Source organism: Varanus komodoensis, unplaced genomic scaffold (assembly GCF_004798865.1).
Source record: "Varanus komodoensis strain SLA01 unplaced genomic scaffold, ASM479886v1 scaffold26, whole genome shotgun sequence".
Classification (NCBI taxonomy): domain Eukaryota; kingdom Metazoa; phylum Chordata; class Lepidosauria; order Squamata; family Varanidae; genus Varanus; species Varanus komodoensis.
The window spans coordinates 4,969,428-5,094,083 of record NW_025335684.1 but is presented as its reverse complement, the minus strand read 5'-3'; the positions used below and the strand labels follow the sequence as shown (position 1 = coordinate 5,094,083).

Below are 124,656 nucleotides of genomic sequence, written 5' to 3'. Positions count from 1 at the left end.
GGGGCGCGGAGCGCAGCGCTCGGGCGCGGAGTTCGGCGGAGAGCGGCGGCGGCGGCGGGCGCCCGGCGCAGCCCGCGGGATGCCCAAGAAGAGGACTAGATAGGCGTCCGGGCGGGAGGGGGGCGCTTCCTTGCGACAAGGTAAGAGGAGCCCCGCGCCGGGCGCGCTCTCGGGGGGGGGGAGCCCCGCGGGCGAGCCGGGACCCCCTCGCGCTCGCCCGCGGTCGGGGATGGCGATCCGGACGGCCAGAGCCCTCCCCGGGCGCGGGGTGCGGGGGGCTTGCCCCTTGGAGCGGCGTCGCCAGCCACTCCCCCCCCCCGCGCCAAAAGCCTCGCTGGCCGCGGGGCTGCCTCCGCTCCCGCGCGAGACCCTCCCGTCTCTGCTGGTCGCCCCCCGCTCGGTGACTGCGGGGAGGGGGGGCGAGGACCCGCGCCAAAGGAGCGGTCCCTCGCACCCCGCCGGCGAAGGCCGTCCTCGGCCGGAGACGTTTTCGTCCAGGCTGATTTTAATTAAAAGCAGGAATCCAGCCGGAGTTTGGGGTAGCTGGAGAGAGGAAAAGTTGAAAGGAGAGAGCGAAGGGAGAGAGGAGGTGGCGTTGTGCGCGCTCCCGGACGCGCCTTCAGCCCAGTTCCCCACCAAATCGTAATCTGGGTTTTGGGGAGGGGTGTGTGTGAGATTTCCGTCCTGTGTGTGCATTCTTTTTCTCGTGATGGAAGGATTTTGCGGAAAAGAAAACCGCCACACACCCCAGTCCTGGTTTATGTTACGATCGTATGGGGGAGACACACGCAGTTGTGTAAATTAGGGGGGTAAGGAAAGCAGCACCCCTTTCCTTGTGGTTAAAATGGCAAACCACTTAACCTATTTATCGTACGCTGTATAAGAAGAGCAAATGAAATGGCTTAAAAGGCGGAAAAAATCTTTTTCTCCACTGCAGTGTAGGATTTGAGTGGGGGTGGATTGGGAAGGAGAGGGCTTTCTCATAAATCTGGCGATAGTTTTAACTAAACGCAGATTAAAGAAAGAAACTCTTAATTAAACCCGGTAGAGGACCTAAAAGGGATTTAGGGGCCGTGGATTTCATCAGCCGATACACGGAAAGCGTGTCAACAAAACACCAGTGTATTTGGTGTTATTTTTTTCCTGGGAAGACATAAATATTGACTAATTGGGAATTCATCGCCTGGTGAATATGGCGAACGCTTTTAAGGCGAGAAGGAACTCTCCTGCGCCTAAAACGGGGCGAATCTCTCTCCTCGCCCTTCGCCAGTCCCAGCGGGTCCTTCCCAACCCTTCTTTATCGTGCTTAAATTCTAAACTATTTGGAATTTTTGTCGAGAGACGCAGAAATGCCTGCCAGAACTTCTCTCTGGAGCGCTTCAGCTGTTTCCCAAGAATTCTTGGACTGTGTATGCTTTTTTTTTTTAAGGCTCTGACTTCGAAACAGCCTAGCTTAATAAATACTTTTATTTGGAAGTAATTCCTACAGGAAAGAAAGCTTCCCAACACAACCAGACAAGCACACATAGGATTGGACCATGTATTTTTTTAAAAAGAGAAAAAGGCTCTCCGGGCATTAAAACCGCCGCCTTGCGGGCCCTCCTTCTGCGGCTCCGTTTCTACACCGGTTTCTGGTCAATTCCAGCCCCTGGAGTCCTTTGGACGTGCAGCTGAAGAAAGCCCCGCGGAGCTCCAGAGGGAGGGGGCCCCTCTGGGAAGACACGTCCAGGATTGTCCTGTTTGGCGGCTGGGTGGGTTTTGAGGGGGGAGAAGAGAGGAGCGGTCCGGCTTCCCGGCAGATCCACTTTTCCTCCAGAGCGGCTGGAACACACAGGGTCCCACCAGCCCCAAGGTCTTTCTGTAACTCATTGTATTCTGGGCGGAAAAGGTTAAACATTAAAAGCATTTCAGGGCTGCGAGGATGATGGCATGTGCCAAGGTTCAGTTGTGCTTCTGGGCTGGCAGGACCTTCCCCCCTCGGCGCATTTTGGTCGAGCTTCATCTACAAAAATGGAAGAGGGGGAAACTGGCCCTGGAAACTGGCGGAGCGCGCGTGTGAGGGGGTAGGCGGCGGCGGGGGGGGGGGTGCCCAGACAAAATGTGGGTAAGAGGGAGGAATAAAACATCCGAATCAGGATTTTGCTCTGTTAGGGGCTTTTTTTAAATCGAAAGCCAAGAGGGTAGGACCAACCAGGACTGGTTAAATTCTGCTCGCCCCCAGGTCAAACGATGGGGCAGAAAACTCCTACAGTTAACCTACACATAGCTACTCAGGAGTAAGCGCCACTGGGCTCAATGATAGCTGTTTCCAACTAAGTATAAATAGGATCACAGCCTTGATAAAGGCTACGATCCGAGACTGCCTTTCCCTTAGGAGTAAAACCAAAGTAATGGGTCTTTCTCGTGATTTAACATGCCTAGGATCGGGCTGCGACTCCAAATACGCTTCCTTAAGCCCCATTCACTCCTTTCTCTCCCTGCTTTCTCGGAAGTAAGTCCCGTTGAAATAAATTTGCTCTCCGGAGCCTTCCTACGTTTACGCGGAAGTAAGCCGCCTTCCAGCTGGGCTGGAATGCAGGCAGCGATGGCTTTGCAAAGCAAAAGAGGCTGACTTGCGAGTAAGCAGAGGAACAGGAGCAGCGTGTGGAAAGTCCGCGGCCTTTTAAAAAAGTGCTTTTTCATCTTTCCTGCGCACAGACCCTTAAAACACACATTCACGCCTTTGAAAAACATTTATCAGATGAAAAGCGTCCAGGGTGAGTTTGTGTCGCCGGTGCCACTGCGGTTGCACTCCCGTGTGCGTGCTTACTTGGGAGTAAGCCGCATTAAATTCTGTAGGAATTACTCCTGAGGAAACCCGCTTCAGATCTAGACTACGTGGCTCGATTTCTCTTCCCAGCGCCTGCATTCGCCCTCACCCACCCTCCCACCCAGCGGAGGCCGATTTTATCTCTGTGTTTTATTTTTGGAAACAAAAGAGCCAAGTTCATCGGGCGGGATTTTGCGCCGCTGCGCCGAGAGGCGGCCCGGGGATGGAGCGCGCGGCCCGGCCGGGGCAGGCGCCTCCTTTGCACGCCCCCCAAAGCGAGGCCGGCCCCCCGGGACCCCGCTCTCTCCGGGGGGCGCCGCGCCGCGGACCCCCTGCCTCGCCTCCCCCGCTGACTCGCTCTCTCGGTGTCCGTTTTCTTCCCCTTGCCCAGGCATCCCACGAAGAGCCCCCGGCCGGCGCCCTTGGCTGGAGGGGAGCCGCGCGCCCCCGCAGGAGGATGGTGCGGCCGCGGCCGGGGGGGCGCCGGGTGCGAGCGCCTCTGAGCCCGGGCCGAGAGGCGGCGGCGGAGGGGGCCGGCGGAGACCCGCGCGCGGAGGATGGATGGAAGAGACCTCGGCCCCCCCCGGTCTGTCCAGGTGCCCCCGCCGCTGCTCTCCGGGCTGGCCATGGACGGGCACCACCGCGTCGCCGCCGCCGGAGCCGCCGCGGCCCGCCTCGCACCGCTGGCGGCCGGGCTTCCGCCGGCGCCGCTCCCCCCGGGGAAATACCTCGCCTCCGGCATCAGCCTCCATTCCCACCCGGGTAAGTCTTGCGCTGCTTGCTCTGCGTTGCCTCTCCCCCCCCCCCCCCGGGGGGGGGCGGTGGCGGTTCTGCTCCAAATTCCAGGTCCGGCAAAGGGGGTGCCCCCTTCTGCTGCCTCCCCTTCTCCCCCCGCCGTACCTACCCATTTCCTTTCAAAATGGCCTGCCTTGGAGAGCTTTCCTTTGAAGATTGCCTCCCGCTCCTTCTCCTTGGAAGAGAGGCTGGGCTCCCACATACGCCCCCTCCCCGCAGCAAAAGAGAAAAGGAATCGCTGGTCCCTTTTCTGTCGATGGACCTGCCGTCCCTGAAATGCCCCCTTAAATTGCAGTCTGTACTTCTCCCCCACCAAAAAAAAAGCTGGGGCTGTTTGCGCCCCCCCCCCCCGGAAATTCAGTATGCAGACCACACTCCCTGCCTCTTCCAGAGCTGTCCCCATTTTGCGTCCGGCTGCTGGTTTTTAAAGGCTGAGATCCCCTCCATGTGTCCCAGGATTGCGCTGTCAGACAGAAAGGCAAGGGACGAAGGGGTGTGTGAGAGTAACCCTACAGGGGTGCACAGTCGTCCTTCGGTGCCAGGCACCCCTTCCCATAAGTCCCCAGGCCCACTTGAGTCCATGCATTTCCACAGGTTTCGTACCTCTTTCACCTGTGTAAAGAGAGGACTGCCATTCCCTTTGCATTTTAAGCTGCTCCCGGGAGGATTTCCTCTCCCTTCTCCAAAAAAAGGGACACACACCTTTTTCTAGAATACCGGAGAACCACGAAGCCTAACCTGATGCCTAGAACATAGAGAAACAGACCTGGAATCCCATGAAATGGTGAGCTCCAACGGATCCCTCACTTAAAAACCCATTTAATCTGGCTGGCTGAAAAGAGATCAGCCCCAGATCTCGGTGCTTCAAACCAAAATGCCCGCATAGGTGAAAGAAAACCGGTCTCGTTAAGGCCGGGCCATCTGGAAAGGATCCTTCTCTCTCCGTTTCTCGATTTCTATCTCCGCGTTTTTACTGTCCTTCTGTAGCACAAACTGGTTACCTTGCAAACCTGGTGTCTCTGATAGCCAACCCGAGCAGCAGCTGATGTTGGCTCAAATCCTTCTTCGAGTTGTCCTTTCCTTTTGCTGTTTTTTTCTGCTCAAAAACTGTGGCGAGAGTCTTTGTCTGGCTTGGATTTTTGCATTGGGTATTTTAGTCCTGAAGTTTTTATTTTCTGCCCACTTTTACGAGGTCGGCATGGGCACGACCCTGGTGGGATGGGGGCAAAATACTTGTTTTGGTGGGACAGGGATGAAAAGGATTTAAGATTGAGCCGGTTTAGTGAAACAATTTGGCAGCTCTTCCGAAGTTTTTATGGACACTTCAGATTTGCAGTCGTGGCTGACAGATGGCTGAGGACATTGAAAAAAGAAATGGGGAAAGTCTCTTTTTTCCTTCATCCTGCCCTTTCTCTTTCTTTTTCTTTTCCCCCTCCAGCAACGATTGAATGGGGGCCATTGTATAGCAAGTTCTGAATCTTCATATTTTACAAGAGGGTCTTGTAGGAGAAATTATTTTGTGTGGTGACTAATTAAATGCGCAGAGAAAAACTTGCTGTCGAAATACCTAGAAATGTGGAATACTGAGGAAGCTGGTGGAGGGCTACCTTTCAAAAACTGAATGGCTTTTAATATAAGTAAATTATGCTAGTCTGTGACCATAATAATGAATTTGATTTAAGTAAACGTTCCTTTTTGTCCTTTCTGAAATCTGCTATTGTGTATGAAGTCTTTAATTTTGCATGTTGCACTGATACAGCTATTTTGAATTAGCTGCTTCTGTTGGCAGTAAAAACTCAATTCAAACGCTGGGTTTTTAAAAATAAGAAAATGCCAAAAAAATACTGGCTGTTGGATTGTTGTTGTTTTTTAAGTTTATAATGTAGCTAAAGAGAACTCGGGGTTCTGCTAAAGAAACCAACAAGGAGTCAAAATCTGTGCTTGGGTTGTTTTCAAGGAAAAAAATCTTGACATGCCCAGGGAGAACCAATTGAAGAATAATCTTATACAGTGAGATCCAGCTTTCGGCTGGTTTGCTCCCTTCCCCCTTTTCGTCTGTTCCTGCTGTAATTCCTGCTGAGAAGTGCTAGTGTAGCAATAAAATTAAAAGAAGTTGTGTTTGTGTGTGCAGTTTGAAATGGATGAAAAGTCCGGAACTTTTCTCAGGAATTCCTGGTTGCCTGGCCTTTCTAGCCCACTGGAGGAAGGGCTGGTGGGGGAAAAGGGATCATGCGAGAGAGCCTTCTAGGTGTGCCCAAGTCTGAAGTCTCGGTAAACTGGTCGGAGTCTCCCCCACCCCCCGTTTTTTTTGCTTTGGCTGGATTTTTGCATTTGCAAGACTGTGCAAAAGCTGAGCAGGCATTGGAAGTGTGGTCTTAAAAAAAAGAGAAATACCATGTTAAGCCCTTAGATGGAAAACTGCTGTGCCTATAAGAATCTAACCATCTAGTTCCCAATCTTGATGGGGGGCATTTTTTCAGACTCTCTGGGCTTGCCCCCTCCCCCATGAAGGCCTAAAATAGTCCTTTTGAAGCTGCCAGCCGCCCTGCCTGCCTTTTTCTTTTTCTTTCCAAATGAGATTTTTGTTTCAAAATTCCCAGCTCAGACAGAGGTTTAAGAACAGCTGCCAACCTTTTGCCGAGCTGCCCTATTCCACTCTGAAACGACGAAAGTGTGTTCTTAATTATTTGGAACCTCGGATTCTGCAGCTCTCAGGATCCCTTTTAAAATCTGTGCTTGGGTTTACTGAAAGGCATAGAATGCAGATATTTTTTTCCTGTAGTACAATACGGATGTGCGGGTGTGTATCTTCTCCCCAAGCCCATCTCCCTCTGGGGAAAAAATAAATAAAAACCTAGGTGTGGATAGGTGACTTTGAGTTTACTTTAAGGGTGACAAGTTTTGCAATAACGAAACCTGCTTCTCCTCTTCACCCACATGGAATGACTGACTTTGAAATTTCGCAAACCTGATTGCCAGCATCTGCAAAGAAGGAAGCAGGCCGAGCTGAGAGGGAAGATTTATTGGTTTTTCGAATACATGGCACCACCAATTTTCCAGGTGCTAAAGCAAGAGGCGTAGAATGAAAAGCAATAAAACTAAGCACATGAGCAAACACCCTTTTATTTCGCACCCCCTCCAAACAACTTTGCTACCACCTCCTCCTAGGGTGATCTGTAATCTCTGAAAAAGCAAACTCATTGTCCGAGCAGGTTTGAGCTGCTGCAGTGGGTATTTTAACACTGAATTCCTTACGGAGGCCTCCCGGCTTATATATTTAGCCTACTTTTAGGCTGTTTCCTGATGTGATGGTGCTTATGTTTACCGTCCTCCACAATCTTTGCTGGTTTGTTCTCACAGATCTACCTCAGGGTTGTAAAAGGCAGTTTGCCTGCTCACCATGGGTGAGCAGACATGGTGTTCCAGGTGAGCCATAGAAGTGATACAAAAGTTGTGGGTTTTTTAAATACTTAAATATTTCTAAGAGGCATCTATCTGTCAGTTGGTCTTTCTCTCTTTGCCCCCACCCTTCCTAGTAGTTATATAAATAATGTCCCAGGACATGGTCTTGAAAGCCCTTATTGCAGAATTCTTGCTGAACAAGCACATACACATACTTGGATGAGGAGCCATATTACAGAATGCTGTCATAAAACACTGTGGACTAGTAACTTCTGTTCACTTACTAGCCAGGTTGCAGTGTGTACAGAACTGCCTATTCCTGCATGAATCTGCCTGGTTTTGAAGATGGTAATTGGAGGCTCTGCTTCTGGTGCCCCCCACCCTATTAAGAGCCTCCATCAGTACCAATTTCTGTAGTTGTTCCCCTTTAGGGCATTTCTTCCGAACATACCTGGCCCGTACATTGCTGTACTTCAGGTGCCCCGTGCTTTGTTTAATGGTTTGGACTTGTTTTAAGAATTCGTTCTACTAATACACATGGCACTTTATAAGGAAAACTTTGTAGGCAGGGAATTTTGGTTTTGGCAAAGTTAATCCTTTGTTTGCTTTGCTTTGATGCTGATTGCATTGTTGAAAGCTGTTGTCTCGAACATTTTAAATTTGCAGAAGGGGGCGGGGTGTGCGAGGGAATAAATAACAGGCCATAAAACCAGGTGGCTCTGGGGCAGAGCACCAAGGGGGCAGAACTGAAGCATTTCCCTCTGGCCATTGATCAGATATGAGTCATGCCTTCCACTTCTCTTCCCTGCCCCTCTATCTACCCCGGCTGAAAAAAGCTCCTTTGTTTTACGTTATGAATAAGAAAAACTGCAAGGAGGAGCAAGCAAGATGAGCAAGATAGAGGCTAGGAAGGCTTTGATTTGCAGGCTTCCATGGGTCTCCATGGGCTGTGCTCTGCGGACAGGACAGACTCATTGCCTCCGTACCCCCTGTGGACTCTGGGCAGGCTTTGCCACGTGGTGTCAGTGAGTGGAGAGGTCTGGTTTCCCCTCCTTCCCCACTGCAACAGGGTAGCCCTTCATTTTTCCTGATGGGAAATGATTCCTTTACTTGGGGTACCTGATAAAGGAGATCTGTGCCTCGTTGGAATGCACCCTGCCTGTGTCCCATTCCTTGTAGCCATGCTGGCTACTGTTGGTGGCTTATGCTGGTGCAGCCCTGGGCCACAGGAGCAAGCAAATGCTCCGATAGACCTCTGGTAGGTCAGACGGGGATTCTTGTCCCTAGTAGGATAACGGCAACGGGGCATTCCACCCCGTCCCTGCCATGCTGAGGATGTAACCGGAAAATGTGTGTGAGGAGGCGAAGTGCCCCTCAGTTCGGGTAGCAAGCGCCAATTCCTGGGCCGCACCCTCTTTCGGTCAAAGTTTTTTGTGCCTGGTTCCGCTCGGTGGATCTAGGAGCAAGACAGATCTGAGATGCTGTGAGGCTAAAATCTGCGAGAGGAGATGCTGTGCGGTGGATGGAAAGGCGCTTTGGCTGCCCCACAGGAGGCGAGAGAGAGGCTTCTGCCCGGAGAAGCTTACAGTCAAAGACAGGATGTGCCAAGCCCCTTTTGCCATTCAGACACGCATCTGTTTATCCTCCCCCCTGTGCCCTCCCATGTCATGAGTGTTCTGGACAATCTTCCAAATAATACACCTTTTTGCCTCTGAAAATTCTGCATGCTCAGGGAAGCGGGAGTCGGAAAGGGAGGGAGGTGTATGAGTGGACAGCGTCATTATCTGGAACCCCCTTTCTCCCCCTGCGTGCAAGGGGGTTGTATGAAGAAATGTGCATTCTCTGTGAAATGGCTTGGATGAAAATGCCGGTCCAGTCTCCCTGGCTGAACAGGTGCAGCAGACAGATTGGGTCCTGTTTTCGGCCCGGAGTGCCAGACGCTGATGCACGCAGGCAAGAGGGGGGATTTTTACCCCCTTCAGAACACCAAAGGAGTCTGCCTGCCTTAGACCAAAGTCCGGGCATTCTGTCCACACAGAGGTCCACCAGCTGTGCCGCACCACCCTCCAGCCCATGTTCCCCAGCACCCGTACCTAGCCGTGCAGCCCCTGACACTGGAGGTCATGACTAGGGCTCATAGCGTGGGTGGCCTCCTTCTCCATCCTGCAGCCACGGTTTTGAGCAAGTTCCGTGCTCTTCCCTCCTGCCCCAGAAGTTCCTGCTTCCTCTGCTCTTTTGGTTGCCTCGACTATGATTCTTAGACTTTTGGATTATTCATCTCGAACTTGGTCGTCTCTTCCCCCCACAGTCCTAACTGTTGTTGTAACATCTACTTGGTTGTTTACTTCCAGCCAAAGGTTATTCATGTGGCTCTTCCAAGCCAAAATGGAGGGAGGGGGGTGGAACCGAGCTATTCTTTGCAGAGAATCTAAACACCTTCTTCTTAAAGAAAGAAAAGAAAAGTGCACTTAACAATTCAAACTTACCAGGTTAGTAGGTATGGATTTTTTCCCCCTCTCTGGCACTCTGATTTTTAATGACCAAAGCTTTCTGCTATTTTGAGACGTACTCTCCGAATCTCCCACCGTGCCCACCTTTTTGTGGTTTTGCATTTGAAATTGTTCAAAGCTGCAGGAAGAAGCCAAGTTTGCTTTGCTGGTTAGTTTTGAGGAGATAGGTTTGTATATCACCATCCTATCGTAATGCTCATCTGAAAACCTTCCTTTCCCTGCAAAATACCCTTTTCAAAACAGCACAACACTGAAACCTTTCTGAAGCTGGTGAGGTTCAGAGTATGGCTTAGCAAGATGTTTGTCCAGGAAGCCTCATTTTTCGAGGTTTGCACTGCAGCTACCTTCCTTGGAGAACCGGGCATTGGGAGGGACAGATCAGCTGTTCCTACTTTTCCTGCAATTTTTTAAAATATTAACTTTTCAGGAAGACCAGCCCATACAAGGCAAGGGTCGAGAACAGTCAGCCTTTGTATGCATGGCTGAAACAGCCCCCTTGTGGGGGGGGGTGGCTGCAAGCGCCACCAGTGCTGTCATGTTGGGAGGCAAAGTCGATGCAAAAGTAAGCGGGATTCTGCGTTACCTTCCCTCCTTTGGGGTCTGATGGAAAGCAGAGGCTGTCCGCCTTGCCAGGAAGCTTAGCCTACTTTCTGGGGATGGTGGGTGTTGTAGTCCACCATGGCCCAAGCCTGGGAAGGACTGATGCACAGAGAAAGACAACTCGTGCTGTGGGGGAGGGAGGAAATGGACCATTGCGAAACAAGAGTGAGGTAATGGCAGTGTGAAGGAACTCTGAGGTCAGTTTCTCTGCACAGCTCAGGGAGGGCTGCACATGCTCTGGAGCTGTGGATGCTGGCCATGTGGACGGGCGGAATGGAGCGCCCCGAGAGAGACGATGGTGTGGACTGCAGCTCCCACAGCCCTGCACCCTTGACCCTGCTGGCAAGGGCTGATGGGGGCTATGGTCTGAAAGATCTGGAGGGTGGTGTGTTGAGAGTGGCTGCTAAGCAAGATTCCGGGCGGCGGGGTGGGGTTGGATGGCCGTCTTGTGTCTCCGGAGCATCCGGTTCTTTCCCATGGGCACAGTTGGGCTGTTTGGGGACAGGAAGATGTCACTCAAAGCCCAGTAATTTTTCACTTTCTGCAAGAGTCTGTTTCAGTTAGCGAACAGGGGAACTTCAGCCAACAAGGTTTCCACTCATCTGCAGATCCCAGTTTGCAAGAAAGGTGTGGAAATAATCGGTCACCTTCTGCATACGCAGCAAAGGCACCGAATGGGGTTGCTTTGGAAGAGTCCTAAAGCTTTCCTTAGGATATCTCTTCCCCCCCCAGGGAAGTGTATCTGTGCACCAGCATCCGGCTTGCCATGGGCCTGTCTCCAGGGGCAATTTTCTTTCTCCAAACAAATGAATTCAAAACCACTTTGCAGTCTTGTCTTGGCAAGGCTGGCAGACTAGCTGAAATGCTCCCCCCTACATTTTTCACCCTGCAAAAAGTTTAGGAGAGCTGTGGGTCCGGACAAGTCAAGGAGGGCGTTTTTGCCCTGACATGCTAGCTTTCTTGGTGCAGGGATGAAAGGGGGGAACAGCACTGCTGGTACTGGATGCAGCCTGAAAGACAATCTTTCTCATGTGTTTTTCTCTGCGTTGCTAAACTCAGTCATCTGGACTATTGCACATCTTAGGGGTGTGTGTATGAATTCCTCTGTAGGGTATTACTGGAAGGCGCTTATGTAATTGATGATGTATAGACTGCAGGAGGGGACCTAGAGCCGGGGGCAGGGGGGTGTGCTGGGCAGCATATCCTAAGCATGTGCTCAACCCCACATTTGGGGAGGAACTGTCAGGAACTGTGCCCCCCCCCCCCGGGGTGGGAGCATCCCTTCCATGTGGCCCATCCCTGCCTTAATTTTTACAAAAAAACAAGTGCCGCCTGCAGTTGGATTTCCTGCACCAAGCATTCCAGGTTAGGGTTCTGTCCAGCTATGCTCCTTTCCAGAATACTCCATTACATCCCTCCGCTACACCAGTGCAGTGTCTGGTTTGTCTTCAAGGGCAGCCCCACGTAGAGTGAGTTACAGTAGTCCAGGCGGGAGCCATTGAACACGGAAGAACAAAGAGCCACTGGGCCTCCTTTTGGCTCTGATTGTTGTTATTATTATTATTAATTATATTTCTATACCACCCATAGCCGAAGCTCTCTGGGTGGTTCACAACATTGAAGTCCCCCATCCAGATTCCAACCAGGCCTGACCCTGCTTGGCTTCCAAGATGAAGCGTGGTCAGGCCCTTCAGGCTGCATGGAAGCCCAGCCTGTGTAAACAGCCAGCCGTGGCTTATTTAAGCCATGGTAGTCATTGACTGGCCCGCTGAGCCTGTGGTCCATGTCGCCTGGTCTCATGAGGAGCTGGGTGTACCCAAGACATTTTCTAGCCCCGCGGCTGGAGGCACTTGCGAACCAGAGGTGCTGAGTCTGCATGCAGAGCAGCATAAGATCTTCCTCTCTGGCTGGGAGACATGATCTGAAAAGGGCAAAGAGGAGAGGTCCTCATTGCTGGCGGGTCATCTCCAGAAGCTCTGCACTTCAGCTCCCAGCCGTCCTGACCATTGGCCATGTTGGCAGTGGCTTCTGGGAGTTGATGTCCTGCGCATCTGGAGATCTGCCTTCCAGTCACCCCTGCCTTCAGGAGCCGATGGTGCAACTTCTGAAGGGGTTTGCTTGGAAGTAAGTGCCATTGAGTTTGGTGGATCTTTCTTCTGAGTCAGTGGGAATAAGAGTGCGGCTGAAGTGCGGCCTCCATTCCTTTCTTCCTGTGTGCGCTTGGCACGTTGAAGGTCCTTGTAGGACCGCTGCATAGGAAGGCACCTCAAAGATCATCTAGACCAGCCCTCTCACCAAAACTGGGATTGCTCTAGTGGTTGCTGTCATCGTCATTATGTTCTGCCTTTCTCAAACCAACCAAAGTGGTAATCAAGGAAATGAACAAACCCAATATGCAAATGCCAACACATTTATTTATTTTATGTATTCATTAAATCCGTTTTATACTGCCCAATAGCCCAAAGATCTGCCCTGTAACTACGCAACAGTTTGAAAAGCCAAATTAAAAAAGTGTGTCTTGACCCTCCTTCCTGAGTGCAGAGTGAGAGGCAACTACAACCTCCATCTTCCCCTGCTATCCAGGGTAAGGCTGGTCTATACTCCCCAAGTACATTCGCCATTTCTGAGGCTATGAGCCATGCTTGGGCTGGTAGCTACAGGGCTGGGGAGCTCCCTCACCCTTAAATTTCTCTGCCCCTCCTTTTTTTTTGGAAACAAATAATTCAGGCATACATTTTTGTCCTTTAGAAGGCTTGCAAACTGGATGGATTCCCCCCCCCCGGTGTGTGTGTGTGTGTGTGTGTGTGTGTGCGCGCGCCCCAAAATTTAGGCCAGCTCCAGGGCTCACCGTGGAGGCTGGGCTGGGCGGCTGGTCCAGTGCATTTGCGAAACGGCGGACTGCGTGCAGCGAGTGCCCGTATTGAAATCCTGCTCCTCCTGTGCATCCACTCGAAAACCTCCGACAGTGGCAGTGCTTCGCCACAACCATTGGCTCACACAGCGCGTCGGCCGGCCGTGTGTGGGAGCGTGCAAGCAAAGCAGATTGCGGCCCAAGGGAGCTGCCGGCCGGTCCCCGCGCCTGGGTTTGCCAGGTGCTCCAGACAAACGGGGGAGTTCCATTTACATCATGTCTTGCTGAACTTTCCGGGAACGTCTGTGAAGGTGATGGTTATGTGTTTGTGTGTTTGTTCTGGCAGCGCCTTTAATTAGGGCAATTACTTGATGGTGAAGAATTTGGCAGGGGTGTGCGTGTGTGTACGATTACTTTGTCTCATGTGCACGCATGCGCCTGCGTGTGCGCACACGCAACTGTGTCAGGCGTTCTGAAGCATCCCTGGGGATCTGGCCTTTGTAGCAGCCCAAGAGGGGGGCTGTTCTGATGAGCAGAAGGGGGTGGGCAGCCCAGGGGGCTACCAGGACCACTGCCAAGAGGAGGGGAAAGCTGGAAGTACAGCGAAACGGGGTGCGTTTAAGCTGTCCTGCCTGAACGGTGGACCACAAAGGCCCTGATTGGAATGCCGCCTTGGCCACCCCGGTGCCTTCTGATGCTTTGGACTACAACTCCCATGATCCCCATCAGTGGGCCGTGCTGGTGGGAATGATGGGCCAGGAGATCTGGAGGACCACAGGTTGCCCCTCCTGATCTGAATGGGCGTGGCCATCCTTGCTCTGTCCTTTTGATGTTTTCTTCTGTCATGCTGGTGCCTGGAATTTATATAGGATGAAAAGAAAGGTCTCTGCCCCAGGGGCCATACAATTTGCAATTCAGCACAGAGAGGACAGCAGAAGAACAGGAGGGAAATGGAGTGGGGGAGGCTGGAGGCTGGAGTAAAAAGGGGGGAATCAGCTGTGCACCAGGGCAAGACTGTGGGCATAGATTGTGCTCAAATGGGCCCCCCATCTAAAGATGAACCGCCCCCCCCCCGTATAAAAGAATCTAAAGGCACATGACCACACCGCTAGCCAGTCACAGAAATACATTCAGCAATTGTGATGCTTTTTCTAGCCTTGCCTAGAGAATACAGAGTCCAAAGAACCCGGGCGTCCTTCTAGCCTGTTTTAAGCACCAACTTTCAAAGATGGACCTCTGCCTCCTTCAGACCGATGGACGATTTTTCACCTGGTTGCCTGCGGCGAGTCCAAATAGCTTTCAGGTGATCAGCAGGGAAGGGGCTGCAAACTGGAACCGGGCAGTTCATTCCTTTCCCTTCCACTTCTGTGTTAGCCTGCCAGAGTGCCACATCTGATTAGAATTTGTACATGTGGCCAGGATGATAAAAACTGCTTTATGAGCTGGTAAATTTTGCAGTCTTGTTTGCAAAACGTAATTCCTAGATGGAAGGACTTCATTCCTTGAAAAACAAAGCAACGAAGCCAACGCAAGTGGCCAAATTAGGCAACCTGTTTTCTGGAGAACTGACCCTCTCCCCGCTCCTTATTATTCTTAGTGACTCGCATAAATTGGCCAGGCGAAACCCACCTGGTCGGGGGAAGGACTTCGAGAGAGCCGAGCGCTGTGGTTGGTGTGTATAGATCATGCCCAGTTCTGGTTTTCATACATGTGCAGTCAATGAGCTTGGTGTATCCATGGCATGTGTATGTGCTGGCCTGGAAACCCGCTGTTTTCTCCAAACTGGGGGTCTTAATGATGAAACGGAGCGTGAGGGCCAGTAGCTGAAGGTGTCACGCTGTTGAGGACAGAAGAACAGGGCTTGGATATTTATAGCAAGAGTGACCAACCTGAAGCATTGAAAGTCCTGCCAGCCCCAGAAAGCTGATGTTACGGACTTGCTCCAGTTCCCTTCCAGAGATGCTCGAGCACTCGCAGTCCCATTTTAGACCAGGATAACTCTTGAACACCAGCAAAGAAATCCAGTCCCGTTGCTGCATAGCTTACATGGTGCTTAGACCAGTGCCAGGCCGACGTGAGAGCTCAGCTTTATTTTCTTCTAGAACCCAGAAGTTTTGTTGGATACAGAAGATCTGTGCTTATTTAAAGCAACTCGTGCCCAAGACTTTGTTTTAAGGATCAGAGCAGAACAGAGCTTGTGGTCCTCCCACAAAAAGTCTGCTCCTGGTTACTCCAAGCTTTCGTCCTTGTCGCAGGATAATTCGGCGATGGGGGAGCAGTCATTTTGTGGTTGAGCAATTAGGAGTCCCAGAGCCCTTCTTTTGTTTTATTTATCTGCAGCATTTTTACTCAGCTGGTCATCCTTCCAAAAACATTCCCAGAGAAGCTTACAAAAACTAATCTTAAAACAGTCCCTGCCCTCAAGCTTCCAGTCTAAAAGGCACAGCATGAAAGGAAGGGGGCTGGGGAGGGAAGAGGGCAACACAGCAACGCTCAGCGCACCCTCTCCTAGTTTCAAAGTTCCCGTGGGTGTTCCTAATGGCAAGAAAGGGCAGAGCAAGCCCCCTTCTCATTTCTTCATAGGCTGATGTACGGGAAGGTCTCCCTGAAGGAAGCGGGGCACAGCTTCCAGCAGCTCTTGGTTCCAGGCTGAATGGGTTGGAGAGAGCCTGCCGGCACCGGACCTTCGCTCCGTGCCCCAGTCGCAGAGTTTTACAGGCACTCTTGACATGGCAGCCTCCCCGGTTTTCTCCTAATTCCTCCCATCTTCTTTTTTCCTACTGTGGAAAAACTCGCTAAGTAAGGGAAGACGGAATGGCTGCACAATGTCATCTTATCAGAAGCCCCGGGATTCTCTCCGTCTGGAATCCTCTCCAGAGGTTTCTGTCCTGATGGATTCCCTGCCCACTGCCGTCCGTCCGCCGGGCCAATTTGCGCCTTCCCAAGTCACCAGGCGGCCGCCTCCGCCTCCGCAGCATGGTCCACGCCGGGGTTCCCCACACGCACGTTTCTGCCACGCAGGCAACCCCCTCCGCTTCGCGTGCGCCCCTCCCAGCCCCCACCTTTCCCTGGGTCTGCCAACTGCTCAGAGACGTTTTTTTAGCCGATTAAGTCTTCTGGCTTTAAAATGATTAAGCAATTAAGCAATTACGTTTATTGTGTTGGCGTCCTGCCCTTCCTCCGTGGAGAGGTGCAGGGCAGCAGTGGGCATGTGTGCCGCATTTTTTTCCCTGCAACAACCCTGCGAGGCAGGTCAGGCTGAGAGGGAGAGAAGCTCTGAAGCCACTTCTTTGCTTTGTGGGCTGAGATGATTGTAAGCTCTCTGCAGCAGAGACCTGTCTCCTAGAGCTTACATGAAAGGGCCCATATGCATTGAACAAATTAGGAGTCACAAACTGTTCCTTAATTTCTTTTCTCAAGAACTGTTTCTTAAGTTCTTCTGTCTTTATTGACATGCAGTTTGTCACGCACAGGATTTTTCTTTAATTTCTGGCCCATCACTTCTGCTGATTCAACCTTCCTCTGCTCGGGTCCCTTGTCTTGGTTTTAAACGCAGTGGAATACTTGTGCCTTCCTATGGCCAAAACAAACAGCTCAGAGAAGAATCTGGTTTGGTGCCGTTCCAGGGCATACACATCAATGCGCTAGTCCCTAGCGTGCCCAGTGCGCCTGAATCGCAGGAAATGGGCACAATTGGTGGGCTGACCTTGATGCAGTGCAGAGACCCGCCTGTCCACCCCCTCCCTCCGGGCCACAAGGCTTTGCTGTTTACATTTGCATGGTATTTACATAAGTTAATCCCCCAAGCAGCCCTCATATTTGCTTGCACTTTTATCTCCCTCTTTGATCGGCTTTTGGATTTCGACTTAAGGGTGCTTTTGCTCTTCTTTAATCAGGTTTAGCTTTAAGTATCGGTCTGGGGCTGCTCTGTGACTGTATACTTTGGATATCACTCGGGGCAGGTGTGTTTTGGCTGCCTGGCTGCTCCCAAGCTGGGCTCAGTGGGGCTCCTTCCCCATTGCTGCAGTCTCTGTTCTTGTTCTCCGGAGGCCTTGGGCCAGGTTTCAGTCCCGCCTTCAAACTTCAGAGCTGAGCGGGGGAGCTGCATCCAGCTTTGGCTAACCGAGGCTCTTGCCAAATGACCAGCCTTCCACCTCTACAATGCCTGGGGATTGTTCTGGCGTTGGCTGAAGAGCTTGGAGCCAGAGGAGAAGCTAAGGCCAGCGCTTTTGGGCAGTGGGCGGCCAAGCTGACCTGCCCGACCAACAGTGCCAAGGCAAGCATCCAAATGCCTCTTGCAATTGTCCTAGGAAAGGGGCTCCATTTTTTCACGTGTACGACATGGCGGACAGGTTGGACTCTGGGGTGCCAGGGGACTGAAGGGCCATGGCTTCGTGGTCGACATTAGGGGGCATTTCAGGATGTGCTTTGCCCTGAAATGTCCCCAGCTCTGTCCTGGCATCTCCCAGCAGGGTGGGCTTGGTCATCTCTGCCCCCCCATCTAAAACCCCAGAAAGCTACAGCTGGTCCATGTCTCTAGTCCAGTGTATCAGGCTCCACTCCACCCAAGGCTTTTCCCCATGTTCCTTGCATTTCTCTTCACGAGGCCAATGTGGCTCCCCTCCTGGAAGTTCAGACATGCTCTCACAACAGCCTTGAAGGGTGGGCTGGCTTCTCATCTCCCTCTGGCAAGGAACAGCTGCTGGCGAGAGCAGGAAATTCTGGGGAAGTGGCTTGGCTCCGTCTGAGCTCCCTTTACCTGTGGCTTACAGACCTGCAGCTTGTTTATTTATTTATTAAAACATTTCTATGCCGCCCCTTGCCAAGGCCTTGGGGCGGCTTACAACATCGAATACAAAATACATTAAAACAATGACAATTAAAATATATACAGTAAAATAAAATAAGCCGCTCTGGCCGAATAAAATTCAATAATATTAACATTTAAAATGCTGCATAAATAAAAAGGTCTTCGCCTGGCGCTGAAAAACAAATAACGACGGCGCCAGGCGGACCTCTCTGGGGAGCGCATTCCATAACTTAGGCGCCACGGCTGAGAAAGCCCTCCTCCGAGTAGCCACCCTCCTAATTTCCTTCACTGAGGGCTCCCGGAGGAGGGCCTCTCCTGCTGATCTCAAGGGGCGGCTGGGCATATATGGACGAATCGAAGTTTAGGGTCAGGCCACCAAGCAGGTCTGCAGTAGAAGCAGCATTTGAACCCGGCACTTCCCCAGGTGCACATGTTTTCTCTTTCTGCCCCTCGGCTGCTGGACTTGGGGCATCCCCTTTTCTCCGTCGCTGATCAGGCAGTGCAGGAGGGCTTGGCTGGTTGATGGTGAAGGCCCGGCACCCGCTTCCCCCTGCCAGGTTTCTGGCAGCAAGCAGTTCCACCTGCTGGAGGAGGAAGCCGCTTCCGCCTTTTCCGAGGCTCATTAGCCGTGCCCTGGAGAGTTGTGGGTGGCTGGGGACCCGGGAGCGATGCAGATCTATTTTTGGTCACGGTGACTTAAGGCTGGATCGCTGGCAGGTTAAGCAGCCCTTGCGTGGGACGCATTTCTCATTGAGAAATTAAAACTGAAGAGCTGAGGGGCAGCCATCAGTCTTGGGAGCGGCGGCTGGTAGTCCGAAGGGCTTAACACGGCACGGGCGAAATTTGCCATGGTTCCAAAAGAGCTTGGATTTCTAGGAATCTGGCCTGCAGCTTCTGCACCGGACCAGGACGACATGCCTCTGTGGACCATTTTTAAACAAACGTTCTGGAACTGGAGGCAAATCTAATGGTGCAAAAGTCACGTGCTCTTTCGAACGCAAATGCCATTTGGAGATTTGAGAGGATCTGGCTCCCTCGGTGAGAGAACCACGGAAAGAAAGATGGCTGAGGAGCACCAGACAGATGGAACGGATTTCGCAGAAGCTGTACCTCTCGGCTGTCCAGCCTTTGGAGATGGGATGCTGTTCTAAGGGGGTGCCTAGAAGCGGGTTTGGGGGGTCCCTGGGCAAGGGAGTCTCCTCTCTCGCTGCCATGGTCTCCAGGCCCCCTTTGCACCTCCCCCCCCTTGCTTGCTTGAAACGCAGAGAATGCGAGACAGCCGGGCATCTCCCGCTCCTTCTGCCCACCCCTGTCGTATAGACCCAAGCAAGGAGCAGGGACAAGGAGGGCGAGGAGCAGGGGCGAGTCCAGGGCACTGTGGCCCACGGGCCCCTGCTGAGGTGCGGGCCTTCGGTGAGTGCCCTCCTTGGCCCCTGGCCCTGCCGGGGGGCTGGCTGGCTGGCTGGCTGGCTGCGGCGCTCCTGCATTCCAGACAGGTTTTCTGCGTGGCTCGGAAATGCTGCGAATCGAAGCTGGGGTGTCCGGCATGCCGGGGAAGCTCTCTGCCGCCGAGCTGAGCCCCTCTGCACCGAGATTAGGAGACCATCTGGAGCAGGCGTGCCCGGTCAGGTCCATTGTCTGCAGCCGTCCTCGCGCGGGGCATGTGGGTCTGCGTGCGTCCGCTCCAGGAAGCGGGCCCGGCTCCACAGGCAGTCGCCCGGTCCGGGCTGCCGTTTGATCTCCTGCCACCGTGGGAGGCCGGCCGCGCCAAAGGCACACGGCTCCCGCCAAAGCCGCTCGTCCAACTGGCCGCGGTCCTGCCACCTCGGGTGGATAATCCGAATGGCACTTGGCACACGTCCTGGCCCAGCCTCATTCTCTGCCCCCATGAGAAGGCGTCACTTGGGGGGGGGGCTGGGGCCGCTTGGCACGGGGGCGCTGCCAGCCAATCCAAGCAGCCGAGCCCGGGGGCGGCCCGGTCGGTGGAGAGCACCCTGCGCTGAGCGATGGAGTGTGGCTGAATAGGCAGGCCCCCCGCCCCCCGGCCCCAGCCAAGCGGCTCTGGAAAGAGGCCGGCGGTGTGTCGGGGGGCACAGAGGGTTGCGCTGGTTTTTGGCATCCTCGCAAGGAATGTCCAGAGGAGGTGCCCAGGCTGGAACCGGGACAGGCGTTTGCAAAGGTCTGTGCTGCTGCGAATGCTCTGGTTGTGCTTCTCCAAAGGAGGCTTAAGCAAACAGAGCGCAATGGGAAGTTTGTACTCGGGATGTGAACTCCCTTGAACGAGCGCCCAGGCCCCTGGTGTGGGAGCCTTTGAGGCTGCGTGGCACCAAAGGCCTGGGCTTGCTTTTGCGGCAAGTGGACGAACGCCAAAGGGCGAGAGGCTTCTGCGTGCGGCACGAGCGGGCCTGCTGGATCCACTGGGGTCCCAGTCGGACTGTCCGGGATTTCCCCAGATGACCACCTGGACTTGCTGCGGGCTTATCTGCACTCTGCAAATACCTCTCCTGTAGCTTAGTATCTGGGCATAAGAGTTTTACAGTAAAATACACTGGCATTTTTTGTATTTGATGCCCTGTCTGTGGGCATCGGGAAGACATGCGCTTGGCAACGCCCTGGAAACACGATGCTTGCCAGGCAAGTCTGTTCTGCTTCAGCAGGGCTCCTCAGTGCTTAGGAAAACAGTGGCACCAGAAGGACAGGACTTAGGGGCAGAGGTCCAGGGCCCCACTGAGCTGAAAGTTCAGGAGGGCCCTCAAATGCACCAGAATTGGCTTCCCACTTCTTGAAGACCATCCGCCCTCCTCCATAAGCTCTTTAAGTGTAGAATCTGAAAAAGGTTGTCCCCGGTTGTATGAGACCACATGCAATTGTTGCATGCAGACTAGAATCAAAGCAGTGGGGTGGGGTTAGTCAGTGCAGATTTTCATGGGGATTAATAATAATAATAATGCATAATGAGTAATCATCATCTGCAGCAATACCCAAGTTAAACATCCCCATTCAGGAAGGAATGAAGAGTACAGAGGCGCTGGACTGTGCGAGTGTGTGTACCGGTGGCACCGTTCATTTCTGCTGAGGGGAGTCCCTTGTGGGTCTGCACAGCTCTTGGAAGATTAGGCAATCGGTCAAACAGATATTGCCGTGTCCGCGGAGGAAAGGGGGGATCCAGATGACGTCTGTGAGGTCCTCGAGGGGATAGTGAAAGATGGCCACATAAATTAAACTTTCCCAAGCGACAATTGGCTTAGGACCTGGGCCAAGATGAAAATTAAGACTGTGGCAATGCGGGGCCCATGACATTAATGTGTGCGTGTTCTTAGTGGCACAGAGAGCGATGAATGTGTAGTGCTCTTCAACCAGGTGTGACTCAAAAGTCTACCACAACCCACCAAGGGGGTGGGGAACAAAGGAAAGACACTGACAGAGAGCAAAAGTGAAAACGGGCACAAAATGACCCGAACGTTACTCTTTTGGTTTTGTTTTTAAAGTATAATTATGCAATTTGCACAATTGCTCTTGGTTTTTGCCAATTTCTGCTGCTTTTAAAAGTTGTGGGAAAGGCTGCCACCGAATCCGTCCGTCTTAATCCACAACTCCCTGTGCCTCAGAGGTCCATTAAGGCATCGCACAGATGCTTTGGAGCATATCTCAGCGACCCTAGGGGCTAGGAGTTTGCTCTTCCTTTTAATAGAATCCTGCCACATCCTGCAGCTTTCCCAGCACTCCCAAGCCATTGCTGTGCAACTGGGTCTTCCTACGGAATTGTATTGTGTTCCATCAATGTTTCTGTTAGATGTTTCAAGCACCATTAGACGGAAAGGTCGGGCACGACTGTATCAAATACATCAGAATGACCCCTGATCCCGTTCTCGCTGAGCTAGCCAGACCTGTTATCTTGGCTTAGCTGCTTTGCAGCTATTGAGGAGATATTTTTCTGGAGACACATAGCTGGCCTCTGCGTGCCCGGGCCGGCCCGCCTTTTAGGCAGATTCCAGCTGGCCTGTGTAACCACATTCCTGTCCCAAGAGCAAACTGTCTCCGGGAGAAGCAGCTCTGCTCAGCAGCGCACCTGCCTGAGGGTCAAGCACGGCTTCTGTGGATGGGGATGGAGGGGAGGAGGAGGAATGGAGAAAGCTCCCAAGGGGGCAGTTGAAATTAAGCCTCTTTTCCGGGGCTGGAGCAGGACAGGTGGATGTTCCTGGAAGGGCGACTTCAAAGTAAATTGATTTACTTTTGGTAAAATTATTTTTCGGCTACCTTTAGACATAGGACCCTCTCAAAGCAGCAATCAAGTGTGTTTAAGGTATTCACATGGGTAAATGTGTCCTTAACCTCGTACACATCAGCCTAATCGGCTGGTGCACCCAAAGAACTTGAGCCCAATGTATTTAAGGCTTCGAGGGTTAAAAATGGCTCCTTAAATCGGGCTTGTAAGGCAGGATTTGGGTCCTAAGGACAGATAGCCCAGTCATATCCCCCTGGGGTGTCTGCGTTTGGCGCCAAGCGACGCTCCCGAACCCTCTTAAGGGGCAGCCCACGCACTGGACATTGCAGAGGTCAAGCCAAGATGTCTCCAGAGCATGCCCTGCGCTGTGAGAAAAATCTCTTTGGACGCTTCCTGTCCCATGGAAAGGAATTGGAAGGGACGCATCTCCCGGGCCAGCTCTTGTCGCTTGAACCATTTGCACGGAAAAGTGTTTTGTCTTTGTTTAGTATCTCTCAGCCTCCCCACCCTCCTTGGCAGAGCACTGATAGCGCTTGTAGTCCATTAGTTGGTTTTGCATCTTCTCTTCTGCTTTCCAAAGAACTCCTGTTGCTAATTTAGCATTCTTTATTAGTTTGTTGTTGGTTTGGTTGCACTTGGTTCTTATGATGCGTGTCACCCTGGGAGTTTACGCCATGGGCTGACTCATAAATTGAATGCAGAATAGTAATAAAATGCTGCGAAAGGACCGTCCCTCCAGATGCGCCGGCCTGCAGCTCTCCTCACTTGCAGCCAGCGTGGCTGGTATCAAAAGGACTCCCAGTCAGGGGAGGGTAGCCTGCAGGCCACCGGCCCGACCTTCGCCACTTAGTCCTGACTTTGGTGCCAGGCTGGCTCTGCCGGATGTAGACGCTGGCGAGTCCAGTGAAAAAGCTCTGGGAAAGATTTCTTATTCCTCCCTTTCCCTCCAAGGGGTGGCTTACACAGTCTTCTTGATCTTTACAACAACCCTGTGAGGTAGGTAAGCCGATCGAACAGGACTGAGCTTTGTGCCCGAGTGGGGACTGGAACCTGGGTCTCTGCTGTCCCAGCCAGACACGATGCCCACCAGTGCTGAAGCCAGTGTGAGAGCCCGCGTGGTGCGGTGGGTAAGAGTGTGGTCTGGGACTCCAAAGACCTGGGTTTGAGCCCCTGCTCAGTCATGGAGCTCATGGGGTGCCTGGGCTATCACAGATGCTCGGCCCGGCCTGCCTCACTGGGTGGTGGTTGTGGCTTCTGCGTGGGGCTTGGCCATTCAGAAATGGTGATGACGGGCGTGGAGGGGGGGTGTAACAGTGGGTGCTAGAGGCTAAGAGGGAGGAGTAGATAGGACGGTCAAGGGGTGGCCCCATGTGGAGCGCACTGCAGCAGTCTAGCCTACTGGGCTGGGCCACCAGTCAAGCCCTTAGAAGGCCCGTTGTGCCACTGAGGCCGCTGGAGCCCCAAGCGACAAAGGCAGCTCCAGCAGTGCCCCGAAGCTACCCCCTGCCCCTGGAGGGGGGCACGCCTGGCCACCGCCGGTGGGACATCCTCCACAGTCCGCAGACGTTCCCCGCAAGGCCTCGCCGACTTGCCGGGGTTGCACTTCCGCTCCTTAGCCCTCCCTGGGGCCTTTGGCGATCCAGGCACACCACCTTGCTCCTCCACGGCCTCACCTGCCAGAGGTGCGAGGCGAAAGGGTGCCGAGACTCCGGATGAATCCGCCCAGCGGCTGCTTGTAGATGTTAATTCACTGGGGGGGGGGGGCAAGACCAACCCCCAAGCTGGGGAACCAAGGGGCCGAGCGATGGCCCCCAAGCACCACCTTCTGGGGCTGACCCTCCAAGCAGGGGGCAGAACCTCATCGTTGCAGCCCCCGCTCCCTGTGCAGGCAGCCGCTCCAGGAGGGTTCCATGCGCGATCCATGTGGATCCATGTGGCTCCCATCTGGGATTTGCCCCAGTCGTTACGTGACGCACACGGGCAGTGCACCGGAGGCAGGTTTTCAGCGGGACCCACCTCCTTTCCTGAGCTGACTCGTGAGTAATCTTACTGGCCCCACTCCTCCATGGCCTAGTTGACCCAATGGGGTGGATGAACCTGCCCTGCTTCAGTGGGAACCGGGAGGAGACCAGGTTGAGTCGGTGTGTCCCAGAGCGGTTTATGACGGAACTTGGCAAGCCGCTGCATCTCCTCCTCTTCCAAAAAAAGTCTTCGTCTTTGCCCCACTTTTCAAACAACGCAGGGCGTTCTTGAAAAAACAAAACAACGCCGAATTAAAACAAATGGGTGACTCACCAATAAGAGAGGAAGCATCCGGTCATGAGATTAGACACCAACCGACCGCAGTAACCACCGTGGAGACAAAATAATAAAGAAAGCCTTCAGGGACAGGTGCTGTCTCAGTAGCTGGAGAGGCAACCGAAGGGCCCCCCGGAGCTGGTGAGGAAGAGTGTGCCAGCCCCCCCCTTCTTGAACCGACAGCCGACGTTCGTACTTGGCAGGATGGTCAACAAGATGGTTGTGCAACTTTGCCGAGGTTTTGCAATCCTCCTTTTTGTGTGCATGCCAAACATAGAACCTCGTGGTGTGGAAGGGTGGGGGAAAGGTTGTGATTATTTTCTTTCTGCTAGTCTGGGACCTTTGGGTCATTTTCAAGATCTGGCATGTAGATTTTTTTTTTTAAACCAGCATGCTTGCCAAATAGGAAAGGGTTCAGGCCAGTCCTGTTCAAGGTTGAGGGCGATATTCGTCTGCTGTGACTGCCCCAATCTTAGACAGCTCAGTGACAAATCCATTTATCCAACAAAGGCTTGATACGTTGCTACACTGTATTTGTAAATTCTCTGTTAAAAATAAATACGGAAAAGAGGTATGAAGTCAAACACACAACTTTCATAAAGAAACTATATGCAGAAACAGGCCTTGGCAAGATCAGTTTCTAAACTAGCTGCAACTGTTCTGGGCATCTTTTTCTGTGCGCTCGCATATGCGCATGTGTGTGTATTTAACTTTCTCAAGGTTTTTGAAAAGGTTTCCCACCTGAAAAGCTCACAGTCTCTTTGTAACTTTGCCTTTGGACCAGAGTCCTGCCCTCCCCAATCTGGTGGCAGCAGCGAAAAAGTGGTCCTGGCCAGTGGGCATCTGTTAAACATTTAGGAACACGCTGCCTCTGAGCATGTGCCAAGGACAGGAGCTCGTGATCAGTATGGAACAACCAAGCAAGCTCCCAAGTCCTTTCAGACACATCCATTTTTGGTTGCTTGCAAGCGTTCTTTTGCAGTGGCGTCATTTTGGGAGGTGGGGTGGGGAAGAAAAGATTTTTCTTTGGGGAATTTTTAGAGAGCCCGCAGTTGGAAATGCTTGCAGATCTATTGCAAATCTCCTCTGGTCTAAGCCCCACCCTTGTTTGAGGGACCCTCATGGACCGAGTTCCCTGAAGCTTTGCCAGTCCTGGGATCAGTTAAGGCCTCGGAGGGGCTGCCGTGGTAGGTTTGCGTGACAGATGGACTTCTTTTCAGTCCCAAATTTTCTTGTCCACTGAGTCAGGGGGAAAGGGAAGACCATGTGACCCGTGGGCAGTTTCTCTCTCTCCGGGCACATTTCGGCCCCAGCCAGCAGTGCTGATGGGAGCTGAAGTCTGACAAGATCTGGGAGGCCAAGAGTTGGCCACCGCTCTTGAGATGACCTGAACCTGGCCTACCCAGGTGAACTGGCCGTGCTAGGCCGTGTGTCCTGCTTTGCAGAGGACTGTTTCGAGGCTACCCTGCCCGGTTTTATTTTTGTATTATATTCCTATCCTGCAAGGAGCTGACGGCAGGGTGCACAGTCCTCTTCCTCCTCTCCGCTTTGTCCTCGCAGTGACCTTGTGAGCTGGGAGTGAGGGACTGGCCAAGAGTCATCTCATGTGCTTCAAGAACTTGGATCGGTGCCTCTCGTGTCCCAGTCCAGCACTCTGGCCCCAAGATCACACTGGATCCAGTTCCATTTTAAAAAGGAGGTGCTGGAAGCATGTATTTAACCCATGACTTGTATGTTTGCATCTGGCCGAACATATTTCCATATGGATTTCTATGGAAATAAGAGTCTTATTTTATTTTATTTTTACTTCATTTTATTTTTAGCAATGCATTTCTTTGGCAATTCAGATGTAGGCACCCTAACCCTAACAGAGCCTGCAAACTGATGCCTTAAAATGAATTTGTTCACTTTGGAGAGGTGGGGGACGAATAGCAACATTGCTACATAAACAGGGTGCGTAGTTTTGGCGTCCTTGCGGGTCAGGCCAGGCGTTTGGGGTGGGGGCATTGCTTCGAGTCCAGGCCTGGATCCCAGCACAAAAGCTGCTTCTTCGCCTTGCACTTCTTGCCATCTCTTAGCAGGAAACCCAACCGGCCTTGGAGGAGAGGTGTGAGGATAAAACGGGGGGGGGGGGGGCGTGCACACATGCTGCTCCTTGGAGGAAAGGCGAGATATGTGTGTGACGTATATGTAACTGTGCAGTTAAAAGCAATTTGAAACAAAAACTGGGAAGCAGATGAAGCTCTCTTTGCCCCTTGCTTTTCTGGCAACCAGACTCCCCCATCTGCTTGCCACAGTCCTTTAAACTGGCAACGGTGCATCGCTTTTGATGCCAGAATCCCAGGTTGAAGACGCTGGTACATTGCTCTCTACGCTCTGGTGTGGGGTGGAGGGTTGTTTTCCCGTTTGCGCGAGGAATTAGGGAAAAATTACGGGTCTTGCAGAAGCCTGGCCTCTCCAAAGTAGCGACAGCTCTGCTTTCAAGGAATCCAAACGTGCTGCAGAGCAGCTGTTCCCCAGGGAAAATGAGAGCTCTGTTTTGGTTGCGTAGCAGGTTGCCCTGATTCGGTTTCCTCGTAAAACACAAGTGGAAGCCACGGAACATTCCAGAAGGTGGTCATCTACCAGGCCGGGGTTATATTGGAGAATCTCCCCCGCAATTAATCATAATTTTTGAGATTAACCTACAGATGTGTAAGCTCCACCCCCTGTCACTCTCCTGAATTCTAGCCTAAAGTTCTAGAGGCTGTGTGGTGTAATGGTTAAGAGCGTGGGACTGGGACCCAGGAGATCGGGGTCTGAGTCCCCGCTCAGCCACGGAGCCAACTGGGTGGCACTGGGCCAGGCACAGACTCTCAGCCCAGCCTACCTCTCAGGGATGTTGTTGTGGGGAGGAGAATGATCTCAGCTGCTTTGCGGTTGGTGTAAGAAAAAAGCAGGGTATAAATCTAATAAATAAGACTGGCATTGTGCATGCAGACGCCTCCATTTCTTCTTTTGGAATAAATGAAGGAAGTGCAATAAATTTATATTAGACAAGCCAATAAAGGAGGAAGGTCTCTGCTCTGGCATGCTGGACGTTGTAAGCCTTTTTTCTGCCTAATTTGCACCTTTCGAGGACTTCCTATTTTTACAAGTATTTTCTTCCTGGTGTTTTTGCCTTAGGTTATTACTGTTGAAATTTTAACTGTTGGGCTGAGCCATCCAGCGTGGCTGACTATAACCCTCTGAACTCAGAAAATTCTGAGCATTGGCTTTGGGGGTGGAAGGCATGCTGGGAAAGCTTGCTTCCGAGCTTCTCCCATGATGGAAAACCTGTAGAGTTCCCCACCCGTGTGCTTTCCAGATGCATCTGGACTGCGACACCCAGAATTCCCAGGTGTGGCCCTGCTGGATGGGAATTCTGGGAGCTGTGGTCCAAAGGCCACCAGGCTGGAAAGGCGTCAGGACAGGCGATTCTGGCTGGCTGAGTCTTTTGCTATCCTCATTGCTGTCCTCATGGACTGAGGACACACCAGAACCTGGTGAGGCCTCACCGCTACGCACCCTGCCCTCGGAACGCCACCCCAACGCCGGTGCTGAGGTCAGTTTTCCAGCTCCGTAGCTACAGCAGCACTGGGAAAGTTGGCTAGGTTGTCTGGCAGAAGGTGGCTTCTGCGAGGTCGGAGACCCACCTCCAACCTCGGAGTGTGTTCCCAAGGATGGAGCTGACATTCCAGCCTACAGAGACAGCAGCTGATGGCTGCGGAACGGCATCCTTACCAGAAGGGTATTCTTTTTAGGGTTGTTTCCCTGGAGGTTGCTTTGCTAAAAGGGCAAGCTCTGGAGGAATGATTGGTGTAGGAATCTTAAATATTATGTAAACACCCATACGTACACAGCACAACTGGGGCAGTCTGAGCTATGGATTCATTTCTTCACAAAACAAAACCTGGTATTGTCTGAGGGTGGTGAAGAGAGCCAAGAAAAGGGGAAGTCTTAAGGGCCCCACATTTCTGGAATATGTTTTCACTGGGGATCCTTAAGACTGTATTTCTGCAAGCTTTTATGAATCCGTATCATCTCCAAGGGGTCTTTCAGTGGATTATTCCAGGAGTTTCACAGCAGTTCTGTTTTCAGTTCTATTACTATCTTGGCTAAATGCTTTATAGTTGGTGTTGGTTAATTTTGCTAATTATGGGTGTCTTACCACAGTTTTGGGGTTTTAATTGGGCAGAACTGTATTGTACTACCTTGCACAGTCTTTTTCCGTAAAGGCAGCCTAGCAATGTTTTAAAGAAAAAAAATGCAGACAAAAATGGTTGCCTGTATTTAGATAAATATAATGGTCTCAGTCATTCTGTTTATTTCCTGTTAGTCAGAGGGAAAGGCAAAAAGGAGGGAGGTTTCCTCGTGGAAACCTTGCTCAGTGCTACACACCCACCCTGCTCCACTGCCTACAAACTCAAGCATTTGAGATTTTAAGAGACTTTGCAAACGTGCTTTTAAGGCTGTCCTCGCAGGATCCCTTGCTGCTTTTGTTTTACAAGAGAACTGAATTTCTTTGGGGATCCCGTCCTGCATTTATCTAGCATGACCGAAGAAATGCATGTAACTGTTGCTCTTTTCCCTGGCTGCTAGAAAATCTGTCAGGACCCTCCGTATTTCACCAGCTTTGTAAACCCCCCTTTTCTCACTTTTAATCTCAGAGCACTATGCCAACTTTTTGCAATGAAATTTCCCATTCTCAGATTATATAACGGTTGTCTGATTCAGCTCAGCAAGCTTTGCACTCTGATGAAAGATCTGTGGCCTTGTAGATTCTGAAAACTTGTTATCATGACCAAAACCAGGCCAACTGATCTTCCGGTTTAACTACCATTTTGCTCGCAACCCTATGGAAAAAAGCACAATTTTCTTTTAGAGCATGTCAGGGTTTGAGAAACTCGAACCAAGGCCCTGTGTGTGTGACACAGCACGTGGGACCTGCTTCCTTTATTGCAGAACCCGAAGCAGCTGTGTCATGCAAGTGTAAGATCTGGAGGAAGCAACCCCTGGCAGGTGCAGAGAGATTCTGGCCGTGCGCGGCAGTCCCTGCTTCCTTTGGGCAGGTGTGCAGGATGCTCACTGTGGCCGATGTGGTTGCCGAAGGAGTGAAGCGAGAGGTGCTGCCTGCCGGGCGCTTCTGGGAAGCATTTTTCGGGGAACCGTTGCTCATTGCTGCCGGTGGCCCCCGGTTTCGACAAAATGGATGTGGCTGGGAGGAAAACGCAAAAGCGATGCAGCTGAATCGTGTCCTCCTGCTCTAGGGGTGTGTGAAGGGTGAGAGTTGTTAAACGTGCAGCAGTATTTGTACCTGGATTTAAAGGAACGAAGCACCCTTTTCAGTCCAAAGAGCTGCATGTAAGCCATCCAGAGACGGAAGTGATGGATGGCCTAGAAATACCCCAAATAGATAGACAGACAGACAGACAGACAGACAGACAGACAGATGTGACCTTGGTTTGGGGGCTGCACACCTGTGTGCAAGAAAACATACTGATGGATGCTGGCTTATACCTGTGGGCACACACCTGTGCACACCAACCTGTGCAGCCCAGTGATCCTGCCGCACCTCATTCTTCCTCCACGGTCAGCTGTGGGGGAGAAAGAGCGACTTGTGCAAGAAGCTTTGGGGGGAGTCGGGGAGAGTGTTGGAACTGGAGGCGTGCGCTGCCTTTGGCACAGAAGATATCACGGGGGGGGGGGGGAGCAGGCCGTGCCCACCTTTTCTAACGATTCTGCTGTTCCAGACGCGTTTGCCCACAGCTTGGCTTCCATGCCTCCATCTTGAGTGTCTTGTTCAAACTGAGATTCCTTCGTACTTCCACACTGGCCAGGAATCATGAGCTGAAACAGACCGTGGCTGCATTTCTGGCTTGTCGAAGGAGCAGCAAGCCCTGGGGTCCCATTTTCAGCGATTTGCTAAGCAAACACCCTTTCTGGTGCTGCGATCGGGAAGATCAAAAGGAGAGTGAAATGGGGGGGGTGCAACACAACCACATAGAACAGGGATTCCGGGGGGTGGGGCAGGGTTGGTCCTGGGGGAGGCACTGAGAGGAAAGAGCATCTTTAAAAAAGGAAAGAGATTTCTTAGAATCATAGAATAGCAGAGTTGGAAGGGGCCAACTCTGGGTCCACCCCCCTGCTGTTGCACGACAACAAGTCACACCATCCCACTCAGATGGCTGTCCGGTTTCTCTTTGACTGTTTCTAGTGTGGGAAACTAGCTGGTTCCACTGCCATATTGCTCTGACAGTGAGGAAGCTCTTCCTGATGTCCAGCCTGGATCTGGGTTGTCACAACTTGAATTTAGTATTCCATGTCCTGCACTCTGGCAGCAACAAGAAGAGATCTTGACCTTCCTCTTTGCGACAGCCGTTGAGGGTCTTCTAGAGGGATCTCATGTCCCCCGCAGTCTCCTCTTCTCAAGGCTGAACATGCCCCTTCTTGCAGCGTAAGGGTCCGAGGCTTCCCTGGACTCGAGTCTGCTGTCCCTCCAGAGGTGGCCTGGAGCGTGTTTGTGGATTTGCACTGCTTATATTTGACAGAATGAGATGTGCTTTGGCCTAACATCCTTCTCCCCTCTCCTTCCCTCCAGGTTTCTCCCACCTGCCGAATGGCCTGTATCCGTCGTACATTCCCTTGAGCCACCTGGAGCCCCATAACAGTGGGAGCCCCCTGCTCGCGCAGCTGGGCCAGCATAGCCTCTTCGACTCGCCAAAAGGTGCGTCTTTGCCGTCCTCTCTCTTCCTCCCGCCCTAGACGCTGGCTGTGCTCCACCTGAGACGGTCCCATTAAGGGGAAGCATTTTTGAAGGGGGTCTCAAAGCTGGGAAACGACCCCACTGTTGGTGGTGAGGGGGGCAAGAAGCAGAGCTCCCATCCTGTGGGGCTGAGGTTTGGCATCCCGGAGTCAAGTTACTATGCCTGGGAAAGATTCCTACCCTGGGACCTTGGAAGCTCTGCTCCCAAAGCGGGCAAACTCCTAGTGCAGCTTTCCTCAGCCTGGAGCCCTGTGGGAGTTTGGGCTTTACTTTTCATGTCTTTGACCATTGGGCATGCTGGCCGGGGCCAATGCATCTGGAGGGCACCAGGCTGGAGAAGGCAGAATGGGTGGCCCTCTGGGGGTTTCAAGGGTTTGGGTGAAGGCAGAGGAGAGCGGGCAGATTTCAGGCTTGGGGGAATCTGCTTTGCCCTTTCACTAGCTTCCCAGGATTTATCAGCAGGGGCTTCTGTAACTTTAGGGCAGCCTTCTCCAACCTGGTGGCCCCCAGAGGCATTTGGATCCAACCCCGAGCACTCCCACCCGGCAGGGCCATCCACTGGGAATTCTGGGAGCTGTGGTCCAGACGTGTCTGGGAGGTAGAAGGCCGGGGAGGGCTGCTGTAAGGATACACCCAGAATTAAACGGCACATGGAGGATTAGAATTAGAAGACACTTAGAATTAAAGCTGAGGAGCATACCAGAACCAAACAATGCTCATACACAAAAATTGGCTCGTTTCTTGCCTATGTCGTGAAACGAGGGAGAGCCAGGTATCCTTGCTGATATGCGGCAAAGCACTCAGATTCTGGCCCGCACCATCTCCATCTGTTTTCTGGCCTCATGTGGTGCAAGCGTCTCCTAGTTTTAGGATAACTATGAGCAATCTGCCGCAAACCCTCACCGCCACTTCCCAGTGGTTGCATTTCAACCTGCCTCGCCATCACCCCTGGTTTTTGATGCCGGCACCAGTCCTTGGGCATCCCGTGGCTGCTGCTCAGTCTTCCTTGGGCTGTTTTTGGGGTCCCCACCAGGGTGGTTCTAAAAAGACACAATGCTTCTGCAAAAGCTGGGGTTCCCTCAAATATTCTGTGTGCCTAGTGCTGGTGGGTATTTTTTTGAGGTGGGAGGATACCAAGCACTCCCATCCTGAACATCAGAAATAGAGGGAATGTCGGACAGGGGCTCCAGTCTTGAGAGAGAGGAGATGCATGCTCATTGCCGGACGGAAGGCTGCTCCCCCTCGTTGAAATGCTCATTCGGAGCCTTGGATTGGTCTCTGGATGCATCCTCTTACGTGGTTGGGGATGCTAGGCTGGAAGGGTAATACGTGATTGATGCACGGCCTCGATCAGGAGGACGCCCTCCTTTCTGTGCTTCTCTTGCAGATGGATTTTACCTTGCCGGCCACGCAGGGCAGGCGGCCTTGCACCCACAGGGCCCCCCTTCGAGGATGGCCGCCAACCACCCCTCCGGTGCCCTGCTCCGGGAGAAGGAGCTGGGCCCCCTGCACAGGAGCTCAAAGGACGGTGCGAAAGACCCCTCCAGCAAGGAGCGGGTGTGCCAGGGTGACCTCCCCTCGCCCGCGGCCAGGAAGGAGGGCAAGCTGCGAGAGGAGGCCCGGCCTCAGAGCGTGGTGGACCTCACCCAGGACACTAAACCCGACAGCGACAGGAAAGTGAGTGGCCCCGAGAAGGCCGTCAAGGTCGGGGAGCGTTTGTCCCCGTTCCTCGCTGAACACATGCCAAATCGGGGCATCTCTAGCGGCGAACCAAAGTCCAAGAACCCACTGCAGACCTCTCTGCTCAGCAACTGCAGCGGCGGCGGGGAGCTCCCCGGCAAGGCCCTGGGCTGCGAGCAGGACCGCTGCGCCAAGGACCCCACCCGGCACGACGAGAACATGAGGCCTTCCGCTCACACGCACCCCGACCGGCTGAAGAGGGGCGACGCCGTGATGGGCTCCGTGGCCGCGCTGCACGTGGCTTGCAGCTGCCCCTCCCCGGCCCAGCCCGGGAAGCTGCCGGCGTCCTCGGCCTTCCCTCCCCAGCCCGTCCATTCCAGCATGTACACCATCTTCCCGCTGACCAAGGAGCCCGGGAGAGAGCACAAGGTCATCGCGCCCACCTTCGTGCCTTCCGTCGAGGCTTATGACGAAAGGGCTGGTCCTATCCAGATCGCTTCTCAGGCCCGGGACAACAGCCGCGCGAAGGAGAAGGACGGCCCCATCGCGGCCCGAGTGGGCGTCCTGCAAGCTCTGCCCGAGAGGGCCCTGGGCGAGGCCTCCCGCAGCCTCTTGCCCCAAGACTTCCCTGTCCACGGGGACGCCAAGCGGATGGAGGTCCTGCGGGAGAAGGGCTCCGTGATCCGGGCCAACTCCATGGCCCTGAAGAAGCAGGCAGCTCCCGAGACCTTCCTGAGCCGTCCCAGGCTCAGCTCCCCGGAAAGCAGGGAGTTCCTCGCCTCGAAAGACTTGCTCAAGCCGGGCCTGGAGGCAGAGCACCGGGCCTGCGAGCGGGACCGGTTTCAAAGATCTGGCTGCAAAGAGGCAGTGAAGATCTACGGCACTTTGGACTCTTCCTCCTCCTCCTCCTCCTCTTCCTCCTCCGCTCCCTCCTCTTCTCGGCAGCATCACGATCACAGCCAACAACAACTGAAGCTTCCCGAGCAGAAGTGGAAGCCCTTTGAGATGGGCAACTTCGCCACCACCCAGATGGCCGTTTTGGCCGCTCAGCACAATCACGCCAGCCGGGCGGAGGAGGAAGCCAAGAAGGCGTACCTCGACCCCAGCACCCTGCCGCGGTCCTCGGTGGTGGGGCCCCGGAGCGCCGGCGAGAGCCTCCACCCTGCCCCTCACGGCGAGGGGTCCGCCATGCAGAGCCTCATCAAGTACAGCGGCAGCTTCGCCAAGGAGGCGCGCCAGGGCAGCGGCAAGAAGAGCCCCTTCGGCGGCCTGGGGAACATGAAGCTCGACCCCGGCCAGCAGGGCTCGCCCAAGATCCAGCAGCTGCTGCCGCACCAGGCCGGCAAGCAGCTGAAGAAGGAGCCCGAGCGCCCGGAGAGCGCCAAGTCCTTTGGCCGCGAGAGCATCGGGCTGCAGGGAGAAGGGGAGGTCCGGCATCTTCCCGTGGGCATCGCGGTGGCAGTGGCGCGGCAGAAGGACAACAGCGGCGGCGGCAAGATGGGCCCTGGCCTGGCGGACCGCGACCGCACCCTCTCTCTGAGCAGTGTCAAAGGTAGGCTGTGGCCCCAGGGAACGCCTGGCCGGTGTGGGGAGCGGCTGCTGTTTTTCGGGGGTGTTCCCGCATTTGAAACAGACCTCTGCCTGATTGCCGGCCAGCATGCTTGGCCACTGGACCAGTCTGGAGATGCCCTGATAGCCGTCCCCGGGGTTTCCAGGCTCCAGTCCATCCAGCTTGGAATGGGGTCTTTAGCATCTTAGCATCCACTCCCTGGAATGCCCCCCATCCCGGAGCAGCCTGGTGCTGAGCGTGTTCGTTTTCAGCACCTTCTGAACGCTTGCAGTCAAATATGTCTAACCTCCGCTCTTGATCTGAAAGTGTGTGCCAATGGATGCAGATGAAGTTGACTTGGTCCAGCCTTTGCAAAGCCCTTTCCCTCAGAATACAATGCCCATCATCCCCAGTTGCAAGCATTCTGTTCTTCCAAAGCAAAGCTGGGGGACTGGGGGCTCGTCTGGAGGAAATGCTGTTTCCTCCCACATGCCACAGGGCGCTGGATGCAAGTCAGCCCAGACTGTGGCAGAGACCTGGTTAGCAAATGTGCATTTCTGAAAAAGAGTTACAGGCATACATTTACAGATCTCAGCTTTTTGTTGTGGTTTGTAGTGTTCTGATTTCCTGGAGACGGAGACGGTCACGGCAAGGTGTGCATTCCTCTGACTTTCTCATAACTGAGAAGGGCAAGAGAGAAGTCTGGGTTTATTTTGTGTCTTCTGCATATGGTTTTTCTCTCTTAAACAGAATATTTGCTTCCAAACCTCACACAAGCACAGTCACACCTCCCTGCTTTGGCTTCAGAGCCTCTGGGCCCTGCTAATCCAAATGTCACACCTCTTTGTTTGCATGTTGCCATATTTCATTTTTATGGGATGTGCTGTAATTGCAGGTGACTCCTTCCCAACTGAATGCAAACTTCAAATATTTATTCCCGGCAGAATTAGAAACAGAAGTTTATGGTGGAAAAACCTTCCCTTAAGGATCTGTCTTGCAGTGACTTGGACTGGGCAGTGGGTGTCGCTGTTGTATTACGAAAATGAACGCTGGGCTTGTAAGAAAAGGTATCCGGATCCAGGATCTCTTTCTGTCCCACTGTTTTTCCTAAAGCGATTCCTGCGCGTTGGTTCAAGTCCTGCTAAGCCATTCTTTAGCAGCCTTATACAGAAACCAAATGTTTTTGAGCTCAAGGGGCTCTCCCATTCGAGGAGCTAAAGCAAGTTGCCACTTCTGGTTTGTAGAGATGGAGGTGCTTCTGGACAAGGCTTTTCTTACGCGAGTGGGCTGCCTCGTTTGCAGAATTTCACAGGCGATGGTGGTCACGGGGGCATTTTGCTGAGAGGGGCTGGCCTTATTCCAGGGTTTGAGGTTGGATTCTGTCCTAGCCCTCCGGAAGCCAAACACTGCATCTTAAGACTGAGCAGGTCTCTTAAGAATGAGTTGTGCCATTTGCCTAATTTGGAGCATCATCGCTGCCTTGTATGGAGCCAGCTATGAGCCTGTCCGGTCTCATCTTGTCCACACGACAGTGGCTCTCTGGAACTGCAGCAGGACTTTTTGTAGCCCTACCAGTAGATGGCAGGCAATGCTGGGCATTGTAGTTTTGGGCACCAGGCTGAAGGCTGCTTTCCACATTTACTCATAAGTAAAACCCACTGCATTCCATGGAATGTATTCCTTGGATGTGGATGTCCAGGATTATATCAGCCTCCAGAGTGAAACCTGCCTCATCCACCTTTTAAAACTAGCAGACGAAACTCCTCTGGCTGGTGATTGCATTCCTGCATGATTGACTTGATTGATTGATTGGTTGATTGATGGCATTACTTATCTTCTTTCCATTATAAAATAATCCCCAAATGGCATGCATAATTCCAAGGGATCAAGAGGCATGTTTGTGTACAGCAAGGATATTCTATTTAAAGTCTCTAGTTTGGCTGTTGCCTGGTTTAAAAGGAAAGAACGGGCCATTTATTGATCAAATATGGGTCAGGGGACTGGTGGAGACAAGCGATGCCCAGCAATCTTTTATTTGCGCCCGGGGCCCTTTGAGTCTGAGAGTAGTGGTCAGGTTTCTTTTTCCGCCTGGTGTCTTTCCCAGCTAGGTGACCTCGAGGTTTTGGGCTACATGCCCCATCATCCTGCCCCTTGCCTCTACACTCCGTCTCCCAAGTAGTGCGGGCGGTCCCAGAATCCGAATCAGTCGTGTTGGCACCACCTTTGTGGCCAGCAGTACCTGGAGCGTTTCTCCTCCCCTGCGGTTCTGTGGTTCTGGCTGGGACTGCTGCGAGTCGTCGTAAAGGACGTCACGTCCTGCAGGAGCTGCTGAGATGTGTGGCTAAGGCCCTGTAGGGTTTTAAATCGCAGTGGTCTCCATGGTATAAGGAATGCTACGCAATGTTCCCAATGTGGACGGCTTTAAAAGCGGATTGGGCAGGTTCTTGGAGGAGGAGTTGATCCTCGGCTTCTAGTATTGATGGCTCTGTGCTCGAGGCCTTACAAGCAACTGCTGGGGAACATGGGTGGTGCTGGTGCTCCCGGGCTTCCCAGAAGGATCCGGCCAGCCTCTCTGGAAAGAGAATGCTGGAATAGCTGGGCTTGATGCATCATGACTTTGCTATTCTCACAGCCCAGCCGGCCTGGCCAATGGACTGGGATTTTGCGCACTGGAGACCAGTGGCAACTGGAAAATCATGGGATGTCTCTTCCTTGCTTTAGGCAGCATGTCTTGGTATACGAATCACATGCAGGGATAGCAAACTGCCATAACTCAGTAATAGAGAGCAGAAGCGTTCCATGCTGATGGTCCCAGGATCATCCTCCAAAAATAATTTAAAAATATTTATTATATTAAAGCTTTTATATGCCACCCTTCACAATGTCCCTATTTTTTAAATATGGGAAGGATCCTCCTGAAACCACCCTGGAAACTGTCTGCTAGTCCAGATAGAGACACCACTGTTCGAAGGACCAAGGACCTTGCTCTGTTCTCGGCAAAAAAAGTATTTTCCCCAGGAAGGGGGTACTGTTTACACCTGGTAGAAGGACAATTCTCTTTTGAAAAACGGTTTTTCTTGAACTTTGCCCCACTTCACAGACACAGGCAATTCTGTTGAGGTGGTTGCTAGATTCCTGAATTAACCCAGTGCGAGTGAGTGAGCGAGTCTGCAAAGAAAAGAATTGTTCACATGCAAACATCAAAAGACCCAGAAGAGAAACGTGGGAAGCCCTGCGTCCAGACCCATCTACTGCTCCCGCTCCCTCTCAGCATTGTAACCTGATCCCCTGCAAAATGAACATATTTTGGGGGGTAGATGACCTTCTTTTCTAGCACATTGTACTTTTATTCATTGATTTTGCCCAATTTTTATCCTGCTTCAAAGGGTGACCCAGGAATGGTGAAAAATAGAAGCTAAAACAGATTGAAGAATTAAATGGTCGGTTAAATGAGATTTTAACCATGGCTCGTTAGTGCAGAAAGGGTTCCTAAAATAGAGGTGTTTCAGGAGGTGCTTGAAACAAAGAATGGGGGAATGGCTTTGCTGGAGGCCCTTCTCCACGTGGGCTCCAGTTGGCCGTTGGTCCGTGTGCGACCCCAAGGATTGTACCTTCCACGTACCCCTGGGATTATACGAGCGGTTATTGGCTCGACTTGATTTGAAACATCAAAGCTCACAGGTACATGGTGCCACATTAAGGGAAAAGGAAAGAGCAAGAAGCAGAAACATGAAAAATCAATCCCATGTTCAGAATTAACGGGCAATTCCTATTACTGAGGGACCTCAGGGGTTCCCATCTATTTCTTAGATGGAATAAAAAACCTGTATGGGATACTGTAATTTCATACGTAATATCAGCACGTTGAAGCTCAGATTCTGTTCCGTGTGAGCTACATCGGATGAATCCCTCCTCGTGTGAATTATGTTTAAAAGCATAATGTGCCCCTTCTGGTCACGTCCACATCTGAGAATGGTCATGGTTCTTGTCACATGCCATCAAACCGTCTCCGATTTAGGCTCAGCAAATTTTAGTCGTTCTACCTGACCAACCTTCCACCTGAGAACAGGTGGCTGTTTTTTACTAAGGACGCATGGAAATCGAAACTTGACCACATGTGGGTTTCTCATGCACAAGGGAGGATTCCACACTGTTCTTGAAATGCAGGTGGATTCAGCTTGTTAGACGGAAGGAATCATCATTTCTTCCCTGACTTGGCGCACCTGAGGCTCGGTGCTGGTTGCCCAGAGCGCATGCATGCAAGTGCAAGAGCGAAAGGAAGAAGGAAGGCGTTTGATTATGGGGCGCCGTGCGGGGGGCCTTCCAGCCGGCCGGGGAGGGCAGCTGCTCCGCCACCTCCCAGCCCATGTGCCTTTCCAAGCTACCGGCCCTCCAGCCAGGCTGCGGCTCCCGTTGCTCCATCCTCTCCGGTGATGCCTCCATGGACGTGTGGCGTTGGGGGGAACGCGGGCAGCCCCCCCTCTGCTGGGTGTGCCCCGAGTGAGGCGATGCGCTCGCACTGGTGCCAGAGAGGCGCCCGCTGCCTGCCTCCCCCGTCCCCTTCCTTTAGCCAGGGAGAGACGTGGAGCGCCATCAATCCGTCTGCCACAGGCACCCGTGTCCCCCGCTTTTGTGCCGGGCCTCATTTTTCTCGCGGCTGGCAGGCGTGCTCTCCTCCTCCCCGCGCCCGGTTCCCACAGCCCCGGCCCTCTTGTCCCGGCCTCGAGACGAGAGACGAGTCTGGTAGCCAGCGGAGGAGCGCTGTTTGTTCCAGCCTGTGTGAAGGGCTCCTCCCGCCCGCTCTCCTGCATGGCCCCTGCCCGCCCTCCGGCTGCGTTAAATGTAATTTACTGAGCAGAACTAAAAGCCTGCGAACAAGGTGGCATTCTGTCAGGCTGCCCGGGCGGTTGCTAGGCAATGGCATTGGCTTTCATAAGGGAAACAAGGCCTTCCTTTTTCTCTCCCCCTCGCCTGCCCTCCACCCCTTTCCCGTCCTTCTGTGCCAAGAGACATTTTACTAATAACATTAGTTTGCTTGCGCCAAGTGGAGGGAGCTTGAATGTTCAAAACCTTTTAAGAAAGAGAAAAGCAAGGGCTTTACTTGGCTAATCTTGTCGTATTTGGCAAGTAAATCTACACGTATTTGATGCAGGGCATTCGTCGCCAGGGAGACGGGCCCAGGACTCTTCCCCGCCTCCCCTTGTTACTCGGCGCATAACTGATTGAGTTTTGTATGCGCTTCATGCGTCATGTCAGTGTATTTATAAAGACAAGACCGGGCATTGAGTTGCGGGAGACAATTGCCGGTTTGTAAATGGGGGCGGCGGGAGAAGAGGGCCCTCCCAGCTCTGCTGTGTTGTTACACGAGAGGCAGGGACGAGGATGCTGGTCCTTGTTGTCGTCTCGGGTAGTGGTGTGCCTTGGTGGGGTCCCTCTGCACAACCAGCAGCTTGCAAAATGCACATTGCAAACGCCCCCGGGGCTGGTTGAGCTCCTTTCAGGGCTTCCAAGGCCCGTTTGATGCTCGCAAGGGCTGGTGTCCGTGGTGTCTCAAGGGCCGGTGTCCGTGGTGTCGGCGTGGCGTGATCTGTTCACTTTCCAAACACCTGAGGCTTTTTCGGAGATGAATGGAGAACCTTCAATGGGGAGGGTTGGGATGGGGACACATCCCATGGTGGACAGAGCCTGCCTGTTGGCGGGGTTGAGCCCACTCCAAATAACCCAAATCGGTCAGCCTTTACATGCACGGCTGTGTCTTTTCGCGGTGGAACCGGCGGGCACTGCAAAAAAGAGGTCGAGTGTCGAGGCCTTAACAAGAGACAGCAACCGCCTGTGCCAATTCTTCCTATCCAACAAATCTTGCGTCGCTCTTTCATTTTCAGGCGTCTCCTCTTCCAGCGTAGCTTTCCTTATTATGGCCTTCCTTTCCATGGGATTTTGGCTGCTCGCTTCTGAGCTGTTACAGATCTTTGAAACCTTGAGCTTACATTGGACCTAGGAAGCCTAGGTTTAATCCTTCTGATTTGGTGTTCTTACTTCCGTATCCTCTCTGTTCGAGGGCCTGGCCCTGGAAAAGGTGACTTATCCATCTGTACAATAAGTCAGGATCCATCTCATGTACGCTCGGGAAAGTGGGGCCCCGTGTGCCTTTCTTGCAATCCTGGACACACGCCAGTTGTTTTAGTATTCTGTAATTATTATTATTACATCACATACATAACCCACTTTCTTCCTCTTGTCCGAGCTGCGTGCCAGAAAGCGCCACCCAGTAAATCCCTACTCCAGTTTTGACTCCAAGTTTTGCTTTGTGTGTGTGTGTGTGCGCTGCATTGTTAACGTGTTGTTGGTGTAAGACATAAGCACGGCTGTTCCTCAGAGTTCAACTCCCTTTCCAGGATCTCTCAGAGTTGAATCTCCAAATAGGAACTGGACACATTTTGCTCGCTCGCTGCAGCTGCCGAACTTTTGGTAACACGATAAGGCTAACTTTATATTTTTCTAGTATATCTTTAGGCACAACAGTCAGTATATTCTTATAAACAAGCCCACGGAACATTCCTGGTATGATGAGTCCATGCCAACAACAACATGGTTATGGATGTTGCTTTTCCTTTTGTTTGTTTAAAGGCTTGTATATAAAACTTGGGGCGGTATTTATTTTGGGAATGCTGTGCTCCCTCTCTTTCTCCTGATTTGCACAGTACGGATTCTGTGTAGGAAAGCAGATCTGGCCAAATGAAAATATCTGGCTGTTTTGCATCAGCCTGCAGTTAATTCTGAGCTTCTGAAGAATGTGGGACTGAACTGTGCATGCTGAATTTCATTTGTTTTTAATAGAAGTATGTATGGATGGCATAGAAATGTGAAACATGCATTCTGGAAAATTATATTTTGATGTCAAGACCGGCGCTCTGCCATGGCGGGTGCCAATTCCCCCCCCCATCCAGTTTTGTTCACGTTTCTAGTCAAATGCACGAAATCTTGGGAAAGTTGAACAAGTGAGTGTCAGCTCTTTGTTTGATCTTATTTGGTGGCCCCAGCGGTTCCTGGACTTCGCTTCACTAGCAGATTTGCAAAGTACTCTGGGGAAAAACAGGAAAGTTGGGCTGATGGATCAGACACCTAGTATTAACCATTGCTTTTCCTGGGCTCCAAGATTACTGCAGACGGGGACTGCAGCCAAGAAATTAAAAGACGCTTGCTCCTTGGGAGGAAAGCTATGGCAAATCTAGACAACATACTAAAAAGCAGAGACATCACCCTGCCGACAAAAGTGCGTATAGTCAAGGCTATGGTTTTCCCAGTTGCAATGTAGGGCTGTGAAAGTTGGACCATAAGGAAGGCTGAGCGCTGAAGGATTGAGGCCTTTGAATTGTGGTGCTGGAGGAGACTCCTGTGAGTCCCTTGGACCGCAAGGCGATCAAACCGGTCAGTCCTAGAGGAGATCAACCCTGACTGCTCTTTAGAAGGCCAGATCCTGAAGATGAAACTGCAATACTTTGGCCACCTAATGAGAAGGAAGGACTCCCTGGAGAAGACCCTGATGCTGGGAACACTAGATGGCAAAAGAAGGAGGGGACGGCAGAGGATGAGGTGGCTGGATGGAGCCACTGAAGCAGTTGGTGTGAGCTTAAGTGGACTCCGGGGGATGGTGGAGGACAGGAAGGCCTGGAAGAGTGTTGTCCATGGGGTCACGATGGGTCAGACACAACTTCACAACTAATAACAACAACATTAACAATTGCTATTAATAATTAATCCCCAATAGTATTGGGGATTGCTAGCATAATAATAGGATGTCAGAGATAGGTTAAAATCAGCAGCATTAATTAGCTACTCTTTTCCTATTTGCTGCTTTTCTTTCCATGTGCCAGGGAGAGCCCTGGTCACGGTTTTCAAAATCACAACATGCTTATGCCAAATGAAAATCTTTATAGTGGCTTGAAAAATGGGGGTGGGGGGAGAATAAAGCTAGAAAAGACCCTAAAGAACCGTTTGTCTTATCCAGTGACTTGAGGGTGAATGCTGCTGGTGTGTTTGGGGACTTGTAAACTCCCAGGTTCTCTTTTGGCTGTATCTACTTAGCAGGGGTCTAGTAAAGAGACCTTCCCCAGGTATGTAGGACAGGCAATTGCATAAAAGAGAATGTGGAATGTGCTTCATCATAAGCGGAGCCCCGCAGAGCATGCGATCAGGACAGGTGGGTCGAACTATCCATCTTGGTTTTCTGGCTGGTCTTTACGACAACACTAGACCGGCCGCCAGTTAAGAGTAGTCTGAGTCTGACGTCTTGAGTTGCGGAGCAGTGCTGCATGGGTGAGAATCGTGGCCATAGCAGCTCTTACTTAGGCTGTTGTAGCCCTCTCCCCCATGGGAAAGGTGCTGGTATCTTGCAGCTGTGATGTGCCATCAAGTTGTCTCCCGCTTAGGGCGCCCGTGTGAAGGCCTGCCTCCAGAATGCCCAGTCCTTGGTAGCCCTGCTCAATGCTTGTAAGCTCCTGGAGATGGCCTCTTTTATGGCTCTGACCCATCTCATACTGAATCTTCCCTTCTTCTGCCTTCAACTTCCCCCAGCATGATGGTCTTCTCCAGCAAGTCTTGCCCTTTCCCAAGGTGCCGCCATTTTAATTGCCCCGAATGCCTCTGGTGTTGTACAGCTTTGGGTCATCATGGAATTCAGGGGTGGGAAGATGGCATATCAGGGGCATTGTGGGAAATTAAATGGCAGCTCCCAGCTGCCCAGAGCTCCAGAGCTGCCCCCTACCGAGTAATCCCCCCAAGGTCCAGCAATGGTGGGAAATGGTCCACCAAAGAGCAGGCTGCCAAGAGTCCCCTCAACCTTGATGCCTCCCCTAGTTCCCAAGATACAGGTTTGTGCTACAAAGCCAAACCAGCTCTTTTTGGCATGGCTTTCTCCTGGAGACTCTTGGGAAAGGTAGTTCTGTGGGATGGAAGTAGAACTCTGTCAGATGATGCTCAGCATCTACCCCTGTTGACAAGCCACTGGTCCAGCTCTCAGGTCAACCATGAATTGCTTGTATCTCAGGACACGGACGCTCGGACGAGGACTGCAGCGATGACCGGCCACGTCCTCGAGATGGCCACCTCCTGGCGAGTCGTCTGGAACGAGACCAGGAGAAGCTCCTGAGGTGATACTTACTCTCTGGGCTTTACTTGACCTCGCACCTTGCGGTTTTATTTATGAAGCCTTTTGTGCCTTTCTGCAAAAACCTCCGAAAGTGGAAAGAGGGTAGCCCCTGTTGCAGGCTTTTGAGATGGAAGATGCAGCATAAAAGAAACAAGGGGGGGGAGGGAAGGGGGGGACAGTATATGCAAGCTCAGGCCAACCTTCCCAAAGCTGCAGAACAGTCCTTACAACAGGCAGTGGGAATAGAAAGAGTTGGGGAGAGGAAGACCTGAAGGAGCCGGTCTTTCAGCAGAGCCGGTGGAAGGTCTGGCTTCCCATCGCCTTTCCCTGTGGCCTTGACGCTCCCACCAGCACCCAGAGACACCCGTGCGCAGGTAACACAGCTAGCTTACACGCCAGAAGGTGGGGCAGTCCTGATTCCCCCGCAGCAGAGACAGGATGCCTCGTTTATCAACAACTCCTGGGGGAACAGGTTTTTACGGCCCCCACTGCTGAAGGAATGCTGGCAAGATGGGCCCTGCGTTTGGTCCAGCCCCTCCTGTTAGGTCCTTCGCACCTTCTGTCGGTGCAAGACATGGGCACAGATGTTCCATCTATGCTGGTGTCTTTGGGCACTCCAGATTTTATTTATTCATTTTGCGATTTATATCCTGCCTTTTTCCTACAAAGGGCTGAAGGCAGCTTACATCATTCTCCTCCTCCATCTTATCCCCACAACAACAACCCTGTGAGGTAGGCTGGGCTGAGAGTCTGTGACTGGCCCAAAGTCCCCCAGTTGGCTCCATGGCTGAGCGGGGACTAGAACCCGGATCCTCTGAGTCCCCGTCCCATGCTCTTAACCACTACACCACACTGGCTCTCCTGCTCTCATCCCCAGAAGTTGCTTTTCCTGATGAAATATGAAGCGTATGCCTTCTGCCTCCCATCATCCACAGAAGGAACAAGCACCACCCATGGCTGTCCAAGCAGGAACAGCTGCAGGAGAAGATCGCGCTTAACTGAATGCTCCACACCACCTTGTTCTGGCCTTGGAGAGCTCACACCCCTCCTCCCCGCTGCACTTCCCTTGTGCATCGGTGCCTTTTGAGTTTCCCGCTGGGAAGGTGCAGGCTGCCTCTCTTTTCCTCGTATTGACATGAGCCATGTTGGGAGATTATAACTGTCTGAAAAGCAGGATAAATATGAAGCAAAGGGGTAATAAAATAAATATGTGTGTTGAAGCTCCATCGTTCTCCAACAACAACAGCAACAGACACATGCCATAGAAAAGCAGATTAAAAAAATAAAAAGTAAAGCTACAATTACCACCAACCACAAATAGAAAAGCAATGGCAGATTAAAAGCGCTGGAGCAAATTAAAAAGAGCCACCCAGGGAAATCCAACGGCACAAATGCGAGGCGTCTCAGAGGTCCAAAGGCTCGTCTAGACAAGGAGGCCTGCCTGCCTGCCTGCCTGCATTTATTTGTTTATTTATTGACTTCCATTTGCCGATTTGTGGTTCACAGGCTGGGGCCTAAGCGGGGCCTCCGTGTCGGGGAGCCCCAGACCCTCTCAGGGCACAGCTCTAACCACATTCCCACGCCCCTCTTCTGCCTTAATCTGGTTCGGTCCACATCACGCGCACGCAGACCTGATACGCCTCCTCGGCGCTTTCTTTATGCTTTCGTGTGAGTGGGGAAATGAGCAGGGAGCTGCAGTTAATCATCGCTTCCTGTTACGTCCACACCAGGGAGCCAGGGTTAATGGCTGCTCAAGAAGCCGGGATCTGCAGCCGTGGTTCCCTTAAAAGTTTCCTCTTGCTGCGGGGAGCTCTCTCAGACCAAGTCAGTCGCCTGTCCCTCCGGCCCCAGGCTGCACTGACCCCCGGGGGCTCGCCCTCCAGGGCTTTTAGCCCTCCTTGGAGGTGCTGGTTGTGGCACCCACGTCCTTTTGCACGCAGCACAGAAGCCACGGCCCCCGGCTCTCGCGGTTGGACCTTGGAGGCCAAGCGACAAACGAGGTCCTCCCAGCCCTGCTGTTCAGCCTCAGCAGAGAAGGCAGATAGATGCCCCACGGGGCAGACTTTCCGAGTTTGGGGAGTACGATAGCCAGAACAGCACCTGGTTGGAGTCTTCCATGCAGTTGAAGATGAAAAGAATTTTTTTTAAGCAACAACCACACCCAGGATACTGTACGCTCCTTTGGTCCTGCCTCGTGCTTAGACACAACCCTGCAGAATGTTTCAAAAGGAAACATTTCCACCATTTCCACACTCTTGCTTCCCGTGTAGCACCGGTAGGTGCATCCTGGTCCAGCTCAGTGGAGCGTTGTGGGCCCAGCCTACAGATCCAGGAACATTTTCAGCCTCCTCACATGTCCCCTTTTCTCCCCCCTCAAGAGAAAGCAAAGAACTGGCCGATTTTGCTCGGATACATCCCTCCGGCTGTGCCACCAATGGCTTGAACTCCAACCTCATGGTGACCGGGGGGCCCCCTCTGACTGGCTCAGGGCGATGGTCCACGGACCCGGCATCCCACCTGGTAACCCACCCGTGGTTGCCCAGGACCGGCAGCTCTTCCATGTGGCTAGCAGGGCACCCCTACGGTGAGTCTGGAGAGACGGATGCGCGGCTAGGCCCTCGTTGTGTGCGGAGTTGCTGTGGCGTCAGAGCGCTTTCTGGGCAGGCAAGCCTTTGGCATGTGAGCTGGTCTCTTGCTGAAGGGGCTTTGCTTGGTTGGTGCTGTTCCTTTTTTGTTTTCCTTTTATTTGCTGTTCTGTTCTGTTTTAATTAGCCAGTTTTAAAAATCTGGATTTTATTGCTGCCTGCCTGCCTGCCTTCCAGAAAGGCAGGACAGAAATAAATTCAATACAGTGGCAGCCATAACAGTTGTCAGTTTTATTTACCTATCGGTTCTCTTGATTTCTCAAAAGATGAGGTGCCCAAGTCTAGGAATTTGCTTGGGGGCCCCAGTTGCTTCCTTTGCCCCCCCCCCATCCTGAGCGCTGAAATTGGCAGCAATCATAGAAATGTGACAGTCTTGCTTCCAATTTCCCCTTTTTTAAAAAACGAAAGAAGCCAGAATGCTAGTTCTCATGGTTACAGGACAGAAAAACCTCCCCCGGTGCACACACTATACATTGGTCGAAACAATAGCTTGTCTTTGACCAGCATGTTAGCAAAATTGATACCTTAGTTGTAGGTTTGGAAGGAGTAAAACCATCCTGGCCTGCTGTGTGCTTTGTGTTACCCGTGACAATTGCAAGATGACAATTGCATGCATGCACATCGTGTTAAGCCTTAGAAGGGAGTGGGGCAAGACTGGGATGGAGGAGCTGGGAGCCCTTTATTCACCGTGGCTCCTCTCCTTTCCCGTGTCCCCCAGACCCTCTTTCCCCGCCTCCTGTATGCATTCATACTAGTCTACATTCCTTTCCGCTCTTCTCACACTCGTTCCTCCATCACTGTCACGTTCACTACTTTCCATCTGTAAAACAGATTGTCGGACAAGAAAAGCTGCAAAGGCATTTGATGTGATCTGTCCCTGCTCGTTCCTTAGAGTTTCCATGCTTCCAAAAGTACAAAATTCGAGCTTGCATGTAGGCCACTCACCCCCCGTCCCCCGCTGCCTGTGGCAAGGGAAGACTGGAGGAAAACCACAAAAGCTGTTGGCTTCCCCCACCCTCTTTTTAGACCCTAAATAGCTGAGAGCAAGACCCTCGGCAAAGCGGGGCTTATGCCCCAGGGAGCACACAGTTCCTGACTTCACACGCTCAGGCCTGTTCACAATTTGGCAGGCGCACAAGTTGTGAAGGGAGGACTGCGCGGCTGCAGTCGGACTCCCTCCTCCTTGCTGTGTGGAACGTGCTTGCACTGGGTGGGCCTGGTGGCCCTGGCGCGGCCCTCTTCTGAGGTCTGCTCTCTTCCTAGGACTTGGCCACCCTTCCCTGCATCAAGGCTTGACTCCTGGCTTCCCCCCTAGCATGGGGGGCGCACTCCCTTCCACGTACCAGTTTGCCAGAGATCCTCAGTCAGGGCAGCTTGTCATGATCCCCAGCGAGCACCTGCCGCACTTTGGTGAGTACCGAAAGATGCAGGTAAATGAGAAAGGGTCCAGCGCAGGGCGGCAGAGATGATCCGGGGTTTGGAAACGCTGCCCTGTGCAGAAAGACTGGGAGAACTGGGCATGTCGTTTTTTTCAGAATTAAATAAAACAATTATTTTAAGTGTGGAGCATTCAGGGCAACATTTTCCTGTGAAAAGTGACTGTATACCCTTCGACAGGGGTTCCGAATAAATTTCTTGAGCTGCGTATGTTTCGTGAAAGCAGCGCCCTTGCAAGGAGTGGTGATGTGAAACTTCACACGCTTCTCTTCCAAACCAAAGGGGAAACCAAGTTTCTAGTCCTTATGCCGACAGGCTTTACTGCCTATTTGAGTCAGAAGCTTCAAAACCAGAGGTGTGGGTGTGTGAGAGCCATCTCCAGCAGCCCGCCTTCTCTGCTTGCGGGCATAATACGTTTTGCCAAATCGATGCACAATACACGCAGCTGTTGCATTGCAAAGTTGACGGAGATCTCGGAACTTAGTGTTTTGTGGAGCAGAATTTCTGCAGCCTTGGGGTAAGGAAGTGCGCTCTGTCTCTCTCTCTCTCTCTCTCTCTCTCTCTCTCTCTCTCTCTCTCTCTCTCAGCAGAGCTGATGGATCGTGCGCCGCCTCTCTGGCCCGCCATGTACCCCCCCACAAGGAGCTCCCTCCAGCATGCCCACCAGCTGCAGCTCCTCTCTCACCAGCAGCTGATCCGTCAGCACGAGTTGTACATCCTCCAGCAGCAAGCTGCCCACACCATGGAATTGCACCGCAGTGCCCAGTTGGTGGTAGGTCCCTCGGGGCCGCGACGAGCACCTCCCCAAGCGCCTCTGCCCTTCCCAGTTTCGGCAGGAATGCTCAGAAGGACTGCATTGCCTGTGTGTCCTTTGCAAAATTGTGTGAACCGTTGGAAGGCCTCCGTAGTCTTTGCTGTTGGGTGGCGGTGTTGTTACATCGCATTTCTCTCCTGCCTGTGTGAGGAAGTCGCTTCCCTAGCTCCACCTTGGGGTCAGGTTAGGCTAGTCCTCAGCTCAGTGCCTCCCCTGTGAGGTAAGTTGGGCTGAAGGCAGCGACCGGCACCCAGGGAGCTTCACGGCTGGGTGGCGACTAGGACCCAGGTCTCCCCGCTTGCCAGTCCAGCACGTTCAAGAACTTTCCAAAATCCAACTAAGCAAGTTTTAGCTGCACAGAATTAATACTGAGCTCTTCCAAACCTTCCCTTTTAATATGCCCTTGAATTTTGCCAGCGACACGATTTGCAAGGATCTTTGGGGAACTATTTATTGAAGCAAATCGAAGGCAGGGATCAGTCAGCAAGAAGGCCGTGCAGCTGACTCCACTCTGGTGCTGGCACCGGAAGGGACAGCAGTGGCAGAGACTGAGATGCGGGTAATTTGTCTGACCTGGCCTGGGAAGCGCTCTCAAGAGGTGCCGTATCACGTGGCAGATCCACAGAGATCGGGGACTGGAGCTGCTGAGGTCAGAATGGACAACGTTAGTCCAGATGGACCAGTGGCCACATTGGCATCTTCAGAAACCTTGTTTATCTTTCATTTTTTAACCGAGTTTATTCTGTATTACTTAATGCAGAAATGACCTAAATAAGGTTAAAAAAATAAACCAAAGTACAAACCACGTCGTTTGAAGAGCAGCACTTGACTGCCCTAGATAATTTTGACATTTCGGCATTTTCCATAGCATAGCTTTCCTTCAGATGTGGGACTTGAGTTCCCAGCAGCCCCAGCGAGTATGGCCAATGGTCAGGAATGCTGAGACTTGCGGTCCAAAGTGTCTGGAGAGCACCAGTGGGCAAAGCTAAGCAAACCATTCCGAATGTATTTGTGCCACTGCCTTACATTTGTCTGCGCATGGAGCAGGCCTTGCTCAGCTCAGTGGGGCTTCCTCCCAGGTAAATGTGCATGGCAGGATGTGCTCGTGGGCACCAGAGTGTCCCCAGGTGTCTTTCTTCGGTGCTCTCCAAGTGCTCTACCTTAAAATAAAGATAAATAAAATAAAACATCTCCAACCTAAAATGAAATAAAATATCTCCAACTTAAGATAAAGAGAACACATTTTCTCAGCTGCAGAACAGGCCTCTGTTGACACTGAAAAGTGTGGGATTCGAAGGGAGCTCGGGGCTCAGGCCTCCTTTTGGCTTTGCAGTCGGTCTTTTGTCCTCGTGGGCCTCCCCTGCGGCCGTGTGTCCGTGGTACCCAGGGCCCTTTCTGAAGCTGCTCCGGCTCGAACCGTCCGCTTGTCCCTGGTACAGGGGCCGCCACTTCCTTTCCACTGCCTCTTTTCTCGTTCCTTGACAGGAGAGGCTCAAGGCCAGCGAGCAGCGGGTGGAGATGGAGGAGAAGATGGCAAAACGCTGCCTGGACAGTGCCAAGCCAGGCGTCGCCGCCCCCAGCCCTGCCGTCCTGCACCGGAAGCCCCCCGTCTTGTCCCCCAGCACCCCCGCGCCCGAGAGCAAGGCCATGAGCCCCCCTCCCCTGTCCCCCAGGGCCTCCCCCGTCTCCGTGCTCAAGGCGGAGGTCATCCAAAAGATGGAGGAGCCACCGACGCAGCCGGGCTACGCCTACCCCGCTACGCCCGCCTCCCACCCGTCCAGCCCTCCCCCCGCTTCTCCGCCCCCCGCCCCCTCCCTCCCCCCAAAAGAGGAGGAAGAGGCTGAGAACGTGGAGAAGAAGGAGCTGGAGCTGGAGAAGGAAGCCTCCAGCCCGTACCGGGCCTTGTTCCCAGGTAAGCCAGGTGGGGGCCCCCGGCCTGTTTGTGCCGTTTCCTTTTGCTTTCTCCCCCCTCCAAAAGCAAAGGACGCCCCCAGCTTGCTCCACGGAAAACTTAATTAATGACCGATCAAGACGTAGCACCTGACCTGTTCCATAGGACCGGCAGGGGAGGGGGCAGTAGGCTGAGCCAAACAAAGGTATAGGTAAAGATGTGCTGGGAGAAATAATTACCTGTGTAGGTAACAGATAGGTAAAGATACACGTGGGGAAATAATTGTTGCCGTTTCAATGGGTGTATTGTAAAACCCCTCGGCGGCATGTGGAAGATGGTGTTCAGGTACGTGCTGCGGGCGGGTAGCAGCCCCTGGGCTTCTTTTGCCATTCAGGTGGAGTTGGACAGGTCATCCCTTCAAACAGAGGACTGCCCTCTGTAAAAAAGGACAAGTGGGGAAAGCTCTCTAAAGGGAGTCCCTCTCCGGGGAAGGTCCTCGCTAACGTCGATTCATCAGATGGGCTGCTCTTCCTTTTGCAGAAATTCCGTCGGGATATCCATTCCAGTCCCTCCCAGCGTCCTTCCGAAGACACTACCCGTATCTCCTTCAGCCCACCGCTGCGTCAGACGCGGACGGCTTGGCCCCCGATGTCCCGTTACCCTCTGGAGACCCAGAGTGCCTGGCCCTCTCGCCAGAGGTCAAGCCCCTCCACCTGTCCCCATCCAAAATCGTCAAGCCCATCCAGGCGGTGGAGGAGTCGGAGGAGTCGGAGGAGGAGCCGGAGTCTTTGGAAGAGCGGGTGAAGACGGAGGTGGAGATGGACGAGAACCGAGAGAGCGGCATCTCCGAACAGGAGATGCAGGCCCTCAACTTGGCCCCCGCCGTCCCCGTCCCCGTCCAGGAGGTGAATGGCTGCAACCTCCTCTTGCACCACAGCAAAACCCGGAGTGCTTCGGAGCACGAGGAAGAAGCTTTGCAGGGCTGCCCGCCGGCGTATCAGGTCATCACCTGCTCCGTGGAGATGGAGGCCCAGGTGGAGGCGGCTGGCGGTGCGGACGCTTGTCCTGTCCACACCGACTTCGACGGGGCCTTGCTGCACAGGGACACGGAGCAGGCTGGGGTGACCCTCCTGCCGCCGCCTGAGGAGCCTTCCCTGGCCGCCGAACTGCCTCACATCAGCTCTCCCCGGGCGAGGGAATTTCCCAGCATGCTCCCGGAAGAGGGGGAAGAGGAAGAGGGGGAAGAGCCCGGGCTGGGGACCCCCTGCTATGGAAACGAGGCCGTCTCCTGCCAAGTCCCGGCCCTGGACATCAAACCGGACGACCCCCTGGCCGGCATGAATGCCTTGGCTGCTGCGGCTGAGCTGCCCCAGGCCTGCCCCTTGCTGACGAGCGGCGGGGTGGCCCAGGAGGCCTTGGTGAACCTGGAGCTGTCCTCCAGCCTGTCTCCCGGGCACACATTCCTGCAGGGGATCACGCTGCTGAGCGAAATTGCGGAGCTGGAGCTGCAGCGGAGGAGGCAGGAAGTGCAAGGTGGGTTGGCCAGCGGAGGGCTGTTCTCCCAGGCCGTGGGGCAGCCCCACTGGGTGCAGAGGGGCCCCTCTCCACAAATGCCCCGGATTGCAAAGGTCCGGCGGAGGGGCCTGGCATGCCCACCGGTATCACATCACCTTAACCAGAATCGGGAGCAGCCACACCAGTAGCTCACAGCTGTATTACAGGAGCGATCCGGCAGGTTGATTCCTCAATATACTCAAAGCAAGTGAATTTCACAAAATGTAGAATATTGGTGAGCTGGGGTTTGCTGGTGCTCTTTCCCTGTTTCGGTCAAAGCATTGGTCAGTTGAAGGCCCAGGACAGTCCGTTTCCCACCATCCAGCGCCTTCTTTCATCTTTCTTCTGGGCACTTCCAGTTATGCTTTTTTTTCGGTTCCTTCCTTCCAACCCAAATTTTTTTTGTTTGCTTGTTTTAAATCTCCACGAATACCATGTTGTGCCAGGAATTTTGAACCTGCTGAAGCTGAGGGAAGAGGCTTGCTTCTTCCATAAGTGAGATGTGGAATTGTCCGCTCGTCGGAGTTGTCTTGCTGGATCAGCTCAAAGTCCCATCTAACTCAGAATCTTTTCCTATGGGAAATAAGGGTGGAGAAGGCAGCAGGAAGGGAACAGGTGGCTTTGAGCACGGGGGCAGGTGTGGAGCCAGCCACTGAACTGTGGTTTGCTGGTTTGCACCCTCCTTCTTCAGGTGTGTTCTCAGATATTTTAAACTACCACTTTGCAGGAAACCATAGATCGCCGTTAGAGCTGAGCTGGGCAACGAATGATAGGCAAGTCACAGTTTGTAGGCAAATCAGCATTTGTGCAAGTTGTAGTTTGCCAGGTTTGGTTGTATGGGAAATATATGGCTTGTCACTACAAACTGCGGACTAAGGGAGGGGATCTGAGTGTGCGAAGAGCAGAGGAAGGGCGCACTTCCGTGATAACCAAAGCCGAAACTGTCTCCAAACCAGGTCCGGAGAACTTCCCTGTTCGCCCAACCCTGGAGAGCCTGCTAGCAGCAGGCACGCAGATGCTGATGGAAGCCCTCTCGTCCCCCTTCATGGACAGCCTGAAAAACATCCGTCTACCTCGAGAGCTGAACCCCAACAAGAAATACAGCTGGATGCAGAAGAAAGATGAACCGGTGAGCAGTTCCGGGGCCCGGCTTTGTGGCTAGACATGGGTGAGACGGGCCGTGAGGTTTTGGGGATCGGCCCAAAAGGGAACGTGGGAAGGCAAGAGGAAGTGGAGGGAGCGGAATGTTCTGAGTTACCTTTGAGAAGCAAGGACATAAGAGCCAAGGCAGCCTGCAAGTTTTCCCCGCTCTCCGGTTGTTACTGTCACATTGCATTTCTGTCCCACCTTTTTCCTTTGGTGGGGTGCCCAAGGTAGCTTACACTGCTCCATCCCCATAACGACAATCCTGCAGAGTAGCTTAGGCTGAGGGTGAGTGCCTGGCCCCAGGTCGCCCTGTGAGGAGGACTTGACCCCAGGTCTCCAGCCTCTGCAGGACTTCCCTGCAAGCGTCGCAATTCGCTACAAAGCGTCCTATGATATCGTTCCTTGCAAAAGATGAGGGCAATCCGCCCGTGATTCGCTTTCTCCGAACGGCGATGAGGCAGCATTCCTGTGTTTGGGTCGCTCTTCCGCCCCAGGTGACGTCCTTGTGGTCCTGTCTTGCAAAGCTGCTGTGGGGCTGCCGTCTCGGAAGGGCTCCCTCGAGGACGGGGCTGGTCGCGCCAAGGCTTCCCTGTGGGCCTGGCTGGTCCAAAGTGGGCTCGAGAGGTGCCTGGGGTGGTAAAGGGAGAGAGAACAAGGCTTGGGGGATACGGGGCGAAGAGCAAGAAAGGGAGAGAAAGAGGGCTGGCCTGAACCTTTTCTAGGGTTTTGCGTAGAGCCGTTTTGAAGGTGGCAGGATGGGCTGTTGGTGGTCCCACAGGAGGTCCCATGCCCCATTACTGGGATGGCTTCCTCTTCCCTTCTTAGCATCCTAGGGCTGAGCTGCCTCCTGCAATGCTCTGCAGACTAGACTGGAGCCCTCACCGTCTTCCCTTCCCCTCTCTCCCCAAATCCTCATTGGCTTCCCGCTCCAGATGTACTCCATCAAGTCGGCCATCGAGAACATGGGTGCGATGGAGCTGGATTACAGGCTGAGGTTGGCCGAGCTGCAGCGGAGATACAAGGAGAAGCAGCGAGAGCTGGTGAAGCTGCAGCGACGGAGGGATTCCGCGTAAGTCCTTCTGATTTCCCCCTGTGGCTGGCTGGTCAGGCGCCGTCCAGATCTTCAGGCTTGTGCCTTCGCTCCCTTCTTTGATCCTCTCTTGGTGCAACGGATGCTTAAGCCAGGGCTCGCAAAGGTGTTGGGACTGGACCGGCAACCTCATGGCTCTTAAACGTGACGTGCGCTAGCCACGGGTTTGACTTGGAGGCTCTCTGCTGGTGGCGGTATTCCTGGTGGATGTAGGGCCGAGTCGAGATTCCGAGTTGAGACTTTTGGTGGATGGTCCAAGAGTAGCTTTCAGTTTCTTCTTCTCCTTCTCTCTTAGTTCTTTTCTACCTCTTCCTTCTTCTCCTTTTTTTTCCTTAAAAAAAACATTTTTTCCTAGTTGCTTTTGGTTAACAGTCAAGCGTGTGGTTTTTTTTAAGGGAAAAGCATGACGAGAAAAGTAGAAGCTTGGCGAGACGAGGGCCAGGAAGGCCCAGGAAGAGGAAGCATGGATCGAGTGCTCTGTCGCCCCCTAAGGAAAGAGGGAAGAGTGACGGCAGGAGTGGAAAGTAAGGTTGGCCTGTGGGGAAGCCGGGTGAAGCAGGGTCTCTGCCCGGGAGCGACTCACTCTCTCTCCAGCCTAGGGCTCAGTTGGCAGTGGCAAGCATCTTGGACCAGGAGAGGCACAGCGTGGGCCTGGCGATTCTCCCAAGGTGGCTTGGGCCCAAAGTGTGGGGCAGCCGCCGAGGTGTGGAGGGAATCCGGAACCAACCCGTGGGATGGAAGGCTGGCTGCCGCAGCCGCCGGGCGATAGGGCAGGTCACCGGACCGTTGGCTCACGTGGTGGATCCCCCGCTGCTTCTGAGCGATGGCAATGTAATATTATGTGTTTCTAAAAAGGGAACCCCAGCGCCCACCATGGATCTGTGTAGGGGCTCTTTTGGTCTCGCTGTGTCTTGTCTGTGGTGCTTGTTCCTTCTGCTTCCGTTTGTCTTTGCTGCCTGGTTGATGAACGTAGAACTTCTCCTTTTAGGTGCTTGGACCAGGTTAGCTTCCCCCCTCTTTTCTCTCCAGCTCTGTGCAGTTCAGGGGCTTCAGGAATCTCGCTTGACTGGATGTTGTGCACCTGGTCATCCTTGCTGTCTTGAGATGTCTTCCTCACATGGAGCTGGCATTGGCAGGGTTGTCAAGGGCTTCTAGGGCAATTTTTGCCTAGAGCCATTTGTCTGTCTGTCTGTCTGTCTGTCTGCCTGCCTGCCTGTCTGTCTGCCTGTCTGCTGCTTTCTCTGTAGCTGTGTATCCAGTGTGTCGTCATCCCTCCTTTGTACCTCCTGTGTTTTATTTATTCGCTTTGCTAGTTTGAAAAGCTTGGGAAACTCACTGACCTGGTTCTCACGTAATGGTCAATTTCTGGGTTGATTAACCCATGGATTGGTGAGGGTGTGCAAGAGCAAATGAGCACACTGCCTGCCACTTTGATTTCCAAGTAACAACCCAGGAGATTCTGAAGCCACAGACTCTGCATTGTTTAGGGGACTGAACAACCCAGAGATAACTCAGCAATTGCCTATGGCTAGTTGTTGGGTTAATTCTGGGTTGTTTAGCCCATCAACAACCCAGAGCTTCTGGAGTGGCCAGACATTGCAGAACAACCCAAGCAATGCCAAGCATGCAGCTTGCATGCCCTACTCACCCCTGCAATTTCTAGGCTAAACAACCCACAACTCGCCAGTGTGACATCCAAATCACAGGCATCCATGAATATGTATAATGTATCAGTCTAATGGAACTCCTAAAGGGTCGTGCCTTAACGCCCAGAGTTCGTATATTCCGGGCAACTTCCATTCTTCCTCTTCCATCTCTGCCAATCTTTGCCTCTTGGACTGGGCACTCTGAATTTATGAGCGTGTGTCCAGGGGCAACTTATTCTACAGAATAAGCTAAAAGATGAAAGAGCAGCCGAAAAGACGGGCGAGATAATCCAGTGGGTCATCAAGGAGTTCTCAAAGAAAGGCACTCTTTTAAAACTGAACAAAAAGCTAGATTTCCAGTTCAACACCTGGGGAAAGGTTTTAAGAGCTAATAACACCTCAGCTAAGCAACCAACCACAGGGAGGCCGGAGAATCTCCTTTCTGGGAGGGTACGAAGAGAAGGACTTGACAGGTTAGTCTTTCCTTAGAGGATGTTTGGGGCTACTTTTTGGTCCTTCCCTATCCTGTGATCTGTTCGGTTCCCTCTCAGTTTCAAGGGCTTCCCCAGCAGAAGGTCCCCCTGGCCTTCTGGTGCAGTGTGTAGAGGTTCTGCACACACCACAGAGGCAAGCAAGAGGGAAGCCACGGAATGGCTAAGCCACTATGCAGTGAGGGCCACGTCTTTGGGATGGCTTTAAAAGGGAACGCGAGAAGCTCACAGAGGGAGAAACCTAGCAGTGGCGACCTGTTTGGATGGCTCCGAGTACTGGAGGCACCACACCTGTGCACACCTGTGGCAGGGGACCTGGCAGGAAGGCGCTGCCTTGGTTGTTGGCTTCCTAAGGGCCAGGTGACCACTGTGTGAACAGAATGCTGGACAAGACAGGCCCTGGCCTGATCCAGCAAGGCCCTTCACGTGCTCCCACGAGTAAGGCGTTCTTGAGGCTTTGCCTCCTCAGGAGCCAGGGATGTTGGACAGGGTCCCCTCGCTGGAGGCAAGCCACATGCAAAACGAAGAGGAGATGGCTGCCGCTTCCTCCTGGCCAGTCCTGGGCTGGTTATAAGGCAAGCGGGAAGCTGTAGGCCAGCAGAGGAAGGTCAAGGTCTCTTCTCGCTGATGCCAGACCATGGGACACGGAATAATCCGTTCCAGTTGCGACCACCCAGATCCAGGCTGGGCATCAGGAAGAGCTTCCTCACTGTCAGAGCAATACGACAGGGGATCCAGCTGCCTGGAGAGGTGGGGGGCTCTCCCACACTGGAGGCATTCAAGGAGAAGCTGGGCAGCCCTCTGAGTGGGAGGGTGTGACGTGGTGTCCTGCAACAGCAGGGGGCTGGACTAGATGGCCTTCTTGGTCCCTTCCAGCTCTACTATTCTGTGATCTTATAGAAAGATTCTATGTGTACGGGGTCAAAACAGAGGCCTGGTTTCTTTTCCCAGCAATAGCAACAGTGGGATAAATGATTGCTTGCTGGTCAGAAGGGAGCTTCCTTGCCTTAACTCCCTGTGGGACAGGCATTCCCAGTTTTTTTTAATAATATTGCAATATAATATTAATCGTCCAAAATGTGGAGGCAGCGTGGATGCATCCCACTTCTGTAAATCACTGCCAGGTTTTCTACGTGGCACCTCAAGCTAGGAACAGTGGGTGCAGGGGCTTCAGACCCCACGTCCAATTGTGGCCAGTATCTCTCGAAGTGTCGGATCAGAAGCGAGGGAGGCGTTGCAGAGCCGCGACTTCTCCTGCCTGCGTGTGAGATCCTTCAGGGCAGTGACGATGGGCCCATTCACCATCTCGCCCCCACTTTTTACATCTGATTTTCAGGCTGAGCAAGTCCTTACTGCTCTCGGAAGACTCGGAGACGGGTGAAGGGACGCGGAAGAGACACCGGGGCATCCTCCTGGACGAGGAAGACGATGTGGAGAGCAGGAGCGGCAAGGGGAAAAGCAGGAATCGCAACTGGGATGAGCAGGATGTGTTGACGAATTTCTCCAGTGAGGTAGGTCGCTGTGGTTCAAAAGAAAACCATCATCTTCATCATCTTCATCATCTCCACAGTGCCCATTAGTCAAAGCTCTCTGGGTGGTTCCCACAAGAATTTGTAAACATAGGTGCAATATAAAAACAGATCACAATAAGAATACAAATTCAAGAAATGCAAGAGAACCTTCCAATGCATGACACTTAAAATATTTCAAGTGACAACAATACCAATTAAAAATGAGACCTGTTAAAACAACTCACTGGGCCCTCATTTGCTATGAAAGGTCTGGGGGTACAGGGCAGTCTTGAGAAGGGACCAGAAAGATGACGATATAGGTACCAGGTGGGTCTCAGTGGAGCAAACCATTCCGCTCCAGCGTTGTGTTTGAGTTTATACGGTCCCCTGTGCCAGGGACATACCACCAGGGTGACTCTTCTTGGGGAATCCATCCCTGCATACCCACAGCAGGGTTACGTTTTATAAACCATTCTTCAGATTATGGTTAAACGTAAAGGAATCATCCCTGTATGATTTTGGCTGCGGTTGCCACATCTTAACTCTGCACCATTTTGGATGATCTTACCGTGAAGGTTGGGAGAGGCACATGTCCAAGTTCTTTAAGACACGCATTTGTGCCTTTCATGGAATGAAGACATGTATAAGGGCCCCTGCAGCGTCATGGCAGAATGACAGGGAAACATCTTCATAAGATGCGCGGTTCCTTTCGTGAATCCTCACATGAGTTCAGGGCAAAGCCTGGTTTGCTCCTAGAGCCACACCATTGATTCCCCATTCTCATTTCTGCTAATAAAGCACGTGTGTGTTTTTCCTTGTGGCATATTTTTGTTTTCCTTGGATTGTGTGATTCTGTTTTTTGTGTAGCATTGAATTATGCTTTCCATCCCTTTGGAAAGAGGACGTCAGTATTCACATAGTAACCTTCATATCATCCTTCAGCATCCTCTCATTTATGCCTTAAATTTGATGGGAATGGCTGGAAAGGAGCAGTTTTGTTCCTTAGCTGTTCTGGGGTTCTGGCAGCCAGTTCCTTTTCCTCTGGTTTAATTCCGTTCAGAAATTCCTATTCCAAGACGTAGATAAGGAGGGCTTTGTGCATGATGTCCAGGTCCAGATAGAGCTCTTGCTCTCCTTCATCTGTTTATACAGTTGCCCCTGTCTAAGTTTGCTGGAATCGATGGCGGTGCTGGAAACTGGCTGGGACCTTTTAGAGCAACCTTACAGAGTGCAGGTTCTATAAAAAGCAGCCCTCTAGAGAAAACGGGGGGCTTGTGGGGTGGCAGAGATCGTGGCTGCCAAGTTCGGAGGCTTACGAGCAGCTACCGTGGGGGCAGTAGAGTTGCCCCCAGAGGAGATTAGAAGGGGCAGGTCCCCCTGGGCAACTGCCGTCCTCACCCTAGCCGGTGCTCTCTCACAGAATGCCGGTTTGCTCAGGTTGTGAGCTCAGTGGGCAAGGCCCAGCAGGACTGGCACGGGCTGTTCCCAAACGGAGCATGGCTGGCCCCCCTCAGGCTGGTGCTCTTCACGTGCTGGGCACCGTGCCCCCCACCTGTTGCCCAGCGTTTCTGGAAAGCACCAGGCGAGGGAAGACGGCTCGAGGCGGAGCGCTGGGATCCTTGGCCACGCTCTCGAGTTCCTTAGGGCAGGGGTGCAGAAGGACAGGCGGGGTGGGGGTCCCCAGTGTGTCCGCCCAGGGATTCATCCGGGTCCGTCGTACATGCCACAAGGACCACGCTCGCTCTCCCCGGACTGCTCGTGGCTTCCCGGCTTTTGTGCCATTTCCCTGCAATTCTGAACGCTTGAAATGCGTTTCGTGAGGCCTGGTCACTGGCCTTAAGAGCTTCAGTGTCAGCGTGTCTGCATTTGAGCCTCCCCCCATTGCCTTTGTCCTTCACGTCCCTCGAGCGAGGCACCCAGGAACTTTTCTGAAATTGGGTTTGATCCTCAGAAAGTGCAACACACTTGATGGAGAGCTCCCTGGAGGAGTAAGGATTTTCTGCAGGCCAAAAGTTTGAGTAAAGGAAAATGCAGTCAGCCACAAAAGGTTGAGCTGGAGGTATTTGCCACGCGTTTGCTCATGCTTATTGCCTTTCTCCCTTTCTGTAGTTAAAAATTAAGAAGAAGAAGCTGGCTTCCGAACAGGAGCAGCTGGTGAGCAAGCTGGACAAGGCCCTGTCCCTCACCAGGCACAAACTGAAGTCTCCTTTTAAGTACGCAGACAGCTCTGTTGGGAGGCAAAAAAATGGCGGATGTTATGGCAGTCGGTACCTGTCACATCACGAGGCCTTGCTCAGCAAGGACGAAAAGAAGAACTTGGCCAAAACCTTGAGCTTCTCGCTGAAATCTTCCAAAGAAGGTAAAAACAAAATGGCCAGCAAGATGAAGAAGATGGAAGAGGGTCTAAGAGTCAAGGCTCACTCAAAGGTTTCCGGCTCACCAGCGATATCTGAAGTCAGCAGCTATTCATATAGTAAGTAGCTTCGTGAGTGGGGGCGGGGACGGTATCTTGCCTTCATGTTTCTGACTGGCATTGGTAGGACTCAAGGTTTGGTCTCGGACGCCTCGTAGTTACGGTAATTGAGTTTCGGTTTGCAATGGGGCTTGGAGTGTATGAGCAGGAAAGGTCAGACCAGGCCGATCGCAGACATGAGTTCACTCCAAACTGAGCAAGGGTTTCCTTTCATCAAGGAGCTGCCTTGGAGGAGAGGTCTGTTGAAGGTGGTCAGTCGTGGTGACTGGATGGGACCTCCGGGCTCGGTAGGCATGTGCCACCGAAGACCAGCTGGTGGGGAGCGTCCGTGGAGACAGCTGATGTCCAGAAGCTCTGCTCATGGGCTTCTCAGAGGCCTCCTACTTGGCCACAGTGAGAACCAGAATGTGGGACTAGATGGGTCTTGGGTTTCACCCAGCAGGATCTCTCTCATGGCATTTTCCCTCTGTTGCTACCTGTTGGCTTGGGTAGAGAAGGAACGGCAGCTTTCAACACCCTGCCCAGGCTTGGTCCATATGTCACTGGAGAGAATGACACAAGCCACATTTGTACATAAATGTTAACCCATGGCTTATTTTAACCTGTGGTTGGTTACACTACCCAGGGTTTTTCTGACAGATGATCAAATATGCCATGGTATGTTTTCTACATTCCTGGGGCCATCTTCTGGCATCGTGACAGCCCAGAATGGGTTAGCATTATGGGCAAACTAGGCCGTGATCTTTGTAGTGTATGTGTAGAGTCTTAAACATAGGTTGTGTCTGTTATTCATTGTGTTGATTGTGGCTTGAGATTTTTTCCTGTTAGGAACCGATTTCTGTATTAGTGTGCATATGTCTTTTGGATGGTGGTGGTGATGTGTGGTCCCGAGAAGATGCAGATTTTTCTATCCTGCCTCCTCCGCAAGTGTTTTCCCTGCCATTGCAGATGCTGGTGTTTCTCGGCGAGTTGGGTAGAAGTGTGAGATGTAGGCCAGCAGATTCTTCTGTTCTCCGTGTTTTAAATAATAATAACTACATTGACCGCAGATACAGAATCTGAGGAAGATGACGAATCCCTGAAGGACGAGTGGTCTTCTCATTCCCCAGCCAGCTCCAGAGTGAGACCCCCTGGCCTCTACAGTGTAGGCGGCAGGAGCACACGAGGCCTCAAGGCCGCCAAGAAGGCCATCTCCGCCAGTAGGACTCTCAAATCTAAACTGGCTGCCAGCAGGAAGCAGCCGTTCTGCTTGCTGCCCAGGGAGGCCGAAGCCGGATCTTCGTTCAGTGACTCTTCGGAGGACTCGTTCGATCAAGGTTACTAGATTATAACAAAACCCAAAACCAAACGGTTCCCTGTCTGAATGAATGAGAGGGCGGGTAGGTGTTGTGGGGCCGAGGCCTGCCATCTTGGATGGGGCGGCCATCGGCCATCTTAGATGACGTGCATTATCCATATCCTTTTCCTGCAGAAGAGAAGTCTGTTTGTGACACCATCACTATTAACTATTATGCTTCTGAGAGCTTTAACTTTTTAATCAGCCGGAGGTCTGCTCTTTGCCGCACCTCCCTTTAGTCTCCCTCGACCCTCGCCCTTTCCAAACTCTTCTCGAGCAAAACCAGCCCCTGCGCCATCTGTTGTCGCCTGTACCGTTGCTATATGTGGCTTCTTTTTTACTTTCCAAATTCCCTTTTGGCATGCCTAGAGGCTTGGGGGCGGGGGGAAGTTTGTAAATTAGAATACGTGTTGTGTGGGAGTGCCCCTGTGATGTTTGTACTGCAATTTGGTACCAAGCTTTTTATTAAACGTATCCAGTTTGTTTTTAACTAAACCAGTGTACTTTGTCTCTCTCTTGCTGTGTCTCTCACTAGGTGATACACTCCTGCTTCACTTCATCCCACTGTCCCTCATCACTCCCAAAGAATTAGCCCCTCCCTCAAAAAAGGGATTAACAAAATTGTGGTGTTTTCTCTATTATTCAAATATCCCTGGCTTGCAGTTCTCTAAGGTGCTTTCTTTTCCAAGAGGAAAAGCGAATGCATAGGTAGATTTCTCCTTTCTCTTAAATTGTGATCTGTGAATAGATTATTCCGCAGTGCATTGGGCCTCCCCTTCTCCACCCCGCGAATAGATGGGCTTTAAAAGAAGAAGAAGAAAGATGCACATTGAAAGAGAAATGAAAAAAAAAAAAAGCTTGTTCTCCCTGCAGTCCTAAGGCTGGGATGCCAGTGTCCTTTGAGACGAAAACTGGCTTGCTTCCCACTCCTTGTTTCAATTGCTACCCCTTTTTATTCACTGCTGCTTTCAATTTCACTTTTGGAGCCTCAAAAATGTGCAGTTGGCGTCATTATTGTTGTTTCGCTCCCATGAATGTTTAGTTCATTCATGTTCGTGGTTTTTCAAATTAGCTTTTTTATTTGCATGTACGTCTTTCGCACGTACGCTGTTTCAGCCGTCCGGTGTGTGCGATCTCGCCTGGTCAATTTTCTTGCATGCTTCAGCTGTCGAGGGATGAAAGAAACAGAGCAGGAGAAGTACAAGGAAATTGACTGGGCAGGGCTGCATGTGAGTCCATTCATGCACAGCTGGCTGGAACCGCTGGCTGAGTTGTCAGTTGCAAAGCGGCAAAGAAGGGTGGGGAAAGGAGGCGACTTCACCTGCTTAGCAATTTAGGTCTTGCAGGTGTGGGTGTTGTACTGATGCTTTTCAGTGTCCTCACCTTTTTGACCCTCCCCTGAGTCGCCAGGTACTTCAGAAAGGAGGGGATCTTGGCCCCCGCCCCTCCTTTTATGGCTCCGTTTTGGCACACCTGTTGCTGCAGTGGAGGTGTGTGTGCATAATTTTCTGGAGGCGGAAGGGTGCTGAGCCAGTGATGGGTGCTCCGAAGTGCTCCTTGGGCACTGGCTGAGGAGTTGTCACTGGTGGTGACCAGGACAAGCCTGCAGGAATCGGAGAGCGCTTGCTGCTCTTGCCACCCCTGGCGAAATTGCCCTCCCAAATATAGGCCGCCCTGCCCCTCTGTGGACTGAACAGCCCCCAGAACTGAGAAGATGAGCCACCCTGCAGGAAGTGGTCTGGGTTAGAATGACATGGCCGTCCATCGTGGCTAGTGACTTAGCCACGATGGCTTGTCCTGTCATGTGAACCCAGCCTTTAGCTCAGTTTGGGCAACCTGGTAGCCACACTCAAGGGTTGAGTGTGGGTTGTTGCTGAACCAGGCGTTGCCAGTGAACCGTGGGTTATTGTGTTGTCTGAGCCCAGCTGTGCTAACAAGCCACAGTTCACAACCCAGCAGCAAACCATGGGTTCTCTTCAACTAACCATGGTTTGCTAGTGCATTTGGGCTCAAGCCAATGTGGAAACCCACATTTCAAGAGCAAGCGATTGGTCGGTGACACCTCACATTAAACTCCTACTCAGCCTTTGAGTGTGGGCTATTGTATCGTTTGAACCCAGTCTTTGTATGACATTAGAGAAAAGGCAGAGCATGGTAAATGTAATGCACATTTACCTGGGAGTAAGCCCTTTTGAATAAAATGGGATTAACTTCTGAGTCAACATGTAGCAGCTACTCCTGATAAAACATGTCTCCTTAGCCCAAATTGTGCATTTAACCTCTTAAAAATTAAATGTTGATGTTATCTGTGTTTTTTAAAATAAAAACCACCCAATTTGACAGTCAGATAATGTAAGAATTTCTGGATCCCCCTCCCAAACTTGCTTTTGCTTGACTCCTCCCCTCCCCCTCAAGTCAGGGGTTTAGGGAATGAAAGAAGCAGAGAAATCCTTTTTTAAAATCTGTATTGCCCAGCGATGAAAACAGAGCTCCGGAAAGGTATCTTTTGCTGCGGGAGGGGAGGAACTGGCGGGAGGAAGGGGGCATATACACTATTTCCGCAAATGCATATCTCTTTCTCTTTCTCAGATTAGTTTCATTTTAAAGGGATATTTGTGTAATAGTATTTTTGATGGCTTTCCCTAATTTTACTAAAACCATTAATAACCTCGGCTTTTCTAGCGTGCTCGCTTTCTCCTTGCAGCTGCTTGGCCAACCCCTTCATCCCTGACCCCTTCCCATGATGCTTTGAGTGTCTGTGTCGGTAACTTGCATTCGCTAAAGGAGCAAAGCATTTGGCTTGGCGTAGGGGCAGACGCTGCTCAGCGAAAGGTCCCTAGGCATGAACCCGAACCTTGTTATGTAGGTAGGCAAAATTCCCCCTTTTTCTTGATATCCTCTTTAAATCTCAGCAGTTCCGCGGTCTTAAGTTTACTTCCTCTGATTCAGTTATTGACAGTGAAAGTATGTTTTTCCCCCACCATATTCTGACCGTTCTTTTCTTAAAAAAAAAAGAAAAAGAAAAATCAAGGATGCTTAATTGATGGCCATTGTGATCTGTTTTGCAAGGAATTTTGTTTGACAAAATTGGAAGCGTGGAAGGGGCACGGGGCGGAGGGGCAGTCCTGTTCCTTCTAACCTGAGCTCCCTGGGAAAGTCTGAAGAATGAATGTACCTGTGTACGGCTAAGGTTGAGAACTCGGGAGTTCATTGCACAGTGGAATACAGGTGCATTCGGTCTCAGCCTCTCTCCAGCTCTTTTGGTTCAACTTTGGAAAGCCGCCTTTGGTGGAGGACTGGACCCAATCCATGCACCTCCACCTCCACCTCCACCTCCCTGGCACTTACATCTACAATTTGTAACAGCTGAACAGGGCTTAATAAATTGTATTTTGCTGAGGACTCCAGAAAGGACAATTGTCAGGGGAAAGATATTATCTCGGGCAAACGGTTGCACTCCTGGAAAAATGACAATGGAGAGATTTTCAGAAGCTGAAGATGCCCCAGGCCTCCTTCGGTGGGCTTATCCCTTAGAACTTTTGTGGAATCTTATTCACTAGGGACGTTTAGATAAGGTGCCCTTTTCCTTAGCATGAGGACATTGTCTTAAAAAGGAGCACCTCAAATTGCAATAGTTAAACCTTACCTGTTAATTAGTTTAGAGGCTCCGACACAGATGTTGACATTCTTAAAGAGGAGCTTCGTTCTCTTTAGAGCTTCTGCAATGAGGCTGCTTCAGTGATAAGGGAAATGTCTGCCCACAGCTTGACTGGCAGCTTCTGGCAAAGTTTGCAAGATTTCAGAAACAAACACACGTTTTCTGTTTTTAAGTGATGCACCAGAACTTGCAGAAGGCAATGTCTTAGAAGAGGCATTCCCGCATGCACATGGAGAACGCAGAATACCTCTTCCAAAGACTGTGCTTAAAACCAGTGATGGCTTTTCATTTGAAAAAAAATCTGTTGCCCACTTCAAAGGCCCTGTTTTCATTGATCAATAGCTTTAAAACAGACTAAACATTTCTGCCCCAGTTCCAAGTCTTTTCCCAATAGACTGCTTAGCATTTTTATGGAATGAATTCCAGGCCTGCTGCCTTTATAAGAGCTTCCCCTGCTGACACCGTTTTGACCGGAGTATATCTTTTGATGCCCTTTTGGGCAAAAGTGGACAAGATTAGAAATTGCGATTGAGAACATTTAATGCAAGGCCATCTGAAGTGGCCCTCTCCCTTTCCCCAAAGCATCATGCCCCAAACATTGATCGGTGGTTTCCTCTACCGAAATACTTTTCCTAAGGCTTGGTTGCCAGCTGTCAGATTTTTGAGCTAAAATAAGCCGGCGCTGCTGGTTCTCTCACTGCGCCCCTTTGGCTTTCGTTTCCATGCACCCCTGGAAGGCACCTGCTGAGATCGCCTCTTGTTTCTGGAGTCAGCAGCAAATGAAATGATTGTGGAGTTTTCTGCATTACACGTGCAAGCATCTGTAAAATTGTGAAGGAGAGAACCAAACATGACCGGACAGGCCAGTGCAAGCCAGGTGCAGAGGAGCCAAGAGCTGCCTGAACGTCTGTCTGCTCTTAGCCAGCTTTGTGTGCTCCAGCTCTGCTTGGCAACGTGATGGAACAGTGCTGTGTTTGCTATAATATATATAAACATTATATATATTTATTCATTTAACAGTACAAAATTAATCTTAAATGTGCATTGCTTCACCTTTTCTCCCCTCATCCCCCTTGCCCATGCTTTTCGCAGTCATCTTGTTGCATTTATGTGGTGACTTAACAAATGTCTGTCTGTTGTTTAACCAAGCTATTGTTCCCTTATTTTTGCTGTTATAGGGGCGGGAAACAAGGAAAGTTTTGGTACTGAATTGACAATACCATCTGAAAATTGGTCCTCAAATATCAACAGGGGTTACCTGTACCACACACAATTATATGCGGCCTATAAGACTTGGTTGCCTACCCTGATTTTTTTTGCTAGAATCTTGATATACTTCCATTAATTTTGTTTCTAATGGGTTACTACTCATGATTTCAGGATAAGAGAAAACTTGATTCATTTGACACAGAAAAGGCTTTCAGTTACTTTGTTTAAAAACTATGTTTTAGAAAGGGTTTATAATGGTTGTAACAAGCAATTGCTTATTTGCTTTTTGTGTTTTTGTGATTGCTGATTTTGCAGAGATGGTTGGCTGCTTTGAGGGTTCTGCTTTAGGATGGAAAGGTTGGGATGAGATATAACTGAAACATGCAGACTTCTTCTGTGAGAACTGCCCTATTTATCCATTATTATAAACTACTTGAAAAACATGAATTTTTCTTTAAGCCCCAGAACACTGTTTCATACATTCCTGTAAATTTTCCTATTTCAGTAACCTTACTAAAATAATTCCAAATTCTAAAACTTCAGTACTCATTTGCAAAATCCAGGGACAAGCACCAAAACAGGACTGATTTGCTGATGAAGTAGGGTACCCTCGTCTTGTCAGCTTCAGTTTTAGTCTCACTGTTTCTGCATATCTGACCCATGTTCCTGACGGACGAGAGAAAAACAGTTTCTGGGGAAAAACATGTTTTTATTTTAAATGCATGCATTTGTAGCAGCAGGGCAGTCTTAGTTAATGGGCTTTCTTAATTTAGACCAGGGCTTGCGTTCAAGCATGCTAAGTAATTTTTAAAGAGAAAGACATGCTGACTTTGTCCATGTACAGAGGACTTTTGTCTAACCCATAGGTATGTGTAGCCAGATCTCAAAGGATGGGTGACATGGATTTGATGTACTCCCTAATGAAACCCACCCTATTCTGGCCTGACCAAAATAATCTTTTTGGAACATTAGTCTTATAGGACCCCTAAAAGTTTCAGGCCATATGGCTGGAGACATCCTGCATCAGTTCTAACCTGGCCTCTTCCCCAACCCTCTTCTAATTAGGCTCCTTACAAGACCAGTTTGGCACTTCCAAAACCACCTTTTGCAACTGGTTTCACACCCTGGCTTCTTCTGAAGCTGGTAACCAGGGTTTCCCAGTCCAGATGTAATGGGAACCAGTGGCTAGTGAAAGACCTTTAGTTTTATTGTAAGCCGTCCCGAGATGTTCTGTAGGGAACAGGATAGAAAAAACTTTTAATCAAATAAATAAGAATAAATAGTTTTGCTTTTGGCATGTGTGAAAGGAGCAGCGTATTTGCTATACACGTGCCCAAAGATGCATTCATTCCCCACTTTATTAAGGCAAGGAATTGGTATGGCACAGGCCTGATGAAATGGTGCCCCCAATTCTTTTCTTGCACTATATTCTGTGTTTTCGCAAACACTTTGTATTTTCAAGCCATATTCTTTTATCAGAACATCCAAGAGCCTTTGTTTTAAAATATTTCGCCCAGGAGCCTGGCCCTGAAGGTGCTGTAGCCACAACTCTTCCCCATGTTGTAGTTTAGTGTGTGTCTGCTTAAAAGCAGGCCTTGAGATGGAGGGGTCTCTCGGAGAAGCAAGGAGAAGGAAACAGTAGCAGCTGGAGCAACTCTGACGCTCTTTCCTCATCTTCTGAAGACAAGAAATCATTTGGGCAGATTATAAACTTGCCCAAGAAAGCAAGAAGAAGAGTCCCCCAGTCTTTTTAGAACCATAACACGGATGACAGCAGTTGCAAGACTGAAGGGACAGTTTCTTGCTAGGTTTGTAATTTAGGCTCCTAAACTATAATCAGAGCAGGGTGTAAAAATGGATTGAACCTAGAGTAACCCCCCAGGAATAGGTGAATACTGAATCTGTTATAAATTGTACCATTTTGCATCTATTTTCTTTGTTTTCATTAAAAAGAAAAATCCCTTGTTTTGCTAGTCAGCAGTGGTGGAGGTTGGGCAAGAGGCTTGCCTTCCTAGACTCTGCTGAATCCTGGTTCTTGAGCCTCAGCCAAAGGATATTCAGCCCGCCTTCTTAGCCCCCCAGGCATGGAACTTGGGTGGCCGTTTTGTAAAAGAAAAGCTGAGATTCCAAAAGTGTCAAATTTTAGGGCAGTACCAAAATTGTACAGCCTTTCTGGGTTAGCATTGGTTGTGGAAATTGCGAATTCCTGTGCAACTCTTCCTGTTTGGGGATATATTGGACCCAACTTAGTTTGGGGACTGAGGCAGTGGGTGGGTAAGGATCTGAGAAATTCGTGGATCTTTTTTTTTGGGTGGGCAGAAAAAGTAGGCATGTGGTTTGGTTTGGTTTTTAATTTTCGGGAGTGACTGCCTTACCTGTGTATAGAATTTGTGTGTGTAATGTACAGTGGTATGTAACTTTAATTTTTTGCCTGCCATGAATTCATGGTAAGAGTTATTCTGGAGTTACTGCCTTGTGTCTTTCCATACTTCCCTATGAATCTTCCTTCTTTGTTGAAAGCCAGTTCTGGCTTGAGCTCTGAACTTTCCACGAAGGCCAACCCCCACCCACCAACAACCCTGGACATTGTGCTGGTGAAGAGGCTGTGATCGTCTTGGGTTGAAAGATACCCCAATGGAAACACAATTCTATAAAACATTGACTGTTGGGAAGTATAGAAATAGAATCAGTGAAATGACATTCTCCTGACTTGTAACACGCTTCCTGTCTTTTCCACAACAGATTCTAGTTCAGAGGAAGAGGAGGAGGAAGAGGCTGTGGAAGGCTATGGAACAGGCGGCCATGAGAGGTTGTCTCCTCCTGCGTTGGACGAGAGTGGCTTGGGTCTCCTTGCGAGGTTTGCGGCCAGCGCAATGCCGAGTCCCATCATCCCACCTTCCCTTTCCATCGTTCAGCTGGAGGCCAAACAGAAAGCCAAGAAGAAGGAGGAGAGGCAGAGCTTGATGGGTGAGTGGCTGCTTGATCGTCGTCACGGGATTTGCCTCCTGGCCTCCTTGCCTAAAAGCGGTTTGCGATCAGCAGACTGTGGATTACGTTGCCTGAGCCCAGCTATACTCACAAGCCCCGAACAACCCTTGAAGAGAGACCGTGGTTTATTGCTGGATTATGAACTCTGGGCTGTTTACCATCGATGCTTGTTAACTTGGCTGAGTTCAGACAACCCTGTAACCCATGTTTCAAAGACAATGGACAGCTTAGCAACAATCCCAGTCAGGGCAGATTCCTGGCGTGAGAGGGCTTCTTCCGGGCATATGGAATGAGCCAAGGGTTGTGGAGTTAGCATATTCAGTGCTTCCAACCCTGATGCCCTTCCTCTTCAAAAGCATGGTGCTTGGAAAGGCCTCAGATGAGAAGAGGGGCACGTGCCCTTGAGGAAACTGGCAGGCAGAGGCCCAGTGGCTGCAGCCTTTCTTTCCCAAGCTCAGTTCCTTCCAGCCACCACCTTCCTCTCACCAAATCGGAAATGAGCTGCTGATTTGCCAAAATCCCTGTGTTGGGCCATTAGTAAGGGGCTTGCGAAGATCTTTAGCCTGGCTTGGAGGCTGCAGTGAAGGAAGGGCTTTGGTAGGAAAGGTGCATGAAGCAGGCACCTTGTTAAAATTAAGCAGGTCTGGGTCACACGGCCACCTTGAGTTGCAGGAAGGAGGGGAAGTGGGCTGTACATGCAGGCAGAAAACGAAAATAAACACATTTTGGCAAAGATAAGGGGAGGAATGTGGTCGAGAAGCAGCTTGCCTGAGGAGAGCTTATCTCGTCAGACTAAAGAAGTGGGAGGAGAGAGTATTTCCATCATCCCCTGCCCCCAGTCCCATGCGCTGCTTGGGGAATCTTCGCCCCTCTGTTGCCAATGTGGAAACTGAAACTGAAGGGTTCCAGCCGCCTTGGAAGCAGCCCTGAACCAGAGGCAGGGAAGGATTCCGGGGCTGGAGAGCCATTCCTTACCTCGTCCTTCCTCTCCATCTGTCTCGAGTTTCCACCCCCACTCCCATGCATAATTGAAATTTCACTTTTTAATTCCCTGGCGTGCCGATGGCTGCAAAGGTACCCCCAGGGCAACATCCTTCCAAGTCAGGCATCTCTGTTAAAGGCTCCATTTATAAACCCCTTTATTAATATGTATTAAATGATAATGGAATTTATAGTGGGCTTCAGAATGGAAAATGAAGTCTTCCAAGGGAGGCTGGCCTATTTTTAGCCTCTTGTCTCTCGGCTCCACCAGGGCCTTTGCATGTCTGTCGTGATCCTCTCCCTCCCTCCCTCCCTCGCGAACAGATACAGTCTGGCTTGGGAGCATCAGGTTTTCTGGGCCATCTTCAGTGGAGGCTGTTTTCTCAGGTGTCAACAGGGTGTTTCTTCCCAGCTCTATCGGAGCCTGTTCTGGGGGTGCTCAGCACCACAGGGGCACCAGCAAAGCCGAAAAGAAAAGCTGCCAGGGGCGAAGAGGCCCTCCAGTTTTGATCCCGAGGCTTGCCGTGCTGACGCTCTTTCCCAAGGGTGCTTTGACTTCCCTGGAAGAGATGCGCTGGCAGGTTCATGGCTTTGAACCCCGGCCAGGTGCAAAAGGGAGATATTGACAGATAAGATCCTCTCCTGGCGTCCTTCAGTACAGTCTCTCTTGGTGTCTGTCAGGCTGCTGCTAGTACTACTACCGTGTTTCCCCGAAAAGCAGACCAGGTCTTACATTAATTTTTGCCCCAAAAGACGCACCTGGGCTTATTTTCAGGTGATGTCGCCTTTTTTCATGTACAAGAACCTACATTTACTCATGTACAAAAATCTACATTTATTCAAATACAGTCACGCCATCTTCTTCTGGAACATCGCCATTACTCTCCAAACCCTGAATTGTGTTGCAACGGACGTACTAAATGCATCCCTCTGGCTGGCTATCTTAACTGGGGCTTATTTGAGGGGTAGGGCTTATATTACGAGCATCCTGAAAAATCACGCTGGGGCTTATTTTCTGGTTAGGTCTTATTTTCGGGGAAACAGGGTACTGCTATCACTATTAGTATTGCTAGCACGATTATTATTGCTATTCCTATTGTTATTACTCATTTATTTTAACTGGGAGCCCGGCATGCTGAGGAGCAAAGCACTGCCTTTCCGTGCCACCTCTGTTTGGGTGCAGGAGAGTCGTTTTTTGCTCTGGCACTCAAGCCCCTCCTGTGCCTTGTGCTTTGCTTTCTGTGTGGGGGGCTTTGCTTTGAGTCTTGCCCCATTTGCCTGCTGGGCGTTCGGTGTTTATTGGGGAGCCCTACCCCCCCCCCCCCCGGCAGCCATTTTCTGAGTGGTCAGGCCCTCCTGTGGCAGAAAATTTCTGGCAGCCCCCTTTTCTCAGAGCCAGCCGTCTATTTTTGAAGGGGCAGCTGTGGGAAAATGTTGTGCCCAGTTTGGCTTTTAAGGGCATGAGGAAGTTGGATGTATTCATCCTCCTTTTGTTCTAAGTGCCTTTTTACTGTAAGTTCAGAGCTGCAGCCCACAGAAAGATTTATTTTTGGGGGGGCGGGAAGCCTCCTCTAAGTGGGGGCAATTTAGTTGCAGCTCTGCATCAGGCGCAGTTTATCAAGTGTGGCATAAAAGGGCAAGCGTCGCCTAGTGGTTAGAGTACTGGGCTGAAGCTCAGGGGACCCAGGTTCTACACCCCACCTGGCCATGACGCTTGCTGGGTGAAATTGGCCAGTCACTGACATTCAGCCCCACCTACCTTACAGGGTTGCTGTGAGGATAAAATGGGGAGGAAGAGCATGCAGGTTCCTTACAGGAAAAAAAGGGAGGCTCTGAGGATCATTAATAAATGGTAATAATAAATGACCATTGTAGTACGTGCTCTTTCTCGTTCCTGTCCGTAACTAGCATAAATTCTGGAAAAATATGTAAATTTGGATCCGTTATGTGGCTACAGAATTCAACGGATTTGGGATCACTCCCTTCCAAAAAACTCCAAAGTATCGATAACAAAATCCACTTCCTCTTTGATTGTTAGACCAGCAATTCTTCCAGGCATTTCCTTGAAAAAAAATGCAGAACTGGAATTAAGGATGCTTAAGGCAGGGACAAGAAGAACTCTAGTTGTGATGAGCCATTGACATGCTGGCTGAGGATAATGGGAGTTGTGGTCCAACACAAGTAGAAGGCGCTCAGCAGAGAGGGTCTCTCTCTAAGTTCTAGGAAACGTTTTGGAGGGGTTTTTTTGGGGGGGGGGGCTTTTCTTCCATGGCTATGAACGGGTGCTGCTAAGTTTGAGGCAGCCAGGAATTGCCGTCACCGGGCGAATGTTTCATCACCCCAGGCAGGTGCTTTGGCAGATCTGGGAAGGCCCTACCGTCAGAGCCTGGGGACAGGGGTTTTGCTGCTAAGTTTGAGGCAGCCAGGAATTGCCGTCACCGGGCGAATGTTTCATCACACCAGGCAGGTGCTTTGGCAGATCTGGGAAGGCCCTACCGTCAGAGCCTGGGGACAGGGGTTTTCCAAGACAAATGCCTGCAGAGGGAACCAGCATCTCCGGTATCCCCTTTCGAGATGGAAGGATCCTGCGGCCCCTTTACGGGCACAAGAGCGCTGCCCGGGGATTTCCTGAGGCTCGTTTCCGACATCCCCGTCGGTGTGGGAGCTGAGGCATTGGGAGGTGGGTCGAACTGCAGAAGGGGCTGAGATGCACAGAGGGCTGCAGCGGGAGGTGGTTAGAACTGGTCCAGTGCTCTTCTGGGCCCCCGGCTAAAGGTTTGGGGCTGCACATTGGTTCCCCATCGAGCCAGGAGAGAGACCTGTCGTGTTTCTGACCGCCGGATCAGCTCCGGGACGGGTGAGTTGCTCTCTCGTGCTCAGATGCACGCGATCTGGCTGATGCAGCTTTCTCTCTTTCACCGCAGGCCACAAGAGGGGGGAGATCTGGTGTTAGAGGCTAAGGGCGAAACGGCTGGGCTCTGGAAGGTCAGCTCCCTCCACCCACTGAAGTGCCCCTTGGACGTTTCCTCGGTTGGACTTTTGCTCTAAACCCATTTGCTGCTCTTCCTGACAGCGGTCCCTCGAAACAATTTTACAGTTAGACAAAACAAGCACTCTGCATTGGCCAGAAGGGGTCCGCTAAGCATTCCCTCTCAGCGTCTCCCCCATCCCTCTTCTCTGGGTTTGGGAAAACATCACCAGGGTGGTGTCTGTCTGACAGAAACACAACACTCGAGAAAGCAAAAATAATCCTTCACAGAATGCTTTGTCACCAAAACCCAGAGTTAAGGAGAAAATATGCGTTACTCTGTTCAGAGGCCTTTAATATAAAATATAAACATAGCAGATACATTAATACAAATTCATATAGCATTGCATCAAGGATTTCGAAACTGTCGCAAATTTGGCCAAATGCAGCTTGAGATGGAGTCTTTATCCATGACAGAAAAGAATATCTGAACAATAAAACAAGAGGTTAATGAGGAGAAAATCAGAAACAAGAACATAGCTTAGAACGACCACAGATATGCATTACTTGGCCTTGACTCCTGTATTTTAAATAAATAGCAGGAGGATTGTGCCCTTCAGACAACTTCCATGTGTGGATAATTCTAAGTGTGCTGACAATTCACAGAGACCAGCAGTTTGAGTCAGATACCCCGTGACTCAGTTCCCAGACCGCCAAACAATCCCCAGACTTGCCAGTACTTGAGCTATCAGTTTGGTCATCAAAAATGTGTTCTGTGGCTGATGTTCTAGAGGAAATATTTGAAATACTCTCTCCGCTGCTTCCCCTCAAGTCACAGATGGAGAAACCGCTGCCCTGTGGCAGCCCAAACTGGATGCTTTTGTCTTTGGGGAGATCGGCTTTGCGAGCGGCGCAACTCCCCACAGGTTGTTGCGCATCGATGGCTAAGTGGCGGTATAGAAATTTAGTATACTGTTACTTGCTACTAGTAATAATAATGATGATGATGCCATGTGAGCCCTGTGTGGCTTCCTGCTCATGACCAGGTTACCCTGTGATCCCCGGACTTGTTTTTGGGTTACCCAAGCCCATGGTGGCTTGTTCCGTTGTCCGAACCAGGGAGGGCAATTTTATTGTCGATTGTGAGGACCAGCCCAAGTGGCCCTGCCGCATCTCGCAGTCTCGGTTGTACCACCGCCTTCCTCCCTGGTTCCTTCTCAGCTGGCAGCTACCCTCTCCTTTCCCCAAGTTTCTCCTCCATATCCCGGCTTTGCAATGACTTCTGTGTGTTGCAGCTTCCCGCGACTGCTCGGTCATGTCAAGACACGGACAGCGAGCAAGGAAGGGAACCACCGTGGGGACGGGGCAGGGTGGGGGGGAGTCAGAAGCAGCTGGAGAGGAGCTTTGCCAGCAGGCACATGGGAGGGGGTGTGCTTTCTTTAGGGTCATGTAAAGCAGCTTTTCTTACAAGTGTTTTCTGGCAGTGTAAGCACCGAAGTGCAAGGGGGAGTGCGGGAATACTTGCCTAACTATCGGAAAGACGGACTTGCGCGGCAGTGAAAGTCTCCGGAAGAGAGAGGAAATCGGGCAAATTCATCCGTGCCCTTCAGAAGGGCTCATAAAATTAATTCGGTTCAGTGAGCCGAAGTGGGCGGAATGGAGAGAGGCTCCCTTGCAGTGAGGGGGCTGATGTAGGGACTGAGTCACTGAGAAGTTCTGCTGCAAAGGCCCCTGGGATACATGCCAGGGAGCGGAGGGGAATGGGTGGAGAACAAGCCGTGGCGAGCCGGATCATCTGTCGGGAGGGTTGTGGGTTGTCCAAGAAATGACCCCACATCTGTTGGCCATGTGCTGCTTCCCTTCCATGTTCCTCCTCATCGTTTACGGGTTGCCGTGCCTCCTGAACCCCACAAGGTAGGCTGAGGGGGTGGTTTCCAAAGCACCCTCCAACCGATGGCTTGTCCTGGAGATCTGAAGCTTGGCTGACAGGTTCACACAGCACAGGTAATTACGGGAACAGTGCAGGACACAACCCAGCATATGCAGGGCAGAGAAAACGACCACTGGGGGTCCTTTCTCTTTCCCAAGAGGGCACCTCCAGACAGTGTCTCTCCCTCTCCCTCTCCCTCTCCCTCTCCCTCTCCCTCTCTCTCTCTCTCTCTCTCTCTCTCTCTCTCTCTTTTGTTGAGGTGTTGAAAGGACAGATTTAAAGGGTAGAAGAAAGCGGCCACTAACATGGTCAAATCTGTCAAAGTCAATTTTAGAGCTATAGATTTAAAATATTTGTATGCTGGCTCTCCTAGGCTCGTGGCTGTTTACATAAGAGAGCAATCGATATAGAAATATCACGACAATACGGCAAAGAATAGTAATTCAGAGCAGCTGTACCCCCACCCTAGCAGAACCTCACTGCCTCCTTCCCCCGGTACCCATGCTCTCCATGGGGATGATGGAAATCGCAGTCCGGCCTGTCTGGAGGGCGTGGCACCAGCCTGGGAAAATGCTTGGCCACACTGGGTCTAGACGGTCGCTTTGGTTGATTTGACTGCCTCCTCCTCCCATGTCCAGGGACAGAATTTGAGTACACGGACTCGGAGAGCGAAGTGAAGATCCGAAAGAAGTCTCCGTCCGGACTGCTGCGTGGGAAGAAGGGTCTGCTTGAACAGAGCAGTACAGCAGCGGTGCACCCAGCGAACGCCATGGACGTGCCCTCCGTGGGGAACGCGGACAAGGCCAAGATGGCTCCCGAGAAGAGCCGCAGGCTGAAGAAGCTCAAGTCGCCGAAGGACCTGAGCTTCGAGTTCGGGCTGGAGGTGAGCGACGACGACCCCTGGAATCGGCGGAGGAGTGAGCGGATCTTTCTTCACGACGCCACCATGTCTTCGGCCGTGCTGTCCTCCTCCGCGCCAGCCAGCTCCAGCACCACTTCCAAGTCCGGGCGCAGCGTGAAGGGGACATCCCTGAGTCCCAAGAAAGATGGGACCAAGGGGAAGGAGAGGAAGGAACTCAGCAAGGTACGGACTCTGCGTTGATGGATGGAGCAGCCGTGGGGAGGCCAAAGATGCCGCTGCTCAGAGGGAAGGCCAAGAAACGTGGTTAATGTTTAAAGCGCACGTGTGAACCCAGCTCTGTAGCATTCTGGGAACCCCTTTTTGCACAGAGTTCTGAGCACTGGTTTGCATGTTGCCTGCTCGATGGATGACCCTCAGCTTGAAAATGAAAGATGCCTTTTGAGGTGATGTATATGGAAGTTCTCTCTTGGGCACTTGATTTGCAAAGAGCTCGTTGAGCAGCAGCGGCATAGCCGTGGGTTGAACGTTAGTTTAGTCTGACTTTCCATGAAAAAGCTCAGGGTGGCGCTTCACAGCATAAGGAAGGACTTGGTTGTAAAACCAGAAATGCGATCAGTGAATGGATGGACACTTGAAGGAGTTGATCTGTGAGGGAGATTTAAAATGGATGACTTCTGCCAGAAAAGAAGTGTTCCACATAATAAAGGAAAGTCATGGGAGAGCAGGGAGAGAATGGAGGGAACTCCAAAGCCCAGGTGTGACCACCCCCAAAAAGGCCTTCTCCTGCATCCCAGTCCAACACAACTCAGAACTTGGTGAGAGATCAGTTTTTCTCCTATGCTCATAATCCTAGAACCCAAGTGGGATGTCCTCTGAAGCTGACTGCTGGAGCTTCAGGTCACAAACGAAAGGGCGTTTTCACACAGTGCTAAGTTAGATCGTGGAATTCTCTACCATGAGAGGTCGTGGCGGCCACCAGTTGGGATAGCTTTAAAGGGGAACTGGGTGAGAGCAAGAGATGCTATCCCTAGCTACGGTCCTGATGGCTCTATGCTACCTCCAGAATCGGAGGCAATATGCCTGTGTAGACCAATTGCTGGGGAATATGGGCAAGAAGGACCACGCGGCAGCACTCACGCCCTCCCTGTGGGTTTCCTGTGGACAGGTGTGTGAACGTCATGCTTGGCTTTATGGACCTTTGGTCTCACCTCCCAGACTGCTTCTTGCATTCTGTAGATCCAAGTGACCAAGCAGGCTTAAGTGGAAATGAGAGGACTTTAGATATCCCAGCAGAAGCTTTAAAGGTCATGACCTGCACTTTGAGTTGGGCCTGGAAACTGTCTAGAAGGCCAAGATACTGTTGCCACGCGGGGGTCCTGGGTGCCTGATAAGCAGAGGCTTTTCTGATCCCTGCGCACCCTTCTGTCAACACCTGATCACATGGTCGATGGGGAGAAGGTGGAAAGGGGGCGGCCACAGGGGCAAGCACGTAGACGGAGGCCTGGATGAAGGAATTCCTGGAAAGGAAATCCGAGTGTGTGTAAACCTCGCTGCGTACCCATCAACACAGCTTTGCAAAAATTGCGTTCAGCCTTTATAATACAGTCTTTGGGATGCTTCATTATGTCCCCGAAACTCAGAAAGTTGGTTGTATGAAACAGGCCTGAACCGGCTTTCCTGAAGGTGCAGGTCGAGTTCTCTTCTCACCTCCTGCTTTTAATTTGTACTTGAGCTTCAGCATGGAATCAAAGAGTATCTTTCTGTACATCACCCACCAGCAATCATAGACTGGATTCAGACACCACAACCAACACTCCAGGGTTGTGTTTGAGCTGAGCGTGGGTTGCCTTTGAACTGTGGGTAGTTACTGAAATATAGACTATCCTCTTGCTTGAACCCAGTTTTGCTATCAAGCCAGAAACAACCCATGAAGAGAATCCATGGTTTGTAGTTTGGTTGTGGGTAACAAACTATGGTTTCTTAGTGTGCCTGGGTTCAGACAGGACAGTAACAGCCCATGCTCAACCCATCGGCAGCCACAATACAGCTGAGTGAGAGGGAAAGACAGAGGGTAGATTTGAGCCCAAGCAACAAGCACCTGAGTTTTATCAACAAGCCCCTTCGCCTTTGGTTTTCATTTGCTGGTCCAGCTTGCAGGCTACCTTTGCTTTGAACTCCCTGGCAAACTTTACTGATTGGGAATTTTCTGTCTTTTTTGCAGAAGAAGAAAAATAAAGAAGCCGCATTTTGCTCCTCCTCCTCTTCCTCCTCCTCCTCCTCTTCCTCCTCCTCCCTCTCTCCACCGGGCATAGTCAGCTCTACTCCTGACATCCGAACCAGCCTGGCAGGCTCTCTGGGCTCCAGCAAGAAGAGCAAAAGCAAGGCCAAAGCCAAAGAGGTGAAAAAAGAGGTGTGCTGCAGCCAGCCGGGACTCCGCTTCTGCCTGCACGTCGTCTGCTTTGCTCAGGAGGCGGGGAGCGTGAGACGAGGGTGCCAGAAGCACGTGTCTCCCCAGAGTGCATTTCACCCACTTCTCGCCCAGAAAGGCTGCCGCAACTTCTTACACGCAGTCATTCGGGCAAAGCCATTCCTGCTTCCGGGCTCACCATCTGGAAAGACACTGCACAGAAGGGAAAGGGGGATGTGGGGGGGGGGGGGGAGGGGGGAAGGAAAGGAAGGAAGGAAGGAAGGAAGGAAGGAAGGAAGGAAGGAAGGAAGGAAGGAAAATTGGTCTTTCTCAGGGTATCTGAAAAATGTGCTTGTGTGTGCGTATTTAAAACATTTGTATGCTGCCTTTTGTGCCACAGCAGCTCTGGGCGGCTCACAATCATGAGATAAAAAGCCACAATGAAACTAAGAACAACAATTACAAAGACAATACTAATAAAATACAGTTGAAAATGCAAAACGAAGGTTTAGTGGCCTCAGCTAGTAAAATTCTTTTAAAAAGGAAGCTCTTTGCCTGTCACCAAAAGGAGTATAAAGAAGGCGCCAGCCGAATCTCCTTGGGGAGAGCGTTCCAAATATGGGGAGCAGCTGCTCTCCCTTCCCTAGGTGAGGGCTCACACGGGAGGGCCCCCTGCATAGGTCTTAAAGCCAGGTCGGCATATGAGGTGTCGGCGCCCACACATGCCTAGAAGGCTATTCATATTCTGAGTCTGGGCAACGTAAAGCCCTCAGTCCCAGGTGAACCAAATTCTGCTCCATGAAAAGCTGCCTCCTGCAAGCGCAAGCAATACCTGGGAAGCAAAACAAAACCGGGCCGGATTATTTCCCCCTCTAGCAAAGCATTTTCTGCTGTGCTTGGCAATGGATCCCTGCAGCAACCTCCCACAACCCACTTCCTTTCAGAAGCGTCTGATTATAACTCTCAGTCACAGCAAGAGAAAGGACACATTTGTTGCCAAGCAAAAGAGGGAAAAGAAATCTTGCAGGTGCTTGAAGAAAAATTGTTTACTTTGCCCAACACATTCTGAAAAAACATTGTTTTCCTTCCGGAGGGACCTTTTATCTTTCTTCAGATAAACCAGAACGAATCCTTCCAAAATTTAGTCTTTCTTGATATGCTGAGCATTGGAAAGATTATTTTCTGTATCTCTGAAGAAAGATACAGGAGGAGAAAGGAATGTTATTTTTGAAATGCATTGGGTAAAGCAAGCATTTTTTTCTTCTGCCCCTGAAATATTCCCCCTTCTTTTTCTTGGTTACAAATTACGGCTCCCGTCATTCACTGTAGACAATGCTGGCTGGAGGCCTTCCAAAATCTTCCATGCCAGACGGTTGGCCGGCTAAGCTTCCCAGTGGTCAGTGTGGTGGTGAGAACCTCCCTCCCCTTTGCCCATCGCCATGATTAACCAACTCAGAAATGGTAGGGTCTTGACCTACTGCCAGAAAGATCACAAGGCTGGTGCCAGGCAGGCCTCACTGGGGAAATGCCTTCCATGGGCCGGGGACCCCACCAGGAAGACACCACCCTCCTGGCTTCTGCCTTCCAAGCCAGCCTGGAAGGGCGCTGCCTAACCTTGCCTGCTTTCATCCCCGTGCAGAGCCGAGGGAAGGGAGGGGCCGTCAGCAAGCTCATGGAGAGCATGGCCGCCGAGGAAGATTTCGAACCCAACCAGGACAGCAGCTTCTCCGAGGACGAGAACGTGCCATTGAACGTGCTTGTGGAGAGGCCACTTACGCCAGGTGAGAGATGGGCACTGCCACAGGCCCCGATATTCAGCTTTCTTCCTGCCCTGCCCCAAAAGGGAGATGATGTACAACACCAAAGGCTTCTCGTCGCAAGCATTTCAGCCACTTTTCAGCCACGAGGGCTTTCAAAGCATGTGCGATGTTCAGAAACAGGCTTTTTATCCAAATCTAGAAGACCCACTATGGTCATCTTGAAGATGCAATGCAAAAGGATAAAGGGATGGGGAGGGCAGAGGAAAAACAGGAAACTCAGACACAGTGAAGTAGCCATTTTTATTATGATCAGCTGGGGACAATTCGGGGAGGAGAGGAATGTGGGATCCCCAGGTCAGTTCAGGATGTGGAACGGGCTGCATGTCGGTAAGGGATTTAAAGAAGCGCCTTGGTGCACATTTCTGCCGCCTTCTGAGAATCGCCACTGACACACCCACCCTGGTGTTGATCCTCCGCTTTTCCGCAGCCCCTCGTTCCTGCATCATTGACAAAGACGAGCTGAAGGACGGCCTCAGAGTCCTCATCCCCATGGACGACAAGCTGCTGTATGCCGGGCATGTGCAGACCGTCCATTCTCCCGACATGTAAGCAAAAGGACATGCGTTACAGATTGGGGGAACGGGTTGGGACCGCGGCCAGAGAGACGAACGCTTATATTCTTCTCGGTGCCAGGTCAAAACCCTTTTATTCAACGGTTACTTTAGAAATTAGCATTTTCGTGTTCCGCCCGTCGCTTTTGCTTGAATTTTGTATTGCTTATGGTTACTTATTAATTGGTGTGCATCGTTTTATTGTATTTTGTTTTTTAAGGATTGTAAGCCGTCCTGAGAGGCCATGCATAAGGGACAGCATATAGAAGTTTTAAGTAAATAAATATTAAAAGCTTCCAGAGCTCCAGTGTGCATTTGATGCTCCCACACAAGTTCAGCACACGGAACGCACAGTTTTCAGCTCTCTGAGAAATTCAGAGTCCTTTCCTTCTCCCCTTCCATCAAATTATTATTATTAGTAGTATTATTATGAATTACATTTTTATACCGCCTGTAGCCGAAGCTCTCTGGGTGGTTTACAAATGCCGTACTTCTCCTAGATAGGGCCTTTGTTGGAGATCTTACGATCTGGGCAAGCTGATATAAGAAGTACCCCTTTCAAGCATAATTAACTTGATTCATGGCTCCAATATAGATGTGACTACTCAAAAGTAAGCTCCACTGAGGTCAGTGGGACTCACCCCCAAGTGAGTCCTACACCCGGCTTGGCTTAGTGCAGAATTCGAACACTTGCATTTTTCTGGAACACAGGATATAAATGACCTATGCTGGCTTTGTGAGAAAGGGAGCAACTGGCTCATGAGATCCTTGCCTCTGGAGCTTAGCATGGTTTATAGCACTTGCTCCAAGTTCCCTGCTTTGGGTGGGTCACTGGGGATGCTGCTGATGTTCCGGTGAGAAACAAAGGGGTCGTCCCAGTTGGGGCCCTTAATCTGTGCAGCCGTTCGCGATTTGTAAGCACCTGGTTCCAGGAGTGGAAGGAAACCGTGATGGTGTGGGGCTTCTGGTATTGCTGCTGGTTTGTACTGAAAGCAGAAGAGGTGGTTTTCTAAAGCCCTCCTTGTAACAGCCCGACAAGGCATGGAATGTCTCTCTGGCGGCATTCTTTTTGCTTCTGTCTTACATCTTGATGCCTCTCGGCCTCCTCCTCCTCCTCTTCCTACTTCAGTGTTGCATTTTGGGTCTATATGTTTCAGATACCGAGTTGTAGTGGAGGGAGAGCGAGGGAATCGCCCCCATATTTATTGCCTGGAGCAGCTGCTGCAGGAGGCGGTAAGTGCCGATGCCCTGGAAGGGGATGCTCTGCTCTGACCTGGGAGAAAAGGAGGAGGATCCGGGGCGAGCGAGGGCCAGTCACAGGCGCTCAGCCCAACGAGGTGGCTACTGGGCGGGCCAGAGAAGCTACGAAAGCCACGCTGGGTGCCTCACAAGAGGAGGAAAGGCGAGATATACATGCACTGAGATAATAATAAGAAGAGAAAGTCAGCTACTGATGCTTCTCTTGCACAGCTGCACTGTAGAATCCACTCCTACAAGATGCATCATAGGCAAGATTCGCCGTAGGTGCCACAGGGGGCCCAGGTCTGGCTCCAAATCTTGGAGAGGCCCTGGCAAGACACCCTCCATGGGCCCCTTCCCTGCAAGAGCCCACCTTCCCCGGCTGCTCTTGCCCCCCATTTTCTCAACCTGGCTATCTTTTGGAAGATGGACAGGAAGAGAGCCGATGGGGGCATCTCCCTCGCCTTCTCGCCTCCCCTGTGGTCTGGGATGATAGGACAGGAGGCAGGTGGGCAGGGAGGCTGCGGCACGGAGAGGAGGGCTGTTGACGGAGGGCCTGCGCCGTGGGATGGGCTGCCAACAGGCGCCAGGCCCTGCCTCCCTCTGACACCTGTCCAACACGTGTCCCGGCTGTGAGAAAGTGGACAGGGGGAGATCGGGCTCTGCTTTGCTTAGTCGTGGCAACCTGGTTTCCAGTGTGTGCTGCGATGGTCTGTTGTTCTTGTCGTCGTGCTCATTTTAGATCGTATTTCATTGTATCTTATCGATCGCTGTTTGCTGCCCTGATAATTTTGGCTATCAGGTGGTGTGGCAATAAAATTAGTTGTAGCAATCGTAATACATTATGTGCTGCTTGTGGGCTTCCGTGGGCCGTCGGTTGCCCACATGAGCCCAGAATGCTGGCGCGGGTGGCCCTGGGTCTGACCCGGCCGGGCTGTCCTCCTCGCACACAGATCATCGATGTGAAGCCCCCTTCGGTGCGCTTCCTCCCCGAGGGCACGAGGATTGCCGCTTATTGGAGCCAACAGTACCGCTGCCTCTATCCCGGGACCGTGGTCCGAGGTGAGACGTCCTGCGGTTCTCCCAGGCTGGGCTTTCTCTCAGACGGGCCCTCCCCAGTGTTCTGGGCCGCACCCGCTGGTGTTCCTCGGCACTGGTCATGCCAGCAGGAGCCGAGGGGTGTTGCAGTCTGCGGATACCCATGTGGGGAGTCTGTGTAAGAACCGGTGGCGCCAGAGCATGTGGCGGGGACCACATGAGGGTCTGACGATGCCACGGAGCAAAGCGATGGCGGGTGCTTTGTGGGACGCGTGGCTGCAATCCGTTCTCCTCTTCTCAGGGGCCCATGATCAGGACGACAACGGGGACTTGATCACGGTGGAGTTCGACGACGGTGACACTGGAAGGATTCCCTTGTCCCACATCCGGCTTCTTCCCACTGATTACAAGATCCAGTGTGAGTCTGGCTTGTGGGACGGGATTTGCACTCATCTCTGGAAGAGGCACAGAACTTGGGTCCAGAGGGCTGGACGCAGCTGGCTTGAGGCCCCAGTCTGACCCAGGGTTGCCCAGAAGGCTGCCTCTTTCTGCAGTCATGACCCCTGTCTCACAAACACTCTCTGCTGCGGGTTTCCCGAGATCTTGTGAACCCCCTCCCCTTTTCAAAGGTTGAGCCACTTCCCCTGGGGCTTAGCTTTGGGCAGCAAAAGATTTAAGCTGAAATAAGTTGGGATTTCGGCTTGACCTTCTGCCTTTGGCTCCACACGGCACTGGAATGGGACTCCCAGGAGAGTCTGCAGAGAGACTTCCTGCCCTCTGGCAAAAGGTTTCAGCAGCCCTGTTCCAGGAGACGAGTCTGCGGATCTGTCTTCCAGGAAGCCCACTTCCTGAAGCTGAGTTCTCGCCCACTTCCTTCTTTCTGAGGAGCAGGAAAGGAGTGGCTGGATAGCCCCAGGTCCCCTGGGGAATTCCTGCTCTCCATCGCCCCTGACGGTTAGACTTTGCCACTGAGGAGAGGCCTAGCAGCACACGGAGCGGCCCCAGGTTTCCACACCCTGCTCTAGGCTCATTCGCTGTTTTGAGCGCACCAACAACCGCGAAAAACGGGCAAGGCAGTTCTAGCACTAGAACCTCCCCAGAGAGGTTCCTCTGGTGCCGTCACTTTATTCTGTTCGGCCCCAGGCTAAAACCTTTTTATTTTCCCAATATTTTAAGGTCTGACTGTTATTTTAATATGGGATTTATGGTCAGAAATTGATTAGGATGCTGTGCTTTATTTTTTATCTTACTGTTAAACTGTCCCGAGACTTCAGTTAATGGACAGTCTAAAAAAGGTTTAAACAAACAAACAAACAAACAAACAGTGCTTCTTCTGCACCAGCATGGCCAGCCGGGGCCATGTCCCCCAGCACCTCCGGGGGGCGCTCTGCCGCCGTCCTGAGTGCCTCCCATGGAGATTCCACGGGGAATGCCGCACAGCGTGCAAAGCGTCCCCGGAGGACTTTGCGCCGGTGAGACCGTGTGTGTCGTGGCTCCCATGCCCAGAACGGCCGTGGTTGATGTTTCCAGGTGCCGAGCCCTCTCCCGCCCTGCTGGTGCCCAGCACAAAGCGCCGCAGCCGCAAGTCCAGCAAGGACCCCGGAGAAGGGAAGGAGGGGACCGGAACGGGGGCGGAAGAGCCGGCGGCGAAAGGCAAAGGGCGTGGGAGGAAACCGAGCACCAAGCAGAAAGCCGGTAGGAGGACCACGCACGCGCTGCTGGGGCTGGCAGGGGACGGCGGGGATGCAGTCAGCTGCCCCTGCGAGCCCGGGGGCCTGGGCTGCTGGGCAGCGCTTTCTGGTGGGGGCCCGGGGGGGTCCTTCTTGTGAACGTGGCCTGATTCCCTTTCGCTGGTGATGGCAGGTAGGGCAGTCGGGTCTTCCGCAAGTCAGGGTGCACACAGCTGCAGAACTGTGCCCCCCCCCCCCGGTCCCCAGCTTTTGGAAAGAATAGAGGATGCATGGACTAAAAATGCAGCCCCACCATTTATCAAACGAGGCACTTTTGGAAAAGTTGCTCTGATGGGCAAACTTAGGAGAACTGCAGGTGACAGGAGCACGTGCTGAAGCGGGTTTGCCCCTTTATGCCGCACAGGTGGGGGTCTCTCTTAGGCACCTGCCGTTCTGCATGCAACTACGGATCTTCCTTCTTGTTCCTCCTCCAACATCACTGTATTTAAAATACCAGTGTGTCTCCCGAGAGTTAATGGATGAGAGCTCATCAGATCAGTCAGCACAGATGTCTCCTGATGGGTTCAGTTCGCGAGAGGCGCCTGCAAAAGGGCTGGAACCTGGCAGACCTCCGACGTTAAATGATAAAACGTGTAAATAAATAACGGGGTGGCCTGAGAGACCCCCTGACTGTTGAGGGCAGCCTGAGCTGCTGCTCTCCAAATGTTTCAAGCTCACAACTGCCATCCCTGCCAGCCAGTGGGAAAGATGGGAGTTGTAGTCGAAGCATGGAGGTCATTGGATTGGGGAAGGCTGAGATAAATGCTTCCCCCGACCTTCCTGCAGAGTTTGACTCCGATCCTTCACCAGTGTCCATATGCTGAGTTTGTTTAATGTTGAGTTGCTTGAAAGGGAATATGGTGGGATATAAATGGAAAGATGGTGGAATATATGCAAAGATACAAAACATATTTCCGTGGGCAATTTAGGGTGGAGACTGTCCTTCCCGGATCTAGCATGGCCTTTTCCAGAGTGTTGCCTCCCAGAGGTTTTTGGCTTCAATTCCTGGCAGCCTTCAGCTAGTTGGGGATGCTGAGAGTTTACATCTGGAGGGATCTTCCCCAACCTGGTAGCCTTCAGAGGCGTCTGGACCGCATCTCCCAGAATTCCTGACCAGCAGGGCTACTGACAGGGAATTCTGGGTGCTGCAGTCAAAACGAGTCTGGGAAGGCTCATTTAGACAGCACAAGGTTGTAGAACCCTGATCCGTGGAACAGGCACCGCACGTGGCCACCACTGCCACCTTTACTTGAAACACCCCTTTCTGCTGCTTTCCAGAAGAAAACGCCCCCCCAGAGCAGACAAGCGACACGCCAGCGAGCTCGCCCCTCGTCCCAGAAAAGCCCCTTTGCAAGCAAGCCGTGAAGGGCTCCAAGAAAGCACAGCCACACGTCCCCGCCCGGAACTCACCGGCGCCGGCAGAGGAGAAGCATCATGGCAAAGGCGGCAAGGTGAAGCTCTCTGCCAAACTGCACAGCCCGGCCCAGTCCGCCTTCCAGTCCCAGGTGTTCAGTGGTGCCCGCGGGAACGAGCCGTACACCGAGCTGCCGGGTGTCCTGCCAGCCTTCGCCCCTTCTGAGAGCCCCTCTGGCAAGGCCAAATCCAAGAAAGGGAAGTCTGCCGAGGAGTCCCCAGAATTTGGCTCGACGGCCAAGGCTCAGAGGAAGATCCCCGACAGCGAAATCCTGATCAAGCTGGACCACGAGGGCGTCATGTCCCCCAAAACCAAGAAGACGAAGGAGGCCATGCGGATGCTGGGGGATTCCAGTCTGGCCGGGAGGAGGGAGGCCAAGAACATCTTGGGACTGAGCTACAGCGCCATCTCCAACACAGACGCCAAGCAGAAGCCTTCCAGGAGCAAGGCGGCCAGTGGGGAGCCTGCAGCTCCCAGCTTCGGAGGCAAGTTTGGGGGCTCTGGAGAGAAGGCGGCTCCTGCAAAGGATGAAGAGGATCAAGGGCAGTCTGCCCCGGCAGGAGACGAGTCCGAAAGCAACAGCAGCGGCAGCAGTTCAGAGTCCGAAGGAGAAGAAGAAGCCGAGAAGAACGGAGGAGGAGCCCAAGACAGCAGCTCAGCCAGTTCGCGGGCATCCACGCCCATGTCCTCCTCCAATTCCTCCTCCTCCTCTTCCTCCAGCAGCAGCAGTTCCTCCTCCTCTTCCTCCTCCTCCTCCTCCTCCTCCTCCACCACCTCCTCCTCCAGCTCCAGCTCTTCCTCCTCCTCCTCCTCCTCCTCCACCACCGACGAGGACTCGTCCTGCAGTTCGGATGATGACGAGGCCGAGTCCCAGCCCGGTGCCTCGTCCGCCCAGCAGGCCCTCCCGCCTAAGCCGGCCAAGCAGTCGGGGAAGCCGCGCGCCGCCTCGCACCCCCAGGGCCCCAAGCTGGGGCAGCCGCCGCAGAAGCAGCAGCAGAGCAAGAACCGGCCCAAGAAGCGCGAGGGCATCCACCTGCCCACCACCAAGGAGCTGGCCAAGCGCCAGCGGCTGCCTTCTGTGGAGAACAGGCCCAAGATCGCCGCCTTCCTGCCCGCGCGGCAGCTGTGGAAGTGGTTCGGAAAGCCCACCCAGGTGAGCATCGCCTCCTCGAGCTTTCTGCAGGGCCCGCTGCTCCTTAGACGCTGGGACTGGGCTGCAAGGTTGCACAAACCCCAGTCCAAGGCTGGACTTGCCCCTTCGCGCCTGATGCAGGATGTCCCGTTTCCGAATGCCATCGTTAAATAAGTGGTTTTCCTGCTTCTACAGCCCCTTTATCTCTTTGCGCAGGGGCAGAGGTTAGATTGCCCAATGACCGCGGACTCAGTTTGGCCCTGTGCGATTCCTCGGAGGGCCTCACCCCTTTGGTGTGGGGCAGCTTGGTGCCAGATTTCCCCCGTTCCAAAAGGCCCAAATGCCGGTTCCTGCCAGAAAGAGCTTCAGGCTGAAGCATGCGGTTACTCTGGCCCCTCGCATTTTGCCTTTGGCCCCTCCTCTTTTGCCTTTGGCCCTGCCCACCCCTGAAAAGCGGCCCCTGGGAGCTTCTCTGAGATGGAATTCGGCCCTTTGAGGGAGGTTCCCCGTCCTGGTTCTCCTCCGCGCATGGCCAGGGGGAGGCTTATGTGCCGAGCGCATACAGCTCTGCATCCTTTCACTCCGCAGAGGCGCGGAATGAAGGGGAAAGCCCGCAAGCTCTTCTACAAGGCCATCGTCCGGGGGAAGGAGATCATCCGCATCGGGGACTGTGCCGTCTTCCTGTCGGCCGGCCGGCCCAACCTGCCCTACATTGGACGGATCCAGAGCATGTGGGAATCCTGGGGGAACAACATGGTGGTCCGAGTGAAATGGTTCTACCACCCAGAAGAAACCAACCCCGGCAAGAAGCTCAACGAAGGCAAGGTGGGTGACCTTACTGGCTACCCAGCCGACCTGGCACACGCTTGGTGGGGAACAATTTCTGGGATTCCCAGACAAGCGACCCGCGTGACCTTCGGGCTCCTCTTGGGCGAGCTCTGTACCTGTGAGATGGACATGCTGCAGGTGGTGATGTGAATGGCTGAAGCAACGTTTCAGCCTGCCAGAAAATGCCAGTAATTGGCGATGATGCCCCTGCATTGCACTGTTCAGTGATTCACACAACCACGGGCTCCCACAGTTGGGTTGATTCGGTTGTATGTGCAGCCCATCATGGGTTGCTCTTTAGGTGAGTAATCTTACCTGTGAATGGAGGAAACCTTGCCGTCTCAGGACAATCAGGCCTCTGAACATGTGCAGAGTTGCCTTTTTTCCTCTCGTTACCGTAGACATTCAGGGTCCAGAGGCAAATCCAAAATCAGGATTATGACACCTGTGGATATCTCTGAATGCTGCAGGCTTTGCCTTCTAACCTTACTCTTTCCCCTTCGGTTGTTTCTGGTTCCTCGCCTGGTGCTCCTGATCGCAGCGCTGGGATCAGAAATCCAGCAGAAGCCTTTCCACCGCTCTCCAGGCTTCCAGCCAGAGGAAGGACTTCATGGAGGTGAGGAGGAGCCGGCTGGCCAGAAGGCGGTGGGCTTCGCAATACCTCCAGGGGACCCTCCCGTGGAAACGGAAGCAGAACCTGTCTTATGCCATGCCCTGCCGGACGAGTCGGATGCTCGGCTTCCTTCACCCAAGTCTGGGTGCTGCTCAGTTCCTCCATGGCCTCCTCCTAGTCAACCCCTTCCCACGCAAGCCCACAAAGGTGGCCGCCGCTGTCAGCGGGTGGCGTGGTCCCGGCGGCAGGGAGGTGCAGGCAGACGCTGGGGCCTAGGCCGAAAAGGTCCACAGGAGCTGGGGGTCGGAAGCGCTTGCCACAAGCACCCGAAGCAGAATCCCTCACAGGGGCAGGCTCGATGGGGAAAGTCCAGGCCTGTGGACTCTCCCTATGGGGAGAACATCAAAGGGGGCTGGGAAGGAGTGGTTGCGTTTAAGTCAAAATATTTGGCACGCCCAGGAGGGGTGTAAATATAGCAAGAGACTTCAGTGGGGCCAGACGGTGAGAGAACATTAAATCCCTAGAGAAGCTTGGAGCTGGGAGGGAAAGCAAGGGAAAAGAGGTTAGAAGACCAGACGTCGTGTGGAGTATGTTCTCGGGGCTGGAGAGGGGCCTCAGTGTGGAGAAAGTGGAGATGGAGTACCACAACCCAGCAGGGCCTGGCCATGAAGCCGATGGGTGGGGGATTCAGGCCAGATCGAAGGAAAGGCTTCTGCATGCACCCTGTGGTCCGACTATGCAATTCACTCCCGCAGTGACGGCCACCGCTTTGGATGGCTTTTCCAGGGGCTTGGATACATTCCTGGAGGAACAGGTGATCCGTGGCTACCAGTCCCGCAGTGGCATGGGGCCGTGGGATGGAGGAGGCTGCCCCGTTCCTGTACTACCGGGGGGGGGGGGGGGGAGGCTTCCCATGGGCAGCTGGTTGGCTGCCATGGAGGCAGGATGCTGGCCTAGATGGACCCGGGCCAGATCCAGCAGGACTCCTCTCATGTTCTGCGCTTTCGTGGGTCTCGCCCAGTCGTCCAAGCACATCATCTGATGACGTGGTCAGATCCCACAAAAGCCAGAATGAATTGGTGGGTCTTCAAGACGCCACGTGGCTCTCATGCAAGGGGAACTTCAAGGAAGCCATCCTCTGCTCGTCCCTGAGCTGGACATCAGCTACGGGGGACTTCTGGTGGGAAGTGCCGTGCCCATGCCCTCTTCGGGGGCAACCGCAGCAGCTGGCCAGCCACCGAACACGAGAGCAGGTGGCCCCCTGGCGGAATCCAGCCACGCACTTCCCACTCCGTCCTCCATCCACAGCACAGGAAGCGTCAGGATGCCGCCACCCAGTCGGACTCACTCCTTTTTCTGTCTTTCTTTCCCTTCCTCCGCCTCCTTTCTGCTCCAGCGGGCGCTGTACCAGTCTTCCCACGTGGATGAGAATGACGTCCAGACAATCTCCCACAAGTGTCTGGTGGTTGACCTGGAGCAATATGAGCAGATGCTGAAAACCAAGAAGTACCAAGACAGTGAAGACTTATACTACCTAGCAGGCACCTATGAACCCACCACAGGCATGATATTCAATACGGAGGGGGTACCCGTCATCTGCTAGCAGGTGCCGCCGCTGCCACTGCCAAAAAAGGGAAGGTTGGGGGGCATCCGCACTCCCAAATCATTCTGATCAAGTCGTCCCTCCTCTCTGTGGACGGACGGAGAGGAAGAGGAAGAAGAATGGGACAAAAGAAAGTATGTGCCTGCTTCAACGACAGTGTGATTGTTTAATGCTCCATCGCAGCATTTTGAAAAACAGAGAGAGGTTTCTCCAAGATGTTTTCTGAGATCAGTTCTGAGATGGATCCAACCGCTTGGCTTTTGCACAAGAAGGGAGATCGGTTTTTTTAGAAACACGACAAAAACGTTGCAGACCTAGGCAGGAGTTTCTTCCCTGCCCTTGGGAAACTGGTTTTGCTTTGGGGTGTGGTGCCACATCAGTGTCGAACTGCAGGCCCTACCCTCTTTTTGGTTCAACCTTTCATAGGATATTTCTAGATGCCAACATTTTCTGGACGTGGCATTCTTTCGCCTTCGTTCCGGCCCCTCATGCATCCTTCCTCACCAGCTGCACATAAAACTTGTGGAAGAACCCGGGGCTAAGGAGACCCCTGAATTAGCACCACTCCGTGCTTTTGATTGCTTTTCTTGTCTCGAAGGCCTGATCTTTTTTTTCCGGCAGAGAACTCATGCAAGGAGATGGCTCTGGAAGCCACCACTGAAAAGGGTACTGCACAAAGAGATGTTGACCAACAGCCCTCTCTGGGTATGGGGCCTAAGCAAACAGACAGAAGAGATGAGACGTTCTCCTGTTTTTGCCAAGCCCTTCCGAACACTTGGGATTGTGAGGGGAGGCGGTTTTTATTCTAAGCAGATGCCATTGAACAAAAACATTTCCTTCCCCATGTAAGTTGAATGTAAATGACGAGTTCTGCTTAGAAGCCACGGGATTCTCCGCCATCAGTGCTTTCCTAAAGACAGAACAGTTTTGGGAAGGGGGAGCCTGCTTGGGAGGTATGTGGATGGCTGGTTGCTGCTCCCGCTGCGGGAACCCAACGGACACTTTAGAACGAACCCAGCAGCATCCGCACCCAGCAGAGCATCCTCGGTTGACTTCTGGATGTCAGACAGGACAAAATGCTCACACCTGCCTCTGCTTCTCTTCTCCCCACCAGCACCACTCATAAAACTTTGGGAGAAGACAGCACTTGTGGAATCCTTGCACCCGTGCAGGAATTGCGGGTGGCGGGGTCGGGGAGCGCCGCGGTAGTAAGGACAGCTGCCGCTGCTCCAGCCTTTTCTGCCTCTCCAGATGTTTGTCGGTCTGTCCCTCGATCCGCTGCCGCCGTTTCCACCGGCCCAGAGGGCCGTGACTTCTGTTTCTTCCCATTTCAAGGCAGGGAGAATTTCCAAATGTGGGCGAGCCGGCGAGAGAGGCGGCTCGACGGGGTGCAGCAGGGGTGTGGAGGTCACGGCGGATGCGGCCTAGACAGTGTTTTTGCACTTAAGAACAAAATCATACACTACAAAACTGAGACAACATGATTGTTTCTGCCCCGAACAGACTGTACCATTCCAGCACTACACTGCAGGGGGGGATTCTTGATGGACAGATTTTTGTTATCTGCTGTGATACGTATGGAGTACTAAAGAGACCAGGAGAAAGACGACTCCTTTGACAACCCTTTGCCACCTTCTTTTAAAGAACCACAGTGGTGCTGACCTGTACTGCCCATTTTCTCCAGCCCCAGTTCACTGCTTGTGAAGATTTTAGTGGATGAAATTTCTAAAAAACACACCACAACTCTGTACAGTTTTAATGTACCAAGTAGTCCTTTCCCCCTGTACCATAAACCTCTTTAAAGACAATGAACACACACACACACACACACACACACTAAAAAAAAAGACAAAGGAAAAAGAAAAGCAAAATGGATTCAACTTTTTAATTCTAAATATAAAATATAAATATATAAATATATATAAATATATAAACTTTTTTAAAAAAACTGTGAAAAAAATATGAAATTATAAAAGTAAACACAGTCTGACATGTAGGCTCTTATTTTTTAATTTCCTGTTGGATTGTGACTGTCAAAAGTGAACACACAGGGGAACAGGCAATCCAGACCTTACCTACATACAAACTGTGTACTGTGCGTGTAGAAGGAACTTACATGAGCAAATGTTTAAAGAGACACAGAGAGAGAGAGAGAGAATTTATGCTAATGTTAAATAGAAAGCACTTAACTGCCCATTGCCTTCTATGGAACACAAGGATTTTCTGCAGACAATCGAGAGGAAAGGAGCCAGGTTTTTCCCCCCCTTTCCCCCCTGTGTTGTTATGTTTTTTATGTTTTCAATTCCCCCCTCCTTTTTTTTTTTTTTTTTTTGCATTCTGTTTGTTGCCGAATTATGTGTGATCCTTTTTCATAAAAAAAAAATGGATTGAAAAGAAACAACTGGAATTCTGCCTTTCTTTGCTTGACTTCTTACTGCTCTGCTGGCACGCTGGCTCCCGAGACCAACCCACGAACCCCGTTGCCCTCGAGACCTTTGCGTCTTTCCCGGGGGGGGCGGCATCCCCCAAACCGTATGTGGCCGAGGGAGATAATCGCAGCTCCACGCCTCTTTGTTCCTCCCTTCTCCAAGAAACCTTCCCACCCAAAGAATTCGTGCTCGAAGATGGAGCTCATATACCCACAAGGTCAACACATTGTGCTGTCTTTCCCTTCTGCTCACACGTTCACACTCTCTGTGTGCAGTCGATGACAGGGCGGAGACGACCTGACCGCACATCACAACAATGCGCATGCAGACCAATGGTTAGGGCCCCATCTCATACGGCTGCCTTCGACCCCCACCCAAGCCGTACTCTGCATCTTTGGCCACAGTTGGTGAGGGAGGCGGCTGAGGCACCGCCTGGATTCTTCACAGGATAGCGCTGGGGTCACTCCTCCCCTCCGGGCCGCCTGGAGCAGACCCCCCATTACCTGTTCCGAGGATGAGCGTCATCTTCGCAGCCCAGGTGGCCTACAGAAGCCCCCTCTGCCGTGGGGACGGAGGGAAGGCCGCTGTGCCCTTAGAAGCTTGTCTCTGGTTGCATCGCGACTCTGGCTTTTTCCCCCGCGTGGCCAGCCAGTCTCTGCCAGCCAAAAGACCGCCCCTCAGCTGCTCACCTGCTTTGATGAATCAACTTGGGCTTTTCTGAACACTGGAGACTTTGAGTCTGAAAAGACAGGTGTGCCAGTGGGGAACGTGCCCTTCCATATACACCTGCTTGCCTGGGAAGGTCCTTCTCTGGCAGCCCTCTTTGAAAGGGGCTGGAAGAGCGGCTGGCTGGGGAAGGGCCTTCTCAGTGCAGCAACCAAATTGTGGAAACGGCTCCCAGGGAGATCCTTTATTCGTGTCGGCACCAGACTAAAACGTTTTTATTTACCCAGTATTTTAATAATTAAAATGATAGAGATTTTATATACTGTATATGGTAAGTGCTGCTGCAGATGCTGCTGTTCTCCTGTTTTTATATAAACCGTCCTGAGATCCTATATCAGTGGTGGTGAACCTACGGCACGCGGGCCACAGCAGGCACGCAGAGCCCTCTCTGTCGGCACGCGAGCCAAGTCGCCCCAGCATCGCCCCAGCAGCCGAGCACCAGATAACAGCGCACACGGGCCATGCGCATGCTTGGAAAGCGGCAGTGGTGCCAGGCGATGACATCACAAGCTGCAACTCATGAGCTGTGGCTCGTCTGAGCTTTCATATTTGCTTGGACTGGCTGTGAGTGGTTTTTTCTAAACTATAAAACCTCAGTTTTCAGGTTTTATTGCAGTGTTGGCACTTTGTGATAAACAAGTGGGTTTTGGGTTGCAATTTGGGCACTCGGTCTCTAAAAGGTTTGCCATCACTGGCCTATATGAATTAAGGACGGTATATAAATGTTTTACATAAATAAAAAGATTTAACTGACTTTTCAGACCCAAAGCCTTCCAGCCTCGGATGACGTGGTGATAACCCGCAAAAGCGCCTGCACGTTCTTCCAAGTATCTAAATAGGTAGAACAGGCTATGGATGTTGCCCTAACCCTTGAATTGGAATTTAGGAGGCTGTCAACACTGACCGGCAGCCCTCCAGAAGACTGTCCAGTCCTATGCAGAGGAGCCAGGTGTCAAATTGGGCCTCCTGTGAGAGGGAGGCAGTCCCCCCCCCCCGGGGGGGTCTGGCTTGGCTTGTCTAGGACTGCCATGTCAGACAAGACCGTGGCACAAATCCCGGAGGTCCAGAGTCGAGATGCTAAGACTGCATCCGAGGCAGTACGGAAACCTGGGAGGAAACAGCTGTTGGCGTCAAATGCAGGGCTGGCCACCTCTCTAAGGGGCAGATCCTACCTGGCACGCAGGCCTGGCCGCAGGTATGGAGGTGGCGAAGCCGCTTCAGGCAAACGGGGTCGTATTTGCTCCCGCACTTGTCTCCTCGCAGGTGGGTCAGGAGGCTTGGTTGATGCAGACGTGTGTGCGGGTGTGTTCCACGCAACGTGTCACGCGTGCCGACCCTGATCGGCTTAGTTGGACTAGGATGACGTGTCATGTGCTGTATTTCTTTCTTGCTCCTGGGTAAGTCCTCCCGCTTTTCGTACATGCATTCAGGTGTGCTCACTCTTGCAGCTTCATTTACTGGCAGTGAAACCGGCAGAGGGGAAATCACATCTATATCTGGAGAGGGGGGTAAGTTTGGGGCTGGGGTGATGCAACCCTCTCTGCTCCAGCTGCCTTCTGCCGCTGCTGCCTGCCATTTTTTAGCAGGCCGAAAGGGTACCAGAGTCCAGTCCCTGAATGCTGTTCACTGTGGAAATGCAAAGAAGGCATTTTGCCCCGCGCTCCGTTTCTAGCACCCTCTCCACCCGTCCCCACTGAAGTGGAAGCTTTGCCTTGCTCAGTTAGTGCTTGTATTCCACGGCTATCGTCCCAAACTTGTCCTCCCTGCTTTGCCCTCTTTCAGATAAGACACAGCTCATTTTGGCTGGGACGGCTGGGGCTGAAGTGGAAGGAGGGAAAATTAAATGTGATGCTAGGCTTTGCTCTCCAAAGAGAGAATCGTGAACCCAAGTTCTGCTTTGGCGAGAACTGTTACCATGTACGGCCCCCAGAGTGAATGTAGGCAAAGCCAGAAATGTCCCGAAGCCCACGGACGGTTGCGTGGCCCCCATTGTACTGGGCAAGCTTGGACTCAACCCGTCAAGCTCCTCATTTTGGAGCATCTGGATTTTACAGCAACACAAAGCACGGCACAACTGCATTATGTTCCATCTTCTTGCAAACATCTGGGCGAGCCCTGGCTAATAGTTGCTTGTTTCTGTAGCAGGTAGCTTAGATACCGTTTCAAGGTTGGGCAAGGGTTCTCCTGCAGTCCTGCAGGGGGCTGCTGGGGGATCCAGCAGCGCCATCTGGTGGTCTCAAGCTGTGGTCTGTTCATCTCTTTTCTCAAACAGCAGAGGTTAACTGTGCCCTGCAAGACAACCTGGCCAGAATTCCTGCAACATCATTTGTTTGCATTGTTTGGAGGCTATTCAGTATCACAGGATTGGCTTCCACTGCTGGCGCACCTGTATTTTAATGAGCATCTTCTGTTTCTCTGCACACCTGTCTGGATTTGCCACTTACGTATATTCGGGCAGATGCTGAGTGGTCAGGACCCAATATAAGTTACTCAGGGTGGCAATCTGAAATGACTTATCCCGGTCCAATCATTGGTTTGTGGGCAAATTAGCACACAGAAATCAATATTAAAGACAAGTGGTGGGAGATTAGCTTAGTCTGTCAGGAAAGGTTCAGACAGCCTCCAGGTGCTTTGGATGATAGCTTTCAGGATTCCTGACCATTAGGTGGGACTGATGGGAGTTGAAAGCCCTAAAAAGCTGAAGGATGGTGGCTTGCAAATGTTGGTCTACGAAAACTGGAAGAGGGCTGGTAGGGTGTCGGTCTGTGGAGTCAGAGCTCTCCCTGTATCTCCAGTTTCTCTCCTGCAAGGAATGCTTTGTGCTAACAGGACTCTGCACAGAAATCCCAGAGAAAAACGAAGCTAGAAATTTCTCAGGCGAACGCTGTTTCCCCTGAAAAAATGCTTTTGATATTTCTTTTCCTTAGTTCCCTAAAAAAAGCGACTGTGCAAATTTTCTCTGAATGCTACTTGTTTTCAGAGTTTGGTTGGTTTCTGGTAGCTCCCATTTGAGCTTTAGATACTACAGGACAACGTGAGGCCTAGTGTTTTAGAAAATTCAAAATGGCAGCCAGGCTGCCAACCGGCATTACCCCTTCTGCTCTTGGGGGTAACATCAAACGTGTACTTGGCAGGGGAGAAGGAAGAAATGGTGTTCTCGTTGGTGAAGCCCATGTGCAAGAAAAACAGTTGGAAATTTCTCCCCCCACCCAAAAAAAAAAAAAAATGGTGAAATGGGCTCCCTTGACAAACGTGGTGTCCTTAGGAGACAGGATTCCTTGTAGATACAGAAGCACGGACTGCGGAGCGTATGTTCCTGACCTGGTTTCCCGGCCGGGACCGTCGGCACGAATGCATGTGGCACTGCGTACAGAAGTAAAGACAGGAGAGCTTTGCAAGGTCTCCCGGCTGGGTCCTTCTGCCCACCCCCCAGCTCTGGTACCCTGCAGATGGAGCCCGGTGTGTCGTCCATGCCGCAAGAGGGAGGCAGCTGAGCACATGTGCCCTGAGCAGGGAGGAGGGGTGCTTGGACAGCTCACTTGGGCAGGGTGGGCCCCCTGGCTCGATGCACAAAGCCGGCACGGCAGGTGCATCCTGTGGACACAGGAGGCGGGCGGCCACGTCGGGAAGGTGCTTGCACGGGGAAATGGACCCGTGGCAGAAGACGGGGCTGCAAAGGTGGCATGCAGAGGTGCCGAGGGAGGGGCCGGCCCTTTTCCTCTGCAGCTACTGGGGTTCTCATCTGCCAGGCTCGGTTGCTGCCGGGAGAACTGCATCTTGGACATCCTGAATCTCAGAGGCAGTTAAGGATGTGCAGTCCAGGCGTGGCCGCCCCAGTGGCTCTGCGCGTGTGTCTGGGCGTCCTTGAAAGGCATGTGGACCACAAGCCGCTTTGGATCAGCCAGTGACTTCAAAGGTGGCCACGGCACTCAGCAAATGCCCTCCAATGCCTCCTTGGGGAAGGACCACGCGTCTGTCCTTGCAGGTGGGGCAGAACATCATTTGGTGCTGCTACAGAGCCAGGAGCTCAGCACCAGCTTGATGGGACCTTGAGGCAAGGGAGCTCCGCTGACTTGGTGGTGATGGTGGAGGAGATGGGGGCTCGCATGCCTCAGCCACAGGGCTTCGAGAGGCCTTCGTCTTGCCCTGCAGTTGTCCCGGATGTCGCATCAGAATGGTTCTCGTCCTTAACATGTCCTAGAGGTGGAGCTGGTTCTGCCAGCATGGTTTGCGTGTGTGTTGCAGGATCACACAGTACAGCTTTTCCTGAACTGCCCCCACTTAAAAAGTGCAGCATGACATATGGAAAAACATGAATGCTTGGCAATCTTTCTTTGCCCTTGCTGAGGAAACGAACGGGTCAGGGGGCTGGTGGGGGAAAAATTCCCCTCTCTTACCATGATGATGTTCTGTGCTCAGAGACAAGTTCTTGACTCTTTTTTCCTAACAGAGGAACATGGAAATAGAAATCCTGCCTGTGCCAGTACTTGAGTGGAAAAAGCAAGAGCCATGTGATCAGCTCTTACACGGCTCTGCAAAGTAAAAATAAGCGTGCCTGTTTTACATTTTCTATTAATCAGGCAGCTCTTGGATGTGATGAAACTTGGCACGGAGGTGACAAGACCAATCATGTCAGAGCAGCTCGGAGGGAAAAGATGCTTTATTAATGCACTTTTGGGGCATGCCTCCCTCCAGCCGACCCCCCTCCCATCTGAACCATCTCAAGCATTGGAGGCAGTGCCCAGGAGGGGAGCCATCCTCCACTAGGGCTAAAACATCTGGCGTGGCAAACATCTGGCATGGCCGTTTTCCGCCTGGACCCCTTTCCCAACCACATCGAATGCACAGCTCTGGGAGCAAAGCCTGCCCCAATTTCGTGGCTTTTCCGGGCTCTCACGAGCGCGGGAGGAGAATTTGCATCGTCCTGGGTGGGTGGAGAGGACGCATGCGAGCCACCCCGCAAAACGAGACGGGGGCCAGCCAAGGCAGCCCCTGCTGCCGAGGGAGGGGCGGGGTGGGGGACGGCCCCGTTGCCTGGGCTGCGGCACCGAAGGGGGCCAGATCTGGCTGGTCACAGGAAAGCGGTCCTAGAAAGGCCCATCTGGGGTGAACTCTCTGTCCATTGCGAAGGGACTTCAACTCAGTGGGCGTGCCTGGGGAGAGTGCCCGTGGTGCAATTAGCGTAAGCGTGAGCGAGGCGCCGTTGGGGTTTCCACGGTGGGCACCTCTGGGGCTGCCCCTGCGGGGCGAGAGAGTCCCGCGACCCACATCCGGGGCCTCCGCTCAGCTCGCCCGCAGCGAGCCAGCCGGCCTTCGGGAGCCCGCGGTCAGTACCCCGCGGTGATGGAGCCGTTGTAGCTTTCGGTGTGGAAGCAGGTGCTGTGCGAGGTGCTGGTGAGGCTGTAGGCGAAGTAGGCCACCGCGGAGCCCAGCGTCAGGCCCGTCATGTACGACACGGTCATCGTGTTGCCTGGAGGGGGAGAGGCGGAGAAGCGGGGGGTCAGGCCAGGGGGGCACCGGGCCCTCTGCCCCTACAGGCGGAATGGCAATTCCGGCCGAATAGTCCTCTCCCGATGGAACACATTAGGATTGACAGCATAACGATCCCAACGCCCATTTCAGGAAAGCAGCCGCGAATACTCCTGGAAGAATCCCTCTTCCTGCAGTGCAGCAGCCCGTGATCCACAGGCGTTCTGCTTACCCGCCAGTTCTCGCTGCTCCGGACTCACTTTGCCAGCCGCCAGGATCATGGGGACACTGCCGAAGTACCCGTTGGTGATGCCCATGAGGAGGGAAAAGACACAAGGCCAGGCCGGGTGACTGAAGGTGGGCTTCCCATTGGGGTAAACACACATTATAAACAGGGGGATGAAGACCACCCGTAGGCAGGAGTAGATGAGAAGGTGGGTTCCCCTCCAGTCGTAAGGCAAGGCAGCCAGGATCTGGGAAAACACGGCGAGGGAACGACTGAGTTCAGACAGCACAATAACCCACACCCAAGGGTTCAATGTGGCTTGTTGTTAAATCACGGGTTGTTGTTATCCGAGACAAGCCTAGATAACAAAGCATGGTTTGTTAGCCACAAACAGCTCACAGTTCACACTCCAACAACAAACCATGGGTTGTTTGTGGTTAAACCATGATTTGTTAGTACAGCTGGGTTCAGACAACAGGCTCATCCATGTTTTAATGACCTGGAGCAGGGCTGAACATGTAAGCGTATCAGTGTATTTTTGCTCAAAGCAATTGCCATCAGAAACCAAGAACCAAGGACCTCTTGATAGAGCTGCTGCAACAAAGCAAAGAAGCATCCATGATCTGTGCAAGTGAACCACAAATTTGCGGTAATTTGTGGCAGCACGTGACCGAAACACTCGCCGCCACGGTCACAGAGAGCATGCCATTTTCCATGGGGCAACCCAACAGCAGGGGGCAGCACCGAGTCCTACCTTGCCCACGAAGTCGGAGAGGTTGAAGATGGCCATGATGAGGATGGGAAGCCACTCTCCAAGCGTGCAGTTCCGGATTTCCGATTCCAGCCCGGGGAAGAGGCACAGTGTGATGAAATACGTCATCGCTATCGAGAGCATGTACGCCCAGATCACCCTGGAGACGACGTAACGATGGAGCAGCATATCTGCAGGAGGCCACCAAGGAGTCCGCATCAGGGGCACGATCACACCCCTGCAGCCGGATCACCCCCCTGAGCTGTGTGTCTTTCCCACCGGTTGCTGTTACCTCGGAAGCTAGGCCAGCTCCTTTTGAGTTTGGGCCGAGGGACATCAAACCTCACGTAGGTGCCGCTGCCGGCCAGCTCTCCTTCCTGCTCGAAGGTGTCAGGAGGGGGCACTTCTTGCCCTCGAAGCCGATTCTCCTGGGGGAGGGAGGAAATGGCCCATTTCAGACCCTTACAGGCTGCTGGGCCCCATGTCCCTGGGGCAGTGTATCCATCTGGGTTTTAGTCTGGATGGTTCAGAAGTGATCTGTGGGGCTAACTTCTGGCCCCAACATAGATTCAGCACCTTGGATAGCTCCTTTGACGGTCAGGCTGAAGCCTGAAGTGGGTACACTGCCCACTTCCATACTGGAGACAGCAGCCATTGCAGCTCTGAGATGCGTTTTTGCCTGTTGCTTGCTCTGAGCAGTTTTGTCCAGCTTAAAGCATTCTGTTCAGTCTCGGCTTCATCCTTTCCTTGTGGGTTGCGAATATGAAATCTTTTTCCTTATCATTACAAGCATTTTTAAGTAAAGGTGGAACTCTGCAGAAAAACCTTTTGCTACTATATCACCTATAAAGCCCTTAACGGCTTGGGACCTGGATACCTGAAGGAACGCCGGCGTCCATATCTGCCCTCCCGCCCCTTGAGATCGGCAGCAGAGGCCCTCCTCCAGGAGCCCTCCGTGAAAGACATCAGGAGGCAAAGTACGTGGAGGAGGGCCTTCTCTGCGGTGGCGCCCCATCTGTGGAACACGCTCCCCAGAGAGGTCCACCTGGCGCCATCATTATTTGTTTTTCGGCGCCAGGCTAAGACCTTTTTATTTAAACAATATTTTAACAATGTCCAATATTTATTGGTTTTAATTGCGCAGCCAGGGTGTTTCCGGGTCTTAATTGTATTTGTATTGTATTTATTTATTTCTGTGAGCCGTCCCGAGGCTATAAAGCAAGGGGATGGCATACAAAAACTTTAAATAAATAAATAAATAAATACCTGCGAAGCCCCTTTCCCTACCGGGAGGCCCCTTCTGACTTGCTCTGTTTCTATGTTACTTCTGCAGTAGCATTTTGTCGACTTCCGGAGGCTTTCTGGGACCAGATAGGGTCCAAAGGAGGCTGCTTGTCCATTACTGCCCTTTGGGCTTTTGGCAAGGGGTCTTTAAAACAAACGATCACGGAAACCTCCTGCTCCAAGCACACCAGACTATGTGCTAACCTGTAGCACGCATCTGAAAACTGCGCACAGAGGCACCTTCTGCCCCCTGCCCTGCAAGCTGGCGCAGCATTCCCAAGCAGTGAAAGCAAAGCTTCTTCCCACGTCTGGATCCGGGGACGAAGCACAGGGGTTCAGTCTCAAGGCTCCCCTGGCCCCACTTGCTTTAGGCCAAGCTTTTGCCCCTTTCCAAAAAAAAAATTGTTTTAAGTGCAACATGTTCGGCCGTTCCACGATACATTTGTTTTTTGTGTTGAAAAGCGCACGGAGAAAGGAAGCATCACGATCCATTTTAGGAAGCTGAAATACCCCTCCAGAGAATGGCATGTGTGCCGGGGGGGGGGGGGGGGCTCATGCCGTCACAGCCAGCCAGCCAAGCCGGTGTGTGCACAGCCCGTTTTTGGCTGCCACCGACCAGCTGTTTCCCTGAGTGCAATCCTTAAAGAAAGACTGCATGTCTGAATGGAAGCGGAGAGGGCTATGAGTGCCCCTTCAGTTTTACATGGAGGCGGATTCTGAAGGGCAAAGGTCACCACCAACCCGCCGTGAAGCTCCGCATGGCTCACTCTCTTCCTGGCCCAGGTAAGGACACGATGGCCCTCTGAAAAGGACGACACACATACTGAGCCAAAGATCCTGTCCCTCTGAAATCCCCCAAGCCACAAGATGCAGCACTGCTCCATCCTTCTCAGCAAATAGTCACACAAATCCACAGCAGGGAAAGCAGCAAGAGGAGTCCTGGCAAAGGATTGTTCAAAAATACCGCATGACGTGAGTTTCCTGCCTTACCTGAGCCAGGGTGTTTGCGTTCCGCTCAGCGACTGCACTGCATATGACTGATGGGGATAATGTGTCTGTCACTGTCACTTTTAATTTCCTTCCCATCCTACTGCTGAGGGTTCTTTCTCCAATACGGGCTGTACGGACACACTCTGCTGTGGGTGCATGGGAAGAGCCCACTGGCTGAAATCCAGGGTCCATCTCAGCTGCCATTCTGGTTACAGAGTGGCCAAGCAGCTGCCCCTGGGAAACCCACACAGGGCTGCACCAACTGGGGAACACAGGCAAGCTGCCTCCGATCCGGAGGTAGCACAGGGCCATGAGGACTAGCAGCATTGATAGCGTTCTCATCCAGGAATTTGTTCAACCCTCTTTTAAAGCCACTCCAAGTTGGGGCCATCACTACCATCTTGCGGAAGTGAATTCCAGACTGTGGAAGTGAATCTGAGGACAAGATAGGATATTCTTGTGCGGAGAGCCTTTAAGTGTGAAAAGATTGCTTGGTTTTCAAAGCCCGGATCCTTGTTTTAAGGTTTAAACCAGTTTCTAGCCCTCAAGAGGAGGCCGTTCCTTGCCGGCCAGCCTCCCTCCCCAGCCAGCTTCCCCCCAACATACAAATCTGATGTCTTCTGCAGTGACATCGTGGTGGACACGGTAACCGGTGCCGCTGTCCACGGCCCCCCTGAAGTCCAGCGCCCCGTCGCGGGAGCGGGCAGTGTGGAACTTCACAAAGTGCGTCCGCTTCACCAGCAGGTGGAGGATAAAGCAGGTGAACTCCAGGCTGATGGAGATGAAAAAGAATATTATGGTGTTCTCCTTCTCGTCCGACAAGAGCAGCTTGGTGAAGATCCGGCTCAGGGAAATGATGACGCCCGCGGTGCCTGGAAGAGAGAGCAGACGCTCGGCAGGGGCCCCGCAACTCACAAGCGACCTCCCTGCAAGCTGGCGGTGCCCAGATGTTCACGGACTACAGTTCCCATCAGAGGCAGGCGGCGAGGGATGCTCTGCCCATTCCGCTCAGCCGTTCTCGCACAAATGGAACCGGCTTCCCAGACAGCTCAGTCAGGCGCCTTCCTGACATACAATCCAGCACCAGAGTAAGAGAGGTTTTTTAAAATCTGCGGAGCATTTTAATGGTTGGCTGTTTCAGGTTTCAATTTTTTAAGATTCTTACTAGCATTTCAACTAGTAAATGCAGTATTTTAGCTATGATCTTTTAAGATTTGTCCGATCTGTTATGTTGATGGATACTGTTATACGGTGCCTCTGCTGTGTTGGGAATGTTATCTTGTTTTATTGTTATTGATGTCTTAATTGTTTTATTGATGTAGTTTTTATGGTTTGTTATGATTTTATTATGTAAACTGTCCAGAGAGCCATGATGCTGTTGGGACAGTATACAAAAGCATTAAATAAATGTGGTTTTCTTACACTCTGGCATTTTCCATGTCCTCAGTTATTCTTCAAGTTTCTCCTCTGGGTTCTGACTTATTCATTGAATGGATATGCACGGGATGTTCCCATTAAAGGAAGGCCTAAGCACTGTACAGAAGGCACCCTTTCAGAAAGAACGGGCAGGCAGCCTGGTTCGCCTTGCAAGTCCCTGCGGGATCGGGCCCACGCCTGTGGGTGCTTGCAGGATTAGATCCATTGCAATCCCAGAAATCAGCTGGAAGTCACAGAAGGGGCTATAAAGGCTGCTTAGCCCTGCCTGGCTGGGTACGGCAACATGGATTTCCCCGGTGGTTGCTCCGTGGTCCCGAGCCTGCTTCTGGTTGTGCCACACCTTAGCCAGGCATCTGATCTTGGCCCGTTCCCATCCTGGGCTTTGCTTCTGGTCCAGACACACCATTCCTGGCTCGCCCTTCGCCTCTGGCCCTTGCATACCTTGCCAACCTCTCACGCTTGTTTAGCTTGTCCTACCTCCCAGGGGGCTGTGCAGGTAAAACGAGGAGGTGGGGAACCATGGGGTTTGTGCTGAAAGGCACGCTTCCTGCATTGCGCAGAGGGTTGGACCTTATTGGCCCCTTCCAGGGATGCTGTGATTCTATGCTAAACAAGGGCCATAAATATAACGATGGTTGCAGAGTTCTGCTCCCGGAGGAACGGGTTGCAGGGAATACTCACTCTCGCCGGTCATCACGCCCTGGGTGTAGCGCTTTGGCAGCATCCCCGTGTAGCCATAGAAGCTGGATTGCTGCACTTCAAAGGGGAGACAGGGGTGAGAAAGAAGGAGGGTTGTTATTACGCCAAGATCAGCAAGCGGCAGCTGAAACGCCACATGGGTCTGGGGGATCCGTTTCGAGCCCAAACCAGGCTACCTTAAGAAGAAATTCTATGCCCCTTGAGACGAAAGGCATTGGTGTTCCCAGCTCCAGCATCGAATTGGACCCTTCTTCTTCTGCTTAATCCAGCCTTGCTTAGTATTAGTATTTATATTGCTAACATTTATATTCTGGCTCATTTGCTAAATAGCTTTCAAGGTGGCACGACGCCACTGAAACCGAAACAATAAAATTGCAGGAACAGTGCAAACCATCACACACCAGGACATTAAAGGCCAGATTAATGACGTGAGCCGCCCCGAGGCTTCGGTGAATGGGGCGGCACAGAAGCTTCCTAAATAAATAAATAAATTAAAATGATGCACTGGTATGTACTTTCTAAAAACCGGGGGGGGGGGGGTCATCATTCTTGGAGGAGGAGGAGGTTTGGGAGTCACACAGAAGAAAGGCTTTTCATGCATGTAAGACAAAAAAGTCTCTGCAGGTAAAGGTGTCTTCCAAAGGGACCTGCCTGCAGAGCTTAATAGTCAGGGACCTTTCATGCCAAACCCATTCCGATCTCTAAAGAGTAAAACCAACGCCTCAAATTGAACCCAGGAACCACCACCAGGAACCAAGGGGAAGGGGAATTTTTCTGAAAAGTTCATTACAAGAGGAAGAAGTGGGATATAAATGTTTTGCAACAATATTATTGTCGTTGAGGATGATTATTATGATGTTGTTGCTGTTTTGATTTATTAGCCAGTTACTTTCTTTTTTCCCTGATAAGGGAGTTGTTTGTGGCATTGTGGTGTTCTTTGCTTCGGACACTTCCCTTCTGGAGGTGGGAAGGCGGGGTGTCCACATTTTTATGTTGGTAAAGGCAACCCCTGAAAAGAACCAGAATCCAAGGAAACATCTGCCACAATGAATCGCTTATCCCTTTGAGCTGCTGCAGGTTTCTTGTTGGTTTTACTTACAGCAGTCTGACAGTTGTTCCTCTGGGAACTGCGTGCTGATTTTTAAAAAACAGGGGGTGGGGCCTGGAGTGAGCCGAAGGGCTCCGTGTACAGCAAAGATACTTCCCTGTAGCTGCCCCCCCCCCAAGCCCCATCTTCACGCATACCTGTGCAACCGAAGGCCACCACCCCCACTGCAATCAGGTTGATGGCATAGGCCTGCCGCCGGGGGAACAGATCCAACCAGACGTCACAGATGCTGACGAAGAGGAGGGGGCCCAGGGCAAAGAGGTACCCTGCAACAGACGAGATGCAAAGAGGCAGCACATCATTCATCTCTGAATAAGAGCTGCCGGGGGCCGAGGACTGTCTGGAGAAGCCGCGCTCTTTCCCAGGCGAGTGAGCAAGGCTGGAGCAGAATCTCCCGTCTGCGCATCGCATCACCAGGGCGGTTCGGGCCAGGGTGAAAGGCAAGAAACCAACAGGTCGCAAGGAGAAGCGGACGCGCAGTTCCCGGGTGCTCTGCTTGCGCTGTGCTTTACACTTCCACACTGTCTTTTGGCCGATGCTCTCTAGATGGTTCACAAAGCAAAGCTCAGAATCCAAACCTCTCCCACTGCAATGCAACAGAACATAATCTGTGTACGCTTATAAAGCCGCGGTAGAGACCAAGAGCACGTCAGCGGGAGATCTAAAAAGGCACAAGCACAGCTTTTAAAAACTGCTATGCTGCTTGGGTGAATCATATGACCGAAAAGACCATAAGGCATGTACGGGGACTGCAACCAGGGACTGCACGTGGAAGGTTTGGATTCCGCTTGACCTCCTGCATCCATGCCCCTGTTTTAGCAAGTCCACATTTTTTCACGAGACCTGCCTATTTTAAGAAAGAGGATGATAAAGCAAAGATGGCTGTGGACAAGGGTGTTCCTCAAGATAGCGGCAAGCCCGTCTCAAGGAGGCAGGGCTAGAGGTGAGGTAAGAAGGCAGCAAGACGCTGGACGTACCCACAGCGATCCTCGTGTGGAGGCTGAGCATCTCTACCAGGGCATTGTTGAGGATGACGGCAGCTAAAGCGACCAAGATGTAGGTGAGGCTCATGTCGAACACGATGGAGGTCCCTGTGGAAGGACAGTGAGCGGGAAAGCGATGCTGGAGGAAGGTGGACGGGGCAGTGCAACGGAAACATCCCATGCCCTCCCTTCCTTCCTTCCTTCCTTCCTTCCTTCCTTCCTTCCTTCCTTCCTTCCTTCCGTAGAACTGCTCTCTGCATATCGAGCATCCACTGACCACAGAGCACTTTCTATTACAATCCTTTTTTAGGAGCTCTCTGGCTATGTATAGCAATGGCATCTATAATAGAATAATTTCCAAATATATTTCAGGCTAAGCATTCCAGCTTCCTCCCTGGCTGATGAAACACGGAATCAAAGCATGGATGTTGGGAGAAAGCCGCTCTTGACATCTGTGCAATGTCACGGCTGCTGCTGAGGGCAGGAGTTGGAAGATTCAGCTCCAAAAACGTTTGGAAATTGCTCCATTTTCATCTGTTTTAAGCTGAGACGGACAGCATCCAAGGAGGCCCTGCTGTGCCACTTGGCTTTCACCCTCCCTGCATCCCTGTTTGGATTCAGGGACAATGAGTAGCTAGTTAGAAACCATGATTAGGGGTTCGGCATGGGTTGCCAGGAGCAGTTCGCAGTGCAACAGACGGTGGGTGCTCTTCATGGGTTGTCTGTGGCTTATCATCCTGACTGGGTTCAGACCACATGATTCACCCTCACGGGCTGGGCGTGGGTTGAATGTGGATTGTTGTTGCTGAACCACACGTTATTGTGTTGTCTAATCTCATCTGAGATGATAAACTGTGGTGAACAACCCACAGCTCACAACTTCACAAGAGACCATTCCTCCTCCTCCTCTTTGTTCAGTATTTTTATACCCTGCCCTTCTTCCTCTTGCAAGAAACCCAAGGTAGCTTATGAGATTCCACTCTCCTCCACTGTGTCCTCACAACAACGACCCTGCAAGGTTGATTAGGCTGAGAGGCCATGACTGGCCCAAAGTCACCCAGTGAGTAACTTGGCCAAGCGGGGACTAAAATCTCAGTCTTTCTAGTCCCAGTCCAGCACTTGAAAGCCTGCACCTCATTGGTTCTCAAGCATGGCTTCTCTTCATGGTTTTTTTGTGCTTAGCCAACCATGGTTTGTTGGCACAACTGGGTTCAGACCATCGAATAACACACGTTTGGACAACAACTCGCACTCAATGCACAATCAGGCCTTGAGCTTTCCCCTTGCCTGAACTCTGCACTGAGCCGATGCCCGATTTTCATGGCTCTTGCTTCAGAAACTTTAATGAAGCAGTGAATGCCCAAATGATCAAGGAAAGGCTGGGCATGCCCATGGCGGGCATGTTGTGAGCGGAGCTGGGGGTCAGACTAGATGGCCCAGGAGGGCCCTTCTGACTCGCTCCGTTTCTATGTTTCCAAATGCCCGTGGCCAGCAAAACAGCCTCAATCGATAACTTTGGCATTTTAGAAATATGGGTAAAATGATACCAGGATACTTGTGATGCAGGTAGTCCACGTCCGTAATGAAGCTGTTGTAAGGCAAGAGAAACCCCACTCCGGCCAGAAGCATGGCGAAATAAATCCCATGGTAGCGATCCTGGGGCTCCGGTTCTTCGCAGACTGCAGCCCCAGAGGAGAGAGAAAGGACAAGTAAAAGCCATGCGACCCCGAAATCCCAAGGCAGCGACCCCCCCCAAATCCCCTTTTATCCAGGAGCTAGATAAATACGAGCAACGCTACTATTCTGGCATCCTCCACAATACAATTGTAATAATATTTATATGCACTGCAGTCTTCCAGAAGTCTCTCCACCCAGTGGCGTTTCCTTCAGTTCAGTGAACATCAGACTGCAGTTCTCATGCCGAAGGTGCAAGCCAAAGATGGGCCAGCTGAATGCACGTTAAAATATTGACTCATGTGCGACCAGCTGACATAGATGGATAAAACTAGGAAATATTAAAGAGTGGCCGCTCGGCATCCCTCTCATTCCAGCTTGCAAAGAAGGGCCTGAGCCAGCCCGTTTTGCTTTAATTTTACGAATACTGGCAGGGATGTTTGGAAACGGGAGGCTTTTACAGGGTGTCTCGCACCAATGGGGAAGATGGATAGTGCACAATAAATACCAGTCTGATTAAATTCCATTCGGCAAATTGCAAGCTCTCAGCAGATACTCCGGAGGTCTGCAAATACCAGATCTTTGTTGTAGCTAAATAGCAAAGTATCGAGGGAGAAAGGGCCAACAAATATGCGGAGATTAAGGAGTGGAGGTCCTGGAAAGCAGTTTAATAGAATCCACTGGATTCTTCAGCCTGGAGGAGACCTCGAGGGGATCTGTTGGTGTATGTGAGGGGGTGTCACACAGAGGTGGGTAGAGGCCTGTTCTCCCCTGCAGAGGAAAGCAGGACGCGCTCCAAGGGAGCAAAACTCAGGGAGCCAAGGTTTCATTTGGATGCCAGGAAGTACTTCATGACGGTTAGGACCCCCAGGGTATGGAATGGGCTTCCACGGGAGGTCATTGAGGCCCCATCGGTGCGGGTGTTCAAGGATAGGCTGGGTGGGCATGTTGTGAGTGGAACTGGCTGGAGCTGGGGGTCAGACTAGATGGCCCGGGAGACCCCTTCTGACTCATTCTGTTTCTCTGTTTCTATGAATCTGTACAAAGGCAAGGCTGCTCTTGGTGAAGATGGTTACAGGGACCTCTGGGGAGAGCCAGTGTGGCTGGATTGCTGGACTGGAACTCACGTGATCTGGGTTCTAATCCCCGGTCAGCCATGAAGCTCACTCAGTAATCTTGGGGCAATTACAGACTCCTAGCTTGGCCTACCTCACAGGGTTGTTGTGAGGATAACATTGAAAAGAGGGGAACCTTGTAAGCCACCCTGGCTATTTCTGGGGCAGTCAGAGGAATGACCTCTAATTTAAAGGTCTCCTCTTTCTGCAGTCCACGTCTAATTTTAAAATAATAAAGGCAACACCACCACCCAAAGGAAGGGCAAAGGCTCCCTGGCATTACTCACAAACAGCACTGGGGCAGTGGATGGAATAAGGCACACAGCTCAACTGGGCACCATGGTCTACACTTGGGACGATGTCCTGGTTGCTCTTCCAACCACAATATTCCTAAATTTGCATCTCTATATGAATTAGCCATCCAATCTTTAATGGGGGAAATCTAAGGGAGCAAAACAAAAACCCAAGCCCCAGAGCAGGCCTACAAGGACTGTGCATCCTCAATCAACACAGATTGCCAACTGTCTGAGGGTGGGGAAAACCTTGTGTGGAACAGAATGGAGCTTGTGGAAGAGGGCATGGCTGGCTGCAACCCTGCACAGGAGCAATATTTTGCTGCCTTGTAGCTTCCGGCGGTCCAAAGCTGCAGCCACAAGCATAAGCATGGAGGAAAAGCATCTCTAAGTATCAGGTGCTTAGCTGCCACTAAAAGGCACACCCTTTGTGGGAGCCGCCTGGCGAGCAGCTGCTTGTGAATCTCACCCGGCTCCATGAAGGTGAGGACTCCCTTTGCCTGGAGTTCTTCTCCCTCCAGCTGGTAGCTGTCAAAGCTGAAGCTCATCACCACGCTCCCCTCGGGGGTCGCCACGGGGGTGATGTCCTTGAAGGGTTCTCCCCCAGCGGAGCCCATGGCTCTTGGCCTACAGAGCGCAGGGAGAGTTCACACTCTTAACAAACATCGCAACACAGTCTCTAGAGAAGAGCAATACTTATTCTGAGAATACCTGTTTGTGCAATGCTTGTCTGGCCAGTGAAACAAAGTCCTCGTATCGGGGTCTCTGTTGTGCGTGGCAAGGGCTTGACACGAAAGAAAAGCAAGCCGCTACTAGCAGGCAGAAAGCTCAGATGACCGCTTGCGCCCAGATCGGTTCACAGCCCATGTGAAAAGAATTATTTTCATCCCTTGGAGACCTTTGTTGCATCGATAGATCTGTCTACATTTAACATGCGGAGCTGTTGAAAAGAACGTCACTAATAGTAGACAGTGCAAACCGGCAACTGTTGATAGAAAAGTAAAGCTAACTTGTGAAATGGCTGATGTGAGAACGCATGAATTATGGGGATCAAAAACCAGATTGCTAATGGGCGATTATTTGTTTCTGCTGTTTTCCAGCATCTGGGGATCTACTCTTGCCCCTCCCTGAGCTACGCAGGCCTGCAGACAGTCGTCTTGATGTCAAACAGGAGTGCCGAATCTCTTCCCGGCCAAGGACCGTATTCTCTCCTGCAGCAGCTCTGGGGAGAAAGGGAATTCCAGTGGCAGACGGGGCTGAGGGCAAAAGGGTGGCATTTTTGCTGAACTTGCTGGGTATATGGAACTGCACAGCCTTCCTGCACGATGAGTAACTGCATTTCCATTTGTATAACCGATAACAAAGCATTTTCCTTCTCTGAAATACGTTGGAAGGTATATAGCTGGCACTTTAAGTGACATTATTTGGACTCAGGCTAGCCTCCTTTGGTGTTTTCTACCAAAAGGACACCAATGCGTGTATTTTTATAGCTTCGGCTGCCTCTAGTAAAGAGTACAGATGTTCTCTGCATTATTTCTTGGCAGGATGAAGTTGTGCTTAATTAACCTTATGGTAATTCTTCAGCCGACAAATACAAGCTGGTGAACAGCCAGTGTTAAAAACAAACAAACAGAAAAATAGACCTGCCTGCAAATGCATGATATGAAATGAAAAAGCTCGGCCCAGATAAGGCCAGACAGGAAATTATTTCCATATACCAACTGTAAGAGTTGAGTGGACCGTTTGCTTTTTAATAGCAATTCTATTTTAAAGTCTCTTATCTATCCCTTGTCAATATTCAGCCAACTGATTTGGCACACAGAGAAATATGTTTTCACCTGTAGGCTCCTTAGACAAACAGAATGGTTGAAAGCTAGCCTGAAGCCAAGTCTCATCTCTCCACTTGGTTATGAGAAGTCTCATAACACTAAGAGAAAAATGGCATTCTATGCATGACCTTTTCAGGGGGCCACATCTCTGAACCCAGCTGGTGCAGACTGGGCTTCATCGCCAGTGGTGTCTCTGCTTGTAGGAATCACCAAAATACCTTTTGCTATTCCTATCACAACTATTCTGTGCTTTCTATAGTTACTCTGATCGCAAGTGAGGCCATCCTGGAAGTGCCCTTACAGCCCAAGACTCTGCTCTTGAATAAAGCAAGTAAGCAAGCAAGCAAGCAAGCAAGCAAAAATTCATGTTTGAAAGACAAGTTGCTGGCTGTGCATGAATGTGATTGGCTGGCTCTCCTGTCATGTCATCAAGGAAACTCCTCCCCCACTTTCCACAGCCATTTAGCAGCACACCCCTATTCCAGCAGAAACAACAAGAATCTTGTTGCACCTTGAAGACTAACACATTTATTGCTGCCGAAGTTTTGTCGTGAATTGTCAAGCTGGAGATGGAGACCAAAAGATGACCTCAGGGTCTGGGTGGGTACATAAGGGAGGAGGAAATTACCAAATTCCCACACATTTTAAACTTGTTAAAATTGTCTGAAGTCATATACTTGATTTACATAATTCAGGTGTAAGCCATACTAAAAAAAAAAAAAGGTGGTCCTTATTTTTGAGAAAGTGGTCTTAGCATTGCAACCTAAGATTGGATTGCAAACGATTTACAAGGTTACCCAAGGGGCTGAGGGGAGACTGGATTTTGACCACAAGCCCTCGTTCGAGCTGCACCATTGGATTCTGGTCAGCAGAGCGGCTAATGAAAAGTGTGGATTGGCTAGCGACTTTTTTGTTAAATGGAAGTGTATTTGCAAACTTGGCTTTACATCATCAAGAAAGAAGTTAAGATTTGCATCCTTACTTTTCTGGCACTAAGCAACATCAAATTCCTTAGCCGTTGATTCTGAGTCACAGGTGTGGCTGATCGGAGGTCCACAAAACACGTCACTTTCTGTGCTCTCCCACCCTTTGGAAATATTGGGCACTCCAGTCTCAAACTCGGCAAGCTTGGTTCACCAAGGTTAACACAGCCTCCCAGGCTGATCTGCTGACGCATCCAGAGCTCAATAAACCAGCCCTGTGGCCTGGCTGCAGTGGTTCCCAACCTTGCCTCCCAGATGCAGTTGGACTACAGCTCCCATCTTCCCCAGTCAATGACCAGTGAGGGTAGGACTAGGGAACTCCCAAGTTCAAATTCTCCATGCTTGAAGCATAGGAGGGCTGCCCCATGGGCTAGCGAGTCCATGGGTCCCACTTATTTCTGAACAGACGTGCTCCAGGCTGCATGGCTAGCCTCGTTTTTCTGATTGGCATCCTGCCTGGTCCCGCCAAACATGGTTTCTCCTACCCAGGGGTCGGCAACCTGCGGCTCCGGAGCTGCATGTGGCTCTTTCAGCCCTCTGCTGTGGCTCCGTCGCTCAAAATATGCATCACAACCGCCGATGTGCGACACCCGCCAGCACGCGGTTTATTGAGCTTTTCGACCCCCGGTAGGCCAACCATGGATAAATCCAAGAAAAGAAAAGTTTCAGAAGAAAACAGAACGTTTGCTGGTACGTGGGCAGATTCGTTTGCTCTCACTGCTGACGAGACTGGTTTACCAGTACGCTTAATATGCGGTGAGAAATTGGCAAACAACAAAAAGTCAAATGTTGCAAGATTTCCAGAATAAACACACAGCCTTTGCTGCAAAATATCCGGATGGAGATGTATAATATCCGGATGTATAAAATATCCGGATGTATAAAAAAACACTATAATTTTTTAATACATGGCATAAAGGTAAAAAACGATATATGCAGTGTTATCTTCATTTGAGATGTCAAAGGGGTTTTGTGGCTCCCGGTGTTTTCTTTTCTGTGGGAAACAGGTCCAAATGGCTCTTTGAGTGCTTAAGGTTGCCGACCCCTGGCCTAGCCTCACTTAGCAGACAAGCCCTGCCAAAAATGCTCCCTCTCCAGGGATGCACCACGCCAGTTTTAAACGCTGGGCTTGAGGAGCTTAGCCCCCACTTCGGACAGCCGTGTGTCCTTCTTCGGCTGTGAACCAGGTGGCTCGCCTTCTCTCCCCAACCCACCTGCCAGCCGCCCCCCTGGGCTTTAACGTTCCATCCGCAGCCTGGCTATGTTGGAAGCACAGCAAAACTGTTTGCCAGCCAGTCCTCTGAGCACGTACAGATTTGTGTCCCAACTCATTCAAGTCACTGCTCCAGCATGGGACCAATCCCAAATTACTTTGAAGCCCTCAATATCCACAGAAGCCGTCCAGTTCATTTGGGGGGCACTGCCCCCCCAGGTGGGCCCCTGGAGTTTAGTCCCAGGGTCTAGTCAGGCCCATAGCCAGCCTAAATTGACAGGGCAGCCGGTATGGGGCTGTGGCAGAAGCGCTGGTGCTGGACTGGGGACCCGGGAGACACTGGTTCTAGTCCGCACTCATCCATGCAGCAACCGTGGGCCACGCACTCACTCTCAGCCTAGCCTACCTCACAGGGTTGTTGTTGTGCAGATAAAAGGGAGCTCTTTACGCTGCCTTGGGGTCTTGGAAACAGCAAAAAGCAGGCTAACAGTGTAATCCAGTAGTGGCAATAATAACAAACGTCCCAAGAGCGTACCCAGAAAAGGAAGGGCCGAACGGCCCTTTAAAGACAGCCATGAAGTAGTTTTCCATTACTCGTGGAACCCCGGAGGGGCGAAGGAAGGCAGGGGGCAGCTCCTTCCCCCCTGCGGGCCTGGCTCCACACGGGAGGTCCGTTTTTTACCCCGGACGTTGGCCGAGCCGGACCCGGGCGCCGTCCTTCGCGCGGGGAGCCTTCCCCGCGGACGCGCCGTGCGCCGGAGTTCCGCTTGCGCGCAGCTGGGCTGGGCTGGGCTGGGCTGGGCCGGGCCGGGCGGGGGCGGCGGGGGGCGAGCTGCCCGGGTTGACACCGGAGCCCGCAGGCCGCCGAGGGGCGCTGCGTCCCCACGCCGCCCGCTCCTCCGCGCAAGGCTCCGCACGGCGCCTTCCACCCGCTCGCCTTTGTGTGCGCGCTGCTTTCTCCTGCACGACAATGAAACCGGGGCGGTGCGGGCAGCGAGGGCGCCTCACCGTGGTCCTCCTCTCCCCCCCCCTCACGGGGGCTCCTTCAGGACTGTGGGATGCGCGGGGGCGCCCCGCTGACCCCCACCCTGGCTGCGCTGGCACGGCCGGGGCGCCCATCTGCGCGCAGGCTGCCCCTGTTGCTTCGCGGCTCCGGATCCCGCTCCACCCCCGCCGCCGCCGCCAGCAGCACCCAGCGGCCCCATCCTGCCCCCCAAAACGCCCCTCGGGCGCTCCTTTGTCTGGCTTCCTCTCCCCGCGCCCCCTTCCTTCCTTCCTTCCTTCCTTCCTTCCTTCCTTCCTTCTGCACCGGCCGAGGACGGGAGAGAAAGCAGAGACCAGCGCCCGCCCGCCGCCTGCCTTCCGCGGCCAACAGGTTTGCGCGACGCCGCCCCCCCCCCGCCCGCCCGCCTCTCCTCGCCCCCCCCCGGGCTTACCTCTGCCTTGCCGGGCTGGCTGGCTGGCTGGCTGGCTGGCAGCTCGTGTGGTCGCAGCACTCGCCTCCCGGCCCCCAGCGCCCCCCCCCCCCGCCGCGATTGCGCGCTCAGGCTCGCCGCCGCCAGGGGCCCTTCCGCTGAGGAGCCGGAGTTCGCCCGGGGCGACCCCGCCCGGCGCCCCCGCCCGCCTCCGGGCGCTCCATGCGAACTCGGGGCGCAGCGCGATGCGGAGGGAGAAGAAGATGCTGGCAGGGCGCGCGGGGGGGGGTCGGGCTCGGCGTGCGGCGGGGGGGGGGCCGTGGCCGAGCGACCGCCCATCGGCGCCTTCCTCCCCTCCCATCACCTCCTGTTCCTCCTTTCTCCCGCCTTCCCTTTCCCCGCTCCCACGAAGGTGGCCACTCGGCCCCAGGAAGCTGCAACTTGGAACACGAGGAGCCCACCCGCCAAAAAATAAAGAAATAGACGACCCACCTCCCTCCCCCGCTTGCAAGCATCACTAAAAATATCGACAGCAGATGAGAAGAAATTCAGTCAGCATCGCATCCACTTTCCTTTTCCCCAAAACCTGCCCCAGGATGGAACAAAATCAAGCATCACTGCAAGGGAGAAGACCAAAAAGAAGAAGGCCAGATTCCGGCCTCGAGCTTTCATGTCATGTCTTCTCTGGCTTTCCACCAAGGCCGAAGGCTAAGTTTAACCCTCACCTGCACAACAGACCTGTGAGGTTGGTTTGGCTGAGAGAGAATGGGTGCGATTGCCCCCGCCCAGCCCCCCAGAGGACCCAGCTGGCTTCTTGGCTGGGTGGAGATTCAAAGTGGAGTCTTCTCCAGTCGGAGCCCAGTGCTCTAACCACTGAACCACCCTGGCCCTCACTGAGCCAGAAGAAGCATGGGCCAAGTCTATGCATGTCTGCTCAGACCCCCCCGTCCCAGGCTGCTACGGCTGTCTTGGGAGATTTAGCAGGATCTGTTCCATGAAAAGCCCGCCTTCTTCACCACCGGTCTGTGTGGCTGCCAAATCCACCCACAGATTAACGCTCTTGCTCGGGTCCTTGCCTGGTCACTCAGGCTAGTGTGTGTGTGTGTGTGTGTGTGTGTGTGTGTGCGCGCGCACGCGCACGCGCACGGGGGGGGGTCCTTGCTTTGGCAGTAGGCCTCTTGTACAGGAACGGACCTTAGCAGGGGCCCAATTTTGCTGCCTGCTGGCGCCAGGCCTTTAGATGCTCCGGTAGCTTCTGTCACTCCATTTCATTAAGCGACTCAACATTTCAACTGTTTACCTTCATGCATGTACTGATGTTCACAGCTCCCTTTCCTCCAGAAGACTCCCCAGTGCAGCTAACACAGAAAACTTTGGTTGTGGAAGAGTCTCTCCCACTGCAGCGCTGTGGAATCCCGTTTGAGACCCTGCATGAGCAGGGATGTAGAGGGGAAAAGCCGCTGGACATCATGATCAGGATGGATCTTACCCATTGCAGCTTTTATGCTGAGCCTTTGAGGAGCTATCCGTGGAGCTGAAGCCCACCTCCAAAATAGATTCCTCATACTGCGGCGAGGGTTGCATTTGCCCACCACTGGAAAAGTGAAGGACCACCCACCGATGAACTGATTCTAAAAAAGATCCTGGACTGTGCAGAAATGGATAGATTGACTTTATCACTGAAGGAGAAAGAAGATACTGACTTCTATCAAACTTGGGACTCTTTTTATTATTGGCTAGAGAAACGGGACTTTGCATGGATTTAAATATGCTTTTTAGTTATCATAAATGAAAAAAGAAGGGTGTGGGGGCTGACCCAGTGGGCTCGATGTTTTTGATGCTGGATGTTGTTTGTAGTTTTCTTTTTCTTTTTTTAGGATTATAATTTCTCAAGTAAAACTTATTTAAAAAAAAACCAAAATAGGTTCCTCATCATGGAACACCAATAGAGCCCTGAGTAAAAGCTGTGGTGGAGAGCATGATCCCCTGACACTGAAGTCACCAGACATCCCTGAGTGTGGTGCTGGTACCTTTTGCAGGGTGGGCGTCATTGCGGCAGGTTTGGTAGAAAGAGGAGGAGTGAGGGAGAAGGAGCTGCCATCAGTGCCCCCGCCCCCGTTGTAATAGATGGGTCCTTAGCTTGCATCAAGCTATGGGGAGCAAATGTGGATTCCCTTTGTCTGCTTGAGTTAATCCAACGCCAGCCAGGGAGTCGCTGCCTTCAGGCATCCTTCCTTTGAACGGGGGTCCAGTTCAAAGATCCGGAACCAGAAGATGCGAGAGCCTTGAGCTTTCCCCTCCAGAGGGCAACACCTGAGGACTAAAGTGAGCAGGTACCTGGCCACCGGATTGCAGACCTCTCCGCTTCTGTGAGATGCACTGAATGTGTATTTCGGTCATAGTTACTATTTCTTGGGATTTTTCTATGCACATCTGCATGTGCTGTTATCCAAATCTGTATCTTCGTTTGTTCTCAATCCCTCTCTCTCCCCCCCACCTCATTCTCGCTCTTCTCATTCTGCACTCTCTCTCGCTCGCTCTTGTTCTCACTCTCGCTCTTTCTCTCTCTTGCCCCCCCCCTCTTGCAGTGGGAGGGGCACTGATGCATAAATGGCTACCCTTAATTTGACCCTCTTGCTAACAACATTCGAACAAGCCATTCTCCAGGGCACAAATAAGAACACAAGACTTACTTACAAGAGACGGATCCAGGAAAAAGGATGACACCGGATGCATAGGAGCAGCAAGAAGGCATGTGAACTTGTCTTGCCATGTCCCCAGCAAATCCTGATGACACCCACCTTAATAAGATTTCCAGTTCCAGCTCTAGAGAAAGAATGCTTGGTTTTTCCTCTGCCCTCCTCATTCCTCTTTCCTTGTGTCATGCCTTCTTAGATTGCAATCCTGTGGGCAGAAATTGCCTTGTAAGCCACCCCAGGGAACTTTTCAGCTTTTCAGTGGGATAAAAATACTTGGGATGTTTCCATAGCATGCAGAAGGCTGATGAGAAAATAAAAAGCTAATAAAAATTAAAAATAAAACAAGGCCATTGGAACCTTGCCCTCTCTGTAGTAATAGAGCCAACCACGAGATCTGGATTATCTTGGAAATGCTACCTGCCAGTGTGAAAAATGAAGCCAATTAGGAGCCAGCAACCTGCCTGGGCCAACAAACAGTTCAGCATCTTCCAGGTTTGCGAACAAGAGCATCAGGCATTTATCGTATTGTAGCTGCGTGGCTCCCCAGCCCACGCCCCGGTGGCACGCATCCAGTCGGGCGGCAGGCACTGCTGTGACATAACAAGCAGAAGCAAGAGCAGTCGCCTTTCCAACGAGCTCGCAAGAGCAGGCCAGGAAATTAATTATGGGATGGATATTAGCAGGCTCCTCTCCGCGCCAGAGGTTGTGTGCATGAACTCAGTGCAGCTTAGGCGACAGGAGAAGGCCGGCGGGAGGGAGGGCTGCCCTTTCTCGGCAGCAGAATGGCAGGCAGAAATTCAAGGGCTACAGGGCAGCTGCTGGAAGCCCTGGGAAATGTAGGGTTGAATCAATTGCACCCTCTAATGATGGGTGTGTTTGGCCAGGATTGTCTTTGTCAATAACAAGATCTGAAATTCTCAGACGCTCTTGACTTCTTGTGCTCCAGAGAGGAGCCTCCTGGGCTGGCAAGAGAAGTTTAAGGAAGGCATCGGTGGAGTTCGATCTCCCCAGTTCCTCAGAAAGATCCCAGGGGTCTTCCAGAGGAGGCTGTTTGCAATCTTGGACTCCAAAGAGTCTGGCCGTGAAAACATTTGCTCGCCACAGGGTGCGGCTTGAGGCTGCTAAAATAGATCAAGCCCCTTTAAGAAATGAAGCCTCGGACGGCGTGGAAGTAGAGTCGGGCCAACCTAAAAGCTGCCAAACTCTTATTGAAAATTCAGACTTGGATGTGCTCCTTGTTGGAACAACATGGGGGAAAGCTGCCCGACTTTCCCGTGGTGCTCACCGTCCCGCGTGCTGCTCTGAGAAAGCCCTACGAACGGCCGCCTGTTCCATCATGGTACCTGCAGTCTTTGAAGCATCAAGAGGATCTAAGCATCTCTTCACTCTACAAAAGGTGGACAGTTCTGTAAACCATCCCGAGATTCTTTTGAATGATTGACAGTATAAAAAAGCTTTAAATAGAATAAATATGCCAGGGAGGTAGAGCCAGTATCGTTTGGCTATGTGTGCTTTTTTAAGGCCTGACCACTTGACTCACTAAGTTTTATGCAGCCTATCAGCCACATCTGGAATTCAACAGGAGAGTGTGGACATATGTATACATTAACATATGCAAATGTTATGCAGATTAGCATCCTCTCTGGTGCTTTTTGGTGATGGATTTCTTTTCTGGCAATAGTGGCCATCCTACAAACAGCATAGCCGAATCACAAGCGGTGCAGTTTTCTGACTGTAACTTCCAACGAGACTCAGACTTGTTCTCACAGTCATCAGGGCTGTGGACTGAGCACTCTCAGGCCCAGGGGCCTCACTCCCCATGCAGCTTTTCTCTTGAGGCACTTATGGGCCTGAACATTGCTCTAATGGCCAAAGAGACCAAAGGGGGCCCAGGTGAGCCACTGCTCCAGGCTTGATTCCTTCCTTTGAGCTGCCAGTCAGTGGGAGGAGCAGCTCACCTTGCCTCACCGGGCCCTGCTAGCTTGCCTGTCTTTGATGACCCAGGTAGCACCTGTGGACGGCTCTGCCTGAAGGATGTCCAAGCAGCTTCTAAAGGGGAAGGGCCATCGCACGGTTTGCCATTCCAATCCACACCATTCCAGAGAAGGGAAGGACCCTGTGGGAAACCCCGGGGAGCTGTTTATAATACACTTGCAGATGGATCCGTGGTTTGGCTCAGCCTAAAGGGATCCCCTTCCTGTTTGCCACTGTGCCCTCCGGAAGCTCCCAGACTCAGAGACTGTGCCCACATGGCGATGCCTTCTTTGTCTCTTCCCCCACGTGCTCAGCGCTGCTGTAACGGAGAATAAAAGGAACGGAGGGGGCTTCTCAGGTCGCCTCCCTTGTGACGAGCGTAACTTAAGGAAATGCAGGGGTGTGTAAGGAGACGCACAGCACAGCCGCGGTCCAGAATATTTTTACAGCACCACTGAATAACGTCAGCAGCAAACAGAAATAGAAACAGACTCTTTGCCTTGCAGAGCCGATGGTCTTTGCTTGACACAAAGGAGGAAGAGAGAGGGAGAGGACGAGAAGAAATGGGGACAAGGGCTGCCGTGTGGCAGGTTCCTCTTTAATATTCCAGCTGGCCAGCCAGACCCTCCTCCAAGGTCAGCCATTCACCCCACAGCTTTCTGTCCCCCTCCAGTCAATCAGTAGCTCATCATCCGGCCCATTCCATCAGCACATCCACTCCTCAGGGGAACTTCAGGGACTCCCCACCGAAGATCGTTCATAGGTCTGCCCCTCTTTCCTCCTTTCTCCTTCTCTTTATGACCTGAGAGAGCAGCCACGGTGGTTCTTTCCAAGCGTGTAAAAAACTGCGCAGCCCTCATGCAGCTTCCAAGCCTACGCATTTTCACCACGCTTGGCTCATTACTGGACACTCATTACAAGTTTCTAGTGCTGCCCATCAAAGTAGGTAATGCAGCCATTCCATCTTTTCCTCCTCAACAGCTTTTCTGCAGAAAGAAGGAAGATGAAAGGAGCAGAGTGAAGATGTGGGTGGGTTACACATCTGAGCTGGTGCCACCAGAACATCCTGGAGTAAATTCCATATTTTTACTATGCTCTGTATCATGTTCCTCCTTTTTTATATCCTGAATTTCCTACCAACCTCCTGGATGGGATGATGCTGGACCCTTAGAGAGAGAGAAATGTCTCTCTATTCACCTTCTCCACCCAAGGCTTGGTTTTGTACACCTCTATCCTGTCTCTGTCCATGAATGAGGCAGAAAAGTTGCACGATAAAAGGCTTCTGCAAAGGAACACAGAATATTTCCCCCTAAACTGTAGTACGTGATCTCGGCCTTCAGGAGCAAGACTTGGGTAGCTTCTGCTGAAAGCCAACACAGCTCACCAAAACAGTACCATTTCAATCAGAACATTCGCTTGGCACTTCTAGGGAGGTGCAGCATAGGTTGTGTGGTGGATTCCCTTGTAAAGAAAAAATAAGCGTGGCTCTAATGGACGGGGTCTTCCGGCCCAGCAGCATCGTGCCAACTGGTTCACGTGGGACTGAAACCTAATTGATCCTCACACTTATTAAATTAAATCTATTAGGATTATTTACTTCGGCCTCTGCCCAGGACAAAGACCTGCCCTGATGGAAAAAGCAGAGAGAAGATGGCTCGGAGGGACACTCTGCAGTTGCCATAGCAACAGCGTTGTTGCCATCAAGGCGCATGTCACTGTTAGGAGCATGTGAGGATCAGATTGTGTAACACAGATGCCTTCTTCTTCTTGGCAGCACTGCTCCTGAGCAAGGTCAGAAAATGATGGTGCTTCAAAGCCGGGGGAACGGAGCATATTTTAACAGTGCGGATGATGAGTCCAGAGCTCAAGTGACAGCCAAGCCCACCTAAGGAGGTCCAGGTGGTTGCTAGGGGAAGCAGTTGCTAAGGCAGCCTAGGTAGATTTCTCGTTTTGCCCTGTTGTGTCGACAAAGAGGACTTGATTGATCCATAGTACCTTATTGGACCAGAAAAGCCATGATAATACATGAAACAGAAGTATTTCCTTGAACACTTTCTAGGTTACTGCGACGGGCAGCTTTTCAGGATGGTTGAGAAACTTCGCCTGGCACAAAACATGGTAGGCCGTCTGGTAACACGGACCTAATTCTGGACCACTTGCACTGGTTGTCTGTAAGTTTCCACAGCTTGAGTCAAGGTGCTGGTTTTGACTTGTGCGATCTTACATGGCTCAGGAATACAATACCTGGCGGAGCACCTCTCCTGGCATGAAGCCATCCTTATGGGCATCAAAATCCTCCAGAAGCTGCTCAGAGTGAGTCTTGGGAGCTGGCAATGAGGGAGAGGGCCTTTCCGTTGGTGGCCCCAATCCTGGAATGATTTCCCCAGTGAGGCCCACCTGGTGCCATTGCTAGGTTTTGGTACCGTCTTCTCTCAGCACGAGGGAAGGCTTTCCATTGGGTCTTCCATTTTCTTGCTCTTGACTATTTAAATCACTCTGGAGTATGGATACATCTCTTTTTGCATTGTATGTTTATAGCGTTCTATGTATGCCGGCTTTTGAGAACAATTTTTAAAGGGCTGCATCTTTGTTAACTGCCCGGAGAACTTTGGCTGGCTATTTGGGGTGGGGGTATAGAGAGGCAAGAAATGGAACAAAACAATGACATATACTGCAGCATAGCCTAACTTTTTATCGTGATAATTCTGGTGGGAATGCAGAACGTGTCTTCTTATTTGAGCCACGGGTGCTCCAGAGGCCCTCTAAGCTTGGGGGAAAGAGAAATCCACTCAGTACGCAGTACCTTTCACTTCAATAAATAAGAGCAAGTCCTTATCAGTCTTTTTTATTTCAGCCTCTCCCTCTCTCTAGTTGGCAGTACCTGTGTTCTTGCTTTTAAATAAATTGGTCTGGCTGAACGCACATGCCATTAACAGCTGAGCCAACACTGCCATTTCCAGAGGCTTCTCGATATTGATGGGGGCTTCTCGTCCTTCTGCTGACGGCTTTGGCCAGGGATTCTGCCAGGACGGGCCTCACAGAGGGCAGTTGTAACTCTGAGATGCTTGAGATTTGAGGGCTCATTCACTGGTTTTGCATTGATCTTTTCTGAAAAGTGGCAAAATCAAGCAGACTGGCAAAGGGGCCAGCTAAGCAAGACACCTGACTCCCCTTCATCTTCGTCTTCCCCAACTTCATGTCTTCCAGAAGTTTCGGACTTCAAGTCCCATCAGCCCTGGCTAGCCTGGCCAAGGGTCATGCATGCTGCGAATTGCCCTATAGCAACAGGGATCCCTGGGGAGTCACTCAAGACTTTTGAAGGTAACCATGTGGAGATCTGATTTATAAATCCTTCGAGCAACAACTCGAGAATTGTTGTGCGCTCTTCTCCAAGCCTGAGATTCATCCTGTTCTGCTGCAATGCACAACCATGTTCTTCAATACATTATTTTGGTAAAATGAATGCAGAGCTGGGGGAGGGGCCTGGGAGGGAGGCGCTCTCACCTTGAGTGGCATGGGCCATGGCCAATGAGATGGAGGTGGGAGACCAGCCAGAGTTTGTTGGAGAAATTGGTTATCTCAGATAATGTGTCTCGCCTTTTTACAGGTCAGGGAGATTATGCCTTTTCTGCCCTTTTGCCAGTGGCTTTTAAAAGGAGAAGTGGTTTGTGGAAATGTCAAATCATTGCACAATATTGTAAATTGTAACATAAACTGTAAAACTGATCAATAAACAAACCTGCATCTGTTCACATAAAATGGCACAGAAGAACATTTTGCAAATTGCAAAACTGCAAATTGTATCCCCTTTCTGCCCTCTTTTATTTTCTTCCTTTGATAATGCATTTCCCCTTTTTGGATGATTCAGAAATGCCCATCCGACAGGATATAAAAATGTACCATCTCTGTGCATTAGAAGCAGCCAACGTAACCCGGCATCTGGTACTGTATGGATGACCACCCCTGCTAAAACCAATATTCTTCTATTAAGTTATGCAAAAGCAAAATAAGGCCAAAGGAAAAAAAAAGAAAAACCTTGTTAGCTTTTTACTGACAGCTGTGCACACATAGCTCAGAAATGCAACCATCTCTCCCACTGCTTCCAGATAGTAAGGTCTTCACTTGATTTTCCACTTGGGTTCATACCAGTAATGGAATGCCGTCGAGCTCCTGCTCTAACATGGGTAATCTTGGCTTGGAAGAAGCTGCTTCTTTAAATAACCATCTAATGCCTTCCAAATGCATTCCCAGGGGGAACTCCTCCAGGGCAGCTCAGGAGCGTAAGCAGAGCAAGGGAAGACAGTGATGAAGAAGAGGGAGGGCGGGGGGAGCGGGAGGGGGGGAGAGGCTTTGCAGCAAAGCCACTTTTCCAGTGCGATGCTTACAATGTGCAGAAGCCGAGTAGCTTGTACACAGAGGTGCTCAGTTATTCATGAATTACTGATGCTTGCGGGGAACACAAATGAGCCAAAGGATTTGACAAATACAGCTCACTGGCTTCCCACGGGTGCCATCCAAGTGCAATTCCGAAGCAACTAAAATTGAGGCCCGGTGGTTTGTTGCTAAACAGCGTGGGCCAGATAGCTCCTTCTTTGCACTCATGAAAACCTGTGACAGCCAACAGAGTCCTGCTGTTAAGGCGGCCAGGTAAAGCCAGAACGGGGGGGGGGGGGGGATTCATGGTCCACTGGTCCCCTATGAGCTGCCGAAGAGACATCACCAAAAAAGAAGGTAAAAGGGGACACCAATTTCTATCATATTGGCATAGGCCAGTGGTGGCGAACCTTTTAGAGACCGAGTGCCCAAACTGCAACCCAAAACCCACTGATTTCTCACACAGTGCCAACACTGCAATAAAACCTGAAGACTGAGGTTTTCGTTTAGAAAAAACAA

At 52.0% G+C, this 124,656-nt stretch overlaps 2 protein-coding genes across 7 annotated transcripts; one reads left to right on the top strand and one right to left on the bottom strand.

The window, feature by feature from the left end:
- The first annotated feature begins 3,351 nt into the window (after window positions 1-3,351).
- Window positions 3,352-93,112, top strand: TNRC18 (trinucleotide repeat containing 18). Of its 6 annotated transcripts, none has more exons than XM_044433105.1 (28): window positions 3,352-3,571; window positions 30,920-31,045; window positions 32,472-34,316; window positions 43,360-43,462; window positions 45,840-46,045; window positions 47,370-47,516; window positions 48,134-48,315; window positions 49,843-50,269; window positions 50,789-51,781; window positions 52,759-52,931; window positions 53,881-54,017; window positions 54,434-54,562; window positions 57,512-57,686; window positions 59,796-60,159; window positions 61,209-61,475; window positions 69,105-69,329; window positions 75,868-76,313; window positions 78,313-78,501; window positions 80,138-80,279; window positions 80,746-80,863; window positions 82,027-82,102; window positions 83,062-83,170; window positions 83,448-83,564; window positions 84,677-84,841; window positions 86,155-87,443; window positions 88,011-88,247; window positions 88,792-88,866; window positions 90,260-93,111. In XM_044433105.1, the coding sequence occupies exons 1-28, from the start codon at window positions 3,367-3,369 to the stop codon at window positions 90,464-90,466; spliced, it is 8,874 nt and encodes a 2,957-aa protein (XP_044289040.1). In that variant the 5' UTR covers window positions 3,352-3,366; the 3' UTR covers window positions 90,467-93,111. The 6 variants fall into 6 exon arrangements, with proteins under 6 accessions (XP_044289040.1, XP_044289041.1, XP_044289039.1 ...); XM_044433106.1 differs by having other exon boundaries at window positions 48,131-48,315; window positions 78,313-78,489; XM_044433104.1 differs by having other exon boundaries at window positions 48,131-48,315.
- Window positions 93,113-98,948: 5,836 nt separating this feature from the next.
- Window positions 98,949-110,267, bottom strand: SLC29A4 (solute carrier family 29 member 4). The gene is made up of 10 exons (XM_044433631.1): window positions 110,120-110,267; window positions 108,116-108,247; window positions 106,563-106,676; window positions 105,723-105,851; window positions 104,460-104,534; window positions 102,948-103,213; window positions 100,360-100,495; window positions 100,071-100,258; window positions 99,323-99,563; window positions 98,949-99,091 (listed from the first exon to the last, which is right to left on the bottom strand). Exons 1-10 carry the CDS (start codon window positions 110,265-110,267, stop codon window positions 98,949-98,951), a joined length of 1,572 nt encoding a protein of 523 aa, XP_044289566.1.
- Between the last annotated feature and the right edge of the window lie 14,389 nt (window positions 110,268-124,656).

Excerpts from the sequence above, each read along its gene's own strand:
- SLC29A4 (XM_044433631.1), bottom strand. The coding sequence starts at position 110,267 with ATGGGCTCCGCTGGGGGAGAACCCTTCAAGGACATCACCCCCGTGGCG. Across the intron at positions 99,564-100,070 it reads TCTCCGACTTCGTGGGCAAG|ATCCTGGCTGCCTTGCCTTA; the intron begins GTAGGACTCGGT and ends GTGTTTTCCCAG. Across the intron at positions 99,092-99,322 it reads GGAGCAGCGAGAACTGGCGG|GCAACACGATGACCGTGTCG; the intron begins GTAAGCAGAACG and ends CTCCCCCTCCAG.
- TNRC18 (XM_044433104.1), top strand. The coding sequence starts at position 3,367 with ATGGATGGAAGAGACCTCGGCCCCCCCCGGTCTGTCCAGGTGCCCCCG. Across the intron at positions 43,463-45,839 it reads GACCAGGAGAAGCTCCTGAG|AGAAAGCAAAGAACTGGCCG; the intron begins GTGATACTTACT and ends TCCCCCCTCAAG. Across the intron at positions 76,314-78,312 it reads AGAGGAAGGAACTCAGCAAG|AAGAAGAAAAATAAAGAAGC; the intron begins GTACGGACTCTG and ends TCTTTTTTGCAG.